The 144179-nt window shown below is 40.1% G+C and overlaps 2 protein-coding genes, 1 long non-coding RNA gene, 1 other non-coding gene and 1 pseudogene across 6 annotated transcripts in view; 3 read left to right on the top strand and 2 right to left on the bottom strand.

The window, feature by feature from the left end:
• The first annotated feature begins 13276 nt into the window (after positions 1-13276).
• On the top strand, positions 13277-13364 carry LOC130040995 (uncharacterized; annotated as a pseudogene).
• A 5297-nt stretch (positions 13365-18661) lies between these two features.
• LOC130041016 (U6 spliceosomal RNA) lies at positions 18662-18773 on the top strand. Its single transcript, XR_008795047.1, has one exon. It is a non-coding gene; the product is annotated as a U6 spliceosomal RNA (small nuclear RNA).
• Positions 18774-41520: 22747 nt separating this feature from the next.
• LOC130040792 (uncharacterized) lies at positions 41521-126957 on the top strand. Of its 2 annotated transcripts, none has more exons than XR_008795024.1 (5): positions 41521-41721; positions 88449-88542; positions 95968-96026; positions 100307-100380; positions 126819-126957. It is a non-coding gene; the product is annotated as an uncharacterized LOC130040792 (long non-coding RNA). The 2 variants fall into 2 exon arrangements; XR_008795025.1 differs by lacking the exon at positions 126819-126957 and adding an exon at positions 103677-103913.
• A 7819-nt stretch (positions 126958-134776) lies between these two features.
• On the bottom strand, positions 134777-139515 carry KCNRG (potassium channel regulator). The gene is made up of 2 exons (XM_056132829.1): positions 138143-139515; positions 134777-135173 (listed from the first exon to the last, which is right to left on the bottom strand). Exons 1-2 carry the CDS (start codon positions 138715-138717, stop codon positions 134933-134935), a joined length of 816 nt encoding a protein of 271 aa, XP_055988804.1. The 5' UTR covers positions 138718-139515; the 3' UTR covers positions 134777-134932.
• A 1254-nt stretch (positions 139516-140769) lies between these two features.
• The window catches only part of TRIM13 (tripartite motif containing 13), a 12241-nt gene continuing 8831 nt past the window's right edge, over positions 140770-144179 (bottom strand). For both annotated transcript variants that reach the window (XM_056132828.1, XM_056132827.1), the window contains one exon: positions 140770-142005. In XM_056132828.1, coding sequence (XP_055988803.1) covers positions 140776-141999 — 1224 coding nt within the window. In that variant the 5' untranslated portion in view covers positions 142000-142005 and the 3' untranslated portion in view covers positions 140770-140775. The remainder of the gene's footprint in view (positions 142006-144179) is intronic.

The following is a 144179-nucleotide window of genomic DNA, read 5'->3' as shown; positions in this document are numbered from 1 at the left end:
ATTTCTGCTCTCATTTCTTCCTGTAATTTCTCGATTGCCTATCCATTGTTTATTTCATGTCCTCCTTTAATTTACTAGATATCTGTCCCACCATTTCTTTGATTTCATTGAACATCTTCAATAGTTCATCTCTAATTTCTTTATCGGAGAACTCACATTTGTAAGTAAAGCCTGTTGAGGCTTCTGAACTCTTTTCATCGTCCTCTCCTTGTGGTTGGGATTTGCGCTTTTTCTTCATGTTGTTGTGGTGTTATGGAGACTGATACGTGACACCAGATTGCTTGGTACAGGTAAAATAACTGCTGACCCCAATATAGGCCATGCCCACTTCTGCAGAGTCCACGCCCCCTACGGGTGCCTGGGAGAGGGAGAAAACCGGCCATGATGCAATTTTTTACCTTAAATCTTGACTTGATTTAGCACCTCAACTAAAGCTGCTACAGTGAAGTAGGGTGAAGAGTGCAGTGAATGAAACCTTTTCCCCATAGATAGACAAAGGCTTTCTCATCTCCCATAGTCAAATCAGGCTTGAAAATAGGGTATGTTTGTCTTTATAGGAGTTACTAAATTCTTTTTATAAAGGTTACTCCAAACTGCCAGCAGTCCAGGCCATGGAAGAGACTCTAGTTTATCTTCCACAGATGATATATTCTTAGGACCTTTCTTCTTCAACATTTATTTCTGTCACACCCAAATGCCTATCACTGCATTTTGTACCATTCTTTCTTGTTTTAAGCTAAATTGGCCTGAAGGCCTCTCAGTATATGTATTGCAAACCATAATGTCCCAGAGTAGAGAGAGAGTAAGAGGGAAATTGTCTGCTATGGAGGCAGGTAGAAGGTTGGGACATGGGAGAGAGGGATACTTGGGACATTGATGGTGGAAAATGTACATTGGTCAAGGGATGGGCATTCGATCTGTATGACTGAAACTCAAACATGAAAGTTTTGTAACTGTATCTCATGGTGATTCGACAAAAAATAATAATAATAAATTGTGGAAACTCTAAAAAAAACTAGCCTGAAAAATAAATTAATAAATAAATCCCCACCTAATATGCTGATTTTTTTTTAGCATGGCTCTTCAGGAAGCAATGGCCTAAATGACTGGAAGGGAGGTGGATGGAAGATGGGCGGGGGGGGGGGTTGCGGAATTTTAGACTTCCAAATTAATTCAAGAGAGGAGAGGCTTGGAAATCTGAGGAAAAACTATTCTGAATTCAACAACTATTTTTCAACCGTCAGTACCCTGTGTCTTTTCTAGATCTATTTCAGCAAGCCAATTTAATTATCATAGTAATATAACCCATAAAACACCTTTAAAGTCCCGAGAAAAGCTAGGATCATTGAGATAGTAATAGCTGATTTCTGTGGACCTCTGGGCACAAGCTAACTGAGTTTGTTAAAAATCAAAAAGAAATGTTAAACCCTACATCTGCAGGCACTAACCTGGTCACTTTCAAAAGCTGAATAAATTAGCTACCCAATACCACTTAGAATAAGCAGCTTAATGTTTTCACCAGATCTGAATAGGCCTAGACAACAAGGAGTAGATGGGGATAAGCATGTATTTTCATTTCTTTCATGAGTTCTATTCTCTGTGGACAAGTTGTTCCTAAAACTACACACAAAAAGGCTTTAACAGTATGAGTATTTTTGTTTTGTGGTACATTATTATTCACTTTCAATCATGCAACTCAAAAATGACTTACAGGATTACAAGAGCACAGTATAAAGTTTCTAATACAATTCAATGGCTCCTAAGTAAAAACATGAACACCATAAACTGTAGTCATCCTGTGCCATGGCAGCAATCTGTCAGGCCCAATTATGTGAAAATGCAAGAGAACTATTTAGACAAACTCTTCACCAACTCTTTCTTTTGCTCATACAATGAAGGATGCTTAAGATCAAACTGTAATGACATTAAATCAGTTTTCTGATTATAAAACAAGCTTCTCAATTTAGTTCAACATAGCATTCTTGTTCTAGTACACATAATGAGATAAACATTAAAATAGTTATTCCTAGAAAGCAGATCACAAAAGCCACTTACCAGTCAAATTTCATACATTCCATGCAATTAGAGAAAATTCCTGAGGTAAACATAGTAATGTGATTCAAGAATAAAAAATATTTGAGAAATATATCTCCGTCCCCCACTGTAAATTCTGTTTTATGACACGGATCTATACTTACTTGTTCAGAAGAGGTTTAGAAGAACTATGAGATTAACATTGAGCACAGAATTAAGGCATAAAAACAGTTTGATGAATAGTTTCTAAAATATTAATAGATCTCCATAAAATGGAAAATTCACAGAACCATATCTAGCTTCCCTCAAAAAGTCTACTACTCTTCTTACTCTCAAAGCAGTTTCACTTTATGAAAAGTATTAAGGCCTGTATTTTCCCATAAGTAAATATTATTGAGTATTTTGACCCTATTTCATAGATTCCATAAAATGCAAAGACTATATAATTCTGCCAGTGCAAAGTCATTGGCAAAGATCAAAGCTTATGAGCTTTGCATTTTTGTATATCTCATACTCTGCTTTATAGTCCAAACACGTTTCATAATGAAAATTTCCCTCAATTAGTGCATCAAATACTTGGTTTTGTTTCTTTGGGTTTTAGCTTGGGGTCACACCTAGAAGCTCAGGGATCACTATTGGAAGGCTCAGGAGACCATATGGAGACCAATCCAGGCTGGCCGCATGCAGGGCAAGAGTCCTACCACTGCACCTCTCTTCAGCCCCTCAAAGCGGGGGTAGGAAGAGGGAGAGGGAGAAGGAGAGAGGAAGAGAGGGAGGGAGGAAGGTTGAGGAGAGATGGAATAAGGAAGGGCAAAGAATGAAGGAGGGAAGGAAGGGAGAGAAGGAGGGAGGGAGGGAGGGAGGGAGGGAGGGAGGGAGGGAGGAAGAGAGAGGGAGGGAGAGAGGGAGGGATGGTGAGGAAGAGATAGAGGGAGGGAGAGAGGGAGGGAGGGGAGAAAAAAGAGAGAGAGAGAAAGAAAGAAAGAAAGAAAGAAAGAAAGAAAGAAAGAAAGAAAGAAAGAAAGGGAGAAAGAAAAGAGAGAAAGAGAGGAAGGGCAAGGAAGGAAGGAGGGAAGGAAGGAAGGAAGGAAGGAAGGAAGGAAGGAAGGGAGGGAGGGAGGGAGGGAGGGAGAAAGGAAGGAAGGAAAGGAGGGAGGGAGGGAGGGAGGGGGAGGGAGAGAGGGAGTAATGGGGGGAGGAAGAGAGAGGGAGGGAGGGAGAGAGGGAGGGAGGGGAGAAAAAAGAGAGAAAGAAAGAAAGAGAAAGAAAAGAAAGAAAGAAAGAAAGAAAGAAAGAAAGAAAGAAAGAAAGAAAGAAAGAAAGAAAGAGAGGAAGGGCAAGGAAGGAAGGGAGGGAGGGAGGGAGGGAGGGAGGGAGGGAGGGAGGAAGAACAAGGGAAGGAGAGAGGGAGGGAGAGAGGGAGGGAGAGAGGGAGGGAGGGGAGAAAAAAGAGAGGAAGGAAGGAAGGAAGGAAGGAAGGGAGGGAGGGAGGGAGGGAGGGAGGGAGGGAGGGAGGGAGGGAGGGAGAAAGAAGGAAAGAAAGAAAGAAAGAAAGAAAGAAAGAAAGAAAGAAAGAAAGAAAGAAAGAAAGAAAGAAAGAAAGAACAACCAGCCCAGGTTCAATTCCCAGCATCCTATATGGTCCCCCAAGCACCGCCTGGAGTGATTCCTGAGTGCAAAGTCAGGAGTAACCCTGTGCATCATCGAATGTGACCCTAAAAGCAAAAAAAAAAAAATTTCCTTAAACAAATTACTTTACAAAAAAGATGTGAAAGGTATTTGCTAGAATACAATTAACATTAGTGAAAAAATTATGCCCACTAGTCAGTAATTTCTAACATTTATTAATCAACAAATGGTTGCTGATTATTCATCAACCATCAACTAATGGTTGAAAACATACTGGGTTTAAGGCAGTAATCTACATACAATGTATATAATCCATTAATTGAAATTTTATATAGATCTACAGATATTCTTGTAACTAAGGCTATAAGACAGTTTACACAGTACTTGTGTAAAAGTGCATACATATTTACCTGGATATATACACTGAGAGATAGCAGTAAATATAATCACTAAAAACCATGACAATCTCAAAATTTTTGTTATTCCTTTTTACAATTTTCTATAATATTTGAATATTTTTACAATATTTAACACTTGTATAATCTAAAATATTAGGGTATATTCACTTTGAAGGGATAAAAAATCATTGGTATAACTTAATTATATTAATATGCAGAAGAAAATAACACTACACAATCAAATAATTCCAGAAGTCCAGCTGCAGTTCTAAGAAATAAGATACTACAGCAGATGTTTGTCCACAGCATGAGGAAAACATGGATGAGCACAAGGGCTCCACAGGACTCGAACTCCCAGTGCAGCTGAGCATACTCCACTAAACCAGAAATGTAGGCCAGTGATATCCCTAAAGGTTATAAAGCCTAAAAACTAACAATAACAAACAAATCCTACACAGGGTTTTTTTGTAATTTGAATGTTATTTGTGTTGAAACACTGGTCCTTTAACAGTTTATAAGATTACTCTTTAAATTCTCTCTTCTTTTAAAAATGATTTCCCATAAGCCCTCCACAGCTCTTCAATCCTACAAGAGAATCTTCAGTCTGAGTAGGTAGGAAATGTGTGTCTTGGTTAAAAGCCTATGAAATCCTAAACTTCACCTGATTTAGGATTATCTTAGTATGAAGTGCCTGTCACCAGAACAACTGCAATCCAAAAAATTTATTTTTTTCTGTCCTGATAAATCATCTGGATGTGTATCATAAACATTTAGAAACTATAACACATAATGAAATAACAGAACTCAAGCTAGACATTTTCCCATGAATTTTTTTAATCAAAATATATGAATAGTTGGAAAACATAAAAAGAAGACCAAAACATATATGAAATCTTTTAACTGTTGGATACAAATATCCAGAGATTTCTAATGTTAAATATATGGATCATTTACTTACAAACTGGATTTCTATTGTGACTAAGTATTTAACTTTTAACTTTTTTTAGTTTTTGTTGCACTGTTTTCATTCTGTTACTTTATATTTTGAATCTTGTTCTATGACTCACGTAACATAAAACATCAGCTTTCTGAAATCTGCTTTCACAGTTTTACCATAAACATTAAAAATAAAACTTAAAAGACATTTGATCAGGGGGAGGATAAGAAAGGGGGGGTATATCGGGGGTATTGGTGGTGGGGAATGTGACTGGTGGAGGGATGGGTGTTTGATCATTGTGTGATTGTAACCCAAACATGAAAGCTTGTAACTATCTCACGGTGATTCGATAAAATTTTTTTAAAAAGCCATTTGGTTCAGTCAAACAAAACAACTACTGTAGTCTGATGTCTTTCATTGGGCTAACTTTAAGTTTTTAATAACAAACTTTGTTAACCACATAGAAATCTTAGAACAAGTGTGTGTCGGTGTGTGTCTGTGCATCTGTATACGTATGTAACCATGTATCAAACTCTATAACAAATATGTGTGTGATACTCATCAAATGTAGCTTTAGCATTTTCAAAAATTTGACTCAAGAAATGAGATTAAGCTGCCAAGAGATTTTTTAAAGCTGAAAAACACATTCTATAATGATCTTCCAGATTAGAGAGTGGATACGTAGTACAGACCAAGCGCACATTCCAGGCTGCTGAAATATTTTACAGTTTAGTTGCAACCTGTTAATAGGAAACAGAAGTTGTCTTCGGTTTTTCACCCTCACTTCCCCATTTGTTATGTTTTTAAATGAAAAAGCCAACCTCAAGCAGCCTGCTGGTGCTCTTGAGAATAAATCAGGTTTTATGAACCTGAATATCTTGCATAGAAAGCACAGGGAACCCTTACGAATGTCTTGCTGACTCATTAATGTTTTTTACATTTATCATGTTAATATGAATGAGTCTGATTATCCCCATTGCAAAAAGCAAAGGCATAAGTTCAGATTTCTGGGCTTTACATTAATAGTTCAAAGCTAGGACCGTGAACTAAGAGATTGAACACAAGTCCCCTCTTAACCTGCCAAAGCACGTCCTCACTGCTGTTGCTTTTTTATGAATCCTCATGAATGGAGCATTAAAGAAAATGACTAAAAGAAAGAATACGCCATGTTCAACTGCACAGTAAAACATTACTTTCATTTTCTTTAATGACATTTTGTAGAATGATGTCAGAAGTAAAGCTTAAAGCAGTTTTTTTCTCAGATGTCTTCAGATAGTTGAGAGAAGTCTTTACACTAAAATTTTCAGCAGTATGATCTTTCATCTTGACTGTTCAGGAACAAAGGATTTACATCTGCTTTAGTAAGTATGCATATGCATATTTTCATGATCAGCTATCAGCTTCGGCTCAAATTCTTCTTGGGGTTCTACTGCAATTAATCAAACCTGAAGCAACATAGTAATATATTAGTCAGAATTCAAAGTTTTAGTATTTAAAAACATATTGTCAAACATCTTAGGTTGTGTCTCCACAATGAACTAAACGAAAATACAGAGAAAATTTCCATTCAGAAAAAAATGTCCTTGTTTATTTAACAAAAGTAACATACTGAATTGTTTTTGTTAACATGGCTTTAGTAAAATATTTTGGTAATATTTACAGTAATATATTTTTACTGTCATGACAATACAATTTTGGGATTATTAACAATAGTAGAAAAAAATGTATTCACTGCACTGAGCTAAGTATTTCTCCAAGATTCCACTCAAGTCTAAATTTTCACAATCCTAATTAGTTTATTAATAAGAACCAAATGGAACTTTTCTTCAGCAACATAAAGATACTTCTCAAAATCTAAAAGGAAGAAGCTGTTTACATTAACTCATAGATATTATACCACTGAGATAAAAAGTGTCTGAAACCTAAAAATAGGAGGAAAATTATAAGGAGCCGTCATACATCATAAAGTACACCTTGATTCACACAGAATCTTTGAAAGAGACTTCCTTCCCATCTTCTCCCTAATCTTACTTCCCACCAAATAACAATTAGAAGCTAAAAAAAAATTGAGTGCCTGCCAGAAAGAGCACTTGCACAGCATCTGCTGAGACTTTTGAAGGCATGAACTAAGCAGGCATTTCTCCATGCCTTGTTAGGCAGAGGTCTACTTGGTTTGCTATAAGCTCAGAGAGCCAGTAAGGGCCTTCTCCAGATCATCTGGTTGACTCTCCATTACAGTAGGCAAGAAGTCTAACTAAAGCATTTCCACATAGTTTCTGTCTCTCTTTGCGTTGTTTTTTGTTTGTTTGTTTGTTTGTTTGTCTGTTTTTGTTTGGGGTCCACACTTGGCAGTGCTCAGGGGTCTTCGGAGAACAATATAGGATGCTGGGGATTGGACCCATACTACATATGCCCTGTACTATTGCTTTGGCCCCCATCAGTTTCTGTCTTACTTTCAAATATTTCAAAAAAAAAAAGAAACAAGATACTCCATAGCAATTCATTGCAAAGCTTAACTAACCTCACTTTGAGAAAAGTCTTCCTTATGTCCAATCTCATCCCTTACCTCTTGCTGAAGTTAAAGACCATTTCCTTTCTTTTCAGCAACAAAGAGAACAGCTGGTCACCAGCCTCCATATAATAACCCTTCTATATTGAAAGGTTTTATTAAGCCACACACCAGTTTTCTTTTCCAAGCTGAATAATCCTAGCATAAAAAGTCCTAATTTTTTTCAGCCTTTAAATATGTTTTTTCTTTTTCCTTTCAATTTTCTTCCTGCTCAAATTTATGTAATGACTGTGGACTACTGAAAATGAAATCTGAGAGGCTGAGGTATTAAAGTTGACTGGATGGGCGGGGTCGGGGGAAGATTGAGGCTTGTTAATAGAATCTAGAGATGGTGAGATGGGAAGACAGAGAAAATTGGACAAAGATATATTGGAATTTAATTCATAAAGCCAAGATAGTCTTGGAAATGTAAGTCTTAGTTGGTGTATTTTCAAAGCTAGCATTGGATAACATTACATTCAGCTGCAAATTTTAGTGAATGTTTTGCCCAAAATTTGGAAACCCTACTGTCCAAGCCACCCTTCAGTAATACTTTAGACTGCAATAAAAAAGCTTGAAAATATAATAACAGGCTTTGAAGAATGCAAATCTCCACTAACTCATCAGCTAATAAATGCTGGACACAAATATTAAAATCACACACCAAGACACATGGTTTGACTCTATCCCAATCTTTCATGTCTGAGACAAACATATTTGTCCTCAGATGGTCAACTGTGCCTTCCAGTTTCAACACAAATTCCAAGTGGCAGAAAGTCCTAAAAATATCAAAATATTTCTTAGAGCACTGTGGGGTCCAATACATCAAAGAATTCCCAAGAGTTTTTTTTTAAGTTTTTATTTTTCAGTTTATTTTTTATTTTTTATTTTTCACAGGAAAGAAAATATTTATTAAGAAAAAAATTTTCTGTGGCTGGAGCAATAGCACAGTGGTAGGGCGTTTGCTTTGCACACAGCCAACCTGGCAGACCCTCGTTTGATTTCTCCACCCCTATCAAAGAGCCCGGCAATCTACCCAGAGTATCTCGCCCGCGCAGCAAAGCCTGGCAAGCTACCTGTGACATATTCGATATGCTAAACACAGTAACAACAAGTCTCACAATGGAGATGTTACTTGACCCGCTTGAGCAAATCGATGAACAATGGGAGGACAGTGTAGTGCTACAATGCTATTTTTCAATTTGTATTTAATAAGAATTTAGATGTAACATAATATGTTACTTATGCCAATTTTAACAAAATAGCATGTCTTACAAGTTCTTATTTCTCAATTATTACATTTCTGCCTTAGAGTTTTTTTTTATTTTTCTTTCTTGGGTCACACCCAGCAATGCACAGAAATTACTCCTGGCTCATGCACTCAGGAATTACTCCTGGAGGTGCTCAGAGGACCATATGGGATGCTGGGAATCGAACCCGGGTTGGCCTCGTGCAAGGCAAATGCACTACCCGCTGTGCTATTGCTCCAGCCCCAGAACTTTTTTTTCTTAATAAATAATCTTTTTTTTCTGTGTCTGCTTTTGCCTGCCACACAACCATTGGGATTTGTGCCAGGCACTGCCAATGCCTCTTTTGCAAACCACAACACTCAAAAGCAGAGAGAGAATAAAAGAGAATGCCCTTTTATTCAGAGGCATAAATATGAAGAGGCAGGGTGGGATGGGGGGGTGGGGGTGGGAGGGATACTGGGATCCATGGTGGGAAATGGGCACTGGTGGAGGGATGGGTATTTGATCATTGTATAATTGAAGCCCAAGCACAAAAATTTGTAAATTTGTAAGTCTACAACTGCACCTCATGGTGTCTCATTAATAAAATTTTTTTTAAAAATTCTCCAATTCAACTATACTAACAGGATCTAGGAACCTGCCCCTTCTGACCTGCTAGGAATAAATCAATTCCAACCCTGAAGACACACACACACACACACACACACACACACACAGAGTACCAAGCGGATACACAATCTTCACCCATTTCACACACTCTGAAGCAGGTGGGAAACTGTCCTGTCACTGTCCTCCCATTGTTCATCGATTTGCTCAAGCGGGCCCAGTAACATTGTGAGACTTGTTACTATGTTTGGCATATTGAATACGTCACGGGTAGCTTGCCAGGCTTTGCCATGTGGGCGAGATACTCTCGGTAGCTTGCTGGGCTCTCTGAGAGGGGCAGAGGAATTGAACTTGGGTCAGCTATGCTGGTTATGTTGGCTATGTTGGCAAGGCAAACGCCCTACCCGCTGTGCTATCAATCCAGCCTAGGTGGGAAACTATAGGGTCTTAATTCAGTGCCAGAATACCTCCATAAAAGTTCTGACGACTCAAAGGGAACTATATCTACACCTGCCTGTTTCACAAAATACCACTACACAATAATTGAAATAGATAACAAAAGCATGAGCAGCAGCCTGTTAATGTAAAATAGACAATCAGGTCAGTACTCAGATAATCCACTGTCACAAAACTCTAAGAGCAATAGGAAGAGAGGAATTCAGCTGCACTGGCGGCAGTGACAGAAGTCCAGGCAAATCCTCAAGTTGGTGGAAGTTCTCAAGCCTGGATGAAAAGGATCTCAAGTCAATACTCTGTACAATGGCAATGGTTATTAAGCAATCACTAGAAGAGAAACATAATAAACTTGAAGAAGAATTGGTTGAGTATGAGAGAAATCATACACTGAGATCAGCTAAAGGATACAACAGCAGGACATAGCAACATAATTCTGAATATGCAAAACCATAAGAGCAAACTAGAACATAAAATACAAGTTACAGCAATAATTAAATAATGAAAAGAAAAGTAAAAGAACGAAAGAGAGGGGGCTGGAGTGATGGCACAGAGGTTAGGGCATTTGCCTTGCACGCGGCCAACCCGGGTTCAATTCCCAGCATCCCATATGGTCCCCTGAGCACTGCCAGGAGTAATACCTGAGTGCATGAACCAGGAGTAACCCCTTGTGCATCGCTGGGTGTGACCCAAAAAGAAAGAAAAAGATAGTTAAAGGATAACACCAAGAGAATGACCATCCTCCCTAAATTATTTGTAGACTCAACATAATCCCATTGCAAATCCCAGTGACATTCTTCATGAATTTAGAATGGTAAATAATAAAGTTTGTGTGGGAGCATAAGACACCCCAAATAGCCAAAGCCATGCTGAGAAATAGGAAATTGGGTGGTATCTCATTACCTAACTTGAAACTGTACTATAAAGCTACAGTGATCAAGCCTAGTTCATTGTTCCCTATTACCCCATATGGTTCCACAAGCATCACTAAGTGTGATCACTGAGCATATATCCTGACCTGATCATCAGGTATAGCCCTAATTTTAACAACAACAACAAAAACCAGCCTAATACTAGAATAATAATAAACTGTCTTGGGGGCTGGAGCAATAGCACAATGGGTAGGGCACTCGCCTTGCACATGGCTGATCTGGTTCAATTCCTGGCACTCTATATGGTCCCCAAAACCCACAAGGAGTTATTTCTTGGCTCAGAGCCTGGAGTAACCCTAAGGACGCTGGGTGTGGTCCACCACACTCTCACCCCCAAAAAACAACTCTGATCAATGGATTAGAATTGAATACCCAAGACAAATAGCCAGATCTATGGTCAACTAATTTTCAGCAAAGTAGCTGAGCACATAAAGTAAAGATAGTGTCTTCAAAATTTGGTGTTGGGGAGGCGGGGCTGGAGTGACAGTACAACGGGTAGGGTGTTTGCTTTGCACGCCACCTACCCGGGTTCGATTCCCAGCATCCCATATGGTTCCCTGAGCAACCGCCAGGAATAATTCCTGAGTTCATGAGCCAGGAGTAACCTCTGTGCATCACCAGGTGTGACCCAAAAAAAGAAAAAAGTTGGTGTTGAGGGACCAGAGCAAAGCATTGGGTAGGGCGCTTGCCTTGCATACAGCCGACCCAGGTTCGATCCCCAGAACCCATATGATTGCCTTGACAGTAATGATACCACGCCCCACCAAGAATGATATCTGAGTGAAGAGTCAGGAGTAAGCCCTGAGAACCACCAGGTGCAGCCAAAAATAAATTAATTAATTAAATAAGAATAGAATTGCCATATGACCAAGCAATTCCACTTCTTCATATTTAAAAACAAAAACATTCAGTCAAAAGTACATACGTATGCCATTATTCACTGAAGTACTTAGTACAATAGCTATGGTATGGAAGCAGTCTAAGTGTCCAATGACAGATGAGTGTATAATGAAACTGTGGTATATATACATAGAGGAATACTATGCAGCTGCAAGGAATGATGAAATCATGGAGTTTAGTCCAACTTGGATGGATCTAGAAGATATTATGTTACGTGAAGCAAGTCAGATGAAGGACTAATTCAGATGATCCCACTTAGCTGTGGTATACAGAATAAAAGGACAAAGAAATATAAGTCTTCAAACAGGGGGATACTAAGTTTCCTTGACCCTAGATTATAAAAATGAGAAAGAAAAGAAAGAAATTGAGGGAGGAAGAAGAGGCAGATGGGACAGGGGTAGAGGTATGAGACCTAGGGCACATTGGTGGTGTAGAGGTGTGGTATAAAGTATTTTTAAAACAACAGAGCCAACAACACTGTAAGAATGAGATCTAAACTGCAACAACCTAACTTAAAAATGTTCCTGTCAAGGATGCAGGCTGGAGGTGGGAGGGAACCTGGGACACGGTGGAGGGAAGTTGTCACTGGTGATAGGATAGATGTTGGAACACTGTATATATGAAACTAAGCTATCAATAACTTTGCAAATCACAGTGCCTTGACTTAAAAAATTAATAAAATTTTCAAATAAAACAAAAAGAGAAGTTCTCCCCAAGTATATGTGATTCAGTATGTTTTTCTCAATTGTAGGTCAAATCCCATTCTTAAGAGGACAATATGTCCCAAGCAGAACCCTGACAGTCAAAAAACTCCATAACCCAACCACTGCCACATGCTCAAGGCCACTCTTCACGTGCTCAGATGAACCTCACACAAGAGGGAACCAGCAGAAAAACCTAGGTATGCGGAATCCGTGACTGAGATCTCCAAGCCCTCTCAGATAGGCACTGGGCCTCCTCCCCCCAGCTTCCCAGTAGCTTGGCAGTCACACCCACAAACTAGCCCCAGCACCATGTAATCTCATCAATGGCCAAGACCCAGAGATTATAAACTAAAGCTCTCAAAAGAGAACAACACAGAATGTCCTGGAGTGCATAGCCACATTTGTGGCTGCATGACCTCTTATACTCTAGCCCACTAACTTACCAAAAGTAGCACACATTTCTTTGGTTGTAACATACTTACTTGTATTCTTTTATAAACAGGCCATGACTTGGAGGCCAACTACACATAGTAGGGAAAAGGGAGCTCAGATAAAGAGGGGAACACCAAAAAGGTGTTGGGAGGACCCTCCCAGAATGGGAGAAGCATGCTGAAAGTAGACTATAGACCAAACATGATTGCCACTCAATGTCTCTTTTGCAAACCACAACACCCAAAAGGAGAGAGAGAACAGAGGGGAATGCCCTGCCACAGAGCCAGGGTGGGATGGGGAGGATCGGGGGTGGGAGGGACACTGGGATGCATGGTGGTGGGAAGTGGGCACTGGTGGAGGGATGGTATTTGATCACTGTATAATTGGAACCCAAGCACAAAAATGTGTAAGTCTGCAACTGTACATCATGATGTCTCACTATTAAAAAAAAATTTTAATTAAAAAAAGGAAAAAAAATAGAAGACTAGTATGGCCCCTGCACAAATATGACACTCAAATTCGTAAAACATTCCATGTTTTTAAACACAAGCACAAAAGTTTGTAAGTCTATAACTGTACCTCACGGTGATTTACTAATAAAAAAAAATTTTTAAATAAAAAAAATTTTAAAAAAACAGGCCTGAATGGCACGAGAATGAAATACAACAACCTTCACACACTTTCCTCTTTTTGTGGTGGAAAGATGCTTGGTGGTGGGATTGTGTTTGAATATTATCTGTAATGACTATTGTGAACAACTCTATGAAAATAAAATATATAAAAAATTGCAAAAAAAGAAAAAGAAGAAGACAGGGTGCTTTAACTGCTGCCTTCAGTGTTTCTGGGCACATATACATACTGTGGGTGATTCTGTTTTGGGAATGTTTCTTTAATTCACCATCCAGCTGTATGGACAAGTAGGTCTTTCACTGATTGTAAAGGTACTGAGCTACTTATCAAAAACAAATTGTTGCCATCTGTAAAATAAATAACTCAGGGTCTCATAATGAAATTCAGAAATCAAGACAGATGAGAGGAATACTTTGAATATTCAAAGTTTACTTTGCTTTGGGGATGGAGTGATAGTACAGTGGGTAGGGTGTTTGCCTTGCACGTGGAAGACCCATGTTCGATTCTCAGCATCCCATATGGTTCCCCGAGCACTGCCAGGAGTAATTCCTGAGTGCATGAGCTAGAAGTAACCCCTGAGCATTGCTGGGTGTGACCCAAAAAGCAAAAAAAAAAAAGTTTACTTTGCTTTTTTTCTCCTTTTCCAACCTCAGGACTGCAAAAATGGGCCTCTAATCCTGCTGTGGAGTCCAGGGTACAACCCTAACAAGCTTAGAGCATTTGCATTGCAATGCAAAATCCATAGGTGACAAATGAAAGGTGAAGTCCTTTTATCCTTGCCTTCCAATCTGACACCCCTGGTTTCCACAATGGGAAATTTGAGTAACAAAGGACTTGGTACACCATCATGTTCAATAAATGAAAAATGGTCCTAGATTCTACATCATGCCTTATCGGTATCAACACTTTGCTGCAGAAACCTAGGCAAAGAAGAATAACAAGTGTTGAGAATAGCATAAAATGAATTCAGTGGCCATGTGTTCTTTTTTATTTGTTTGTATTTTGACCACATGATTTCATGATGATTTAATGAGTTAATGATTTAATAATGATATAAAGAGGTATTAAGACCCTAACCTGAATTATTTAATTATACCACTATGCATTAGATACATCTATTATCACAATCAACATCACCTTCTTAGAGAAATTCATACTATTTATGAACTCATGACCATAAATCAAAATACATCCTAGTATCAGGTTAAACCTGTTCCCCATTATACCAGGATCTCAACTCTTTGGTCATTGTCATAGACTGAATCCCAACAGTAGGGTGCTAGATTTAAATGGTGTCAGTTGTATTTTAAAATATATTTGTGACACTTCTTTCCTAGAAAAAAATACATCAAAATAGTTGCAGACTCTCCAGAGTCACATAGTCTAAAGATGGAAAAATAAAATCCAGCCAACTTCAACCAGCAGCCAACAGACCACTGCCAGCCCCATGTGTGTAGACAGGATGAAACCACTGGTCTTTCATCTTAGTAATAACAGCCAGTTCATAGACCAATGTGCTTGTCCACAGGTTTTAATAGGTTGAAAAATGCTGAACTAAAATATAGTGCTTGAGTTTATTTAAAAGAATGAATAAAAAAAGAATAAATAAAAAATGTGATTTACCTTAGTGATCATAATTCTCCAAAATCAAAATGCTAAAGTACGCTAAGAGTACAGATAAAACATGGTTGATTACCTTTATTGTCATATGCTTATATTTCTTCCTTAATATGGCCCCTGGATGAAAATCCCAATCCATGAATCTTAAGCTATCTTCCTCTCCACCACTAATGATGACTTTTAGAAGATCAATCAAACAAGACTGTAATTACTGAAATGTAAATAATAATATTCTTTATTTGCTATCATTCTGTAAGGACTTTAGAATTTCCCTGGGAAAGGAAATCTAAGCCAACTAGTCTCAAAACTTAAAAGTAATGTGTAAATTAATCAATGAGTTTACCCTAGTAAGTAAAACCAGAAATATAGTATAAAAGAATTGAAAATTCCAAAACAGGGAGTCAGAGAAATGGTACAGCAGGTAGGACACTTGCCTTGCATGGAATAGACCCATCCTTAGCACACGATATAGTCCTGCAAAGCATGCCAGGAGTGATTTCTGAATATAGAGCCAGGAATAAGCCCTGAACACAGCCAGGTATGGTCCAAAAACCCAAAAATTTAAAATTTAAAAATCTCCATGTAGGGATAAAGAGACAGCTTGGCCTGCTATGTTTCTCATGACAGCATGGAAACAGCACATGTTTCGCATGCTGGAGCCCCATGTTTCATCCTTGGTACTGGTGTCTTGAATATTCCTGAAAGAGAACTCCTGAGTAGTCCCTGAGCACTATTCAGTATGTCCCCAAATCAAATGCACAAAAATTTCCCACGGTCCCTTACAAAGTCTCACCAGAACTAGAGATGACATAGGACAGTAGTGGAATGTGGTGGGCACTTCAATGGTAATGGGGAACAGTAACTTTGCATATCAATAAATTAATACTATTGTACCCAGGTTACTTAAAGTATACATTGTGTGTGTGTGTGTGTGTGTATGTGTGTGTGTGTGTTTAAAGATAAAAGGCAAAAAAGCCAGTCTCAGCAGAGGAATGAAAGATGATGAAGACACCAGAGAAACTAAACTGCTTTCCCCCCCCCAATTTTTCTAACATAATATATTGGACTAAAATTAAGTTGCAAACTGGTACAGTGGTGATACAAATTTTGCTTCATAATATGAGCATTTTAGATTTGGCAAAATGCAGAATAGAGACTTTCGCCTGTATCTTACAAGAAAGTAAACCTAGATGAACTTTCTGCAGGAAAATGGCTATATATATATATACATATATATAGCACTGTATATATATACATAGATAGATAGATAGATAGATAGATAGATAGATAGTAGCACTATAGCACTGTCCTCCCGTTGTTCATTGATTTGCTCGAGAGGTCACCAGTAACATCTCCATTGTCTCCATTGTGAGACTTGTTACTGTTTTTGACATATCAAATACATCACGGGGGGCTTGCCAGGCTCTACTGTGGGGGCGGGATACTCTCGGTAGCTTGCCAGGCTCTCCAAGAGGGGTGGAGGAATCGAACCCAGGTTGGCCGATCCAGGTTTGATTCCCAGCATCGCATATTGTAAAAAACTATGCACGCTGAAGTGTGTGTGTTCGAGGCTCTTAGGGCGGCTCTACCTTACCTTAAGCATTCAGTACTCTAGAGCCACTGTGTGTGGACTGGATAGGGACGGCTGTTGGCCAAGGACAGGCGAAGGAAGGAATGAGAGCCAGGCTGGTTGGTCTCAATAGCCGTTTATTCAAATCTCATCCCCATTCACTCCTGTCTCTTTCTCTCTCTTCTCTCTCCGATCTCGAACCCCCAGCCCACACTTGCAGTCTCGTTAAATCCCCAAAGCATGAGGGTTGGGCTTACACATAGATGTCACAATCAATAGGGGTAAAGTTCTTTCTCTCAGGGGATGCTGCTTCTAGGACAGATTCTCTTTCAGCAGGATGACCCACCCAAGGGCGGAATCCCATGGGTGTGTTTCTCCTCTCCTTGTCCAACAAACGTATAAGCATTTATAATAACAATCATTTAGTATGGACACAGTAAGAGATGCATTAAACTTATAGAATTGCTCTCCTGGGGTCATCTAGATCTCAGACTACAGTGCTCAGGCCAGATTAGTCTTTCCTATTCCTAGCAGGGTCCTAGTCTCATCATTACTTTTGGATCATGACAGTGTTTGTCCATGATTAAGCTCTTAACTTATAGTTAAGAATAGTAGTGCTTTGGCCTGGCCCATTTCAATGCCAGGGTAGCTCAGAGCTTGCCCTGGGTCCCTTCAGTCCCTCATCAGGACCCTGCTTTTGGGGTGCTAGGAACTGAGGGCAACTGAGGCTTAAATTGAGAAAGCAGATGCCCAGAATGAATAATATTTGAAGCCAATTAAATCTCAAGTTACAGAAGCATAATAATTGTCTTCTTGTGTCTATACAAAAGGACATTGCTTTAAAGTAAACTATTCATAAGGAGAGGAGCAAGGCAATATTAAATTACAATACAAGTTTAGTGTCCTAGAAAGCTGTAGTTAATCTCAGACCCACACAAGGCTGAACAGACCAGGGTAAATCAGACGGGGAGTGGGTTGGCCTGGTGTTCATCAAAGCAAAGGGCCTGGCAGCCGCTTGCATCTAAAATTGCCACTATGACCCCAGCTGGACTGCACCATCTCGGGATGGACCTCACCAAGATATAATCTGCTAAAAATTTGGGTATGCAGGTTTTGTGACTGAAATCTTCAGGCTCTCTTGGGCTCGGGATGGGCACCTATTCTCACCACCCGGTACTTCTAGAAGCATCAGCCATCATGTCCACACCCCAAAGCTGCCACTCAGTTAAAAAGCTACTCCGTCTTACCTTCCTGATAAAAATACTGAACACCCTGAACAAACATGATGACCTCTTAGTACCTGTATTGCAAACCATAATGCACAAAAGTGGAGAGAGGAAGAAGAAAAGTGTGAGCCATAGACTCAGGCTGGGGGGAGGGGGTGTTGGGTTTGATCCCAGTACCCCATATAAGTCCATCAAGCCTGCCAAGAGTAATTCCTGAGTGCAGAGCCAGGAGTTAGCCACACCTCTGGTTGAGGCCCAAAAATTTAGATAAAAATAGATAAATTTTCGAGCTAGAGTGATAGCACAGCGGGTAGGGCATTTGCCTTGCACGCGGCCACCCCAGGTTCTATTTCTATTTCCAGCTTCCCATATGGTCCCCTGAACAGGAGTAATTCCTGAGTGCAAAGTCCGGAGTAACCCCTGAGCATCGCCGGGTATGACCCAAAAAGCACTGTCGCACTGTCACCATCCTCCCATTGTTCATCGATTTGCTCGAGCGGGCCCAGTAATGTCTCCATCGTGAGACTTGTTACTGTGTTTGGCATATTGAATACGTCACGGGTAGCTTACCAGGCTTTGCTGTGCAGCGAGATACTCTCGGTAGCTTGCTAGGCTCTCTGAGAGGGGTGAAGGAATCGAACCTGGCTCAGCCAGGCCGGCTGTGCGCAAGGCAAACACCCTACCGCTGTGCTATCTCTCCAGCCCCAAAAAGAAAAAAAAAGATAAATTTTCAAAAGATCTAAAAGAAAAATTTTAAAGTTTTAATTTTTATTTTTATTTAAAATATTTTTAGTGCTCACTTCAGCAGCACATATACTAAAATTGGAATAGAATTATACAGAGAAGATTAGTATGGCTCCTGAGCAAAGATGACATATGAATTTATGAAGCATTTTGTATTTTTAACATGATGACCTCTCAGTATAAGTATTGCAAATCATAATGCCCAATAGGAGAGGGAGAGAGAGAGAGAGAGAGAGAGAGAAGAAAAGTGTCTGCCATAGAGGCAGGGTGGGGTAGAGGTAGGAAGGCGTGCAGGAGGGATATGAGGAATATTGTTGGAGGGAAAATGTACATTGTTGGAGGGATGGATGTTGGAATATTGCATGACTAAAACCAAATCACAAAATCTTTGTAACTGTACCTCACAGTGATTCAATTTAAAATATTTTAATATGTTTCATTGAATAGAATCTGAAAGCAAATTACAACGTTTGACCAAGTAAACAAAATCCATCAACAATAGAATCCCAAGTATGTAAAATTAAATCATATATGACATAGAATGTAAGAGAAAATTAGAGAGCCCAGGAATAGAATGAAATATATCAAAACATTATTCATTAGCTCTGAGTGATGATAGTGAATCAGTTTTTCTAATTTCATAAACTTTCTGCAATAAATATAGATTACTACTATTCAGATGGGCTGAAGTGATAGCACAGTGGTAGGGGGTTTGCTTTGCGTGCAACCAACCCGGCTGAGCCGGGTTCGATTCCTCCGCCACTCTCGGAGAGCCCAGCAAGCTACCGAGAGTATCTTGCCCGTGCGGCAAAGCCTGGCAAGCTACCCATGACGTATTCAATATGCCAAACACAGTAACAAGTCTCACAATGATGACATTACTGGGCCCGCTCGAGCAAATCGATGAACAAACAACGGGAGGACAATGACAGTGACTATTCAGATAAAACCATTAAATATTCTTTTGTTTTGTTTTTTGTCTGGGGGACAGGACACCTGGCTGTATTCAGGGTTTAATCCTGCCTCTGAACTCAGGAATCACTTATGGAGGTATTTTGGGGTCTACATGAGGTCCAGGCGATCAAACTTAGATTGGCCACATACAAGGTAAATTCCTTAATCCCTATGCTATCTCTCTGGCCTCAAAACCATTAAATATTCTTAATGCCCTAAAAAATGTGAAACTGTCAGCTCAATAAATGGTATTTGCATTTCTAATACTAAAACCTTCTGCTAACATTAGCATTCACTTTAAATACCTGGCAGTCTTACTCTTCAGAGCCTGAAACAAAATTTCTGCAGATGAGTAACCATTTTAGTTCATTATGAAGCACATGTTCTAATGAAGAAGAAAAACATTAGATGAAATGAAGAGTCTTAAATAGCTTATGAAACTGAAGTTCAAAGAGTTAACTTTTTGAATTTTCCAAAAGCTCAAATCTTTTTAATGGAAGAACTAAGAGAACTGATTCTCCAAGTCCAGTATTTTTCCATGACATGATATGTTTTGGATGAAAATCACTGAAACCACAACAAAAATAGCACTTTAAGAAATGTACAGTTTTAAAAAAAAGCAAATAGACAAAATCTGTATGAAGCTTCACTTACAACTATTAAATCAGCAAGATACTAGATTTCACTCTCAATATTGGAGTGGCCTGAGAATTCTAGTTAGAGAATTATTAGATTGAACCAAAAGGGATACATAGAAACTTGATTTTTTTTTTAAGTAACACAATTCAGAGCTTAAATGAAAACATCTGTTTCACTTTCTTTGTTGATTATGAGACAGATTTTGAGACATCAAGCATGACTCTGTCATTTATTTGATATGCAAATAAAGTTCTTGGCTGCAGTGTAAATCTTATACTTTCAATTGTGCCCCCTTGTAGCTAATTATTTTTTATATCCCCTCCTGGGTCAAAAAAAACCCTGAGGCGGGGTTACCCATTAAGAAAAGCATCCTTCTCACAAAATGCCTACAGGCACAATTCCCCAAAAGAGTAGACCTTAATTAATTAGAATCCAGATCACTGGGATGATTGCCAATTCTGCTTTTTTCCACCGTTCCCAAAGGTTATGACCCAAACCCAAGGAAGAAAGGCCAAGTTGGGGAGGGAGGAGTGGGGTTGGGGGGACTAAGGGGAGAGAGGGAGGCAACCACATGGCAAAGGGATCAATTTCTATTGCAGCTATGAAGCAGACCCATTTATTAAGAGCCAGATACTGTTAAGTAATATTCAAAGACTACCAGCATCAGATGAAAAACTTGGAGATACTCCCAAAGGTTTTAGGCCCCAAGACCTGTTCTCCTACTGCCTTGTTCTTAGCAAACATTTTCTACACATACATAAGAGCCCCGCAAAACAAATAAAAGACATCCTGAACTTTCACTAGTCAAGTACATTTGATTGGGTCCTTTACTGTTTAGGAGTATTAGGCACTTCATTCTCACAAATGCAAACCTTGCTTTGGCTTATGTATCACAAAGTCAAACATGCAATTCCGGATCTCAGTGATGAACTACTTCTGCCTGGGATTTGTTGCAGTGGATCTTAACACTTCAAGGGGCTAAGACCTCACTTTTCCTCACCAGCCATTGTCTCCTCATCAGTGTATTCACTGACATTCACAGTGTACCAGAGGATAACTTCCAGTTATGTCAGGCAAGATTAGATTTTGCGAATGAGGTTTAGAGACCACTCTTTCCCTTTTTTACATTTATATCAACAGATATAGATAGAAAGTTGAAAATTCCATCTGAACCGCAAAGAGACACTCCAAATGTGTCTCTTTTAAACTTTAAAGGAGAGACTCCAGGTAATAGAAGTCAAATAAATACCTTCCCTCAGTAAGATACCATTGTCATTCTCTTCACAAAATTCCTAAATTTGAGGTGGGGGAGACAAAATTCAGGATATACTTTCATTTACATAAGCTAAAATGTAAAAGGTAAAGGCCCTCCCGTTGATCGTCGATTTGCTCGAGCGGGCCCAGTAACGTCTCCATTGGAGACTTTGTTGTTACTGTGTTTGGCATATGAATACTCTCAGTAGCTTGCCGGGCTCTCCGAGAGGGGCGGAGGAATCGAACTCGGGTTGGCCATGTTGGCTGCTCGTAAGGCGAACGCCCTACCGCTGTGCTATCGCTCCAGCCCAAAGACAAATATGTGTAATTTCTCCACTTTCATTCACCATTATTTTGAAAGTCTTTGTCACAGGATGTAAGTAAAGTAAAGGCCCTCCCGTTGATCATCGATTTGCTCAAGCGGGCCCAGTAACGTCTCCATTGGAGACTTTGTTGTTACTGTGTCTGGCATATCGAATACTCTCAGTAGCTTGCCCGGCTCTCCCAGAGGGGCGGAGGAATCGAACTCGGGTCGGCCATGTTGGCTGCGTGCAAGGCAGACGCCCTACCCACTGTGCTATCGCTCCACAGCTAGCAGAGAATAAATTAACGGGGAGAGCAATGATTTACAAATCACAGTTAACTATTAACTTTTTAACATTTTTTTCTTTTTTTATTGAATCATAGTATGAAATAGTATGATACACAGTTACAAAGTTGTTCATGACTGATTTTAACAAATAAACTAGTCAGGACCGGCATGATAGTACAGCAGGAAGGACATTTGCCTTGCATGTGGCAGATCAGGTTTGATCCCCAGCTTCCCATATGGTCCCCCAAGCATCAGCGGGAGTAATTCCTGAGTGCAGAACCAGGAGTAATCCCACATGCCTAGGTGTGACCCAAAAAAGAAAAAAAACTAGTCAGTTTTTAGCAAAAATAATTTTAAGATATGCTCTGCGAAAATAATTTTAAGATATGCTCTGCAACTTACTTTTATGAGATGAAAGCAAATGAATAGCATTCAAACTTGCATTAGGCTATTCAAGGAAGCAATTGCCAAGTTATACAACTAAATTTAAATCTATTATGCCCAGTTTTCTTTAATTTTCTACATGTCCACTGCTGCATGATATGCAGCTGCTATCACCCAGGAAAGTTCTAAACTGCTTATGGAAAAAAAAAATCAAATTTAGTATCATGAGAGCAATCAATGTATCTAATTTTTTCTCAAATTTTAATTGATTGTAAACTGCAAGTCACATCTGATAATACAATCCAATTAACAAAAAATTTCCCAACCCTGAACATCTAAAACCACAACAAATAAGACAAGGGAAACAGAAAAAGAGACAGGCCCCGCTCTGCCTCCTCATCTGATGCTGCACACTGTAGTATTTAAGTATGACTAAATTGTTACATCAGTGCCAATCTTACATCCCTATCTAAACAAATTATGCTCTAAGTTCTAAGTGCAGATCCTCTCCGCAGAGCTTCCTGAATATTCTGAATATACCTCCCTTGAGACACTGCAGGTGAGGAAGAAAAGAAAAAGAAGGGTAAGCTTCAAGACTTTTGAAATCGGAAAGAGGAATTAGGCTCTAAAAAGGAGAAAAACAAATAACAGTTTTGCTTAATTCCCATATTGAGTAAGTATAGTTGCTTAATTACTTTTTGAAAATTCACTAGTCTTTTCAATCGTCTATTTATTTATAGGAGTGAAAATATAATGCAAAGAAACATGCCCCACACAAGAAAAGAATATTTTTCTCCTCATACCTGACAATATCCCACCTCTCTTCTCCCCAAATCACAGCTTGTCTGATAGGATCTCAAATACTAAGCAATGTAAGCACTAAAAGGAGAAGCCTAACCCCGCTGAATTGGTAAAAACAAAATTGGAAATGAATCCACCTTGGAAAAATAAGTATAATATATGCTAAGGAAATGGGTAACTCGGGGAACCAGAGTATTTCAATAAATTTCCAGATGTTTGTGCTGCTGTCTGAATGTTTTAAAAAGGAAATAGCTTTTCATTACTTCATGAATCCTCCCTCATTGTAAAGCCAATTTCAAAGCCCCCAGCACTCAAAAGAGAAAGCCTGTACTCAGAGCTGTCGGGTTCCTGCTGTGTCTCATGCACCATGAATGTTCCAGGAACTCCTGAAAAAAAGCTAAGACTTGAAAACATGCCTGATTCTTACCTCCAAACCATAGAGTACTATACAGATATCATCATGATTGGATAGATTTACGAAATTTGAATAAAAAATCATATTCCTCAATCAATATTTGAAAACAACTAAACCAATAGTCATTTTAATAAAAACCAGAAGTCATTTTAACTTTCAGAGCACAGACAAGGTAACTAAAAATTCTCAAACCTTCTCCTGAGTATCATTCACCTTCACTGGGAACTTTAACTGCAACTGGCAGTGCCAATGAATGTGGTTAAAAATCAAGCAGTATAGGTCTGGATGTGCACGTTCAGCTGCATGATTTTCACTCTCTAAGAGTAAAAGAAAAATTCTCAGGCAATTTTCACCCAATTTGGCTTGCCCTTCTTGCCTGTGAATTGCAATACTGCCAAGTTACAAGTTAAAGATTCTGCCAATTTTTCAGTTTTGTGAGCAAAGAAAGAAAAGAAAGTCAATATACTTTCCCTAATCGGGTAAAGAAATTATGTGAATAACATATGGATTCTTATTTAAGATAAAACACACACGCGCGCGCGCACACACACACACACACACACACGTCACGGGGAAAGTAAATGATAAACTAAAAGTGAAGTGAGAGAGGCTAGGAGAGATACTGTTTATGGTTGATAGTGCTGATAGACTCTGCCATCACTGCAGTAATTTAGACAGAACAATTAACCACCTTTTTAGAACTTTGTTATGTGACTCATATCACAAATGTGGTCAAATGACTAGTTGCTACCTCCACATAAATAAATTTAACTTTAGAAAATTCCCCAAAGCAAATTTATAGCCAACCTCAGCTCAAAAGTGCGGGCAGTCATGTGGAGAGTTTCTCATATGTAATGTCTAATTTAGGCCTGGGATGAGGTTCTGAAGTCAAGCACACAAAATGCCCTGCAGGCCTGAGGAACAGTAATCACAGAGCAGTGCAGAAGCTTCCTTAGACCTTCAGGCTTTCTTAAGAAAAGCAGGACACCGTTAGATTTTCAGTGATAAATTCTGGAAAATATACTCTAACCTCTAGTACTTCTGGTCCATCACAGAGCTAGGAAAGTGGTGTGCATACTGCCAGAGAACTAACACTGTTCACAGCATGACACTGCAGACAGAAAGTGAAACTGAAGGAGTGTAGGAGGCCGGACAAAACTCTAAGGGCTTCAGCACGTGCTCTGCATGCAGGTTTGATTCCCCTAGCACCAAGCTAGGAGTAGCTCACATGCACAGAGTATAGGCAAAAACAAAGAAGAAGGGGAAAATCCTGGGTATAGCGTGTAAGGCACAATAAGGTGCAGACAACAGCAGTGGGCTATTTTGATATAGTTTCTCCAGAGAAACTGGGCATATGAGTCAAGAGCCTTAAAACATATGTATGCCAGGGGCTGAGGAGATAGTACCAGGATTAATACACATGCAAGGCATGAATTGATTTGAATCCCCAGCACAACATAGTTTCCCAAGCATAGTGGCACCCTAAAGGTCCCCTGAGCACTGCTTGTGTGGCCTGGGGAATCCCTTGCTACTGCAGGACCCAAGCAGTACCGAGTCCTCCAACCCTATCATGGAACTGCCCACCTGGTTAACTGAGTTTCACCAATATCTCTTGGGAGGCCAATCACCATCATCACTATCATCGCCATAATCATCACCGTCGTCACCATCATCATCGTCATCATCATCATCATCATCATCATCATCATCATCTAAATACTAAGACACACACAAATATTAAAGGATACTCAACATTGACTGGTTCTTAACAGTGGGGGAAAAATGGAATATAACCCAAGTAAGTACTCGACAAGAAAAAAATGGTTTGACAAACATGGTACATTCTTCCATAGATTACCATGCAGAAATTTGAAAATTGTTTAAAATTTTAATATATTTAATAAGACAGGAAATACTAAGTTCTATTATTTAGAAATAAAAACAAGTTTAAAAACACACAAAGATGTAATACTGCTCTGTAGGGGAAAAAAACTATTCTATAAAAATAGAACTAGAGGGGCCAGGTTGGTAGTATGGTGGGCAAGATGTTTACCTTGAACTCAGCTGACTCATGTTCAATCCTTGGCATTCCATATGGTCTTTTGAGGCCAAAAGAAGTAATTCCTGAACATCACTGCGTGTGGCCCAAAAGCAAACAAAACAGTAGCAAAAATCAGTAAATATCACATCTAATTGATGGCATGAAAAATTATATATTTTTAATCAAGTAAAAAATAAACTGGGGGTGGTTATTTTTTTTAATTTTATTAGTGAAACACCATGAGGTACAGTCGTAGACTTGCAAATTTTTGTGCTTGGGTTTCAATTATACAATGATCAAATGCCCATCCCACCACCAGTGCCCATTTTCCACCACCACGGGTCCCAGTATCCCTCCCACCCCCCATCCTCCCCATCCCACCCTGCCTCTGTCGCAGGGCATTCCCTTTTGTTCTCTCTCTCCTTTTGGGTGCTGTTATTTGCAAAAGAGGCATTGAGTGGAAATCATGTTCAGTCTATAGTCTACTTTCAGCATGTATCTTCCATCCTGGGAGGATCCTCCAAACACCCTTTATTTGGTGCTCCCTTCTCTATCTGAGCTGCCTTTACCCTTAGGATGTGTGGCTGGCCTCCAAGCCATGGAGTGAACCTCCTGGTACTTATCTCAGCTATTCTTGGGTGTTATTTTCCTATTTTGATACTTTATGTTCCCCAGATGAATGCAATCTTTCTATGTCTGTCCCTTTCTTTCTGACTCATTTCACTTAGGATGATACTTTCCATGTAGTACCACTTGTATGTAAATTTTATGACTTCATCTTTTCTTTTTTTTTTTAAGGTTACAAACCTTTCAGGTTTATGTCTCAGTCATGCAAATATCAAACACATTTCCCTTTACCAATACTTATTTTTTACCCTGAAGAAGCCCAATGAAACCCCACCCCCCACCCCTCCCCGTCCCTGTGAGGCAGATGAATTCTAGTTAACACTCTATCTGCTTTGATTAGATTCATTGTTTCAATAAGATTCACCACTATTATTTAGAGTTTACCCCCCCCCCCAAATCAGACATGCTGAAAAAGCATTGTGATGACTTCATCTTTTCTAACAGCTACATAGTACTCCATTGTATAGATATACCAAAGTTTCTTTAACCAGTCATCTGTTCTCGGGCACTAGGGTTTTTCCCAGATTCTGGATATTGTAAACAGTGCTGCAATGAACAAACAAGTGCAGATGTCACTTCAACTATACTTTTTTGCATCTCTGGGATATATTCCTAGGAGTGGTATTGCTGGGTCAACTGGGAGCTCAATATCTAATTTTTTGAGAATCGTCCATACTGTTTTCCAAAAGAGCTGAACCAGTCAGCATTCCCACCAGCAGTGAAGGAGGGTCCCTTTCTCACCTTATCCATGCCAGCACCAGTTGCTTTTGTTCTTTTGGATGTGGGCCAGTCTCTGTGGTGTGAGATGATACCTCATTGTTGTTTTGATCTGCATCTCCCTGATGATTAATGATGTAGAGCATTTTCTTATGTGCCTTTTTGCCATTCGGGTTTCTTCTTCGAGAAAGTCTGTTCATTTCATCGCCTCATTTTTTGATGGGGTTGGATGTTTTCTTCTTGTGGAGTTCAACCAGTACTTGGGGATGGTTACTGACCACATCCAGCGGGTTCTGGGTGTGTCCTGGGGGTCTTGTGCTCAGGAGTGATCCGTGGTAGTGTTGGGGGTCAAACTAGGACAACAGGATGCAAGGCAAGCACCTTAACCCTGCAATATCTCTAGCCTATATATATATATATATATATATATATATATATGTGTGTGTAAATAAAATAATCTGCTATTCTCACAAAGAAACATTTGTTTGTTGTCTTTTTAGTCTATCCTGCTATCCCAAAACCAGCCTGAATTTTGCATATTTTTATAATTCCACCTGGGTTCTTTTCCTGATTAAGTGGAATCAGTCCCAGAAGAAACTGGACTGCAAAACACAAATGTTTCTTAAACTCCTGTTCAAAGAAGGAGTTTAAGAGGACCAAGAGTATCCAAAAGAATTTGGTGACAGCAGAATCTCCTGGCCCTGCGCCAGGCTGTTTTCACTGGGGCCCCTCAGAGGGGGGCAGGTTGAGTTTCCCTCCCTGCCCCAAGCAAAACCCCAGCAGCCAAAAACCTCCGGAACCCAGCCACAGTCATGTTCAAGGCCATTCTCCACATGCTTAGATGAGCCTCACGTATGAAGGAACTGGCAGAGGAACCCAGGTATGTGGGACCTGGGGCTGAGCTCTCCAAGCTTGCTTTTATTGGGACTGGGCCTTCTTCACCCAGTCCCCAGTTTTCCAGTAGCTTGGTAGTCACACCCACAAACTGCCCCACCCCCCAAGCCATATAATCTAATCAACGGCCAAGATCCAGAGACTATAAAACAAAGCTCCCGGAAGAGAGCTACATAGAATGTCCTGGAACTCTTATACTCTAGCCACTGATGTACCTAAAACAGCACACGTGTTTGGTTTTAACATACTTACTTGTATTCTCTTATATATGGGCTTCAATGGACCCAGAATAAAATATAAAAGCCTTCACACTTCCCTCTTATTGTGGTGGGAAGATGCTTGCTGGTTGGGTAGGTGTTTGAATATTATTGTAATGAACTATTGTGAACTCACGGTCACGGTCACGGTCCTCCCATTGTTCATCAATTTTGCTCGAGCGGGCCCAGTAACGTCTCCATCATGAGACTTGTTACCGTGTTTGGCATATCGAATACATCACAGGTAGCTTGCCAGGCTCTGCCGTGCGGGCGAGATACTCTTGGTAGCTTGCCGGGCTCTCCGAGAGGGGCAGAGGAATCGAACTCGAGTCGGCCATGTTGGCTGTGTGAAAGGCAAACGCTCTACCGCTGTGCTATCGCTCCAGCCCATTGAGAACTACTTTATGAAAATAAAATGTATAAAAATCGCAAAAAAAAAAATTTGGTGACAAAAATGGACCACTAAGTGAATTATTTACCTTGGTGTTCACTGATGAAGAAAAAAGTAACAAGCTTTGCATTCTTCAATTACATTTTGAAGCAGAAATAATGGTACAATGCTCATTTATTCATTCAGTCATTATCTTAGTTCACTTGGGCAGCTGTAAAAGAATGCCACAGACTGAGTAACTGATGAACAACAGAGATGAGTGTCTCCTTTTTGGAGATTGGGAAGATCATGATACCTGCTGCTTCGATATCTGTGGCGGACCTGATTCCTGGTTCTTGGTAGAAGTCTTTTCACTGAATCCTCACATGGGGGAAGAGACTTTTACAATAGCACTGCTTTTATTCAACAGCACCTCACCCTTATGATCCAGCACCTTCCCAAAGCCCCAACCTCCAAAACTGGAGATTAGGTTCCAGCTGGTGAGGTCTGAGAAGTCATGATGCAAGCATGCAGTCCAGAGGAGTCATCTGTGTTTCATGAGTGCCTACTTTGTGCTGGACTGGGAATACCCAAGAGAAAAGCCTGGTTCTTGATTCAAGTCACCAAAAGGTGGTGATGCCAGACTGCACTGGTGGTGACCAGGGCGCCTTCTCTTCCTCACCAATCCTTCAGACACAGCAGGTTTTTTTTTTCATAATCTGGCTTATAGCTAAATAAAATATTACTTGGCTTTAAATAAAAGGAAGAACATTCAGGACACACTCTGCTCTAATTTAATCAATAGATGCCCAGAGTTGTGTAGCATCCAAGAATTTTAGATGAATTTATGGGTAAAATAATGAACCAAGATGCTCCCTCCCTTATAATATATAATGTGTTGCAACAATGCCTCATCTATACCAACTTTCCATCACCTTTCCCACCTAGAACTGAATCTTCTAAGTGGGTCTGAATTCTTAAACTGTGCTGGTAGACTTTAGTCACATCACTGCCCATATTGTCAAGGAATGAGGAGCTGTTTTTCTCTTTTCTTTCCCCTTGAACCTCTTTCCTCCTCTGTCACACCTGTGACATGTCTGGAAATGACTCACAGTGCTGGCGCTTGCAGAGTGCAAAGCTGCCAGGTGCAAACATAAGAGCAATGGAAGCGGGTACTCGTTGGTAACACCCAGGATTGCACTCCTGCAGTGCTTCTAAGACAGGGGCTCTAAGCCACTGAGTTATCTTCCGGGCCCTAGGAATCTTTTTCTCTGAACCACTTGGCTATAATCAAGTGATCTATCTCTTTTCCCCAAAATTCTGATCTAAGCAAGCTTCATAATAACCACTGGATAATTGTTTAAAAATAGATCAGGGTCTGCAGAGATGGTACAGGATAAGGTGCTTGCTGTGAATGCAACTCACCCTTTTGATTCTCAACACCACTTGTGATTGCCTCTAATCACCACCAAAGGTCACTCGCTCTAGAATACAGCCAGGTGTTGTCCATTACATACACACACACACACACACACACACAAAACAAAATGAAGTCAGGCCCTACATCCCTGACTCTACAAGACTGAAGTGGAAGTCTGTGTTTTAACACACTATCCAAGAATCTTGCAGCTTGAGAAACATTGTCAGGTGGCAAAGTTTCCAGCCCAGGAGAGAAAAACTCAGGGAACTGTCAAATCTCAAGAGAGGGCCTCTGGTTTTTGTTTTTGTTTTTGTTTTCAGTATTTTCATGGTCAAGGATATGGCATAACAAAGAGGGAAAAAATACATAATCTTTATTATTAGGTTTGAATTGAAACTCTACCACTTGCTAGTTAAGTGATCCTGAATAAGTTAGTTAAGTTTTCTGAGTCAAGCATTTTGTACCTTTATTGTACATAAAGTGACAGGGAGTAGGAGTGTCTGAAGGATTACCTGAGTCTAGGATGATGTATCCCAGCACATAAAACCTGCTGAGCAAACATTGTTTTCCTTCCTTTCTGACACAATCTCCACAGCAAAGATGTAGTTTGTAATGATCAGTGTTATACTCCCCATATTCCACATAGCAGGTCATATCTAGTCTACACCTTTTTCAATGGATCCATTAACATCGCCCTAATATTAACTTTTTTAACCTTTTCCTTTTACCTACATATGTCTGATAAGTAAAATTAATTCATAGTCTTACCAGATTCCTTCTGTAGTCACAAACCTCTGATAGCCGACATGCTTATGTTAAGTGACCTTCAATCACTGCTGGATGCCTCTGAGAAGCCTAGAGACTACAAGACAGAAAATAAAAAAGAAATCCCCACTTAAATATAAGACCATACCATAAGTTCTCTGTCATAAGCTAATATATAAGCAACTCTTCATTCTGAATTTTTTCTAACAAGCTTGGCATGGTAAGAGAAATTACAATGTATAAATTCAATCATTATAAGATATTCCTAGTTATTGTTTCCTTGTTTTTCATATTACAACACTAGAATGTAATTTATAGGGCTATAAATCCAACTCTATTTTTCTGTACAAGAATTTAAGGTCCTCACATGTGAATTCTCTTAATGGATGTTTTGTTGTTGTGAGGGGCACACCTGACAATACTCAGGTGGCTATGCAGCCTGGAAATAGAACTGAGGACCTCACATACCCAAGGCAAGTGCTCTGTTATTTGAGCTATATTCCTCACCCCGTACAGTGCTTTTATACATGCTACCTTATAAGCTTGTATTATTATTAGCACGTGACAGGGTTGAATGGAGACATTACTGGTGCCCGCTCGAGCAAATCGACAAACAACAGGATGACAAGTGACAAGTGATTAACTTATAAGCGCTGGGTTGGAGGAAGGGAGTGGCGAGTTCTTTCTGGCACTATTCAGCCTCTAAGCCACCCTGATAGCTCAGTACCTGGGCAGAGGTATGCCAAAGGCTACACCATGCTGGGGATCAAACTCAGAGTCATCATGAGAAGACTGAAGAGAACAGAGTCTTGAAGTCAGCTCTGCCACTTATTTGCTAATTGACCTTACATGAACTAAGGGAGCCTCAGTTTCCTAATCTATGAAACAGATTTTAAAAATGCACTTCAAGCAATTTTTATAAGGGTTAGAAGAGGCAATCGTATGAAAGGCCTATGAACAGAGCAGGTGCTTAGCGAAACATCCTCTTGATGCTGTCTGTAATGTCACAGAGAGACTCAGCAGTTCCAATTAGTATCAGGTCTAAGTATTTTCATAACTGTGATGTCAGAAGTCACAGTTTTTTATAAGTCTAGTTAGTTGAAAGACCATTCTTTTGTCTCTCTAGAACAGTTATTAACTAACAGCAGTCCTGTAACTCACAAATAATTTGAAGGCTCCTACATTTCCAGAGAGAATAAGGCTGTCGATCCACAAGAGCCTTCCAAAGAATGTTCTCCCACATTTCCCACAGGACTTCCTTCAGCTAACTGCCCCAGCCTATGAGCTGGCTTTCTGAGAATGTGAAATCTGCCCTGTCTGCTGCTCTTTATTTTCTAAGGATGTTGAGCATCTTGTGGTTATTTCTGTTATTTTCTATTGAATTGAAAACTCCATGAGGATAGGACAATGTCTTCTTCATTAACTAAAGGTTTAATCTGATATATCAATTCTCTAACTGTATTATTTTCACAAAATTTCTGCTGGAGGAGTATTACTAATTTTAAGGGTTTTTTTCAAGATCTGAAGTATTAACCATGTAAGCAGAACAGGGTTAGGTGTCTTTTCATTATCTGTATACATTCCAACATCAGTGGGTCTTGGCATCAAAACACCAACTCCCTTAATAAAAAATAAAAGTAAATATTTCAGCCTTAGCACTTAGAAAGGAAACTTAAAGGACATCTGGTATTACACAGTATCACAGTCCCCTTGGCTCCATTTCATGGCCATGAAGTTGCCGTAATGCACTGCTTTCCTTTAAAAACAAAATAGGGGTCCACTCCCATTGGTGAAGGGGATTGGGGGCCACTCCCAGCAATGCTTGGCCTTGTGGTGTTGGCCCAGCTGAGTCTGTTGGGGGTCAGACCCAGAGGTGCATAGACAGTCAACTTGGTTGCAAAGATCCAACTCACCCAACACACATGCTCAACCACGTTGAGCTTTGCAGGGCCATGCTCTTGCTTTAAATACCTCTTGGGTCCAGGCTCATCTCTACACCTCCCTCCCAATCCTCTGATCCCAGAGAGGTTGAACTTTCTTTTAATAGCCTTCAAACAGCCATAAAGACTTTTGCCCTGAATCTACCCTAGGGACCACCTGGGTTTTCCTCTTAAGAGAAGTGGATGATCTCATTTGTGAAGGAAGACAGGAGCTTTCTGTTCACTACCCTATTCTAGGACTGGCATCCATCAGTAATAAATACCTGATAACTAAGTTATATCTTTGGGCAATATTTTCAAACTCGCCTAACTAAAATAACCTAACTAGAGTAACTGGAAAACAAATGGAAGTGAATCTTAAAATTCCAGAAATTCTGCCAGGAAAATAGATATCAGGTCCCAACTTGAATGCCGGGACCTCCACCTTGTAAGCATATCCAACCCTGCCCACCCAGTCAAAACTAGGAGGAAGCAGAGTGCCCCAGATCTGTACTGGTGGAGAGCTAGTTATTCTAATCACTTGCATTGCTACCCATGGAGAGTCATTTTTATCCTTTCTGCAGCCCCTGGAGTCCTGTAGAAATTTCACCTCCTGCAGAGTGCAAGTCAGTACTTCACAGGTCAGGTCGGGGCACCACATGCTGTCTGAACCAGGAGGCCAGGCCAAGCACAGGGACTGGATCCTGGCAAGGCCTGTCGACCAGTTGGAAAAAAAGGAAGTTCTAAATACACTTCCAAAGGCAAAAAGCTACTCTTCCCAAGAAAGCAGTCGGCCTGGAATTAACTGCGGATTTGGAAAGCTCTTTGGTTCAAAGAATCCTGCTAACAACCCCGGCCCAGAGGCCTTTGGGTCCTGGAAATCCGCACCCTCCCCCCACCACCCCCAACCCCCAATAGTCAGCATACACGCCTCGCTCTGGGGGTTCCCTGCCCAGGAGTCCTGTGCGGGAGACTCTCAAAGGCGGCAGGTGCTGGACGACAGTGACTCAGCCGTGTCTAGCGGGCTCAAGGAGGCTCAGAATCCCGGTTCCGAGCTGGTGAGCCCCAGCCCACCGTTCCTACCACCTCCTGGGCGAACGCGACCCCTTCCCGCTTCGAACCCCTTCCCGGGGAGACCTGCCTGCATCACGAAGCTCGAGCCACGGCTCCTCCCTGAGAGTCCGAGACTGGACGCGCCGGGACGCGGCGGCCGCGCGGGAGCCGCGTGGCCTTTGCTCGTCGTCCGCCCCCGCGGCCGAGGCTGCGGCCACTGCGCCCTGCGCACGACGCCGAAGTGCCGGCGGGCTCGCGGAGCCCCGGACAGACAATACCGAGAGCCTAGAGCTTTCCCGGGCTGCCGAGCAGGGTGCGGAGTTGTGGGGGCCGCGAGCCTCCGTTTGCTCCGTCACTAACGCGCCCACGTGGCCCTCGAGTCCCTCGAGGGTCAACGAGGGACTGCGCGGGCCGGTCAGGCCGGCCGCTACTTAACGCGCATAGTCATTCGCATTCCGGGGCTCTGGGGAGCGTTTCGTGGGGGGCGTCTGGCTGAACCCCAAGAGATCGATTCTGAGCCAGACTCCAAATTCCTTTTCTAAAGTCTGACCAGACCCCGAGGCTCTGAACTCATGGTGACCCCCGCGCCCCCTGACCCGGCGCGGCCAGAGCAGGCGGCATTCCGGCGCCCCAGCTGAGCGGTCATCCAGCAGACGGCGGGAGGTGGGTGCGGAGACACGCGTGGGGTGACATTTCCGAGCTATATCTCAAAGGGATAACGCCCTGGTCAGCCGACTGGGTCCCAAGGGCGCTGGTACGAAGGCATCAGGTGCCCCGTGGTTCGGGCGCGGGCATTCATAAACTTGGCGTCGCGTGCCCACGCATTCACCTCTGCGGGGGCGCGTGCAACTGCGGGGTCACCCCCGCAGGGCTCTTAGGGGCGGAGGTCCGGGCGGACATCGGGGTCAGCGGGGGTTACTAGCCTTGTCATTCAGAAGCAGAAAACGAGATGGGGGCGTGGGGGAGAAGCCACTAGCTGCACTTTTTAATACTTGTGTGAGGCTAGAAAGCCTGTAAGCCGACGCGAACCTGCGGACATTCCCTTCTGTTTGAAGAGCAGCGCAAAGTTGCCAGGAAACGCACTCCGACACGACCGTGGACATCCATGAGCGCGTCCCAAACAGAGTGGCTACGACCCGGCACCCGCAGGACTCGCAGTGCTAACCCCAGCTCTGCTCCAGCGAGGTCGACTCCGCGACTGGGGCAGGAGGAATGGACAGACGGGTCTCCCCACCCGCCAACGCTATGAGTGCCTTCGCCACTTTCTTATTTTATGTTTCAAAAGGTAGGGAAATGAGCACAGGTCACTCAAGTGAATAGCTGAAGAGCGTCAAGGTAACAGTCAAACCCTGCAAAACGTCAGGTCGCGATAGATGAGTTTGTGGGTGATGACTGCTCTAGCAAAAACGCGAGACACAAGCAACAACCCACAATTTTCGTTTTTACTGTAGAAACAGGTAAACGAAATCAAATAGTAAGCGTTACTTATTATGGGCACTGAAAAACTGGAAATAATGTGATGGGTTTCAGATCTCTATGCATGAAATCACCAAATTTTAAATTTTGTCTAGCAATTTCTATTAACCTTTAATAAGCTATGAAAGTTCCCTGCATACATTTGATTTTTTTTTAAAGTGGAGAGTCCATGAACCAGAAGTGAAGTTTGAACCTAATTTCCTTAGCCACTTGGGAATTCTGTATCGCCTTCCAAAGGTGAGGAGAAGAAAGGGAGACACCTGGGCGCTAAGTCCCTACTGTGTGGCAAGGACTGCTCTAGGGTTAGCGTCACACAATTTATTTCACGGCAATAACTGTTTATCAATAAAAGCTCTTTTTTAAAAAAAATCAAGCCCCCTTCCCCTTCTGAATCCAGAGCTCAGAAGGATAGCTTCCATCCTATCATTTCATTCGCAAGCATTTCGTTTGGTAATATTCCCTTCTCGGAAGTGCCGTAATTGTTGAAGGTTAGTGTAGAGCTCCATGTTTGATGAATTTCAAGTCTGTTTGAACTGATCACAACCCTTCATGTTTATATATTATCTGGGGGCTGGACGGGGGGGGGGGGGGTATGAAGGTGAGTAAATTCGCGCTGGATTACTCCTGAAATTCAGGTCTCTGTAGAAACAAACTTGGGACGGTTGGAGAGGAAAGGGAACCTATCTTTGGAAGGAGAACATCATCACCGAATGCGAGGTGGAAAAGAAAAACTGACAAAGCAAAAAAGTTTGCTTCTCTGTGAAGGAAAGGAACCGAAAGCAGGACCCGTTTGGGGAGTGTCGGGAAAGCACCAACGCTTATATTGCCCGCTGATACAGGCTGGGTTAGCCTCCCGGCGTCCTGCCTTACAGTGGACGCGGTGGGACTGCGCGCCTTGCGCTCAAACCCGAAACAGAAACGCAAGCAAGGAGTTGACCAGCGATGAGTTGGTGGAAGAGGAGAGGAGCGTGTACCCTGGAGCCCCGCCTGGTCCAGCCCTTGAGATGAATGACAAAAGCCAGCCGGGGGAACAGTACCCTGGGGCCAGTAGATGGTGAGTCCCTTTGCCGAACTTTCTCTTCCCGACCATCCAAAAAGTGATTTACAGATTGCGCGAGCCTTTTGGATGGAGAGACGGAAAACTGGACAGAGCGTTTCCTGCTGTAACGCCCCAGCAGGCGCCGGCCCGGGGCGATCGCCCGCGGCGACCAGGACAGGGCGCGTCCTGCCAGCCGCAGCCACGAGAGCGGGGTCCGAGGTGGGCGCCGCTCGGGTTACCCCGGGACCAGAAATTCCGCGGTCTGCCCTGGGAGGAAGTTTCCTTCCGGGAAGGGAAATGGGCGCAGCTCTTGAGAACTAACCAGAGTCCCAGGCACTTGACAAGCTTGAACGCTTTGGAAAGTTTTAAAGCCGGCTTCCCTCGTTCCCTAAGCGCCCGCCTAACTACTTCCCCGGGGTTGGGGGGCTGCTGGCCGAGGGGCGCTCCGAGACGAATCTTTCCACGTCCACGACGGACGCGCCGCCCCCCGCTCGCTCCGAGGGCTCCTGCCGACCGCCGCGCGCGCCCGGCCGGCCCAGCCAGCCCCGGAACCCGAGGGGAAGTGTCCTCTCCCCGAGCTCGAGCTCCGCGCCAGGGCGCTCTCCCGACACTGCCAGTTAGGAGGGTAGGGTGGGGGGCGGCCAGTGCTCCGCTAGGCCCGGTGGCCCCCACCCCGCCACCCCGCTTCCTCGGTAGCAGCCGGTCCCGAGCAGAAACTCTAGCCTCACACCTCCCCTCGCGGCCGTCGGGGAGGAACTGGGGCATCCCTCCCACGCCCATCCCGCAGCGCCATTTTCCGCCTTGGAGAGCTTTCGGCGACCCGGAGTTGGGAGAAGCCTAGGTCGACCCTCCCCACCCGTCTCGGGTTCCCGCGGCCGGCAGCCTGGGCGAGATGATGAAATACGCCCTGGGACGCTCTACCTCCGGACTCTCCAAACTTTGGCAAAGTCTCAGGAACATTTGTGCTCCCCCAGGACTGGCTCCTTCGCCTGGCTTCGAGTGCGGGGTGTCCAAATTCTTTGTCCCTAATTACGCCGCGCCCCTCCCTTTCCCAAGGCCCTTTGAGGCTAATCTTCAGCTTTCAACGTTCCCCTCCAGCCTGAAAGCGTCCGCCGCCGAGAGCGACCCCAGGCGAGGCCCGGGAGGAAGAGCAGGGTGAGGCATTGACAACCCCCGCCCCGGCGCGAGGCTGACCCAGGCCTTGCGGGTCTGGGCCCCGCGCGCTTTTTGCAGGAGAGAGCCCCTGGGGATGGGCGCAGGGCACGTTGCCACGCCTGAAACAGACGTTCCCCTTTCCAGATTATATTGCTCGCAAAAATCTAACGGCAGCACATCGTTTGGGTGAGTTTCCATTTCACCCGCGAAAAGCGCAGATTTGTTTTCAAAGTGGACTCCAAATCCAGGTTTCTCGTGCGGGGTCCCGAGGTGTGCATGCACAAGGCTCCACTTTCAATGGCTCAGCGAATTGCTCTGTTGTGTGACGTGGTAGACAAGTTAGTCTGAATCTAGCTCAGGCAAAGCATCATTTGCAAATGCAGAGTTGCTTTTTTTTTTTTTTAAGAAAAGAAAGAAAAAGTAGGTAGGCTGTTAAAGACAACATGTGAGCTTTCAAAGCCGTGTGTGTACTTTTGTTTTAAGTAGGGTGGGAAAAAAAGGGCAACATTATAATTAAAGACGCTAGGTTTGGCAAGATAGTCTAACGTGCCTCACCTGGACAAAAATAAGTTAGAAGGGCATCAGAACGGCGGCACTACAGGAAATCGAAGAACCCGCACAATGAAAAGTTTATTTTAATATATAAGTTGCGTCAGGAACAACTTTTGCTAAGCATTTGAGAGAAATAGAAAGTTGTTTTAAAAAGTAGCATAGCCTGAGTCTATTCTCACCTGTAGATCTTCTCTCTTTGTAAATTGTATAAAGAAATTAGGGTGACTGGGACGGGGTTTTTTTTTTCTTTTTTTTTTTAACAGTATTTTGGTATTTTCAGTTGTAGTGAAGAGGGGTGGAATAAAAATGAACAGAGCTAGTCTGGGATTGACTACTGTCCCTTACCGTCAAAACGTTAGTGGGAAACCAAAACTGGTTCCTGAGGTTCGCTTAATAAACTTATTTTCGCGTCTTAAAACATTATAGCAGTTTGTGAACATTGTTCCTGAAATGAATACCTGGAGGTAAGGCTAACCACTGCAAACAAGGACGTAATTCCAAGCCTCCATAATCCCATCGTGGCTTTTTCTGTAACAAACAAGAGGACGCGCTGCTGAACCGCTTCTGCCCGCAGGTTGGAGGCTGATAGCTGTCCCTGGGTGCCACCGAGAGAAAACCCAGACCCAGCGCCTCGCGTGGCAGACTGATTCCAAATTTCAAACTTACGATCAAATGATTTTTCAACACTTCCTAAAGTTTACGGATAATGCTATAATAAATGTGTTATTAAATAAAATAAAGTTAGGGGTTTATTAGGGTGAGTTGGGGCCCTCCCAAGCTTGGAGTACAGAAACTCCCGCATCTGTCGAGCAGGCCGATGACCTTCCAGTGTTGGTTCCCGCGGGGAAGGGCGGGGACAAGCTTGGACGACTGGTGGCTGACCCTCCTGGGACCGGCTGCCCTCCCCGAGGGGTGCTAGTGTGTGTGTACCCCGTGAAGATATTTCCTTGCCTTCCCATAACTGACGAAGGCCATGACCCGTTAGGCCGCCCACACGCGCCGCCCGCCGTCCGAAGGCGCTCAGGCCCTCTTTGGCCCCGCAGGGAGGGGCCCCAGGGGAGGGGACTCGCTCCAAGTATGCCACGAAACTTTTCCGAAGTCTTTGGAACGTTTGGAATCTATATTTTGCTAGAAGCCGGGCCGTTTATTCTGTATCAGTGGGGCAATAATTCCTCCGAGGGCCTCCAATTCCCAGTGGCCTGTGCGGGACCTGGCCGCGCGCTCACTCGCTAGCCCGGGCCTCCCGCTCAGCAGCATCTGATGACGGATGGGAGGGGAGTGGGGGTTACACTAGACCCCAAACTACAAGGCTTCTCCTCCGAGCCCACACGGGACAGTCCCAATCAGTCTCGAATTGCAGTTCCAGACCCAGGTCTCGGTGGGGCTGCTATATTCACTTTAGCCTCGGGGTTGTGGGCGTGGAGAGCGACGGGGCTCCCGGTAGCTGCAGGACGCCCTGGAGGACCACCTCCCCGTTAGGTCTCCGTATTGCTGGGGCCCCTACTCTAGTTCCCCGAGCCTGGACCTTGACCTCCCATCTCCGCGCTCGCCGAAGCCGCAGCTCTGGATGCGCGAAGTGAGCTTTCGTTTTGCTTTCGCTCCCTCCCCTCGTAGCTGGGAAGGCTTTGGAAGAAGAAAGTTGGGGTGAGAGCCTACATGCTGACAAAGTGGTGAGGCCCCCGCGCTGAGGCCCAAAGTTGGGGAAAGGTTGAAGCTGAGGCCTTGCCCACCCAACCCTCCCATCGTTTCCTGGCCTGTGCAAAAAGGGCCTGGAAATGCGGTTTGAAGATATTGGTAACAACTCAATTGGCCCGGGAACGAATCATCCTTCGGATGCCGGCTGTATCTTTCAAAGGCAGACGGCCTGGCCCAGGAGACTCGGGGGGAAGAGCAGCGAACTCGGGCCTTTCACTAGGTCGTGAGCAAAGGCTTGGACGTCACGAGCCTGAGAGCGCACTGAACACTGCCACGTGTGAGGAAACCCCCAGCCCGCCCGTGCAGTTTACTGCAGGCCCACGGAGCTCTACGTTTTGGAAACCCGGCCCCAGCCCCCCAAGTGCGCCGGCTTGAGTGGTTCTATCTCGCGCAGCTCTTCTGGGTGCACCTGGTTCACTTTGCTTATCTGCTTGGGCAGTCCCTCTCTGGAGACCTGGAAAAGTTTCTCAAACTCAAGCAAACAAACGGACGGACGTCTCGTCCGGTCCGTGCGAAAGTGCTTCCAGGCATAAATAAATCCTACGCTGAACTAGGAAGCCCCTGCCTCAGGGCCGCAGGATGCAGCCCCCACCCCCACCCCCAGCCTCTCTCGGCCTACACGTGCTCCCGGACCGAGGTTGGCAGCTAGGGAAGTTTCTCTTACTCCTTAGCAAAGGCGTGATCTTCCCAGACTGTTTTCCAACTGGGAAACTGCTGCCGGAAAGGTCCGACGCCTTTCCTGTATCGTCCCAGCTCAGCCCCGGCTTTCCTCCCCCAGTGACCTGATGGGCCCAGATTATTCCGACTCTCGGGCATTCAACTGCGCTCCAAATCCCGTAAGGACCTAGGCCCGTGGGCCAGTGACGCTCACTCTCGCTGTTTGCACTTGGCGTTCCTTGGGAGGCCTGACTCGTCTCTAACCGCCCGGCTTGTTTACATTAGTCTCAGGAACTGAGGCTGGAGGCCGCTCAGGAGCTCAGTTTCATTTCGGGGCCTATCATTTCGCCATCGGGTTTTGGAGGCAAGTTGGACCGTTTTAGTCACACATCTAACTCTTGAAGCAATTCCTCAAAGACTCGATCCGCGTCGTCCCTGCCACGGCAGCCGGGCTCTTGCAAACCGCTCGGCCCCGCGCTCTCCGGGAAACGGGAAGAGAACTCGAGCCGCGCCCCGCTGCACCTGCGGGGGAGCGAGAGCGTCTCCGCGCCGCACGGCACGTCGGCACCCGGCTCCGGAGCTCTCGGGCCAGCCACCCCCGCAGGCCCGTCGCGCCTGGTGCCGGGGACCTGTAGGGTGTGCCAGCCCACCGCCCCCAACCCCTGCGCGGGAAGGGGGGTGGAGGAGGCGGGGACGAGCGCACGCACCCTCGGCGAGCAGGGCGGTGGCGCTCGCTGAGCGGGAGCGAGGGAAAGGGGGGAGCGCGGGACGCTCGAGAGTCCACGCACTCGCCGCCGCCCCCACCCCGCCCGGTGGCTCGGGTGCGAGTGCCCCCGCCGTGCGTCGACGTTCGGGCCACGGCCGGAATCGGCGAGCCGGGCACTGCACTGAGCGGGGGGAAGCTCGGAGGGTTGCACGGAGCCCCCGGGAGCTCGTTTTCCCGGGCGGGCACGTGACAGGGTTGGCAGCTCTCCGGACCAGGCCCGGAGGTTGGGGGGGCGGGGGCTGGGGGGGAAACGGCGAGCGGGAGGCGGGGGTGCGGGCGGCCGGCGCGCTGTGTACTTAGGTCGTGTGCTGGGGCTTTTCTCTCCCGGGAGCCGGCGGGGGAGGGGGAGGGGCCACCGCTCCGCCTTCTCCTTTTCGCAATGTTGACGCAATCTATAAATAGTGGAACAAAAGACCCAACTTCCTCGGAGCTTTGCTGAAACTGCACAAAAAAAATCGAGCTGAGGGGTTCCCTGGTCCCCGCGTTGGGGCGGGGAGCGCGGCGCCGGGGGAGGGGGCGGGAGCGGCGGCGCGGGCCCCCCGGAGGGGGCACCTGGTGGAGGCGCCGCCACCCGCCGCGCCAGCGCCGCGCGAACCCAGGGCCCGGGCCCCTGCGCGGGCTCGAGAGCTCGCCCGGCCGGGGGGCTTCCTTCGCCGCCGCTGACAGGTTAGTCCGCACCGCCCCTTTCCACGCCGGGGCGATGTTTTGTTTGCTTTGGTTCTCCCCCTCCCCACCCCCAAGCCTCTACTTTTAGAAGGGAACTCAGGGAGAAAATAGAACCAGGCGCGCAGCAGTGACAGCCACAGAACCTGCAACCCCGCAGCCCCGGCGGCGCGACCGAGAGGCGCGAGGGAAAGGTCCGCGCCTGGCCCCGCGTCGGACGGTGCCGCCCGCGCCCGAGCCGGCAGGACGCGCGTGTGCGCCGCTCGGGGCTGCGGGGGCCGCGGGGGCGGGAGCGCCCGGAGAACGCGGGGTCGCGGGCGGGCGTCGATCCCCCGCAGAGACGGGCCGGGCCGGGAGGCCGCAGAGCGCGCCTCGCCCTCTCCGAGCTCGGACCCGGCGTCGTCGCCGCCTGGTCCTGCGGCGCCCGCCCGGAGGAGGCTGGACTGGAGGAGCGCCGTCGCCGCACGCTCCGCGCGCCCGAGCGCTGGAAGCGCGCGCGGCCCGGCGCCGGGGCCGGGGGAAGACAGGGAGACGGGGGGCACGGTCTGTGCCCCGCTCTCGCGACCCGAGCCCGAGCGCCCGCGGAGCAGCCGCGGCGGCTCCTCGGGGGCGCGGGGGAGGGGGCGGAGCTGGCGCTGTTGACAGCCCCGCAGGAGCGGGGAGGGCAAAAGTTGGGGAGACGGGGCGGGGGAGGTGGGAGTCGGGCTGGGGGAGGGAGCGCGCGCGCGGGATTCGGCAGGGAGCGGGGCCGGTCACGTGACGGGCAGACGCCCCCGCGACAGGCTCCCAGCAGGTGACGTCACCATCCCCTGACTGCAGGGGGTGGCACTTCCGCTCCCGCCCCCCTTCGCCGCTCCCCTCCGGACCCCCAGCCTCGCCCCCCTGGTGCCCGAGGCTGCAACCGTTCCGCGGAGGGCGGGGGCGGAGGGGCGCCCGGCGGGTTCCTGGCGATCCACGCGGAGCTGCAGTTCCAGCCGCGGAGTCCCTGGCGGGATTGAGCGGGAGCCCGGGCCGCCTCCTCCCGTCGCGCCCCTTTGTGTGAGCCGGAGACTCGGGCGGTGGCCGGTGCCGGCCCCCCGCGGCTCCTCGCTCCGGAGGGGGCGGGGACGGGCCCCGAGCGGTCAAGTCCAAGTCCAGCCGCGTCCCCGCGCGCGCGCGAGAGGCCGCAACTCTTGGCCATTGGCCGGGCCCGCGCGCGTCCCCCGGGGCGGCTGGTGGCTGGGGACGCGCTCAGTGGCGCTGGCCAGTGCTCCGACCCAGTGTGTGTGTCTATGTGTGTGTGTGTGTGTGTGTGTGTGTGTGTGTGTGTGTGTGTGTGTGTGTGTTGGGGGGGGATAGGAGTTTATTGCCTCTCTGGGGGGACGGTCTTCAGCAGTCGTTATAAGCTATTTGGGGAAACGGGGTTTTGGTGACTCAGCGCGGAGAGCGCTATTTATAAGTAGATGCGTTACTAGCGGGGAAATACACTTTGCTCAGATCTGAGCCCAGGATAGGGAAAGAGTTCAGTCGGGAGAAAATTAAGACTGAACTTCTGAAAAAAAAAAAATTAACGGTTTGACTGTTCGAACCCGCAGGTGTAGTAGGTCTCATTCATGAGCAGCATATTAATTGGAGTACGGTTAATCTCAAAAAATTGAAACAGCTGCCAGGCTAGATGGAGAATTTTAGGAAGACGTTGGGGTTAGCTGCCAGGTTTTTTTTTTTTTTGAGTGTTATGTGAACTAGGAGCAGCTAGTTCAGAGAAATGACCCAGCAATTTTCTCAACAGATTGTAGAAAGTCCAAACTGTGCTTATCAGTTACAGGTCTTATTAAATACGGAACACCTTGTAACAATGAGGCGCACAATAAAGGTAAATTTCCTGATGCTGAAAATTTCTGTACAGTAACTGTTACTGTTACTACCATGTTACTGTTCTGTAACTGTTACTACCATGAGAAATCTGCTGGGAAGAGTAAATTACAACAGCCACCTAATATCTCCCAAGAAAACACTACAGAAATCTACATTACTACCCGCATGTACAGAAATGTACATTAGAGCTTGGAGCTTGGGTACTAAGTGCTGGAAACAACACCTTGTTTAACAGTCTATTTTTTGTTTTGTTTTTTCTCCCACTCCAATCCTCATTTAGAAATGTCCAGAGAAACAGCAGCAGTTTGCTAGAGCTACCCCTTTTGCCCAGTTTTCTGTAGATGAGTGACCTGAAGTATTTCTTAAAAGAGGTGGATTTGGGGGGCCAGTGAAGTTAGGCCTTTAAACATCCCAAGCTGAGCAAGCAAAGCAGCATTCCCTAAAGGAAAGTATGGGTAGGAAGTCAAGGAGTGAAGAGAGGAGAATGGGAAGGGAAATTGGCCTATTACTGGGTGCAGGGCTTTGTATTTATTCCATGCTAAGAATTTTATTTTTGCCTGAGAGCTATAAGTTTTTGCTGGACTCACATACTCTTTTGAGAACCAGTGGAAAATAATGTGATCTTTTTTCTTGAAAATGTACCTTGCAACCCTATACTATAATTTTGCATATACTGTCAAGTGGTTTATTCCATAAGTAAATGACTCGGCCTCAGGATTAAAACCTGAAGGAGAGGGAGTCATGAAAGGATGTTTAAAAATATAAATGTGTGAGTATAAACATTTGCAGGTATTTGGGAAGATCACACTATGGGGGTCCCAGAGTCAAAGATGGATTATGAAATAGCTTGTGATCTAAGAATTGTCTAGGAGAATCTTGACTGTACCTAAGTGACAGTGGGGATACAGAGAAAACATAGCAAAGATTTTTTAACAGGGTTGATAGAATGGGCAACTGATGGACTGGGAGGGAAGGGCAGGAAATTCCTACGTCTCTGGGCCAGTGTGAACTAGCTAGGGAGGTGAAGGCCTTTGGTAGAAGACCTCCAGCTAATTTCTGGGAACTTGAAGTAACAAGGAGCTTTAGTCTTGGAAGGTTAGAATTAAGGATGGCTTCTTGGAGTCAGGGAACTGTAGCAGAGTCCTTAAAACCCTCTTAACCCGGAGAGAGGTTAAGGTGGACTTTCTAGGAAGTCAAGTGAGAAGTGTAGGAAGGGAGGCCCGGGGAGCACCAACATTTAGAGAGAAGGGGACAAGCCAGAGGAAACTTGCATCACAGTGATGTGATGAAAGCAGTGTCCCTAGTATAACTTTGTAAATCCTGATTCCTTACAAGGAATGAAAATATATATTGCTGGGTTGGTTCCTTTATAAGACTGACTTTCTGTGAAAAAGAAGCACCTACCCAAAAGATTCTAATTTGAAAGGGGAAGGGAGGAGAGAAGAGGATTAAATCTTGTTTTCCCCTACTTTTAAAACTGGACTATCGAGAGAAGAAAAAGTAAAATGGAGGGAATCAAACCTCTCTTTGTCTTTCTTGTCCAGTTGTTAAACCTTCGAGGAGAGTTTGCATATAGTCTCTGTAATAGTTTTTTGTTGTTGTTCCCATCAAAACCGCATCTAATCACTATCAATTAGTACTTCGAGGTACTAAAATTTCAATTGGGTTTAGGAGACCAGGAAAAGGGGGGGGGGGGGGGGCAGGGCTCGAGGGAAGGATTTCTTTAACTTTCTCCATCTCCTTCCTACTTGGTACAATTAACTTGAACTAGAGATTTATTTGAAGCAGAGATTTAAGTACATAATAAACCATCACAGCATTCACTGTTTTAAAATGACAACGTTACTTTACTCATAAATATGCAATTTGGATTGAACTCTGCAGGGCAGCTTGTTTCTAATCCCCTTGGCGTCGGCTGGGGCAGCTCCTAGGCTAGAGGCTTGCATCATCTGAAGGCTTGTTCACTTGTGTGTCTAAGGATTAGTACTGACTGATGGCTGGGACCTTTGCTGGGACTCAAGCCAGAACAACGACCTATAGCTTCTTCTGCACCCGACCTAGCCGGGTTCAATCTCCAGCACCATTTGTGGTCCCTGAGCACTGCCAGAAGTGATTCCTGAGTACCACGAAGGGCAGCCCCCAAACAAAACAAAGTCTCTCCTTGTGGTCCAGGTTCCTCACAGCAGGGCTGCTGAGACTTAGAAGAAGCTATATCATTTTTATGACGTGGATTTCAAGGTCATACAGTAGCCTTTCTATCACATACTAGAAGCAAATAAATAATGCCATATGTATTCTAGAAGGGAAAATGGACTCCATTTTTAGTGGGAAGAATTTCAAAGAATTTGCAGTGTTTAAAATACTGAATCCTGACTGCAACTAGATACAATAAAAATCATATGCATACCATTTTGTATAAAAATGTTTAAACCTGCTTTTTTTCTACTAGAGTAAAATGTTTTTTAAAATTCAGATATTTCATTGTCCCATCAGAGTTAATCTGAATAGCAGTTTGACTCATGCACTCCCCTCTCCCTTCTGCCCATTCATTTTCTAGATTGGTTCTCGGGGACACAGGCGTGTCTCTTTCCCACGCCAGGATACCCCTCCCCCTGCCACACACCAGCTATGTCTCAAGAGCGAGGATCAGATCACAAAAGTGTTTCTGTTCCCTCTTTGAATTGACCCTGACTGGATTTCACTAAATCCTGGGCAATAAAAACCCTTCAGTGACATAAATCCTAATTTATCAAAGTTAGAATGTGAAATACTATTGGAGATTATTCCAATTAGTGATTGGGGGGCCAAGAAGTGCCTAATGGAGCCTAGGGTCACTCCCAGTGATTCTCAGTCAAGTGGTAGGATCCAGGGATATCATGTTGCTAGGGATCTGGGAAGATAGGTACCATGAGGACCATGCTGAGGCCTCTAGAGTCATTACCCCTATACTGAGGGAGAAAAGATGTACCAGGGATCAATTGGGCTCAGCCACATGCAAGGCTTTCTCCCCTATCCTTAAACTGTCTCCCCAGCATCCAATGAGGGATTTTGTAATAAATGTTTTAGATGTCATAATTTTGACTATGATTTGAGCATGTTTAGCTACAAAACTTTCTAACAGGATGGTTGAGATCTAAGAATAAGACTTTGCATATTTTCTTGAAGGTAATAGAACACAATTACAACAACAACAAAGCAATACCTTTTCTCCCATTCTAACAATGAACACTGAATTACTTTAAAATCAACATATAGAAGCCAGAGAGATAGTGTAGTGAGTGGGCACTTACTTTGCACCCAGCTGACCTAAATTCTATCTTTAGCACCTCATGGAGTTTACCAAACCCCATCAGGAGTATGGTGCTGAAACTGATCAGCATCCTGACAACCTCTGGGTGTGACCACCAAACCAAAAATAAAAGTAATTTAGTTTATAAAGGGGCTTAAGAGTTACATTTCTGAGAAACTGAAAACTATCTTTCTTTGCATAATCAAGACCATACTCTTTGGGGCTGGAGCAATAGCACAGCGGGTAGGGCATTTGCCTTGCACAGAGCAGACCTAGGTTCGATTCCCATCATCCCATATGGTACACACCCCCAGCACCGCCAGAAGTAATTCCTGAGTACATGAACCAGGAGTAACTCCTGTGCATCACTGGGTGTGACCCAAAAGGAAAAAAAAGAAAAAGACCATACTCTTTTCTTATAACCTAGTATCTTTAAAAATTCTCCTTAAACTATAACTTTCTTGGTTCTATTCAAGTAATTTCCTTTATGAATTAGAGATAAAAATTGCCCTTTGATTAATAACTTATACGGTCTTAAAATATAAATCTATGTATTTTGGTAAGTTTACATAATTATTTACATTTATAAAGTCAGATCATACTATGAATTCATATCAGAGAATACAGGCTTTAAAATAAATACATCTGTGGTATGAGGGGTGGTAGGACTGGTCTTGAAATATCGAAGGTAACTAAAGTAGAGAAAGAGTATTTTGCAGATTGTCTGCCATACAGGCAGGGGGAGGTGTGGAATGGGAGGGGCGGGGGAATCTGGGGATTTTGGTGGTCGAAGGGATGGGTGTATGACCTTGTGATCAAAGTTCAAACATGAGATTTTTGTTACTGTACCTCGTGGTGAATTAATAAAAAAATAAATAAATACATCTGGACTTGGGGACATAACTCAGCAGTGGAAAATTTGCATTGCATGTGTGAGGCCCTCAGATGGATCTCTGGCACCACAAAAAAATGCATGATTCTTTATTTTTTGGTTTGGGGATCACACCTGGCAGCATTCAGGGCTTACTCCTGTCTCTGTTGTGCTCAGGGATCACTCCTGATGGTGTGACCTGCAAGGCAAGGGCCCTCCCAGCTGTACTATCACTCTCACTGACAAAAACTGAATTTCATAATAAAGTACATGTAAATAGTGAGCAAGCAAGCAACTTGTGAACCCTTTATCCTCTATGTCTTAGTGATTTTTGAAGTAGCCTGCTTTTTCTAAAACATGATGAGTTAAGCGTATCTTCATTTTTGACGTTTCTTATGTAGCAGTGATTTTAAAAACTGGTACAGTGTGCACATTAAATTCTAGACTTTGTTATCAGGCTCCAAACTGTTACTAATTCTCTGTGACGTCATAGCTACCATGGAGGCAGCTCAGAGGTGCTTGAGTAAACACTTATAAATTACGTATTGCAATACCTTCTGAAGGAAGAATAACCTCAACTAATCTGTGACATATATTTTTAGAGATGCTAATTTTCTGTATATTTATTACTATAGAGGGATGTCAAAATAATGATAAACATGAAAGAAAATTGAAAGTGGGCCAGTCTGTTTCTAGACACTCGGAATGAAGGCAGGATAGAGGAAATTATTTCAAGGTAGTTATCTAGTGAATGCTTTTCTTAATCTTACAAACTAGGCATTTAGCAAATTGATAATACTGAAAATGTTACAGTAAGCAATAAACAATATAATTTCAATGAGAAATTCAATGATTGCTAACTAATAATATTGCTCTGCTGTTATTTAAGAACTAAATGCAATTTTACTTTTTTATTAGGTAGAAATATATCCCGTCAGTAAAAATAGTACTTCTCCAAAACCGGGTTGAGGCTCTATGTTAGCATTTTAGGGAGGACAATTATACAGCCAGGCAGGCCAGTGGGAGTGGAAGGGTTAAGGAGCTTGCCTTGCGCTTAGCACTGCCAGAGGTCCCCTGAGCACTGCCAGGAGTAAGCCTGAACACTGCCAGGTATGACCCAGAAAAAACAGAATTATACATCCTTGAGATGGTAAAGTCATTAATAAGAGCACATAAGCAAATTCAGTTTTACCAAATTAAGTTACAGTCTTCCCATCAGATTGAAAAGAAAATAAATGCTAATCACCAGTGTTGCTAAGAAGGCAATGAAAATTATAATCTCACCGATTCCTATTACTGTTTTACTCTTGTATAACCTTAAAATGTTCAGATCTTTATGCCCATAAAGTCCCACTTCTATGGATATAATATTTTCATTACAGAATTCGTACAAAAGAAACAATCTGAATATCAACATCAAATAAGCCATAGTACATTTATGTAATATCATGCAATCTTTAATAATACTTAATTCCACAAAGAAGTAATATTTAGTTTAATAGAGTTAAAATGTTTATAAAGTGGTTTCTCTACTTTAAAATTGTATTTATTTGTATGCATAGAAAATTCAGTGAGGAAAGTGCACTAAAATGTGTTATGTGAATATGACAGTTTTGCAGCCCTTTTCACTATTTCTGTTTAGTTCTGTTTTCTGAACTTTTTTTTTCTTTTTGGTCATGGTTGTGGAAGCCACTGTGGCAGTACACAGGATCCAGCAGGGTTTCATTGGGCAGGGCTCAGGGTGCATATATTCCCAGGTATCAAACCAGGGCCTCATACATGCAAGACATATGTTCTGATACTTGAGCCATATTCCTGATGTCCATATTAATTTGATAAAACGCTTCCTCCCAAATACCTAAATCAAATATATTTAATTATTATAATACTGGGATATTAAATAAAGCAACAAAGCATACTATCTACTTTTTATAGGTAGTTTCTCATTTTGCATACTTAAGAGTAGCAACGTCAATAATTTCTGCTTACTAAAAGTAAGTAAGGTATAAACAAGTAAATATTATGTGAAAGGTATCATTTGAGGGATAAACTTTTTAACTTGACTTTAGGGAAAAGTTTAGGAATGTCAAATTGATCTATAAAGCTATTTTAATTCCTGGATTTATCTTATAACTTCTAATATTTAAAATCTAAAAATAAATTTTATAGTTATATAAATATCTTAAATTTCAATTATAACAGGATAAAATTTATACTTAATATTTTAAAGAATACCAAGTATATAATTTCATATGTAAATTATGTACAAAATAAAAAGGATAAAAATATACCATTTTAAAGTATCTAGAATAAAACTGTTTAAGTTTCCTCATACTGGCATGTAAAATGGTATTTCAAATATTATATGCCTATTGGTTTCATTTTTTTAAATGTCCATTTATAAATCAGACAATACAGAAACTTACAAGAAACTAACAAGAAAATTTTTGGATTTGGGGCCACATCTGGCTTTGCTCAGAGCTTATTCCTGGCTCACTCAGGGATCACTCTCAGCAAAGCTTAAGGGGCATATGTGGTGGGAGGGATCAAACTTACGTCAGCTGTGTACAGGCAAGTGCCCTAACTACTGCACTATTCACTTAGACCCCAGCTGATCTTTTAGAAAAACGGTTGTCACAAGAAACCTTTGCGAAACAAGATCTTATTTCTTAAAATATCCCAGATTTTAAAATTATAATAAGTTGGAAAATCCCCTGCTACAGCCATCCAAATGTTTTAAATTTAGAAATGTCAATAGGCTGAGCTATGAAAAATATGTATTTATTGAGTTATGTCATTACTTTTACTCTGTCAAACTTGTAGTATTTGTTTCTATTTTGTAATTCTATTTCTTGTGGTCATTTTATTTTCATCTATTTTAAATTCTCCGGTACTTATAAGACGTTTCAAATCTTCGTATCTACTAATTTTGATGTACACTAATTTTTCTCCATATGTATACTATGCCTCGTTCATTAATTTCTGTGTGTGTTTGTGCCCGTGTGTGAAGAAAAATAATTTTATTTAGGAATTATGAGGAGGGAGAGGAGAGAGAGAATTACTCATTCAAGAGAGAATGAAGGCAGGGCCGGAGCAATAGTACTGCGGATAGGGCATTTGCCTAGAATCTGGACAGACACAGTTTTGATCCCCACATCCCATATGGTCCTCTGAGTACCTCCAGGACTTATTCCTCAGTGCAGAGCTAGAAGTAACCCTTCATTAATTCTTAAAGGACATTTATTTAGATATAGTAGTCTTGGGTCATGCTGGCTTTGCCTTAAAACTGTGCAGGCATTTTCCCTTTGATTTCTGGTTTTGAATTATTGTCGAGAGGAAGTCTAAGGCCAACATGATTTCCTCCTTTAACAAGTGATTTAGGTTTCTTCATAAGAGTCTAAAAATGTTTTTCTTAATTCTCTATACTTAACCAGGATAATAGCTTAATCAGGATAAGCCTTGATACTGATACCGTGATGATATTTCTTTGAACATTTTATTTTGCAGATTCACTTCTTCCATTAAGTAAAAGTAAAAAGTAAAGGCCCTCCCGTTGATCATTGATTTGCTCCAGTGGGCCCAGTAACGTCTCCATTGGAGACTTTGTTGTTACTGTGTCTGGCATATCGAATACGTCACGGGGAGCTTGCCAGGCTCTGCCTTGCGGGCGAGATACTCTCGGTAGCTTGCCGGGCTCTCCGAGAGGGGTGGAGGAATCGAACTCAGGTCGGCCATGTGGGCTGTGTGCAAGGCAAACGCCCTACCGCTGTGCTATCGCTCTAGCCCCAACCCCTCCAAACTTCTTCCATTATTTTGTGGAAATTCTCTTCTATTATATCTTAAAGTATTTTATGTGAGTCATTTGTTACATCGTATATTTAGGAAGATTAATCAGAATATTTTATGCCGTGTTTAGGTCATTTCCATATTATCTTCTTTGCAATTGCTTCCAACTACTTACCTCGGCATCCACTGCCATTTGTTTAATGGATTCATTTGTTAACTGGGATTTACTTAGTGTCTACCATGTATTGTATGCCAGCACCTGTAGTATATAAGATACTATTCTTGCCTTTATGAAGTGATGAAGCTTTTGATTGAGGATGGGGCGGGGGGAGGAGGCAGACAGAAGTAAAAAAATGTATAATAGTGTAAAGTAGTATGACAAGAAAACCAGATGAATAATTGTAGGGCATGGGAAGTAATTGTAAATTTTAGAAGGTTCGAGAAAGGTACTAGAGCCATGGATAGGCCACATCATAAGAGGGGTTAAAAAATAGGCCTTAGTGAATATGAATTTTATTCTAAGTGTAATGAGAAACTGAGAGATGGAGTGTGCTTTAAAAGAGACAATCTAACAACCAATGGGAAGCATTTCAACAGCAATGGACCTTAAAGAACTTGTAAAATAGATGCAGAACTGAAAAAAAATAAACTGGAGCACTGACGTAACTGGTTTCTGATGCAGCTACTCCCCCTATTCCCAGAGAAACACTGGGAAGCCTTATATTTTAGGGCTCCAGAAACCAGACTGTGGGGAAATCAGCAGACCTAAGCCCCTAACTTGAGAGATGGGAGTGGAGACTATTTGCTGCTGATACCTTGGTAGGCTATGGTGGGACTGGTTCTGAGAGTAGAAATAGTTGGATTAACTATTAGCTTCAACTATTAAGTATTAGCTTCAACAGTTGGCGCTAACTGCTGCTGTTGGAATGAAGTTCCTGGAGCAATGAGGATGCAGGAAGTAAAAAAGAAGTTCCTTTGTCATCCTCTTGACTGAGACCTCCATATTGACAGACATACCAGGATTTCAGTTGGCAAAGTAAAAATGTAGTTTGCAGAGTCCTGACATCATAATACTTAAATATTTCATTGTTAAAATAAGCACTTAATAAACTGGCACAGAGTTAGTATAATTGTTAAGGATTTTTGAAAAGTCATAAAGAAGGGAATAAAACTGAAAATATTGACATAATGGAAGACTTAAGGAGAAGCAAACTGAATGGAGAGAAGAAAATCAAGGATTTTTTTGAATGTGTTAACTTGAAGGTCTTATTATTTTTTTTAATTAGTAAAACGCCATGAGGTACAGTTGTAGACTTACAAATTTTTGTGCTTGGGTTTCAGTCATACAATGATCGAGTACCCATCCCTCCACCAGTGCCCATTCTCCACCACCAATGATCCCAGTATCCCTCCCACCCCCCCACCCCCACCCCCGCCTCTGTGGCAGGGCATTCCCTTTTGTTCTCTTTCTCCTTTTGGGTGCTGTGGCCTGCAAAAGAGGCATTGAGTGGCAATCATGTTCGGCCTGTAGTCTACTTTCAGCATGCATCTCCCATCCTGGGAGGATCCTCCCAATACCCTTTATTTGGTGCTCCCTTCTTTATCTGAGCTCCCTTTTCCCCTAGCGTGTGCAGCTGGCCTCCAAGCCATGGAGTAAACCTCCTGGTACTTATCTCGGCTATTCTTGGGTGTTAGTCTTCTATTTTGTTACCTTATGAAGATCCTATTTTTTTTTTATTTATTTTAATGTAGACAAAAGCCACAACTATTGATACAACTCTAGAGTTGAAATTTGTTAGATTACAAACCTCCAATACTAAAATCTATTAGTATTTAAAAAATCAAGTTTTTAATGTGAAAATTATTGTATTTCATCATGGGGTTCTTAAGTCCTTGTCTAAGAATTTACTAAGCTATTGCTAGTTGAGAGCGTTCAGTTTTATTGTTTTTGTTTGTTAGGTTTAGTTGGCTCCTATGTTACTTTCACATCTAATTTGGTGTTGCTCCTGTGGGAATTTCAGTATTGAGGAATTAGGAAGTGTTCAGAGACTTCAGGATCTATGGTCTGGGCCAATGAGTTGACATGGTGGTGGCGGTGGGAGGTGGGCGTGGCTTCTGGAAGTAGTGTTGAGGGGGAGGCTAACTTGGAGATCTTTATTAAACATCTAAGTGGAGTTCCTGGGAGGTAGGTAGATAGGAATTTAGAGTTCAACAGAGATAACAAGGATAAAATACGGTTTAAGAAACCCTAAGAACTTAGACATTATTTAAAAAACAAAGTAGGGGCCAGAGAGATGGTACAGAGCTTAAGATATTTGCCTTTTATGTGGCCAGTGAGGATTGAATCCAGGCACTGCTCACCCCTGAGCCCAAAGCACTGCTGATTGTGGCTAAAAAAACAAAACAAAAAATAACTGGATGACACAATCTCAAGAAACAATGTTAATGAAAGGAAAATAGTAGGAATATTCATGAAGGTCTCAGATATTAGAGAAGGGGAAATTACCTGTCAAGAAGGTAGTCATCTCAACAGGAGTAGTTTAAGTACTACTGTGAGCTAAAAAGTGCTACTTGGAATGGATTGAAGAGATAATAAAGGAGAAAGTAGGCACAGTCTTTGAAAATTATTATATAAGGAAGCAGAAAAAAAGAACCCATAGACCCTATAAGTAAATATACCATGTATAACATAATAATCCATGAGATCTATAATTAACATTTGAAGAGGTAAGGTCCACTCCAGGTGATAATGGGTCAACCCTGGCAGACACTTGAATCCTCCAGCAAAGGATGCACTGCTGCTCTGGGACTCTGTGGTACCAGAGGCCACCATGACCATGTCTGTGATGCTCAGACTTTTCTAGAATAACACCCAGTGGTAATATTTTTGGGGAGCAAATGGGGCATGCAGTGATGGGGATTGAATCAGGTACCCAACCAGTATAGTATACAGTATTTCTAAGATGGTTAATACAGTATGGTCATTGGGGAAGAAATTAATTTGTGCAGAAAATGGAGAAATAAGATGATTCCTTAAAACAACTAACAGGTTTATAAACCATTGTGCCTAAAATAAGACTTAAAAAAGTGTTATTTGGGGCATTCATAAGGAAACTTTCCTTCAATAAGAGGAGGAATAAATGATTCTTTATTAAAGAGAGAATGTACATAAGTACAGGTTGTGGCAAGGTGGGATAATGGTTTGGAAATGAGGAGCAGGGAAAGGCCAAATATTTAGGAGAGAAGAGATATAAAATATCTTGGAGAACATAAAGAATGAACTGGGAACGTGCTGGGATTACCAGTGTTTTTTTTTTTTTTTTTGGTGAGAGTTCAATTTCTAGCCATGCCCTTAGTTGCTTAGTTGCTCCAAAATGACTTATTATGAAATTGTAGTATTATTTTTGCTTCATTGACAGATTGTGATCTTACCTTTTTCTGATTGGTTCTTGTAATATTTTTATAGTTTTTACTATTGCTCATTTTCGTATTTTATAAAGTATAAGGGAAGCAGACTCTGTATTCTGCATTAATTCATTCTCAAAGTCTAGGATAATGCTTTTAAACAGACAACACTTCATGTATTTTCCCAGTTCATCCTTGATATGGAAATTGATAAGAAGTCAAAGTAATACTTTTTTAATAATCACATTTACTGAATACCTATGGGCTATACCAGGCATTTTGCTATGCTATACTAACTAGGCAGTTCTTTGAGTAGCACTGTAATACTAACTGAGCACTTCATTGAATACATGATATTTAAAACTAATCACACCCTACGAGGTCAATATGTTGCCAGTTATTTCCATAAGGAAAAATTTTTTCCAGGTAATGTCAGATCACAGAATCTTACCTGAAGCTCACAGATGGCTAATATAAACAAGGTAAGAACAACTTTCTCTCTCCTTTTTCTGAATTATCATCTAATGGAGTTTTCTTTTTGATGTGTAAAATAATTGCAGAAATACACTGTACAAACTCGGAAATTTAATGTAGTTTTTTTTTTTACATGATTCTATATCATTAAACTTTGGTGGGAGTTTCTGACAGATGGAAGGAACTTATTAATTAGGTGCCCATCTATTACTGTCACTGTCATTAAATATGATACTGAGAACCTGCTATGTCAAAATAGTATTATATATTAAAACTATTATAATTTCATAAGGCTATAGGATGTGATCAGTGTTTACTTTGGAATCCCCATAATATTATCAAACTTTCATTCTGGTCAGTAGTGCTTCTTACTTAAGTGATGATACTGAAAACATAAACACATATCTATGACAAGTTATAAATTTCTTTTTGTGATTTAAAGGTAGCACATGTACATTAAGAAAATATTTTTAAGAATAAAGACTGCAGGAAAAAGAATACTTTTGTTTAGGTAGTCTTTCCTAAAGTGGAAAAATACCACCTCCACAAGAGCTGGACCAACTGGCAGATGTCATCAGTTGGGATGCTGCTGACTGTTGTTTGTTCTCTTAAAGACCCTAGATAGTGGGGTGGCAGTACTGGGATTGTGTGTGTGTGTGTGTGTGTGTGTGTGTGTGTGTGTGTGTGTGTGTGAAGCAGTAGGCCAATTAAGTTTGAGAACCTCTGAGTTAAGAGGCATCTTACTATTACAGTTGATATATTTCCCTGTAAAGAATTAAATTCATAGTTTAAACTGTTTGCTTGTATGTGCTGTATTTATTCATAACTATCATGGAAGTTTCCTCAAGTTATTTAAAAATTCAAAAGCATTTTTAGTGGCTATATAATGTTCTTTATACAATGCACTACTTCTCCCTTAAGTGGTCATTTTCCATTTTTATTACAAATAATGTTGCTATGAACTTTTTCATGTATAAATCTTTTTGATGGGCCAGAGAGATACTACAGTAGGCAGGTAAGGCCTTGCAGAGCCTTGGGTTCTATCCTCAGTACTACATATGGTTTCCTATGTCCCTCCAGGAGTGATCCCTGAGCACAGAGTAAGGAGTAAGCCCTGAACTGTCAGCCCCTACTGCCCCCCACCAGGGTGTGATAACAAAATAAACAATTCTGTTTGGGCATTCAGATTTCTCCTAAATTAGAATAAATATCTATAAATGAGCTTAAAGGTTGACATATTTAAGCTTCTTCACCTGGTAAAATTTTAAATTTTCTTTTAATTTTCTAAATGATTTTATATTGAAAATAAATCAAAGGGGAAACATTTTGTGGACTGCTTTTTTTGGGGGGGAGCATATCTAGTGATTCTTGGAGCTCACTCTTGGTTCTATTGCTCAGGGATCACTTCTGTCAGTGCTCAGGAGACTATATATGGTGAGGGGTATCAGACCTAGGTTAGCCACATGCAAAGCAAGTACCTTACTCACTGAACTATCTCTCTGGCCTTTGTACTATCTTTTTAAAAATTAATATATTAAGAATATTATTTAAATTTTATCTCAATGATTATATATTTTTTAAAAATCGCTTATATTAATGGGAAAAAATCCGTTCTTTGTATACTTCTTTCTGTCAGGTTTACAGAGTAAACTTAATTTTTATTTAAGTATAATATAAGTATAAATGTATACTCATTTCATCTCAATACTTTTTCTTTTTTTCAAAATATCATCATCTCTTTCTTCCTGTTTCTGAGTATGCTTACCCAGTAGGATTGCCTGTCACTCAATATCAGTTTAAGCTCACACATCCACCACTAATTCACAGGATATCTGTACAAATTCATCTAAATAAAATGATAAGGGTAATCCCAGACTTAGAAAATTTGAACATGGAAGCTTAAAAATACCTAAACTAATATTACAAAGCAATTCAATTGTGCTAGGATGAAATTCAGGGCCATTTAAGTACAATAGGTTTGCCCAAGTGTAGAATTAATTTAGACTGGTGATAGAATCACAAACTTGAGTAAACCTCCAGCAGAAATCTACACAAAGTAAAATATTTAGTTCCTTTTAATAATTATTACACATGTATATTAATCACCCACTAAATACTTACTGAGCATATTTTGTGTTTTAAACACTTGTTAAGTACTGGAGTCAACAAGTTGAATACAGAAGTTATTGCTTTTCTAGAAATAATGTACTAGTTGAAGAGACTGACATAAGCAAATGAATAAACAAAAGTCAAAAGATTATGTTATCTAGTTATTTTCATAACTAAATATTATTTAAGTAAAACAAGTTCTTTCTCCCTTTCTGCCTCCCCCTGCCATTTTGGGGGGGAAAGTGTTCTAACTAGTGTTCTAGGCCCAAAGACCCAGAGGTCCCTCCTGGGAATCCAGCTGGTCCAGCGCTTCAGCTGGTCTCAGGCAACTAATCCCTCGGTTCAAGCAATGCCTGAGGATGCACCCAGTGATTCTGGGAGACTATGTAGTACCAGGGATCATATTGGGGTTGGCCACATACAATGTATGCACCTCCAACCTCTCACCACAATTTTTAGAAGATGTACTAAGACAAAAGTTAAAGATTTCATTGTATGACTGAAACCCAACCATGAACAGCTTTGTAACTGTGTATCTCATGGTGATTCAATTAAAAAAATTTATAATTTTGGGAGCTGGAATGATAGTACAGTGGATAGGGAGTTTGCCTTGCACGAGGCTGACCTGGGTTCTATCCTGGGCATCCCATCTGGCCCCGGAGCACCACCAGGAATGATTCCTGAGTGCAGAGTAACCCCCGAACATCGCCAGATGTGACCCAAAAATCCCCCCACAAAATAGATTTATAATTATTAGGAAATATAAATGATCTCTTTTATAAATGAGATCGTTCAAAACTCTAATAATTAACATCCCTTTGTGCTCTGTGCCTTCACACAAAAGAAAAGGATGAACTGGTATTAAGTTCACCCTCTTCAGTCATAGCTAGGAGTTTCATTATAGTCTGGTCTGGCCCAATCTCAGGCATAGCACATTGTAGAAGAAAATAAATAAGGCACATTTGGGGAGTAAGGGATCCTAGGTTTTAGCAAGTGATAGTGCTGGTATTGACACCTTAGATGACACATAATTTTACAAAATTTTAGTTACCTTTGCAAAAGAATGGATTTGACTAAAGAGATAATCTCTAAAACTGCTTTAAGATTTAAAATTCACTATGCCCCTCCTCTCTTAAAATATTTCCTTTTTCATGCCTCTACTTATACTGAGGGTGAGAGTAAATGACATGAGGAAGAGTATACAGTTGGGAAGAATAAGATTTATTTATGCTTATTGTTTATAATTATCATTTTCTCAAATTAGTAAATATTTTAACAACATTCTAACATATTGATATATAGTCATCTTATTTTTAAAGTGGTTTCCACAATTTCTGTAATTATGTAAGGAAACTTTAAAATCCTTACTTGCCTACTAGCAAAATACTGTTACAGGCTCCCTTCTGCCTCATTTCACTTGTGAAGAGGGGAAAAATTACTCTAATTCCTTACAACACCAATCTATATGCATGGGTTTCTCTCAACATGAAATCCATTTTGGACAATGCTTTAGTGTTTCCTATTCTCTTTCTGAAACAGTACCATCCCTGAGTGAGGTCTATATTTCTGCAAGTCTCCTGCAGCAATGAAATGTAAATTAAAGTCAGTTCTATTCCTGCATCAAGTCTGGATAAGGTGTATTTTAGCTTTATTTGAAGTTGAAATCCATAACATAAAAATCCACCAGCATCCAAGTAAGTAATGTGACTTGGCATATACCATTTGTGATCTATCTATATTTATCCACTGAGTAACTTAATCAGAAATTTTATACTCTACTATAAATTACTTTAAAAGACAGTGTGGCAGGTAAGGAGCTTGCCTTGTAGGCACCTAAGCTGCCAGGAGTGACTCCTGAGTGCAAACCCAGGAATAAGCTTTGAGCACAGCTGGGTGTGGTCCCAAAATAAACAAATGAAAAATTTCAGAAAGATACCCTAAAGTAGTTTAAGCAAATCTTCTGGACCTAATATTTTTGTGTGTGGGAGATGAGAAGAACTTCCATTGTGCTCTTTGGCATGTTAGATATACGTATATTTAATTCCAGTTACTTTTGAGCTGCTCTGTGGTACCAATTTGGGGTACAAAGGAACAATTCATATTAAAAACTACATATTAGTGAAGATATGTTCGAAGTCATATAATCTAGCTCTTGTTTCACAGATGAGGAAAGTGAAGACTAGAAAGTATTTTTTATTGTTTGCAGCAGTAAGCCTGGTGTGGGAATTGGGGGTAACCAAGCTTCTAATACTTTTTTGGTCTAACATATGCTAGAAAGATAGATTATGAGAAGAGTTTGTAGGTAACACTACTGAACAAATTAAATAAATATATGATCTGATGAAGCTTCATGATGGCATGCAAGTCTACGGTATATGAGGGCCTGAGTTTGATACTGGCAAAAAGAAGAAAGAAAATAAGGAAAAGGAAAAATTGTTCAAGAAATATGACCATTTACATCATCAGAGAACATTTTCACTTAAGCTTTTTTAAAAGATAGTTTTACTTTTAAAAATCTACTCAAAAAATGTGAGAGGAAAACAAAGAGTTACACACTCAAGAGAACAATAGCATCTCTGGAGGGAAAAAACTTCCTTTTAAGATTCAAGATTTTTTTTTCTTTTTGAGTCATACCCAGCAGTGCTTAGGAGTTACTCCTGGCTCTGCACTCAGGAATTATTTCTGGCAGTGCTCAGGGGACCATATGCGATACCAGGGATTGAACATAGTTGGCATGCAAAACAAAACAAATGCCCTACCCACTGTACTATTGCTCCACCCCTCCCCCTTAAGATTCTTATTGGATGATCCATTCTATCTTAATTTATTACTACAGACACAAAAGAGAAGTGCCTTTTACCCAAATTGGTGGTCCTACTGGGACAATAAATATCAAGGTAGAAGTTGGAATAAGTTTGGCATAGCGATATTGCAGCAGGAAATATTTATATATGTCCATATTATATACCTTTAGCATCTTATTTGTGCTTCTGAAAATTCATTATACATAGATTATAATATCAATTATTCCTGCAGGAATTGTACATATGGGGACACTGCAAATAAATATTTTGCATATTTTTATTAATTAGAATAAACTATTTTCCAGTATAAAGTGATAGCTCAGTTCCAAAATGTATCATGGCTCAAATGGCTCAAACTTGTTTCTTAAAATTACTCAGTTTGTGGCCAGAGTGATAGCACAGCGGATAGGGTGCCTGACTTGTTGATTGAAGGTTCAGCAGCTGACACAGGTTCAATCCCCCAGCATCCCATAAGTCCCTGGAGCACTGCCAGGAATGATTCTTGAGGGTAGAGCCAAGAGTTACCCCTGAGCATTGCCAGGTGTGACCCCAAAATTAAGAAAACAAAAGACATTTTTTTTACAGAGATAGAAGTAATAGCTTGGAAATGTGAATACCAGCTTACTAGTAAACCACATGACTTCACATGTATTAGGCCCTGGGTATAATCCCTGGTCTATAAACGTACGTGCACACACACACACACACACACACACACACACACACACAATTGTAGACACATACACATAAATGGATAGAGCACTTCGCACTTAGCTTAGTATTTTTTTCCTTTGAGTAAGTTTTCATTTGAATCATCAAGCTGTTCTCGGTTATTAAGTTTTTAATAGAAGCACTGCATGGTTGCACTTCTGAAATCATAAACAGGAAGTGTGAATATAAATGTCGGTAAAACTAACTCATTTCTATGGTTTCATGTTTTTCTTCCCCTTATTTTCTTTCTTTTTTGAGGGGTTGGGGTGGGAGGAAGATCCGGCAGGGCTCTGGGACTGTGTGGTGCCAGGGGTCAAACCTTGAGCTCCTGCCTAGCCATCTTCCCAGGCACGTTTTCATTTTCATGTTAATACTTGAGTATATGTTCTTAAAAATGACTACATGAAACTACTACATTATTATTTTTATTTGACAGTCTAACACATAGACACATAGAGGAACTCTATGGAGCAAACTAAATGTGCACTTTCATGGGGGGGGGGGGGGATGAAGTGGACTAGAAACTGCTGCTAACCTGGCATTGTTAGAAATTGCTTTTGTATAAAGGTTGCCCAGCTTTATTGTCAGAACACTGGATGAAAAAAGAAAGCAGGGAGAGTTATTGGCTCTTATTTTCTCTCTGAAAATTCATTATTAAAAACACATTTATACTTTTCACAGTATTTACACCTCAGCCTTTCTTTAAATATCTTACACCACATTAATCCCTTAAAGGCAACTAAAGACGACCTTAAATACTGCAGATTCCAGAGTATCCTCTCTGGTTCTTCCCTATTAAAAACTAGAAGTGGTCTTATGATCAGTATTTTCCATAAACATTATTTAATTTTCACTCCCATGTGGACATTTCTGTGAAAATACTAAGAAAAGATTCTGGATCCAGTGGGAGAGACACTTGCTTTGCACACGGCCAAACCCCATTCAATCCACACCATCCTGTGATCCCCCGAGCACTACTATCAAGTTCTGAGCACAGATGGATGTGGTCAAACTCCCCCGGCCCCCAAAAAAGAAATGATTCAAACTGAGAACGAGGGGAGCAGTCAGATAGTATAGGAGTTGAGGCACTTGCATTGTATGTAGTAGATCCTGATTCAATCTCTGGTGCTCAATTTGGTCCCCCACCAACACCAAGAGTGACCCATGAGCAGAGAGGAGTAGCACCTGATGTGGCCCAATCCCCCGTAAATTATTCAAATTGGTCAGTCTGGAACTTTTTATATTACATGAAATAGTTCTGGAGAAATGCTACCAATATGCCAATTCTTCTGTAACTAAAAAGAATTAGGAAAATGTTTCTTGGTCTTAAACTGAATACCTAAGGAACAATTCTCTGAAATTATCAAGATTATCAGTTAAGGCATAGGGAAAAAAGAATGATTAGCAAAAACTGAATCATGTCTCCTTTTATCTTCCCAGTGGTTATCATATATTATTGTCTCTTTCCAGCAGCATTTAGTCAACCATTTTGTATTTGTCCAAGTTATGATTAAATTCTTGAAGGTTCGGCTCTTCCTCTGTCCTTCCTGGATGAATCGCTACAAGAAAAGAAGATTCCACTTACATTCCCTTTTTCTAGTCAGGTTTTCTTTATTCATCTAGCAACACTTTTTTAGTGTTTGGCAGAAAATGTTGGGTCTAGAGAGGGTAGTGTAATGGGGAAGTTGCTTGCCTTACATTTGGCCAAGTTGTATACTTGGCACTGCTGGGTGTGACCCAAAAACAAAAAGTATTTTGTGTTTTGTATAGACTGCTGGAGAAGGGGGTTGACAAAATGGGGCTAGGGAGGTAACTAAGTATCTTATAATAGCTAAAATATAAACTTGACATTTAAAAGTTTTAAATGGTCAGTTTAAAAATGAAAAGGGAGTGGAATTCATGCCCACTCCAATCAGCTTAATCAATGGCTGAATACATAGTACTCTTACATTAAAAATAAATAAAATAATTTATAGTAACATTAAAAAATGAAAAGGGATAAAATAATAAAAATGGAAAGGTAAAACACCTGAAGTTCATTCTAAAGCAACAATAAAAAGTAACAAGTTTTTGGGCCAGAGAGACAGTAGGGCGCTTGCCTTGCAAGTTAGGGTGCTTACCTTGCAAGCGGCTGATCCAGGTTCAATCTCCAGCATTCCATATGGTCCCCCAAGCCCACCAGGAATGATCCTTGAGCACTGCCAGGTGTGGTCCACAAACAACAAAAAACAAACAAATAATAAGTTTAGGCATTATATTTACCAGAGGGAAAGAAGGGAAATAAACTAAGGTTGAAAGCTTTGTGATACAAAAGATTGCATTATTACAATAACCAAGAGATTCACAATAACTTGAAGTGGGAGGAATGAACTTTAATGTTAGATCAAAATAAAGCCTCACTGAAAGGTTGAAGACTCAGGGTATCATAATAAGCTATCGAACCTTTCATATGAAAGTTACTATCATTGTAGAAATTGATTAAAATCATATAGGGGCTGGAGAGATAGCACAGCAGGTAGGGTGCTTGCCTTGCATGTCGCTGATCCGGGTTCAATTTCCAGCATCGAACATCCCAGCATATGGTCCTCTGAGCACCACCAGGAGTAACTCCTGAGTGCAGTGCCCTGTGCATCCCTGGGTGTGACCCAAAAAGCAAAATAAATAAATAAATAAATAAATAAATAAAATCACATAGGCTAATGAGGAAAGATCTACATATGATTTTTTGTAAGATGAGTTGTCAATTCAGAACAATATTAGAGAAAATGATCTTTGAAATTCATTCCTTAAGGTCAAACTTATGTTATTAAACATTAATTACTTGACTGTTCCCTTAATGGGTGATGTTTTATTCAAACCAAAATGAGTAAAACTGAAAGACTTAGTTCTTCTAGATTATCTTACTCAACATTTTAGATATTTTTTCCTCTTTATTCTTTGTCATACTGGAGATGAACCCAGGACTTCATGCAAGGCACATGCTCATCCACTATCTCCCTGATCCCAGTATTCTGCAGTTATGATCTTAGCCAGCGTACACAAATATATGCCTTAAAGGGGCCTGGAACAATAGTACAGTGGATAGGGGATTTAAAGCTTGCCAGGAGTGATCCCTGAGTGCAGAATTAGGAGAAAGCTCTGAGAACAGCTGGGAGTGGCCTAAGAAAACAAAATAGATACACACACACACACATACACACACACACACACACACACACACACACACACCTTATGAGAAAAACACTAAAAATAATTACCTACATTTTCCTTGACTATATTTTGTTATGGCAGGGAGGAATGGCCTCACTGGTGATTCTCACTCAGACAGCCAGTCTACAGTCAGTTCAAGGGCCTAAGGATGCAGTGGATGATCAGAATTGCAAAGCTGAGGAATTACCTGGGCCTTCTTGGTGGTGTTTGTGACCTCCAGGGTGCACCCTGAAGTGCTCAGTGGCCTCCAGAGCTGCATAGGGTGATGCCTAGGCAACCGTGAACCCAGATATATACCCTAACCATGGTCCTGTCTCCCAGCCCCATGACTATTCTGGTTTTGTATAAAAGCAATGGCTCTTCCAAAAGATAGAACACAAGTAATCCAAACCATTTAGCTCTTGTAATTCAGTATGGAATTTGTTCTAATAGAGTTAACATAAATTTCTATACCCAAATAAAGCCTTGCTTATGGAACTATGTTAATAGAAAACCATGTTTAAAACAGGATTTCAGGGCCAGGGATGTGGTTCAGTGGTAGAGGCCTTGCCTTGCATGTGTGAGGCCCTGGTTTCTATCCCCAGCACCACAAAAAATAACAAAGATAAAGAATTCCATTTTAGAATGTATTATCCTGAATGTTTCATGCAACTATTTACTTTTTTCCCCCCAAATGGGTACTCAATTCCTGGAGATACTGCAATACCAGGTCAATGTAAAGCACTATTTCTAAGCATCTGCTTTCTTACCATCCTTTAACCTCAGTTTGTCAATTATTTCTTTTATTTTAAAGTGCAATCTTCACAAGCCACACCTTTAAAAAAAATCTAGTCCAGATTACCAGGAGTACCTGTCTATCTGCTTTATGACTTTGTTCCCTAGATAATTCCCTTCCCTTGCCTTAGAGCATATATTTTTTTCAGTTACTGCAATTCAAACTTTTTTCTATTTTCTAGCATTTTTTATCAGAAAAAAAATCAGTGAGGCAGTAGCTCAAGTGGTAAAGAAACTGCTTTTCATATTCAAGATCTGCAGTAGATCCCCAACACCAAGTGGCCCACAACAAAATAAACTAAACAAAAGTACTATCTATGAATGGGTCTCATTCACTTTTTTACTCCACATTTACAAGTAATTTACCTATCTTTATTGATTTCCTGCCAATCCTAGGGAAAAGTAGTGATCTTCATCTTTTTTCATGGCAGTTCCTTTCCTTTGATTCCATAGTCCATAATCCCCACAGAATCTTGCTCTGCCTTGAGCCTTCTTTTCTTAAATCTCTCCTCTTTGCAGACATTTCACCCCACATTTTGTAAGTATTATTAAACTCTTCACTGTAGAATCTCCTACTTGATCCAGTAACCTCCTCCCATAATTATATAATTCTTAATTTCTGTTTTGAACAAGGAAGGAAAAGGCTTGAAATAACTTATTGTAACCTTTCTTGATCTAAATATATTTTTCAACGAGACACAAATAGAGTTTTGCTACTCTTAATCCATTGAAAGTGTTCTGGCAAACTAGGATTAATGGGAAAAGTGCAGTTTCTCATCATTTCTTTCAGCTTTGTTGTCCTATCTTTATTTTTTTGATGTTCTTAACTTACTTCCCTCTGAAACTTCAGGGAGCTCTGCTGCTGCTGCCCACCAGACTTCTGCTCAACTGTCTCAGTTCCTTTACTGCATCCTGTAAGTCTGTCCAGTTATCAAGATTGGCTTTATTAACTAACATGGGTCTCACTTATCCTCCCTATACTCAGTCTTTATGAGCAGTGGAATACCTTTCCCCCATATTTCCAGCTACCACCTATATTTGCTTCCAAAACAGATCTTTCTCAAGCCTCAGACACAGAACTCCCTACTTCTTTACAGATACTGCATCTGCATTTCATCTTCTATATTCAATGTGTCGTCGTAGAGGCTTCTCAGCTCCCTCCCCTTTACATTTTTCCATCACACACACACACACACACACACACACACACACACTTTTTTTTCTATTGCCTTTATCCTGTTCAATTATGCCACCATTGTACTCTAACATCAAATAAGTAAAAACAAGGAAATCACAGAGTTTTCTAGGCATCCTAGGCTTCTCCACTATCTCTTTCATAATCATCACTACTCTAATTCAGTCTCTCATGTCCACAGTTGCTGTAAAATCATACAAAAATGTTTGCATCTACTGAAACAAAAATAAATAAAAGAAAAAGAGAGAGAAAAGACTACTACTAAGGGCCAAGGAGATGGCTCAAAGGGCTGGAACACATGTGGGAGCCCAGGGTTTAGTCCCCACTAAACTGGGACTAACTCATGAAGCTGGGAATATCCCCTCAACAATCATCAGGTGCGCCTCCCCAAAAGAAAAAGAGAGAAGGTGAGATAGGGAGAGAGGGAGGGTGAGAGAGTAAGCAAGCCAGCTGCAATTGCTAAGTGGACACTTCACCAAAATCCCCTTGGCATTTAAATTCTGACAGGCAGGGCTATAGCTCAGTGGTAGAATACCTGCTCTAATATACATGAGGTCTGGGTTCCATTCCCAGCTCGGGAAAAAAGTTTGAAAAAACCTGAAATGACAACCATGCTGCCTTAGCAAACAAAACCATGAGGGTTTATAAAAAAAACACATATCATTTGTACTATTTCCACAGATCAGAAACTATGTTCATACTTCCATACCTAATACTGTATAGCATATAACAGTTGTTGCTTAACTTGTTTTTAATAATAGTGGCATAGTTTATGTCTGTAACTTCTGTTCTTTTTTTTTTGTTTTGTTCTGAGACCTCAACTGGAAGTGCTTGGGGGCTTCTGCACGCTCTGTGCTCTGGATGAGGTTGCTCCTAGTGCTGCAAGGGGGACCACACAACACTAGGTTATAATCCAGACTTCCTGTGTTCAATAAGCCTTTGAGCCACCAAACAAGTTGTATTTTGCTGAGGGCTGTGGGGTGAGGGGGCCCTCTGGGGATACAACTCAAGTCTCATGCATAAAAGGCATATGCTTTCCTACTGAGCCACATTCATAGAGTCAATAATTTAGCTATATGTTAAGTGCTCAAAGATGTCAAATAATTCAGTAAGGTTCAATTAATATTATGTATTAGGACTGTAGCACTGTCCTCCCATTGTTCATTGATTTGTTTGAGCGGGGTCAGTAACATCTCCATTGTGAGACTCGTTGTTACTGTGTCTGACATATCAAATACGTCACGAGTAGCTTGCCAGGCTTTGCCGTGTGGGCGAGATACTCTTGGTAGCTTGCCGGGCTCTCCGAGAGGGGCAGAAGAATCGAACCCGGCACGATCGAACCCGGCTGGCTGCGCGCAAGGCGAACACCGTACAGCTGTGCTATCGCTCCAGCCCATTTTGTAGTAAATATTTATATATTAGTACTATATACCACAATAGGATTTTTTTAACTATGTTAGCTCATTACAGGTTCCTGTAAACATACACTCCACATACACCTACATACATATTCATCAGGCATTAGATTTCCTATAAACTGAGCTTCCTTTTTCTCATGTCCTACTGTCAGAATCAGTACTTAATCTATGATCATGAGGATGAGTTTCTTCCAGGGCCTTCCTTAGTCTGAGACTGACCTCTGGATCAGAGGAGCCCTATTCATTCCCCAAGTCTTGCTTTCATGCCTGAAAGATGAATGTCTGCTCCACAATATACAAACTACAGTTTACCTCAGGAAGAAAAACAAAGTCCAGTATTCAGTAAAACTGTCTGAGTGAAATTCAATAATGCTAATATACAATGAATTCAGAGCCTTAATCAATCAGGAAGGAGAGAGGGAAGTGATATTTTGTTAAAGGGCTGTCAAAAGCAATGCTTCCCAATTATTCCCGATTTAGTTTTCAATTTTCTTTAGTGTATAAGTACTTTATTAATCAGTAGTAGTATGTTTGAAATCAAGCACAAGGAACTAGTTTTGAGGTCAAATAAATGTCAAATAGGAAGTAATTTTACATCAAATGACTTAAAAAAAATTGAATGTCCTCACTGTTAACAAATGTATGTACTTTTTTACATCTAAAGAATTAAACCTTAGGATTTTAAATAAAAGGAAAGGAAATTTGAGTATATATAAAGGCAGATGGGAAGATAATTAGACTTAGTAATATGCTCCAAGAATTTGTCAGGAAAATAATTTGTATCTAGCACAGTTTATTAGTAGTTTTATAGTTTAATAAAAGTATTATAATTTAGCCGTGTAAACTTTGAGTTATTTTGTAATAGCATTAACAATTAAAAGAAAAAAGCACTATGCTTTAAAAAATATATCCCTTAACAGGGGAAAAAGAACTCTTTGATTGTATATTTGATATATATTTAACTGACAGTTAAAAAATAATTTGTTTCTTACTTCTTCACTAAGAGTTTCTTTAAAATTAGATATATGGTCTTTATAAACCATCCTGAGTTCACTGGGTCAAAAGTTAACAGTATGGGGTCATCAAGTAAATTGAATGTTAACAGAAAAAATTAAAGGACTTAAATTAAAAACATAGGGCCTGATCTTAAGATAAAGAAAATCAAAGAAAAAATATTCCCACAAGAGCTGTAAACTGTTCACCTATTTAAAATAAATGACTTCTTCAAAGCTGCTTGAAAAAGTTGATTTCTTTTAAATGCATTTTTATTATTATTTTTATTAGTGAAACACCTAATTTTTTAAAAAAATAATATGCATATTTTATTCTATTTCCCTATAGATTGATTCTATAGGAAATAGATTTTACATATTAAGAATAGAAATGTAGCATGAGGGTCAACTGTCATAGAGAATTGGCCACACAACTGTAGTCCTATTTCCTACATACCAGAGAATATCAAGTTTACTTCTAATGAGAATAAATAAGAAAAGTGTTAATAGAGCCCCAGTTTCATCTCCAGCTTCTAGGACAAGGCTGATCGCAAATCAACAGTACCTCAGAGTTAGGACTTTTCAGTTTTTTTCTCAAGTTTAAATTATATTTTATTAGATAGAATAGAATAGAATATTTTATTGGCTGGAGCGATAGCACAGTGGGTAGGGCGTTTGCCTTGCATGTGGCCGACCCGGGTTCGATTCCTCTGTCCCTCTTGGAGAGCCCGGCAAGCTACCTAGAGTATCCTGCCCACATGGCAGAGCCTGGCAAGCTACGTGTGGCGTTTTCGATATGCCAAAAACAGTAACAAGTCTCACAATGGAGACGTTACTGGTACCTGCTCGAGCAAATCGATGAACAAAGGGAGGACAGTGCTACAGTGCTATTTAAATTCTATTTTATTAAAACCCTTCATTTTTTGGATAAAGTGTTAAGAATAATTTCTGTTGTTTACTAGTTCTTTTTTATCTCAAATTGTACCCCAAGTCCAAACATTTTAATGGTTAGAACAGAGTTAGCCAGCCGTTCGTATATTTCTGACTTACCATGCGGAGTATCAAGTTTGACAAGGGCCTTTTTAAACTGAAGGCAGAAGAGGTTGGCAGAGATGTTAAAGTGTTTTAAATCATAATACCACTAAAAGAGTGAAGGATGTTTAGAGGCGGTGGGGACCCCATTATCTTTATGGTTGAAAATAGTAGTAGTCATATTTTCAGGGCTATCACATGTGGATGAAGATGAATTTGTTCTCTGTATTCCTCAGGCACTTTGATAGCGTGTAGCAACAACTAAAAGTCAGCTTTTAACTATTATGATTCTATGATTCCCAGGCCACAGAGATAGTACAGGGATTAAGTCGTTTGTTTTGTGTGCAGCCAGCCCCAGTTGAATTCCCAGCACTGTGTATGGTCCTCCAAGCACTATCAAGAATTCATCCTGAGCACTGAGCCAGGAGTAAACCTTGAGCACAACTAGATATGGCCCGAACAACGCCCCATCACCACCCTCCAAAAAATTAGTATGTTTTGTAATTCTAAACCTGAGTAGGCTACATTTTCTATATTGAGTTCTTATGAAATTATATTATTTTTAAAACAAAATTTCAGAAATATAGTACTTAGTATTGCATCCAAGGACAGTATTTTCTTTAGGGTGGGGTGGGGGAGTTGGGTCACACCCAGCAGTGCTCAGGTGCCACTTTTGGCTCTTCATAGAGGGAATCACTCCTGGTGGTGCTCAGGGGATCATATATATATGGTGTCATGGGCCAAACTCGGGTGGGCCTCGTGGAAGTTAAGCACTTTAACAGGCAAAGCCTGGCAAGCTACCCGTGACGTATTCAACATGCCAAACACAGTAACAAGTCTCAAAATGGAGACGTTACTGGGCCTGCTCAAGCAAATCGATGAACAACGGGAGGACAGTGACAGTGACAGTAATGTTATGGCACTGTTGCATAGTACTAAAGCCAAAAATAGTCATTATGTTACAGTTCTGTAGAAGAGAAATCCAAAATGGGTCTCAGGGAGTCTGTCAAACAGTGCTGATAGGCAGAGCTGCATTTCTTTATGGAGACACTAAGGGAAAAATCTATTTTCTTGCATCTTCAATGTCTCAAGGGCACCTCATTCCTTGGCTTATGGCCCTCTTCTGTCCTCACAACAGGAAACACTGGTTGAGCCTTCCTCACAACTCATCACTCTGACATCAACCCTTCTGTTTCCCTCTTCCACATTTAAATGAATTTATAAATATACTGGAACTCAAATAATCCAGAATAATCTATTTTGGTCATCTGAGTAGCAATTTTAATTCTCTTGCATAACCCCTTGCCATGTGACATAAAAGCCACATAAATTAGTTTTTGAGGATTAGGCCATGAACAACTTTGGGAGGACCATTATTCTATAAGTTTTTCTTCAAAGAATTCTATCAGCCATCATCTATCTCTGAAGTTGTATGTTCACACTGTTGATATGCACATGATTCTAGAAAAGGGATCTATAACATTTTTTTTTGCTTTTTGGGTTACACCCAGTGATGCACACGGGTTACTCCTGGCTCTGCACTCAGGAATCACCCCTGGCGGTGCTCAGGGGACCATATGGGATGCTGGGAATCGAACCCGGGTTGGCCACGTGCAAGGCAAACACCCTACCCGCTGTGCTATTGCTCCAGCCCCAGGATATATAACTTTCAACAATTTTTTTTTTATAATTTAAGAATCATATAGTACTAGCGGGCTGGAGTGATAGCACAACAGGTAAGGTATTTGCCTTGCACTTGGCCGACCCGGGTTCAATTCTTTTGTCCCTCTCGGAGAGCCCCGTGAGCTATGAGAGTATCCTGCCTGCATGGCAGAGCCTGGCAAACCACCTGTGACATATTCAATATGCCAAAAACGTAACAAGTCTCACAATGGAGACGTTACTGGTACCCGTTTGAGCAAACAATGGGAGGACAGTGCTACAGTGCTATAGTACTAGATCATAGAATGTCAATATTCCTTAGAAGCACAGCTTGTCAGTGTCAACAATGTCAAATTTCAGATTTACTTTTTTTAATGTATACATTTTTAACTTTGAAAAGAAAATCCTTGCTGGGGACATTGGTAGTGGACAATGTACACTGGTGGAGGGATGGATAGGAAAAGAAAGAAAGAAAGAAAGAAAGAAAGAAAGAAAGAAAGAAAGAAAGAAAGAAAGAAAGAAAGAAAGAAAGGGGGCTGGAGCAATAGAACAGTGGAGAGGGAGTTTGCCTTGCACACAACCAACCTGCGTTTGATCCTCGGCATCCCTTATGGTCCCAAGCACTACCAGGAGTCATTCCTGAGTGCAGAACCAGGAGTAACCCCTGAGCATCACCAGGTGTGACTCAAAAAGGAAAAAAATCCTTGGAGTTTTTTCTTCTTTTTTTATGAGGTGGTAAATTCACATCCTGCAATGGGTGGGACGTATTCCTGGTTCTGTGCTCAAGATCACTCCTGGTGTGGCTCAGGGACCATATGTAGTACCAGGGATCAGCCACTTATATGGCAAGTGCCTTACCTGCTGACACCTAGTTCCAGAATCTTGATACAGGTTTAAAGTTTTTTCTTTGCAATATTATTTTTGGTGTTGTGGTTTTTTTTAGATATAGTTTTAATCATCCAAATTACATCTTGCACTTATATAACATTTTTCCATGTTGGTATACATCATTTTTTATTGCTCCTGATTGTAAATCCACAATGATTAAATAATATTTCTAGTACATTTTTCCAGATTTGTGGTTTATTTCATCTTAAATAGGAATTTCTGCCAGGAATGATATGAATAGTCTCATAACCCTTTTATGTACTGCTAAATTGCTTTCTAAAATAACTATTTTTTAATTTTTTTTTAGTCATCATGAGATACAAAGCTAATCATGAAAAAAATAATAATAAAAAGCTAATCATGTTTGGGTTTCGGTCATACAGTATCCTAACACCTATCCCTCCACCAGTGTATGTACATTTCTCATTATCAATGCCCTCAGTTTCCCTCCTGCCACCCTCTCCCCAGCCTGTCTCTATGACAGGCACTTTCCTTCTTTCTGTCTCTGTCTGTCTGTCTGTCTGTCTCTGTCTCTCTCTCTCTCTTTCTCTCTCTCTCTCTCCTCTCTCCCTCCCACCCTCCTCCTCCCCCTTTGGGACATTATGGTTTGCAATACAAGTACTGAGAGGTTATCATGTTTGTCCTTTACCTGTTTTCAGCACATAGTTCTTATCAAGAGTGATCATTTCCAACTATCTTTGAATGACTTTTAATTTACATTGCCACCAGCCTTCATTCATTCATATCATTAGTGTGAGTAGGATTTTTAAATTAAAAAAAAATTGGAGGGGGGTCTCACTCGGCAATGCTCAGGAGTTAGTTCTATCCCTGTGCTCAGGACGTGCTCAGGGGACCATATGGGATGCCAGGGATCGCACCCAGGCCAGCCGTGTGCAAGGCAAATGCCCTGTCTGCTGTACTATCACTCTGGCCCTAGATTTTTAATTTTTTTAATGATGCTTTAAAGATAAAGAAAAGACCCTTCAGGTCACTTAAATTTTTATCACTGATATAAAAAAAAAAACTGTTCTTGGGGCCAGGAGCACATACATGTCTTACATGCTGAAGGTCCCAGATTCGGGGGCTGGAGCGATAGCATAGCGGGTAGGCCGTTTGCCCTGCAGGAGGCCCACCCTGGTTTGATTGCCAGCATCCCATATGATCCCCTGAGCACCACCAGGAGTAATTCCTGAGTGCATGAGCCAGGAGTAACCCGTGTGCATCACTGAGTGTGACCCAAAAAGCAAAATAAATAAATAAGTAAAGGTCCCAGGTTCTGTCCCTGGCACTACATCCCTCCCTCCCCCAGCATTTCAGGTATAACCCTGAGGTTCAGGTTCTCCAAAGCACCACTGGGTGGGAGCTGGTGAGCCCAACACTACTTGGCCCCAGTCCACTTCATCCTAATACTGAACCATCTGCCTAGGTGGTCAAGTATCACTGGGAGTGGCCCCCAGGTCCCCTGATTTCTGCTTGAGAGAACCAAAAACCTGACATACAAGCAACAACAAAATAACTTCGTTCTTAACTTCTTCTTTAATTTTTTTTTTTAGTGCTAGGGATTGATTTCAAGGTCTCACACATGTGAGGCATATGCTTTACAGCTGAGCCTTATCCACAACTCAGTTCCTCAGATTTCAAATTCAACTTGAAAATACGGTTATTCTTTGTAAATTTTAACAGCTTTTACTTTTAAGGGGGATTTAAAAAAAAAATCTTTAAATACTTAGCATTTAGAATTTCATAGCTTGTATTTTGTAATGTTTGACTAGTCAGTAAAACCCACATATTTTAAAATCTACTAAACTTATAAATACTAAACTCTTCAGTTCTTTTACATTTCCTGATACTATGTATATGCATAGTTCAGAGAATCTCTTATACCTCTCATCAGTCATATAGGTAATAGGTCAGCTTTCTTTAGACATTACAAGAAATTAAAATATAGGGATCATTCTTGAGCTTAATATTAAGAGTAATAGTATAAGCTTGATACTAAATAATTGTACATTTAATTTTATTTCTTGATTAGAAACTTATTTCCTGACAAAAACTCTTATTTTCTGGTAACAACAGTTAGTTTCTTGCTAAGAGGATCTATGAATTTTTTATCTTTAATTTTAGTATGGAATTTGATAAATATTTAACTATATATGCCAGTACATACCAAACCCATCAATATATATGGAGATTCATAACTAAGCAAATATAAGGAAACACATTAGAAAATATATACATAAAAATACGTTCAGAATTACTTGTAGTGGGAGAAAAACTAGAGACAAGCTAGATGTGGGGCCAAAAAGATAGTACAGCAGGTAAGGCACTTGCCTTGCATGCAGCTGACCCAAGTTTGATCCCCAGCATCCCATACGGTCAGCCGAGCACCACCAGGACTGACTGCTGAGTGCAGAGCCAGGGGTAACAACTGGGTGTTGCCTAAAACTAAACAAACAAAAACCAGAACCAACCTAGATGTGAGCAATACCTGAAAGAAAGGTAGACTCTACTAAATAATGTGTAGTAGAGCAATGTAGAATAAGTATTGCAAAAAATATGGTACTGGGCTGGGTTTGGCCCAATAAACAAAAGAGAACAAAAATAATAATAATAATCTGGTGCCTCAAATGCTTGTTAAGCATTACCTCATGTTAAGTGGAAAAAGACAAATGAAACTGTTCCACACATCAGCAGATAAAATTAAATGTACAAAACAGCAGATAAAATTAAATGTACAAAAAGTGACTATAAGGGAACATGAAAACTGTTTGAGTTGATCTGGACTGTGATTCCATTGCCTTTACTCAGAGCTTTATAAATGTTGCTGTGATATCTTTACAATTATAATAAAATATTTTAAACAATGCTAGGTATTGGAAAGCCTTACATTAGCTGATCCCAGTTCTGTTGGGGTTTCCACCTGGTCCCCCAAGCATCTTTCAGTGCAATCTTGGATGCCTCTTAGTGCCACTCAGTGGTTTGGTAATCCCTGACACTGCAGGGCCCCCACAGCACCACCTCTCAGGACCTCATATTGGACCACTGATCCGGATGTCAACAAATTTCTCAGGGGGTGGGGAAACAGCCAGGTTTTCTGAGCACCACTTCAGAAGATCCTTCCCACCCCCCAAAAATAGAGGAAAAGGAAAAAAATTCCTACCAGCTGTATCTGGGATAATCTTTTCACCAAAATAACTAAAGCCAGAAAAAAATATTTAGAGGTAAAAGGTTATGATACATGTAACTTATTTTCAAATGGTTCCCCCAAAATTTTATGGAGTACACACTTCTATATGGAGAAAACATACATGCAAATGAGCCAAATACACAAATGAAAGATCACATGATCTTATTATAGTAGATGTAAATAGTCCATACGTAAATAAAGCAGAAAGGAAGTCTCTCCTTTTGTGCTATTACTGCTTTGTGCCAATGTGGTAAATGTGGAAGGAGTACTCGATTTATTGAATTATTTTGAAATCATCATAGCAAAATCATACCAGCAGTGGATGCTAAAACTAAAGGAAATTTATGATGTGGAGAGAGAATACAGCAGGCAGGGCATTTCCCTTGCACAGTTCAAACCCTGGCACCACATAGAGTGCCCGAAGCACCTCTAGGAATGATCTGACAGCACAGAGCAAAAAGTCCTGAGCACTGCTGGGTGTGGCCGAAACACCAAAATTAAGACGTTTTGATGAATGATATATCTTCCAAAGTCTCATTACAAATTTCTGATTGCCAGAATGAAAAAAAAAATAGCAATACAATGGAAAATTCAGGCCTCATATAGACCAAGTGATCAAATTAATACCATCAGTGTGAGACACATGGACATCATTTGCTTCCTTAAATAATCTGTTGAGAAGGGTATAATATCACTGTTGCAATAGTCTATTTGAGAATGTATAACCAATGTAGTCATGAGGAAACATCAGACCACATTTCTTTTTTCTTTTTAAAAGGGGAGTGGAAGATGTACTTTTTTTTAATGTAGGAGTACCATCTACACAATGGAGTACTATGTAACTGTTAGAAAAGATGAAGTCATGAAATTTACATACAAGTGGTACTACATGGAAAGTATCAGGCTAAGCGAAATGAGTCAGAAAGAGAGAGATAGACATAGAAAGATTGCATTCATTTGGGGAACATAAAGTAACGAAATAGGAGACTAACACCCAAGAAGAGCCGAGATAAGTACCAGGAGGTTTGCTTCATGGCTTGGAGGCCAGCCACACTTGCTAGGGGTAAAGGGAGCTCGGATAGAGAAGGGAGCACCAAATAAAGGGTGTTGGGAGGATCCTCTCAGGATGGGAGAAGCATGCTGAAAGTAGAATATAGACCAAACATGATTGCCACTCAATGCCTCTCTTGCAAACCACAACACCCAAAAGGAGAGAGAACAAAAGGGAATGCCCTGCCACAGAGGCAGGGTGGGATGGGAGGGATACTGGGACCCATGGTGATGGAAAATGGGCACTGGTGGAGGGATGGGCATTTGATCATCGTATAATGGAAACCCAAGCACAAAAATTTGTAAGTCTACAACTGTACCTCATGGTGTTTCACTAATAAAATTTTTTTAAAAATAGAGGAAAAAAATAAAAATAAATGTAAGAGTACTGCTTTTTATTCAGCCATTGGTTAAGCGGATTGAATTTGGCATGAACTCCACAGAAGAGGTACTCTTGAAAAATCTCACAGCCATAAAAAATAGAGGCTGTGAAAATGTACCAAGATAAAGGTACCTAAAAATGTAATGATAACTGAATGTAGTACCTGACACCAGACATTTCTGTAAGAAAGAGAGAAAAATGCTACAAAATCATTCTATAAAATTGAAGAAGAGATGATGATTAAATAATTATTTAAATGTACATTTATGAAATTGATAATAAATATACTTTCACATATTTTGGGATGGGCTGGAATGATAGCACAGTGGGTAGGGCTTTTGTCTTGCATGTGGTCGGGTTGGGCGACCTGAGTTTGATTCCTCCGCCCCTCTCGGAGAGCCCAGCAAGCTACCGAGAGTATCTCGCCCGCGCAGCAAAGCCTGGCAAGCTACCCGTGCCATATTCGATATGCCAAACACAGTAACAAGTCTCACAATGTTACTGGGCCCGCTCGAGCAAATCGATGAACAACGGGAGGACAGTGACAGTGAGAGATATTTTGGGATGAAGGAGTAGGATATATGTAACGCCACTGATTCAGAAAAAAAAAACCTTATAAATACATGAAGAGAGAAAAGTGGGGGAGGGGGAAGAGAAAATGCACAGAAGCAAACAAATGACTTAGGTTTTCCTTTAAAAAATTATATTTTTAATTTGAAAATGTTTTATTATATAAAAGTTTATAATACCAATATTATATTGTAATGTTGCTATACCATGCTTTGGTGGACCAATGTCCCTTCTCTCCCATTCCCTTTAGCACACTCAAATGACAACTCTACTGACTGTATCTCAGGGTTGTTTCCATTGGGAATTGTCGAATTCCAGACTCTACATATAGCAAGCTCATCTGGTATCTTTTTCTTTCTGACTCACTTCACTTAGCATAACTTCTGCTAATTCCATCCAAGTTGCAGTAAAATGCATGATTTCATCTTTTCCCACCACAATTTCTTTGTCAGCTCATCTATTGTTGGGCACTTGGTTGTTTCCAGATCTTGGCTATTGTGAATAGTGCAACAATGAGTATAGGTGTGCATACACCCTTTCAGATTCATGTTTTTGTATTCTTCGGGTTGATACCTCATAGTGAAATTGCAGGCTTGTGTGAAAGCTCTGTTCTTTTTAAAAAAGTCTTTAAACCATTTTTCCAAAGATGATAAACCAAGCAGTAGTCCCACCTGCAATGAACGAATGAGAATTCCTTTTTTTGCCAGCACTTAATGTTTTCTTTTTGCTACAGCCCATTCTCACTGGTGTGAGGTAATGTCTCATTGTCATTTTGATTCACATTTCTGTAACGATCAGTGATGGTGAACATTTTTTCATATGTCTGTTGGCCATCTTTATTCTGTTTTGGAGGGACTGTCCATCTCCTCTCCCTATTTTTATGGGGTGGTTGTTGGGTTTTGTTGTTGATCTTTGAGAAAGCTTTGTATATCTTGGTTATTAACTTTTAGTCTGGTGTGTGATATGTGAATATTTCCCCCATATTAGTAGAGTGTCTTTTAATTTTAGGTCTCATTTTTTCACAGTGCACAAGCTTTTTAGTTTGATGTTGTCCCTTTCTTTTATCTACTTTTGTTTTTTTGTCATATATTTGCATTTTGTTGTGAATTTGAAATTATTTCCAAATAACAAGTTTTCTTTTTCCTTTTTCATTAAGTTCATTTTAGAGAACTAGACTGACTTGAAAGTAAGAGATAATTTAAAATCCATCTAAGTGGGACTCAGGAGAAAGTTTGAGTTAGAGGCCCTTAATTTGATCCCTAGTACTGCACCCCTTCCTCACTTACCACCTGCTGGGCGTACCCCTAGACTGCCCCCTACAATAAACTCAGCTGGGTTTGGCCCTTACTTTTACAAATCCATCTAAGCAAATTGTTTTTAAAACATCTATGATACTGAGTTTTCAAGTTAACTGTTCATAATGTTAATTTTCATCCTTAAAAGGTAAAGACCGTCAACTTTGTTAGACAAACTATGTTTTTTTAAAATGTAAGTTAATATATTAAAGCCAACATTCCATCAGTTGTCATTTACTCATTAAAAAAAGGGAAATGGGGAAAAGCACTGAAATTAGATGATCTTCTGTTCTCCACAATACCCATATTTACCACTCCTTTGCTGGTGACTGCATTCCAGTTTCCAAGTAAAATCTGAGATTCTAAATAATGACTTCAGTTCTATTCCATTGACAAAGAGGAGTATGCAGAAACCCAGCCTGGTGGGTGGAAGGGGGTGGAAGAAATTAACTCTATACTGTATTGAAGATTTTTTTTTTAAGCCAGAAACTTCTGCCCTAATTGATTCTCTACATTGACTCTTACTAGATTCGTCATTTTATAGACCATTAAGGTTTAAGGTTTGAGGAAAGTATTCTAACTATATTCTTACTGAGAATTTATGTCCTTAAGTAAAAGTGCCTCCCCACCCCCAGCCCCAAACCCCCTTTAAAATGCAATTCAGGAATAATTTGCACCCCCTTGTGGTCAAACATAAAATTCTTCATTTTCAAAACACTTTTTCCAACGGCTTTTTATTTTGTTCAGGCACAGTAGCCATGTTGATATGCTTTTTCCTATTTTAGTCAATCAAGAAGCATTAACAGTTTCTGGTTTATTAGTGTTTAAATAAAAGAGGACTTCTAGAAGTGACCTCCGCATAAATTTTAGTCTATGCAAAATGGAGATCAGTTTAGCAGCCATGTCATGGAGTGGGGTGGAAATGATATGCATGCTCAGCACTGTGACACAAAGTAGGTAGTCAATTAACATCATCAACAGCATCATGTTAGGCCTCTCTTCAAAGGCATAACTGAAAGGGGGAGTAGATTAAAAGAACATGCCAATTCAAAGTTTAAAACAATCCTACCAATAAATTCCCCAGATATTCCACTTCTGGTCTATTCCCCACTTTCAGTACATTATATTTTTAAAGGACAAAGAATATGTAATTATCTCTGAATGACATATTTTAATGTTTTTAGTTTATATACTTTAGACATTTAGAACAATTTTTTAGAATAATTTTTTAAACAACTATTTTTAACTTTAATAATTTTTAAATCAAGGGGCTGGAGCGATAGCACAGTGGGTAGGGCGTTTGCCTTGCACGGGTTCGAATCCCAGCATCCCACATGGTCCCCCGAGCACCGCCAGGAGTAATTCCTGAGTGCATGAGCCAGGAGTGTACCCTATGCATCGCCGGGTGTGACCCAAAACCAAAAGAAAAACAAAAAAAAAATTTTTAAATCAATAAAACATTTCAGTTCCATTTTCATGTTGCTCTTACAAAATGGAGAAATAAATTGACATCTTTATTCATCTGACATATCATTACTCTTATTTGGCAAAAGTAATTTATCATTTTCAGGGACTCTTAGACACAAATCCTGACTTAATAACTGTATGATCTTTGAACATCTCCTAAGACTTAGTGTTAATGACTGACTTACTATTCCTCGTCAAGCACCGTCCAACGCCCTTAATGTATTAAATCATCTACATTCTTATAACAACACAGTGAAACTAGTATTACTCCTTTTACAAAAAGATAAAGCACAGAAAATAACTTGTAAGGCCACAGCTATTAAGTAGCAGGGCTGAAATCCAAAGCCAGGTTTGTACAACTGTCCCCTGACTTAAAACCAATATATAACGTATCATAAAGATATAGTACTCTGCCTTGTTACTTCCCTTTTTTAATTTCAATTTTCTTTTGGTGTTAAGTCCAGGGCCTCAGATATACAAAGCATGACCTCTCTCTACTGAGAACCCAAATCCTTGCCCTGTTGCATTTTGATGATCTCAAATTATTAGCCTCCATTTCTTTTCCAATTGCATCTCACTAGCCCTCTTTCATTTCCATTTCGTATTTTAGGCACTTTCCTGACCATTGTCTTATTTAATCCTCACAGTGATTTATGTTGACTTACTCAAACCCTGTGGTTCATAACACTTTTCTGCAACCAAAAAATGGTTGTCTTATGTCTTAAACTGTTTTAAGTTTTAGAAATTTCATTACAGCATGAGCTCAAGAAAATAGTAACAGATCCAAAAAGTCAAATGTAAACCTTTAGAACTAATGGGGGGGGGGGGGGAGGGAGGAGCTGTCTTTTAGCTTTTTCTTTTTTTGCCCTCCCTCCCTAACGAGCTTGACTAACTTTCCCAAGCAAGTGAATTATTTAGTTTTAAAAGAGGTTTAAAGTAGTGGCGACTTTATCATCAATTGTGCGATCACAGCGCCGAGTTTTCCAATGTGGGCACAGATTTACATTTGCCCGCATCTTGTGCTCCTGCGTACTAGATCTGGGGCAGTTTCTTCCTCTGAGTGTCGGTGTCGTCCGGTGTGACCCGAGGGTGAGACTTCCTCTCCCGGGCTGTTGTGAGCAACAGACACGACTAACCGTGCAGCGCTTACCCAGAAGAGGCAAAAACGCTGATTCCCCCGCTGCTACTACGACTACTCCAGCTTCAGTGCAGGGTACAAAGGAAACTGGCTTTGCCAGATCCACTTACCACGTCCTTTAGCTTTCTTATTTTATTTATTTATTTATTTTCAAATCGCCCCGAGAGGCCGCACAAGATTGCCTATTCACGTTCGCGAACTCGATTCGATGAAGCGCGACGTTTAGGAACGGGAGGAAGGACTCCAGCAAACTCGAGCGCGCAAGAACTTCCAGGAAGGCTGGAAGGGCGCGCGCACCGGCGCGCACGCAAGGGCCGAGCCGGCGGGAGGGGAGACCCGGCGCCACGCACGCGGTGAGCGGGGTCCCGCTCGCACGGGCCGAGCTGGAGGGACCACGCCTCCCGCGAGGGGGAACGGCCGGGCACCCGGACTCTGACAGATGCGGGCTCAGGCCAGCGCTTGCTGCTTCGTGCGGTCTCGAGAAAAATCAGTCTGAGTCTCGAGGTTTCCTGCTCTGCAGACCGAGAACCGCAGCTGCAGTTCTCTCGAGTGAGAGCGCGCCCATAAAGCAAGCGCTCTGCTCCCAGGGTTGTTCAATCCGCGGGTTCTCGGCACTGTTAAGAAAACTTTTGACACCGCAGTAAGGCATTGATTGCCCTTTTGGCGTCAGCTGGACCCCCGATTTCTTTTCCTCCACCACGAGGGCCAATTCCTAGAGCATGACCCCCTAGGATCTGCGGATTCTCAGGCCCACAAAGTCCCCAAGGTTCCTTCACTTGACTCGGGGGCGCGGGGTGGGCTGTACGCACGCGCAGGGAAGTACCGGGAGAGCGGCGCGCGCCCTCGCTTCTGCGCCTGTGCAGAGCGCGGGTTTTCGAGGGGGCGGGGTGGGGTGGGGCGCGTGTGCGCATGTGCACGAGTGTCTGGAAAGCGGGCGGGGTGCGGGGTGGCGGGGCCGGCGGCGATATTGACAGCTGTGGAGGCAGCCCGCGTTCCCGGCATGCTCCTGGCGGCGGGGTTGGCTCTAACGAATTTGAATGAGGAGCCTCCGAGCTTTCGGCGCCATTTTCGAGTGATGCCCGAGCTCATTAATCTAGCCGGAGGGGCGGCGTGACCTGTCCGAGAGCCTAGCGTCCGGAGGAGTCCGCCGGCCAAAAAAAAATCGCCAAAAAATCGCTAAAAATGCCTTTGACCCCAGAGAGGCCGCGGAGCTCTGCCGGGGGCTGGGCGCCGTTGGTAAGAGCGCGGAGAAGTAGCTGAGCGGGACTCGGGAGGTGGCAGTGGTGGGACCGGCCGGCGGGCGGTGTGTTGGGGCGGGGGGGGGGGGGGAAAGCGGGGTGCGGGCGAGTGAGCGGTAGGTCCGCCTTTCTTTCGGTGCCCCCCGAAGTCCGCGAAGGTAGGGCCGGGAGGTGCCCGGGGGTGGGGGGCGGCCCGCGAGTGGGCGGCGGCGGGTGGAATGTGGCGGGAGCGCCGCGAGCCGCGGAGGGGGAGGGGAGCTGCAGTTTGAGCGGGACGCGCGCTGGCTGTGGCGGAGCAGCCGCCGCCCAGCGGATCTGTCAGCGGGACCCCCCGCCCGGGGCCGGCGACGGGGCGCGGCCGAGCTCCCCCGCCGCCGCCGCCGCCGGCTTGACAGGAGCCGGGGCCGACGCGAGCGGTTCCGCGCTCGCCGTTGGGGACCCCCGGCCCGCAGGCGGCTGTCTCGGGATCCGAAACTTGGGGGGGGGGGGGCAACGGAAAAATCGACGAGGCGGGAAGCGCGAGACCCCCACCCCCACCCTCGAGGAAAGTGAGTTTCCCGGGGTTGCGTTCCCGCCCGGCGCTCCGCGGGGAAGCCGGAGCCGCGCCGAGCCCCGGGGCGCCCGGGAGGGTTGCGGGGACTTTCGCTTTTTTTTTTTTTTTTAAGTCCGCGCGGGCTTGGTCGGTGGCGCTCCCGCTGCCCTCCATCCTGAGCGGAGGAGGGGGGGAGAAAGGATTCCGGGGTGCGATGAAAAGAGGGTGCGATCTCCTGCTCCCCGAGTCGCACTTTGCTCACGAGACTTTTTTTTTTTTGCCCCCCTCTCCGGTCTTCCGAGACGTTGTCTCACTCAACGCAGAGGCAACTCTGGGAGCTAAGCGTTTTCCTCCCGGAAAGTCTCTGCCCGGCCGACTTAACGGAGTATTTGCGGTGCGCCCCGGTTCCTTGAGCGCTGCGCCCCGCGGGGGGCCGGGGATCGGGATGGAGGGGAGAGGGCTGTTGTTTGTCTTTCCCCCCGGGTGACTTTGGGGCGGGGGCGCCTAGTTGCTGCCACTTTCTTCCCCACTTTCGGAAAGGACGCGGAGCCGGCTAGCTTATCCGAGCTAATTCACGGCCTTTGCACGAATGTGCTCCGCCCGAGAGGTAATAAATAAGAGTTCTGAGTCCTGTTCGGCTCCGCGCACCCCCTGGATTTAACCCTTTGCCGGAGTGAGCCGGGGCGTGCGTGGGGCGCGACTGCGGGTGTGCTAGGGATGGTTCAACGCGCAGCTCGTCGAGGGTTAGCCGGGAGCCGCGGGGCGCGTTTGCTGGCGCGGCTGCACCCCCGCGCCGGGCCCGCCGCCCCGGAATTGCGCGGTTGGTTGGTGGACCGCGTCCCGGTTTTCTCCAACCACGGGGCCCGCCTGCACTCCGGCTCTCCCGGGGAGAGTGCGCGGCGCAAGGTGATGTTTTTCGAATTGTGGCTAACGGAGCTCCCGGGACACCGGACTGCGAACCCCTGATTGGCTGGAAGGAAGCGGGGTTGGGCGGGGGTGGGGGGTGGGGGGGTGCTTGAATCCTAGATAATAGTTCCCCACTTTGCGAAAAAAATCGTACTTTGGGAGCACCATGGGAATGGGTGTGAAATGTTAAAGCGGGGGTAAAAATTTTGCAAAGCTTTTGCACAGTATCAACGCATTGGGAACCTCGCACTAGTAAATAAAATCCACAGCTTTCCAGAGTCTTTTCCTATAAATGCGATGCTAACTACGAGGGAGATTTTGGTTTTAGATTTGGGGCATTGAGTAGTATTTGTTTTCACCTTCCATAAAGGACTTTCAGATGTCTCTGAAATGCTGTATTAAAAGTCAAACGGCGAGGGTGGGGGGAGGGTGTAGTTTTCGCAAAATTGTAATCCTCCTGACTGAAATTACGAGATTCGTGTTTTTCTGCTCCTGTTCCCTATTGGTTGAAAACGAATGTAGAATTTAGATTTTTTGTTTCCCCTCCTCCCTTTGGCAGAAATTTTTTTCTCTTCATGTATTTTTATTAGATGCAGATTACGGGAGAATTCCTTTTTCTTTGATGAAAAAACCCCTTAATTTTCTTAATGTTAAGAACGAGGTTTTCTACATTTTCCATGTAAGTTGGCTGTATTTCTAAAACGCTTTACATCTAATTTAAGATACAAAGATTTTATTAATTTAACCATTGCACTGGACTAAAACTATAGTTTACAGGAAATCTAAGTTGCTTAATTTAGACAATACAACAGGTAAGTATGCACAGGTGTGTATACGCGATTTTGTTCCTTTGATTACGAAGAAATTTATTCCACATAACTAGGTTTTATGTTGATTTTTGTTTACTGTTTGAGACAGTCGTCAACATATTTCTCTTAACAAACTTGTCATCCATTTAATTGCATCTTGATAAAAGTCAAGTGTGGTTTTCAAAGAAAAGCCAGTAAGTTGGTAAATTTTTTTTTAAATTTTATATAATAGAAATGAATAGTAGCTGAAATTTTGTTTTCTCACGTTATGTCAGATAAGCACTGTAGAAAATTTTCAAACGAAAACATTCTGTGATTCCTACATCTCTGTAGGACTATAAATCTAATTTATGTTAATAAGTGGAATAGTTTAGCTTGTAAATCATTCTATTAGCATTGCCTTCATACAGGCATTGCAATTACAGAGGCTCAGTTATCTTTTTTCCAAAAAAAATCTTTATTTTGAATTCTCATGAAAATTCCATAAAAGGCACCAATTATCCTTTATACAGTTTTTTTTTTTTTTACTGAAGTTGTAGGAGATTGTTTTCTACTTTAAATGCAATTTTACCTACAATACTTAAACTAGTCAGGTTTGTTTCTGTACTGTTCTGTTTCAGATTTCATATTAGTTTATGACTTAGAGAGTTTTGAGGAGGGTGAGTTAGAGGGAGCCTTTAAATTCCATCGTATTATAATATTTACCAATTCTTTTGTGCTTTGATTTATGAGTTTTTTGTTTGTTTTGAGGGTGATGAATGAAGAATGGTTTAATAAGCCATTTTTAAAAGAAATGAAGGATTACTTTTAAAATACTGCTCTTAAAGCTTTAGAGCTCCTAAGTAAATAAAGTCCACAACATACAAAATATTTTCATATATAAATGTGATGCTAAAGATGAGGGACAGTTTGGTTTTAGATTTGTGGACATGGAATAAGTATCAGATCGAACAATAATAATAAATATATTATTATTACCCATGTCTGTTAAACTGATAGTTCTGTTTTATTTCCTTTTGTAAGAGTTACAAAAGTCTTGTATTACCACAGGAAAACAATTTTGGGGTAAGGTGCTACTACAGTAACTTGTCTCCTTTAAAGCTGGACTCACATAATTTCAGGGTGCAGAAAACCAGAGAAGACCAGGTATTAGCCTCATTTGTTTACACTCTGGATGGAGGGTGTAGTTGGGGATCAAACCCAGGGCCTCAGACATTCCGAGTGAACTAGCCCCTGCCCTTCACACTTTTTTTAAATACAAGTAAAAGTGTATTTTTAGATAGTTTTACTGCTAACTTTTCAATGTTGTATATTTACAAATTGTAGCCTTACTTTTTATGTGTAACACTGCAGTTTCTCCTAATTTGACTAATACCAGTTTCAGTATTTATCAAGAACTAGAGCTAAGGATGAAATTTTTTTTAAAGACTTTGTAATCTGGATCCCTTGTATTCATTATGCTTTGTGTAGCATTTTTGTTTTTTGTTTTGTGGCCATATATATTTTTATTTCTGCTTATTGGTATGTAGTAATTCCCCAGAATGTCACAAAGTAATTCAATCCAGAAGTACTAATTTATTATTTGGTTTACCAAATTAACTGGTAATAAAATTAGCAAAAAAATGTTTTAAATGCCCAATGACTATATTAAATATTTCTTGTACATGGTACATATACTTTCTCCAATTAAAAAACTCAATTGATGATAAATTTAGTTTGAAATCCTACTCTATAAAAAAATTCATCTCATTTTTAAATATTGCTCACCTAAAATTAACTCTTGTTTATTAATGAAGACCCACATTAGTTTAGTTTATTTTAACCATTTTAATTTTTTTTAGAAATAACAGATTATTGGTTTGATTATAACTAGAAAATACATTTTAGATGGGATTGCTATATAAAAGTTAGTAAAAGTGCAGTTTTTAAAAAATAAAATTATTCAACAGACCGAGAAACACTTTTTACCAACCAACTAATTTCGATGTATAATTAGAACTCAGATTATGACTTTCTGAAATTTGGTTACCCTAAATCTCTTAATACTACAGGAAATCAATAATAAACTACTAGTTTCTTATAAATAAGTGATGAAGATGTAATTTTTTTTCACATACTTACGAACGACATTAGAACTTTAATAATCATCTTAATATAATGAAAGTAACAGGTCAGTTTTAGAATCTCATTATGAATATGTATGTGTTTGATTAGTTGTATATGCAAGTGACTTAGAGCTTTCCTATAAGTATAGTTCTCAGTGAGGAAATTATTTTCTTTCACTATTTCTTTTATCCCCTTTTTCTCACCTGATTGAGAGAAGCTTTAAAGGCTCTTTTAGAAAGGCAAACTTGGATATTACAGTTGATATTAATGTTTTTTATTCTCTTTTTCTTATGATATTTGAAAGATTTAATGTACTTTTGTTTACTTATTTTTTCTCTAGAGAATGTACTGCAAAGACCTGACATAAGTTTCAAGTATAATTACAAATAATAAGCTATATCTTATAATAAATAAGTTTTTTTTATATCATCATATACATTGTGTACTTTATTTTCTAGTATGTTTTGTTTCCCTACTACTTAAAAACACTTCTCTTGGAGTGCTTACTGGCTTCTAATATATTCTCTGATTTTAAAAATACCTTCACTTTCAGTGTGCTCAAATATAAATGTACATAAAGCTGAGGAAGCTTTATATGTTCTTGAGAAAGACTGGATAAGATCTTAATCTATTTAAGGGCATGATATTTGGATTTGTTTGTGAAATAGATTTCGTGGGGTTTGTCATTAAACAATCAAATATTTGACAGCAGAGAAATAAAGTGTTTGACTTTTCTTCTAAACTTTTAAAGTGGAAAACTCAGCATTGTAGTGTGCATTGAGTTTATATTACAAACATTTGATAATTTGATAACAATATTTTTATATAGTTTATGGGATGAAAGTTTCAGGAGAAACATGGAGGTGTTTACATACATACTTATATGCATTTGGCTACATCACCTCTCCTTGGAAACATTGAAAAAATGTAAAGCCATCTGTTAATTGCCAATATTTGCTTCAAAAGTAAATTCTAAACTTTGTTAAATTGGAGCTGTACTATCTTAAAATATTTAGGAAATGGCAGTGTTATTATTCACTTAAGCGTACCAAAGACTAAAGTTGAAAATTATAACCATCTCTGGCATTAAAGCATTTGATTTATTGGGGAGGGGGAATTATTAAAAATTTCCCTCTATCTCTTGAGTAGTTTTTTATACCGTGAGTTTTGAATTTTTGAAATAAAAATTATGATTCTGGTCATTTTCTTAGGAAGTTAAACTTTACTGGTCCTCAAATAGCTCTTTCTCCCGTTCTCTTGCTCCTCTAATTCTCACTCTCACCTCTTCTTCTCACCCCCATTGCTTTGAAATGAATGCCCTAAAGAGAAATGAAAGCAGAAACATACTAATCTGATTTGTTTGAAGAGGCCTCGGATGATAAAGCATATCACAGGTGTTTCTAATCAAGTTATTTCTATTTAAAAAAACATTTTTAAGTTAGGACTTTGAACATAGGCAAGATTGGGGTCATTTTAAAGACCTGACCTCTGTGTCAGGGATCAGCTATGGAACTGCAGGAGGCGGAAATCTGTTGAGTATCTTCATGCTATATAATACATGACATTTTTATTGCAGGTTTTGACCTTTAGGAGAGAACCAGTCTGGAGAACAACCTAACTTCTTTGATTGAACACTCACATAATGCTTTGGAACATTATAGGAGATTAAGGTATACTAATGAATTTTTAAAGCATGTATTTTTGCAGTATAATTGATCTAGACAATAAAGATAACAGCTTGTGAATTAGATCAATAAAGTATTAATAGAAATACAAAATAACCAAAGTTGAGCTATCTTTTTAAAACTTTACTATTTCATTCAGTTGATTCTCATCATCTTGTATTAGGTCCAGTTCTTTATTTTGAAACAAAGTTTATATAGTGATTTTTCTTCTTAAGGGTGTTAGCAGTGTGATATGCAAATTAATGTGGATTTTTTTTCCCCCCTGTATAAAGTAGGTGCTTTAAAGCAAGTAGATTTTGGTGGTTCACTGTTTAACAAGGTCTAGTGGTAGGCAGAGTCTGCAAAATTGTATGAAATTAATGAGAATTTAAAGTGTTCCAGACCCATCCTGTCCAAAAGTGGCAATGTAGTTTAAACTGTATCTTATTCAGTATGCTGAGTAAAATATATAACATTTTTTGGCAAAAGTTACAAATACATTAAAAATTCTAGTGACTTTAAACTCTAAAGTACTTCATCAAAGAACCATATTTATCACTTTTATTTACTTTGATTTTTATAGTTTTAGTTGAAAAAGTCAGATATTGATCCAATAATTTTTCAGTGGCACTTGAGTAATACTTTTTTTAATTTGTAATTAAATTACTTATAATTAACCAGATTATTGATTAAATTTTATCATGAATTTGTCACATGGTTAATGTGTAAATATAATAGTGTATTAATGCAATGTTAATGTTTTTAAAGCTAATTACTAAAATGAGGCTTACCGAAATATGGTACATTTTCAAAAAAAGTTTTATCCACTAAGTGTTTCCACCTAAAAATATTTATATTAGGTACCGAAGATGAAATCAGAAAAGGATAAATTAGTCTGTGAGCAGAACCATTTTTATCTTTAATAATTTTAAAGGGGTTTTAAAACGTTTGAACACTGCAATAAAATTAAATTTAAAAGTTAAAAACTATTAGACATTGAAATATATATCAAAGTACTAAAAAAAATTGTACTCTGTATTAGGGATCAGAAAAATCTGGAATATGTGAATTCCTTAATATTTGAGATTAAGTAAAATACTAAAACTTAATAGAAATAATTCAGGTTGAAGTTCATTTATTAGTGTCATAACACTAAGATCTGAGATATTTACAAGCTATAAAATGCATGATTTTTATTTGAGAATGTTGTTAAAAATTAAGTTTTAATAGAATGAAAATATTCTATTAAATTATCTCCCTCTAACTTAATTAATGTTTTTTTAGGATAGATACTATTAAGAATAAAAGTGGAAAATGAGATTTCTGAGTATCTAAAAAAGAATTCAGGTTCCATTTATCACTTTCAATACAGGTATTTGTAAATACAGTCTTAATGAATTAAATAGATGTGAGACACCTTTTAATTTATATTATAAATTCAGAAATCCAGAGTTGCTCCTGAATTACAGAGGTTATGATTTATGATTTGTTCAGATATAAATATCTAACTTAAAATTTCCCCCTCTGTAACTACAAACTGACTAATAAACCTTCTAATGTTTAGTTTACTGCATAACATCTAAAAGAATCCAGACAAATACTGTTTTTATTAATAATTTCAGTTTTCTTTGGTAAGTTCTTGCAGGATAAGAAGCTTTAATTACTATGTGTTATTTTAGGTGATAAGTTCATAAGAGCTTGTACAGTTATGTGTAATAACTATTCTTTATCCCTTAAGAAAATTTTGTGAGGATTTTGATTGTTTTAGATTTGCAAACCTGATTCTCTATAATCCTTAATATGAGTTCATTATGATAAGAGTATAGGGGAAAGGATTTATTACGTTAACATTTTTCAGTGATTTTAAAATTTGGTTTTGGTTAAATGTATTTTCAGGACTTAAATACCATTTATTTTCAGGAAAAAATTCTTAGTTGCTCCTAAAATATAGTTGTACTATCACGGTTCCTGTTTTGTTAAAATAGCTCTCTCTCCCTAGGAGGAAAATAAGTGAATAAACTAGAGATAATTTAACATAACTATGTATGGAGAAAGTTTAAATTATTTATCATTGATATGTTATGCTAGTTTATAAGAACAACTTATTTTAATAAAATTTGTCAATGATAACAATTATCTTTAACAGAAATGTGATGTATTGCTGAAGATTCATTAAAGAATAGATCCCTAGGTTATTTGGAGCTTTTTATGTGTGTATATTTCATGTGCTTTCTCTTGACTAGCAAATTTATCCATTAATCCATTCCTATTAAAGACAATGCATCAGAATTATATTTTCTGGTAGATATTTTCAAAACTGTATTTTAAGAATTTAACTTTCAATAGAATTTGAGTTGTTTTATATTAAAATGAGGATTAAAAATTTTTTTAATAAATATTTTGAAGTAGGAATTTTATTCTCAATACAAACTTTAATATTATTAGCATAATTTGGGCTGTTTTAATCTTCTGTGTTCATGGTTAGAATCACTTGGGCAGAAACATGCAGCATGACTCAAGTGTAGTTGCTAAAACTTATAATTATTCCTAAATATTTTCATTAAAAAGAAATCTTTGAACATTGTATAACTGAAACTTGATTATGAACAGTCTTGTAACTATGTATCTCATGGTGATTCAATTAAAATAAACGTTGATATTTGTTTTTATTGCATAGCTTTTTATTATGTTAATTTTTTAATGCTGTGATCTTTAGAATTATTTCATCTTAAGCAAAAAACTTTTTCAGTTTGAACAACGGGAGGACAGTGATAAAAATAAGATAAAAAATGGGTTTTTCTTTTTACAAAATATCTGAATTTCAAAAGAATTGCTTTTAAATTTCAAATTAGGTTTTTTAAATAGCATCTCATTTAAATCTAAAACTAAAAACAAATATTCCTATTTCTGTTACTTGTCAACCGATACTTAGGTTTTGCTTCATATTTTGTTCAAAGTAGGCAAGTCACGTATAAATTTTTTTTTTTAGTTTGGAACTTTGTAAAAATTTTATGGACTAAACTTTGTTTCTTTGGTAATAGGGTCTGGTATCAGACATTTGGTGCTGACTGGCTATATGAAACCTGGGAGATCAGAGCTTTCTATAAGCAAGATATATTTTATTCCTTGATTAGAGTTTAGATATTTTCATATTTTCCAGCTGAATAGTTGAGGAAAAAAACTAAATTCTAAGAATGTTGATAATTGAGCACAATTTTATCTTTTCTCCCCAGCCTGCTTTTTAAAGGAAAAAAAATTAATTGAATAATTTTATCATAGCAGACTTGCTAGGTAGGTTGAGCTGAACCATTTTTTCCCTGTGTGCAAACTGCACATGCTTTCCTCAGCTTGCTACTTCAACAACAGCAGCAGCAGTGGTAAATAAACAAACATCACCACAGTCCTGTTCTTATCCCTTTCAGCTGGGAGCAGAGCCTAGGAGATTGCTCCTGCTTGTCAGATGTTGTGCAGAATAGCTTTTATATACAATAATCCTGGTCAGAACACCAGCTTTTACACAGAGTAGGAATCACCCAACTGTCAGTGTAACATATAGAGTATAAACACATTCTTTGATAAAATACTGTTTTCTTCCTCGGGCAGCAAGAAGAGAACAGTAGCTGTTTATAGTTCTTAGACTCATTCGCTTTTTTTTTTTTTTTTTTTTTTTTTTTCCCATTTTGGGTCTCACCCGGTGATGCACAAGAATTACTCCTGGCTCTGCAGTCAGGAATTACTCCTCTCGGTGCTCAGGGGACTATATGGGATGCTGGGAATCGAACCTGGGTTGGTCGTTGTAAGGCAAACACCCTACCAGCTGTGTTATAACTCCAGCCCCTAGACTCATTAGTCTTTTTTTTTTTTTTAATTTTTATTAGAGTCTTATTCTTTCTACTGATTTTTTTCCCTCCCTGTGGTTTTAGTTTATTTGATTTTGATAGTTTATTCTCAGTTTCAGTGAAACTTTTTGTTTTGGGTGGCATGTTTCATGTTTTTCACTTTTAAACTGATAAGACTGGAGAAATAGATAATTCATTGATGATAACACATTAAATAATATTGAGAAAAAATAATTGACCGTGGCCACACAGGAATGTTTCTTTCACTTTGGCATCATATTCTGTACTCCATTACTTTCAGATAATAGTCATCTAAACAGTCAAATTCTTGTTGATATTATAACTAAAAAGATCATACAATTGTATTAAGTGTGTACATAAAGGTGGAAATGCATAAGTATTTTTTCCCTCACTGTTAACATAATAGTCTTATGTCCAGGAAATTTGGCTTATTTTAAATTTTTTGGAAATAGGATTTTGTGGTTTCAAGTGTTCTAATTTTTATTATTTGCACAGATGTGCTTAGCCTAATATTTGCTTTTCTTTTGTATCTAAATAATTCAAATAGATTGCAGTTCAGGGGACTGAATTTTGGATCTTTACTAAAGTTCTAATTTCATTTGTAACGTTCTTGGTGGAGACTACAAATAAGGGTTCAGGGAAATAGACCAAAAGGCAAATCTCATGTTTCGCGTGCCCAAGGCAGAGATTCAGTTCCAGGGGCAGCATGGCCCAAGCACCAAGCCACCCAACCAGGAGTAGGTAGCCATTGAGCACAGCCAGGTGTGGGCCAAGAAAATAAAACTTTTAGTGAATAAAGCCTTAAAGACCCAATTTAAAGTCTCATGTTTGCAAAAACATTAAGAGAAACTGTAGTTGTTCATAATTTTCATTTAATTCTGCCCATATTACTTCTGCTCGGTGTTTTCCCTTGCCCCAGTCATAGTAAACTCAAAATACTGGTTACCTACTATTATTATCTCCATATAGATTAGTTATACTGTGTGCTTAATTAATTAAAATAACAAATGACCCACAACTTTGTCTAAAGTGAAATTAAACATAATTCAAACAAATGGAAATTTTTTGTTTTGCTAAAACTCGAATGTATTAATAATGTAACTTATCAGGTTAATATACTAGTAACTTGCCCTGAACCAAAAGTATATTACATAATTCTTTTTATTGAAAACAGCTTGCTTTTACTATTATTTACTGTGTAAATAAACCAGAGTATCTAGGTTAGCAAGATAACCTACACTAAGGCATATTTTTCCAGATATGTTAAATCAGAATCTTTGGGAGTAGGACTTGGGAATTTGTGTTTTTAAAAATTGAGTTTTTCAGAATCAACATGTATGAAGTACTGCCCAAAATAAAAGGGGTGAGGGTTTTTCACAGTAAATCATTGCTAGTTTTTGCTTTTTTTTTTTCTCTTTAAACCTTTGGCCATTGTGGACCTAAGCTTAGTGACTAATAACAAATCCTAGATTTTTTTTTTTAAACCTCAGCAGTTGTAGTTTAATAGCATTATTTTCTCAGTCCAACGGGGAAAAAAATACAAAATCAGAACTTCAGTGTCTTAGGCTAAAATTTTGTCTGTTCTATTTGCTTGACCTACATTGTACTCATAATCGATGAAAACAAAAGGAACAATTACTTTAGATTTTTCCTTCTGTTTTGTGGGCCACGCTCTACCCTTGGTGTTTAGGCTGACTCCTGTTTGTGCTGGGGACACTCTAAGGTGCTGTGAATTGAACCGGGTCAGCCACATATAGAGCAACATGCTCTATTCTCTACCCACTGTACTATTGCCCCAGCCCCACTTAAGAATTTTTAAGGGTCAAGGATGTAACTGAGTGATAGAGTGCATACTTAGCATATACAAGCCCTGGTTTCAATATCTGTTATACACATATTAAAATTTCATTTTAGATTAAGCTATTCTTTATTATTCATCCAAATACAGAAAACATACAGAAAATGCTATTCATATACTGCTTCTGGGAGCACTTGGCATTATTGAGGATTTATATAGATATGAACCCAGTAATTTCTAAATATTCTAGACAAATTAAGATATGAAGGCAATGTCTTTTTTCCATAAGGAAAGAAGTATTGATAAGGCAGTATTAATCTTAAGCAACAGAAGTTTTGGGGAATTGTGGATTGTATTTTTTTATGCTACCATTAAAATGAAAATTATGTGCATCATGAATATAACTAATTTAGGAAATAGTTGCAAATATATGCATAGTATAACTTAAAAGATGTTTATGTGATAACAAGAAACATAAAAGCAGTGATATTTTAAATACTTGAGTTTGTAGTATAATGTAAAAGCATACATTGTAGATAAAATCAAATTGTGTATTTTGGTTGTATCTTAGGAGAGGAAATGGGATCGGTATGATACAAAAGGAACTAGTGCGTGGAGTTCATGCCCAATTCAATCAGCCTAATCAATGCCTGAGTAAATAGCAGTACTCCTACATTAATTTTTTTTTTAAAAAAGGAACGTGTGTGTGTGTGTGTGTGTGTGTGTGTGTGTGTGTGTGTGTTTCTTAAAGAACATAAAGCAGAAGTGAGCATGGTACTCCTGGTAGTGCTGGCGGTACCATATGGGATGCCAGGAATCAAAACCAGGTTGGCCACTTGCTAGGCGAGCATCCTACCCACTGTACTATCACTCCAGCCTCTTTACTGGTGAAGATAACTTAGAGTAATATATACTTGGAAGATTCCACATTAGGATCTTAGTTGGCTTTTTCTTTTCTATGTCATACAGCAACAATACCAATGTGTCACTTGGTATAAAAAAAATGATAGCTTATAATCATGGTACACAAAAATCAAATATAAAGTTCCTAGGATATTTTTTAATTTACAGTTGAGCTTAAATGTTTTCATCCTCTTCATACTGGCATTTAATCCTTTCTACTCTTAAAGGCCAAGAAAACGATTTCTCTTTTCTTAATTATTATTCATTCCTTAATCTCATAATTCAGCCAATTTATAAGTATTTTCTTTGTTTTTGACGTAGATCACAATTTCAATTTCTTCATGCATTTTAGCCTCCAGCATAAATTTTTTATTTATATGGTATTGTAAAATTACTGGAAATGGACAATGTGTGTATTTAATATTTTCAATTTATCTGTAATGTATGTACTTACATGGAAAAAGATTGCTTGTCTTGGAGAATGATCTTGAATTTATCTTAAAATACCTGCAATAATTTCATGTCTTCTGGAAACTCAACCTAGACTAGCCTTTCTCAACTGAAGACCATATAGCCCCCAGAGGGTCTTTATATAGCAAAGAAGCGAAAGATAAAAAAAAAATCAAATAAAAGGGAGGCAATAGCATGAGACTACAGGGCCAACCGATGTCAGAGGGATCACAAGGAGGAAAGAATTGGGATGGGTTTGTGATCAGTTCCAAAATATATAAATGCTGCTTATACATATTTTATAATCATAATTTTTCTGACTATATAATAATTAGAACACAGTGATTGTCAACCTTAATTGAAAATTTTCTATCTTAAAGTTACCAAGATTTTCAGTTTTTATTCTTGTCGTTTCCCTAGACTTGATAAGAGTAGAATGAAGACCATTATTAAACAATTGCTCCAGCAATTCTTACCTTGTAAGTATTAACTCTCGGCCCTTCTACCATTATGATAAAAGTTTCTGTTTTGTTTTTTACTTCTAGATACTTTTTAAAAAATTATTTTAAAGTTACATTTTTATTTGGTGATGGGGTGCTAACTTATACCAGCATGGCTCTCATAGACTATTGGACAATCTACTTTGTCCTTGAATGATACCTTTCTAACCTCTTACTCCTTTTACATTAAAAGTTTAGTGTTAATTTAATGCAGTTCAAAACATAATTACTGGAAAGTGTTTTATATTCATACTCTATTACTCTTTAGATCTGAAAGTCAGGGGTCCTTTAGGAGGTACAGAAAGGCACTAGCCTTGCACACATCCAACTCTAATTTAACCACTGATGCTTGCATTTGATCTCTTGGTGTAGCCCTAAAAACAAACAATGGCCCAAAAGTAGTTTAAAACTTTTTGTCTTCAAAGAAGTTCATAAACAATACCATATTTGTAATCTTCATTATTCATGTTTATTGACAATTATTTCTGGTTTTATAAAACGAAGGCATCAATTTGATAAGTCGTTTTTTGTTTTTGTTTTTTTTTTCATTAATTTGTTTTTACATTTCAGTAGACTGCAATTCAGACTCCTTAGTGAGGTGCAAAACTTTAGGAAAATCGGCAATTCCTTTCTTCAATTCCAATATGTATACTTGGATACCTTTTTCTTGGAATATTTATTTTATCCAGATTTATTTCAGTTTTGACAGACTTTGTTTCTCACTGAGAAACCAAATTCTGTGGGAGTAATTTTAATAGATTAGTTGAAATTAATATACCCCTAGAAGGACTTCAATCAAGGTCAAGTAAATATACAAGATACTTGATATCCTAAAATCAGTTACCTAGGATTCATTTCCACATACTCCTTTAGCTAATTCAGCATCCCTAAAAGAATTGAGTATGGTTATTTCTGTTCTTGATTTTATGGGGTGACCCTGTTTATTTTTTTAGTTGAGATTTTATGGTTTACAGTACTATTAATGGTTTCTCATGCACATTATTCCAACATCACACCTATCACCAGTGTATCCATCTCCCTCCCTCAAGGACCCCCAACACCTTTACCTCCTTCCCTCCAACTCAGTTCTCCATTTTGTTGAGGATGGCCCTGTTTGTTTCTTTTTGGGCCACACCCAGCAGTGCTCAGGGCTTACTCCTGGCTCTGCACTCAGCATCACTTCTGATAGGTTCAGGGGACCATATGGGATATCAGGAATGGAGCCCAGGTCAACAGCATGTAAGGCAAATACCCTTACCCACTGTATTCTCTCCAGTCATGGGGTTGCTTCTCTGTTTAAATAGAAACTAGTATTGTACCCGTTTTTGGGGAGGGCCGAGGCTGGTGGGTTAAGGCATGCCTGTCAGTGCTCAAAGCTTACTCCTGGCTCTGCACTAAGGGATCTCTCCGGGTGGGGGAACCATATGTAGTGCCAGGGATCAGATCCAGGTTGGCCATGTACAAGGCAAGCATTGTACCCACTATACTGTCTCTCTGGCCCCTAACAGGAAAACTTAATGATGAGCAGTATGAGGAGTGGTAGCTAGATGCCACAGGTCACTTTTTCTAATTTTTAGCCTTAATATTTTTGTCTCTGGAAATCTAGAATGGAAACACTTGCAAGTCCCCAAAGAATTCTATATAGTCCAGAATTATATTTCTTAATTGGTCCCTTGGAAGCCAACTCAGCTTAACTTCAAATTTAACTTAGTATTACACCCTGTTATAAACTGGAGGGTTTTCTACTTTTTCAAAAGATAGAGGTATCTTTTCACTTTCAACATATAAGCAGATTCTTAACCTCATTTTGTAAATTTGTAAGAAAACAACCTACATACACTCCAGCATATTTTTGACATGGCTTTTGCTGTTTTTTAAGGCTTGTGTTGTCTGGAATTCCATTTTATGGAGTTCCAGGCTAAGTAGCATGCCTGGAATTCCATTTTATTTTAGACATTAAAAATGATAATGTTTTTAGTTGATACCCAGAAAAATAGATAAATCATAACAGTAGTCATTGATTGTGTTAAGATGGTGTTCCTTCTCATTTTTTCCTATGCTTGTTTAATGACATTATTTCTTTAATATAGGGATTTTTCCCACCAGCCGAGAGTGAGGTTTCCTTTTTTCACCACATCCCCAACCAATACTGGTTGTTTTCAGACTTTTTGATATAAACCATTCTTTCTCCATTAAAAAATTAAAAAATGATATATATGTATATAAATATCGACTTTTAATAACTTTTTGTAGAAAGAAAATATTCCACATAGTTAATGCTGTTAAACAACAGCAGAATTTTGCCTTTGGTTTTACAAATTGAGTACAGATGAGTTTTGTGGTGGAAAGGGCCTCCCAGGAAGTGTTCAAGAAGCCTGAAACCACTGCCAGTTACACCCAGCACTGCCTGATATGCCTGCTGGTATAGTGCTGAGAGGCCACCAGGGCTACCCTTGTGGTGTTTAGGGGTCTGTGGTATTTGTGATCGAGCTCAGGGCCTTGAATATTTAACCCAGTCTCAAAGCTCCAGCCCTTTGAGCTATCTTCTGGTCCTGAAATATTTTTCAAATTACAGCCATAAACTTTTATTGCTTAACAGAAAACATTCACAAATAGTCATATTTTTTTCCTTGTTTGCCCTCTTTTTCTTAATTAAACTATGTTTAGATTTTTCACATTACATTTAGGGATTAATAGTTTCTGTAATATGATTTTAAAATAGCAGTATATATACTTTGGTGTAAATAAAATAACTTCTCTAGGTGTTTGCCAGAAGTTAAAATCATTGCTTCTTTTTAGTCTACAAAAATAGAAATCTTAAGACACTTTCTATAAAATAAGAAATACTGAGGCCAGAGAGATAGTATAGCTATCTGAGAAGTGACTGCATTGGCCCCACTAGAACTGACTTTTTTTAGAACTGACTTTTAGAACCATTACAATATCTACAATGTAGTAGGTGTTCAATAAAATCTTTGCTAAAGCGAAAAAGATAAAATTTGAAAATGTTTTGTTTAAACTTTTGTCCGAAAAACAGGTGTGAGTGACAACAGGAATACATGCTTTAAACATTTCTCAATTAATTGCAAATATTTCTTTTCATTACACATTTTAAGTTCTGTAGAAACTTTAGGCAATAGAGTAATATGTGAAACATGAACTGCTTGGATGAGCTACATAAAGTTAATGGTGAAGATTCATAAAAACTGATGTGGAATATTAGAATGGAGAGGCTAATTTCAGTGCACATCACCATAAATTGTAAAATAAAATAAAACTAACTTCAGCATAACCTTTTTTTTTTCTGCTTTTTTTGGAGGAGGGGTTCACACCCGATGATGCACCGGGGTTATTCCTGGCGGTGCTTAGGGGACCATATGGGATACTGGGAATTGAACCCGGGTTGGCCATGTGCAAGGCAAACACACTACCTGCTGTGCTATCACTTCAGCCCCTAGCATAGCCATCTGAATGAGAAAAATGGTGCAAAAGTGGTTGTCGGGGCTCAAAAATCATGACATTTTTGTTACCTCTTGAGAAGTAATTTTCTCTTAGGTAGAAACTGTTATGAAGTGTACTTTCCTGGTAAAAATACAGATTGGTAATAGGAAAATTAATGAGCAGTACAGTACTGTGCCTTTTTTAATCTCTCATATCTGTATACAAAGTTAACTCATCTTTCCAAAGTTTCACTCTAAAATTATATGAAAGTATAACAGCTTTTTGGGGAGCAAATCTTCTTATTTATGTCATTTTGTTTTTATTTTATGGCAGCAGAAATTAAACCCAGTCTCCTGTATGCATATTCATGTGTTTTGCCCCTGAGCCATATCCCCAACCCAAAGGTGTTTTTTTTTTCCTTTTTCATTTTGTGCCACACCCTGCGATGCTCTGGGGTTATTCTTGTCTCTGCACTCAGTACTTACTCCTGGTGGTACTGGGGGGGACCATATTAGGATGTCAGGGATCGAACCTGAGTCTGCCACATGCAAGGCAAACACCTACCTGCTGTACTATTGAGCTGCCCCCCTCCACCCCAAAGTGATTTTGACTTAGTAATTAAACCAAAATAAAGGTGAATGTTGAGGGTAAAATAATTTAGCTATTTCAAGCCAATTAAATGAAAATTATTTTGTTTGAGATTTTTTTGAATAATTTTACCTTAGGATAAAAAGGTACATTTGTGTTTTGCTGGTTAAGTTTATCGAAACTGAGCTCTTGTATGTCATTTCTTTTTTTTTTTCCCCCTTGACATGAAGTCTACTACTTGATGAAGATATCTTTTTTTACTGCAAGGAATGAGATGCTGTTTGTGAATTAAACTTTTGTCAAGGTAAAGAGCAGATTTTATCAATTTTGTTTATGTAAGAGAAAATGTAATACATTTAAAAGTCGGGTTAAATAGCTTTATTTACATACTTAAGCTGATACTTTCTAGTAATACTTTTCCTTTAATTATACACCTTTGTATATATTCTGACATAATGTGGTAGGCAACGTGCATGGCATGTATTAGGTTTAGCTGAATTTGAGGTAGAAATAAATTTTACTTTGCTATTTAAAAATTTCTCATTAGTGCATACTACAAGAACCTTGGATCTTCAAACATGGAACTATTTAATGTATCTTATCCTCTTTGTTTTAAAAGAAAGAAAACATTTTGTATCCTTAGGTATTTAAAAAAAAAAACCTTGGAGTAAAGTAGCAGCACATAATGGTTTGTGGATTTTGAAAAAGTGCAGGCCATATTGTGCTGCCTCAAAAATACAAGGATCTGATCTTCTGAAGAAAATATGTTTCTTTTTGTTCGTAGCTCTTTGATAGCCATGTCAGCAGTGCCTTAGCAGCACGTAAATATTGGCGTTAAAATCTAAAATTATCTCCAGTATTAACTGTGCTGCTGAAGTAAGGTTGGCTATACTCTACATTTTTGCTTTAATATATGTAGGTATTGCTAAATATGTTTTTAGAGTTATTAAAAATGTTATCTCCAGCATTACTGACAATTGTTAGTCTGAATCTATAAAAATGTTAGTGCTAAATTTATTTGTGTTGTGTATTGCAATTAAACAGTGATGTTTAGTGTCATCAAGAATTTACTTAAGTTTACATATCAAAAAAGTTTAACTTACATTTGTATTTAACATACTCAGATTTTTACTTAATACAAAGATAGTTTTCCCTCTGTTCCTGCAATAAGGTACTTATTTCAATAATACATTATAAAATAAACAATCAGAATTTATAAAATAATTTTTAGTTATTTTTAAATATTTTATCATAAAAAAGAAAGTGTCAACTCATAAATAATAAATTCCTGAAATCTTTGTTCTCAGAATGTCTTTATTCACAATTTTAAAGGTGGGAAAAACTTTACAGTTAACCAGTTTATTGGACTAGCAAGGAAACGGGAGCTCAAGTGACTGGTACACACAAGGAATTCTGTGATGTATTATCTAATTCTATGTGTTCTAACTTTATTATTTTGGGTTTTTGTGTTTAGTTAAGTATTTTATAAATCTTTACCCAAAGTTTTTTTTTTTTCAAGTAAAATTAAAAATATGAAGACTTTATTTGTGGGTTTTGGTATCCAGTGTTTAACTTCAGAGTACAACAAAAATCTCATTATAGCTAGTAATTTCATCAATGTAAATATCATTTTTATATGTGTTTAAAATTTGAAAATGTTTTATCACAATTCCTTGCTTGTTCAGATGTTTTATCATTAAAAAACTGGTGTTTGGGATAAGACAACTATATTTGTGTACTTTGCCTTATTTCCAGTCTAGTAGTTTTCTATAACAATATAAGATTTTATAATCCAGAAGGAAATCTGTTACAAAGTCTTAATAATGAATAATTGCTAATTATAATTTTCTATTTTGGGAGCCTGAAAAACATTTCAGATATGATTGGAGGAATTCAGGAATCCTTTATTTAAAATTTAATTGGAAAATAAGGAAATTATTCTTCAAAACTAAATATAAGAGCAGTCTGCCATTTTCCCAGCAACCCCTGCCCCACCAAAAAAATAAAATAAAATTCCTCAAATAAGGAGCAGCTGTATCTATGATGGACTTAAATGCTGGAGTTTACATGGAAATAATGATGCCTGGAACTTTTAAAAATTATTGGGCCAAAGAGGTAGTACCATGGGTAACACACTTGGCCTTATATATGACCTACCTGGGTTCTATCCCTGGCATTCCATATGATCCCCTGAACACTACCACGAGTGAACCCTCAGCACTGCTGGGTGTGGCCCAAAAACAAAAAGCAAAGATAAATCATTTAGCACTACAGGGGCGATAATTCAAGTGGCAGGATGCATACCTAATATACTCACTTGAATTCAGTCCCCTTAAGCACATGCTGTTCTGGCCCTAGGCTCCCTGCGGATTTGGTCCATGCCCCACCCCCAGCACCTCATGGCAGAGCACACTGCATCTTGGGGCCATACACTACACCAGCATCCTCTGATGATGGCCCCTAATTTTAAAAAATCAATAAACATCATTCATCAAATTCTTAACCCCTTTCATTTAATTTCAAATACTTTTCCAAAGAACAGTACAAATATATAATGGTTTTATTATACTACACACAGATGTAGAAATATTCATGCAGTATGTTACAAAGTTTATATAATTTTCCACAACAAAGCGAAGCTAGCTTTTGTGGTTTTTGTTTTTCTAAATGACAGAGATGAAGAAACAGATTTTAAATTCATAGGAGAATTTTTCTATCTAGATGTTCCAGATATAAAGAAAGACCATTTGGAGATACTTGAGTTAAAAATTTTACCCTTTAAGGTTGATCATAAATTAACTACTTTAAGAAATAGTAAAGTATCAATGACTGGATAAATAGCAGTACTCCTACATTAAAAAAAAAGAAGTATAAAGTTTGAATGTTTGGGTTTTGTTTTGTTTTTTTTTTTAATCAACTTTAGAGGAAAATACTAATCTCTTACACTCAGATTTGTTTTTAAGTTGATAGCCATACAGTTCTAATATTGATCATGTTAAATCTGTTACTTGGAATATGGATTGAGTTTGGAGCTAACTCAGTCAAGTATCCAGGAGATAGTGATAATATTTTTAAGATACCAGCAATCAGTTTGTATTCTGTATTCAAATACAGGTCACTTAAGAGCATACATGTTTATATTGTAAACAGATTATAGGTATAAGAATCATTGTTGGTGCATGCACAAATTAGTCATAATTGAGTTAGCAGTAATAAACTTCTGATAAACTGTGATCCTTGTATTTATTAAGAAATTTACATTCTAAATCAAAATTTTTTTCCTTTTGCAGGTTGGTATTCATGGGAAAGTGTTTTATTCTGTATTGTTTTTCACTGAGAAAAAAATATGTCCTAAACATTTAAAATATATTTGATTCTGTCAAGTATTTATGGTATTACTTGTAATTCTGGAAGAAGAAATTATTCCACCATTAGGATATTTCTAGCTATTGGAATGATTTAAATTTTTTACTATTAAGTATCTCATATAATTTCTGTTTTACTACTGTTAGTTTGATCCCTTTCAATGCAAAGCCATAAATTTAAGATTATTTCTTTACTCTGCCTATGTGAAAAATATGAATTTCTGATGTCTTTTAGGGAAGGAGTGTCCCAGGTGGTGCAGAAGTGCCACCAGCCTTTATCTAGAGACATTCAGTGCCATGGCCCTCTAGGATGTGCTCCAACACTATTCAGGCCCTGTGGCACCGGGGATACCCAAGCCACACCTGGTACTGTGGTTCTGGGAATTCCCTATGATGTCTTTGCTTTTTTAAAGCTATGTGCAATGAAGAAAATGTTTAACCTTTCTGTTAAATTTACTGTGTAAGGTGCTTGTTTGCTTTTAATACTAAAGTTTAATACTCACAATTTGAGTACAGTCCTAAATTTACTGTGTAAGGTGCTTGTTTGTTTGCTTTTAATACTAAAATTTAATACTCACAATTTGAGTACAGTCCTAATTTTGTAGGACTTTTAATCATCTGATATTGTGTCCTTATGGTTGTGCTTTGGTTTGGGGGTTTGTGTGTTTGTTTGGGTGGGGGTGGGGGTACAGGTACCACACTGACTCTGTGCTCAGGGATACCTCCTGGAGGTGCGCAGGTGACCATATACAGTGCTGGGGATTGAGCCTGGGTTGGCTGCGTTCAGGGCAAGTCCCTTTTGTTCTATCCTTTGAGCACCTGTATTTTCAAGAAATATCAAACTGCCTGAAGAAATTTTTTTTTTGTATTTATCTTACACTATGAAATAAGATTTTCCTTGAGATACTCTTCAAGAAACAATTTTTAACTAATTTTTGTCCTAAGTGTATAAAGTATATCTTTAAGAAGTGGGAAAAACTTTAAATCATCCCAGACTTATTTCCACATCTAATTCTTGAATTCACAGGTAATGGGATGGTAATACAATAGCTTTAAAAAAAAAAATCGGTGCTATGTGAAACTGTTGGTAAGTTCTATAGAGAACCACAAAGCAAGGGAGGAGAGATGGGATAAAGGTATTAGGGAACAGGAAGGGGTTAACTAGTATGTCAAAATACCTCCCAGAAATTTTTGATCAAAGACCTAAAAATGAAAAATAGTTAAGGGACAAGATATGTATCTGAAGAAAAACACCTCTCAGACACATAAACAAGAAATTATAAAAATGCCAACTCCCTGAGGTTGAAGCTGCTTTTTAAATTTTTGTTTATTCATTAATTTATTTGGTACAAGGAATAGCAATTGCAAGGTATATATAAGTAGTTAAGTCTGATAAAATATACAAGAGGGAAAATAGTAACTCAGTAAAGGGCCCAAATCTAATAGCTGTTTAAACCTTCAATTTAATTTGCAAATGTAATTTTTTATATTTTTAAAAGAGAAACTTGACAATTTTATATGTGTGCCTTAGCCTTTTTGACCTGTGCAGATAGAACATTTTTATAAACCTAATAAAAGGGTAGAACCTCCATCTGAGACCATTGCGAGCATGAATACATTTTCAATGGTTGATTTTACATGAGTCCTAGTCAAGGGTGTTTTTGGTTTGTGGGCTATATCCCATGGTACTCAGGGCTAAACTCTGGCTCTGTGGTCAGGATGCTACTTAGGGATCATATGTGCTGATTGAAGCAAGTTGGCCACATGCAAGGCAAGCACCCTACCCCCAGTTTGCTATCTCTCCAGCCCCAGTGATCAGGTTTTTACAAACTGCTTTGAATAGTACAAATTATTTTCTTCTTGATCAGTTTTGCTACTCAAATCTAATCGTTCCAATTTGTTCATGTTTGTTGTTTTCCCATCCAGACCAGTCTTTGACACCTTCATTCTTGAAATTTCTGCCATAATGAAATACTTTATAATTTCTCACTGAGGTTTTTTCCTCTCGTTGCTTAATCTGCTATAGTATATATATAATACTAGTCTTCCTAAAACTCTGCTATTGCTTATAAGATGCAACTCAAAACTTCTTAGCTTGCACTTCAATATTTTGCCCAATCTTACCTTTCCTTTGTTTTGTTTGTCTTTAATCCTGATCCATCTGTTTCTAATTTCCTATGCCTTTATGCCATTTTACCACCCCAATTCTCCCCTGACTGATTTCTTTACATTTTTTTAAAACTAGGCCAAAATGTTTCAGTATGCTTTAAGTTTTTCCTGACTTCACATTCACATGGTATGAACACCGTCTGTGTAGTTATTAATCTTGCTCTCTGAACATATCTGAGGGGTATAACCATTCATAATTGTTCCTCTTTAGTAGGTATATACCAACCTCCTAAATGTATAAGTAATATGAATAAAATCTTTTAAGTTTAAGGAACAAAATGAAAACTAGACAGACTAGAGATATTAAGCACCGATCTAAATATCAGATAATAAAGTTCAACTATTTTAGTTGACAGTGATAGAGTTAGGGTTTTGTCTCTGTTGTGAAAAGTAGATGTTTTGTAGCTGTGTTTATACCAGCCAGATTATATTTACAGGATTTTTTGCACTTTACAGATTATTTCAGTTTTTTTGGTACTGTAAAAGCAATTAATAAACGTATTTTTTAAAGAAGTAATTAATGTGTTACTGTGTTTTTTATGATGAAAGTTTGTAGGGGATTTGAAATGCCTAGTAAAAGACTAACCTAAGTGGCATGCTGTGCAGCTATATAAAACAATATAATGCGTCAGGGGCTATTCCTGATACTATGCTAGGAGATCACTTCTAGCAATGCTTAGGGAAGACCATCAGTGCTGGAGGTTGAACCAGATTCGGCCACATGCAAGGCAAGTGCCCTTATGCTATCCAGTCCTGTCTGTTTTGGATTTTTGCTGTCGTTTTAGTAAGCATGAGTGGGTTTTGTTATTAGGGGGAAGTCTGGGGAGGGGGAAGAGGGGAATTTGAAAAATATGTTTCTTGAAGCAGCTTACCCTACCACAAAATCATTCCCTTTAGAAACCTGTAAAAAGAAATTCTGCTGAGTTCAGAAAGTTTAGAAGTAGTAATGACGGGGAAAACTGAAAATATTTTTCAAGAGTCAAGTAAATTTTAAATCAAATTCGTTTCGGGGGAGCAGTGTACTCTTTTTTGGGGGGGTGGAGGGGCATGGGGTGGCTGATTGGACCACATTCAGTTGTGCTCAGGGTTTATCCTGGCTTTGCTCAGGGGTCAATTCTGGCAGTACTTGGACCATTTGGGGAGAGACTGAATCCAAGACAGCTGTATGTAAGGCAATAGCCTTAACCACTGTAAAATTTCTGCAACCCCTTTACTCTGATTTTAAAAGGAATTCAAGAATGAATCACTTTTTTATTAATGTAGGAGTACTGCTATTTATTCAGCCACTGATTAGCTGATTGAATTGGGCATGAACTCCACCTTTTTTATTTAATTTTTTATAATTTTATTTACTGAATCACCGTGAGAGCAGTTACAAAGCTTTTGGGTTTAAGTCTTGGTCATACAATGAAACACCCGTATTTTCACCAGTGCCCATTCTCCACCACCAAAGACCCCAGTATACCCCAATCCCACACTCTCCCCCTACCTATAGGGCAGATAATTCCCACATTACTCTCTCTACTTTGATTACATTCAATATTTTGACACCAGACCCACCATTATTATTTGGGATTTTACTCCAATACTCAGATCTGCTGAAAAGGCGACAGTAGACAATTTGTTTTCTGATGCTTCTTATGAATAACGTGTCATGTGGCTGCAGTAGTGGCCACGCGATTTTGAAATTCCGAAATTTTAACACTTAGATCTGGAAGGATTTCTGCCCAAACCTGCTGGGTTTTGTTCCTGAGTCTCTAGGATCATGGCTGTTAAGCAGCTTGATCAGGAGCCAGAAAGGCCATTAATGGGCGGCAGCTCTGGGTCTTGTTGGGATTGAGAGGTAAGGGCCGGCTCCACCCCCATCTCTTGAGGCCTTGCATGTCTCATCACTGAAGGCCCAATCCTGACTGTCCAATGGCCTCTGGAGGATGGCAACCACCAAGCTACCTAAGGGGAGCTGGCGAAGGGACAGCACCCTTTTCCCCCTGGAATGGCCTGGTGACAGTAACATATTGCAGGATCCGTACACATTTCATCCAAAAGCCACTGGGTTTCAAGATTTGTTTCTGAGTCTCTTGGATCATGGCCATTAAACAGCTTAATCAGGAGCCAGGCAGGCGGTTCATGGATGGCGACTCAGGGTCTTGTTGGGATAAAGAGGATAGGGTGGCTCCACCCCGAATCCCATGAGTCTCCGCGTGTCTTGTCACTGTGGGCCCAAACCTGATTGTCTAATGGCCTCTGGAGGATGGCGGCCACTGGGCCGCCAGGGGGAACAGGCCAAGACACAAAACCTATTTCCACCTGGAGTGGCCCAGTGCCAGTAACCTACTGCAGGGACTGGATGCATTTCTGCCAAAAGCCTCTGGGTTCCACAATTTGTTTCTGAGTCTCTGGGATCATGGCCATTAAATGGCTTTATCAGGAGCTAGAGGGGCAGTTTGTTGTCGGTGACTCGGGGTCTCACTGGGGTGGGGAGGAAAGGGCCGTCTCCACCCCCATCCCGTGAGGCCCCTCGTTTCTTGTCACTGGGCCCAAACCTGACTGTCCAATGGCCTCTGGTGGATGGCAGCCACCAAGCCGCCAAGGGGGAGCAGGCAGAGGGACAGCACCCATTCCCCTCTGGGGTGGCCCGGCGACAGTAACCTTTTGTGTGGTCCGCATGCAATCTGCCAAAAGCTGCTGGGTTTCAAGATTTGTTTCTGAGTCTCTGGGATCATGGCCGTTAAGCAGCTTGATCAGGAGCCAGAGTACGTTTGTGGGCGGCACCTCAGGGTCTTGTTGGGACAGGGAGGAAAAGGCTGGCTCCACCCCCATCCCATGAGGCTTCACGTTGTCTCGTCACTGTGGGTCCAAACCTGACTGTCCAGTGGCCTCTGGAGGATGGCGACTACCAGACCATCAGGGGGAACAGGCCATGGCACGAAACCTATTCCCACCTGGGGTGGCCCAGCGCCTGTAACTTACTGCAGGGACTGGACGCATTTCTGCCAAAAGCCGTTGGGTTTCAAGATTTGTTTCTGAGTCTCTGGGATCATGGCCATTAAGCAGTTCGATCAGGAACCAGAGAGGCCATGCCTCCTACTATATAGCTGAGCTGGAGGTGGTTTGTGGGTGTGTTTCCCACATACCTAACTTTTGGCCGTTTACTTTCTTGGTAAACTTTGCCCCGTTTTTTGGGGTCTGGCCAAAGGCACAGCATTAATTTTGGGATATCTGGAAGTCTGAAGGCGCCATTAAGCTGCTGATTCACTCGCTTCACAGGTACAGATTGACCTGCTGGTGGCAACATACTCCCTATATCACTTTTTGAGTTCTTTGTTGAGGTTTCACATCATTTTCCTATTTTACCAAGCCTCAAAACCTGAAAAGATAAGTGTAAAACAATATTTCAGTTTTTAAATTATATCAGTGTAAATTTCAAATCTAGTTCATTTTATAGCCAAGGAGACGATAGCTCAATGGATGAAATGTATGATGCAGACCCAAATCTTAATCCCCAGCATCCCATATCTCCTCAAACACTGCCCTGAGTATCATTTCTCCTCAAAACCAGCATCCCTGCTCCCCTCTGCTCCAAATCCCTGGGCTGATTATCTCCTGGAGTGTCCCCTGGCTCCCGAGTACTGCTTGAGAGCCCCTCCTTTGCCCCAGATATCTTATTTTTTCTTGACACAGAAACCTTTGTAAAGGCAAAAAGTTTGCAAAATAACGTTTGAAGCTGGAAATAGTACAGGGTTTAGCTTGCACATAGCCTATTCCAGTTCAGTCCCTAGTTCTGTGCATGGTCCCTAGAGCAGTGACCCAGAGGGATCCTGAGCACCCTGGGGTGTGCCCAACACCTCCACACTTCCCAGAAAATAGTATTAGCAATCTTTTTTTTAATGAATTACGTTTAAAATATATATATTTTTATTGAATATCTGTGAGATAGACAAAGCTATTCACTGGCAATTTGGGGATATGGCACCATCAGGCTGCTGATGCACTTGTCCTGCAGGTACAGTTCGACCTGCTGGTGGCACCACATCCTCAGTATTTGCTAACTATTACTCCTTTCCTGTTAGGAATTGGCCAGGTAATTTCTGAGGGAGTTATGTGTGGGAGGGGGTGGGAGACTACACCCTGTGCCCTGGGGGAATTCCAGGCACAGAGCACATGCGCTAACCTTCGAGCCATCTCCTTTCCCCTGGAAATTAATTTTTTGTGTAGTGTTTTGGACCACACATGGCTCAAGGCTCCTGGCTCTTTGCTCATTGATCACTCCTTGCAGGGCTTGGGACCGTATGCAGTGCTGCGGATCTCACCCTGGTAGGCTGTGTGCAAGGAAAGCACCTTGTACTATTCTCTCCAGCCCTGCAAAGTAACATTTAGTCTGTCACCCAGAGAAGAGACACAAGGATATACTTCGGGCTGGGAAACTTTTTACATTTATCTAAAATTTACCTTAGAAGTGCCAGATTATATCAATATTTCAACTTTTTTCCATGATTACGACATGACCACGACCATCCTGTTATTCGTCAGTTGCCTCGAGCAGGCCCCAGTAACATCTCCTTCGTTCTAGCCCTGAGATTTTTTAAAAAGTGCCATATTCAAGGCTCTTTCAGGGTTAGGAGAATGAGACCCTTCATGGTAAGTTTAGCAAATTTGAGCATGAGAAGATGCATCTGTTTACTTTATGCCATCTTCCCCATCACACCTATATACCATCTCTCCAAGGATACCTTTTCATAGTAGATGAAGCATTTTGAGTCAGAAGAGCATGCAGGGCCTGGAGAGATAGTACAGCAGGTAAAGTGCTGGCCAAGGTTCCATCCATCTGCGGTGTCTCATGGTCTCCCAGCACCATCAGGAGTGATTACCGAGTGCAGAACCAGAAATAACCCCTGAGCTTTCCAGGTGTGGCCTCAACTCTTCCTCCCCTTTTCCATCACATACACACACAAAGGATTCAGATGTTTTGAAAAGAAAATAGATGTATGTGTATTGCCCAGAGAGACATCTAAGATTAATATATTTGATGGGTTTTTTGTAATCTCACAAAATTTATTAAAAAGTTTGTATTTTCAAAAATAGTGATTCACAGTTGATACTAAAGGACTCTTTTTCCTGTTAATAGCTTACAAGTACATTTCAATCCAGGGATTACTGATCAACCTTTTGACCATGACACAAATGAACTAGGGTTTGACTTGTTGGTGACCCATTTAGATTGCTATGAGCAGTCATTAAATTTAAGGAAACTGGTTTAGAATCTGAAGACTTGGGACAGGAGCGATAGCACAGCAGGTGAGGCACTTACCTTGCATGCGGCCGACCCGGGTTCGATTCCCAGCATCCCACATGGTCCCCTGAGCACTGCCAGGAGTAATTCCTGAGTGCAAAGCCAGGAGGAACCCTTGTGCATCACCGGGTGTGACCCCAAAAACAAAAAAAAAAATCTGAAGACTTAACTAAAAGAATAAGAAATGTTGCTTTGAAATATAAAAAATTGACCTCAGAAGAGGAGTGGTTGGTAGTGAAACAACCCTAAATTTCCTGTCACCCTTCTGCTGTGTCAAACGTGTCAGTATCTTAGCATTTTTAAGTCAGCTTAAAATGAGAAATAGAGAAAATAGCCCAAATGAAAACTTCCGGTTCTTAATGACTGTGCTATCAAACCATCTTTTGAATTAGTGATTCTTAGATGCATTTACCTCTAATGCTGAAAGATTAAAGCCTGGAAAGGTAGTACAGCGGGTACAGTGCTGGCCAGGGTTCCCATCCGTGATGTCTCATGGTCTCCCAGCACTACCAGAAGCTATCTAGATAGATACGTTCTAACTAGATAGCTCTATGTAGTTACAGCTTCAAGGAAAATTATGATGGTTTTATAATTATATTTATTAGAAATCCTACTCCTGGGACCAGGGAGACAGTAGGATAGGGTGTTAACCTTGGTTGGGTATCTGGCACTGTAGGTCCGACCCAAACATTGCCAGGTGTAGCCCTGAAGACCTGCAGAGCAGCCCTACACCTCGGGCACATTGAATAATCAACCCACTTGGCCAAGAATAGGCATGAGAAAATAACTGCTTGGGAATCTCCATCACCCTGAAGGGGCACTGTAGCACTGTAGCACTGTCCTCCCTTCCTTCATTGATTTGCTCAAGCGGGCACCAGTAACATCTCCATTGTGAGACTTTTTGTTACTGTTTTTGGCATAGCGAATATATCACGGGTAGCTTGCCAGGCTTTGCCATGCGGGCACAATACTCTCGGTAACTTGCCGGGCTCTACGAGAGGGGCAGAGGAATCGAACTTGGGTCAGGCTTGGCTTGCCGCGTGCAAGTCAAACGCCCTACCCACTGTGCTATTGCTCCATCCCAGTATTATGGAAATTAACCGCTTAACCAGGGTCCTCCAAAGTTAGAAGTGGAAAAGACCCAAAAATAGTACAAGGTTATGGCAAAATCCTTGCATGCAGCTGACTCTGGTCCATCCCTGGCACCACATTTGGATCCCTAAGTCCCACCAGGAGTGTTGGATCCCTAAGTCCCACCAGGAGTGATCGCCGAGCACAGAGCCAGAAACCCTGGATAACATGTAGGTGTGACCCACCAAACAAACAGGAAAGATTTAAAGGTGCCATTTGAGGGCCAGGAGAGAGCTCTGAGGGTTAGTGTGCATGCTTGGGGTGCAAGCACCCACGATTTGATGTCATCATTGCTTTATGGTCCCCTGGGCACCATTGGGTATAGCCACCCCTTCCCCCCAAAAAAATGTCATCTAAGAAGGAAACCGTCTTGAAACTTTCTAAAATGTAAGGGCATTTGTGCTTAACAAGGCAGTTTCAAACGTAGGGAAACCAAAGTTGTTTTACTTTTAGCTGAACTTAATAGTTTCTGAGGAAGGTACTCAGGTTCAAAGTAAAGATTTCAAAATCAGAAAGTCGTCACTTGTTTGAGAACTATAAAGTAATGGAAATGCTAACAATGTGTCGTATACTAGTTTGACAGTTTTTTAGGGGTGCACATGCTAATTCCTGGAACAGAGAATCGACTTAGTCTTTGTTCTGTAGGGAACACTCCTGTGGGATTCAAGGGCCCATATGGGGTGCTGGAGATTGCACCCAGGTCAACCACCTGCAAGGTAAGCACCTACCTGCTATACTATCTCTGATCCCTAGTTTGACAATTTTTAAATACCAAAAACTTAACATTTATTTTCAAGAAGTTAGCCTTATAGAAGCCAGAGATAGTAAAGCAGCTAAGTCAACTGTCATGCACACTGCGGATCCAGTTCGATCTCTTACACCACGCATGGTCCCCTGAGCACCACCAGGAGTGAGCCCTGAACACCGCAGGTGTTTCCCCACACACAAAACTAAGAAGTTCACTTTTTGTAGTTGTCTGAAGACTGTTAGAAATCCAGTATAGAGTTGAATTTTTTGTTTTTCTCTTAAGTTCTTAAAAGATAATAAAATTTGGATAAACATCAATTCTACAGAAAAACTGAAACACTTGATTTGAAAATTGAATTACAAAGTAAGACATTCTTTCATGCTCATATTGTACGGTTTGGGATGTTACGACTACAAAGCTATAACTTGACCTTAGAACTACCATTTTCCAAAGTAAAATATTTAAAAATTCAGGTTCACTTGAATCTTGTCTTATATTTACAGGTGTTGGGCTTTTTTTGAGGGGCGGGGTGGGGAGAGGTTGGTGTTTGTTTGATTTGGAGATAGAACTAATTGTCCTCAGGGCCTACAAAATACCTGGTTTTGACCTTGGAAGTCTCTCCTGGCTGTGTTCAGGAGACTGTATAGTCCTGGGGATTGAACTCGGCCCTCCTGCTTGCAAAGATACTCAGCCTGTGAAGCTGTCTCTCTCCACCAAAGAGGTATACATTCTTTAAATGGACTTCTCAGGAAGATAATGTTACTATGACAGGCAATGGGTCTGGTTGACTGGTATCAGATATTCTTTTTTTTTTTTTTTGGCTTTTTTGCTTTTTGGGTCACACCAGCAATGCTCAGGGGTTACTCTTGGCTCTGCACTCAGGTGGTGTGGTGCTTATGGGGTACTAGGGTTTGAACCAGGCTGCATGCAAGGCAAACATCCTACCTATTATCCCTCCGGCCTCCTGTAGAAAACATTCTGTAATATTCTTTGCCAGTCTTTTGAACCCTAATCATTGTTGAGCCTTGATTAAAGCAATTATTTTAGCTTGGCTCAGACATTTTTATGGCATATTAATTAAAACAGGCTTCTTTGTTTTTACTAGTAAATAATTTTTTAGAACAAATTATATATGAGATTTTTTTTTCTTTTTGGGTCACACCCAGCAATGCACAGGGGTCACTCCTGGTTCTGCACTCAGGAATTACTCCTGGCGATGCTCAGGGGACCATATGGGATGCTGGGAATTGAACCTGGGTCAGCTGGGTGGAAGGCAAACGCCCTACCCTCTGTGCTATCGCTCCAGCCCCCTATATATGAGATTTTTGACATGAAAGTATGTTTTGTTTGATTTGGGGCCACACCTACCAGTGTTTACTCCTGGCTTTGCACTAAGAAATTATTGGTGGACTTCAGGGACTATAGGGAGGGCCTGGGATTGAACGTAGGTTACCATGTTGAAGGCAAACACCCTTCCCACTGTGTTCTATTGCTACAGCTCAATATGAAAGAGTTTTTAATATAGTTATGTATATCAGCCCTGGCACATTTGTTAACGTCATTTGTCTATCTGGAAAAAAAAACAGTAATTTTAGTATATATTCGGTTCGCTTTTGTTTGGGGGCCACACCTGTAATGCTTAGGGACTTAGTCCTGGCTCTGAGGGATCACTCCTGCTGTGCTCAGAGGACCATATGGGATGGTAGGGACAAAACCCAGGTCAGCCACATACAAGGCAAGTGCCTTACCACTTGTACTCTTTGACCTGAGTGGTAAATTCTTTTTGCTTATTTTAAGTGGTTATTTTAGTGAAAATGACCCCAATCAATCAAATAAAAATACCTTAAGACCCAATAAGTTTGTGGATGATTTTTTTAGATGTAGTCACAAACGACTCACGCTTTACAGGCTTCTATAAGTGATAGAAATAATAACTGCAAGTACAGTGATTATTCCTTGCCAGATGCAGGAATATCACCCTGAGAAATAGTTGCATGGAAATAGTATATCAGGTAACACATTACTAGTCAGAGTAGTAGTCACCAAGCTTAGAAGGTTTCATTGTGGGTCTTAGGATTTTCTCCTTAGTAGTAATATTTGCAGCCGGTCCTATGCCTAACTAATGGTAGGGGAAACAATGTTTACAAGTCACTGTCACTGTCACTGTCATCCCTTTGTTCATCGATTTCCTCGAGCAGATACCAGTAACGTCTCCATTCATCCTGGCCCTGAGATTTTAGCAAGTGCTACATTGGAGGCACTTTCAGGGTCAGGGGAGTGAAACCCATCACTGTTACTAGGTTTTGGCATATCAAATACGCCACAGGGGAGCTTGCCAGACTCTGCCGTATGGGCAAGATACTCTCAGTAGCCTTCCCGGTTCTCCCAGAGTGAGAACTAGTCAGGAAGAAGCTTCTGGGAAGTTGGTTTTATAGTCTCTGGATCTTGGCCTTTGATGGGATTACATGGCGTCGGTGGCAGTTGGTGGTTGTAATTTATAAGTATTAAGTTATAAAATGCTTTTGAAGATGTTAGTGGTACCTTCCAAAGACTCTTAAAGACAGGAAGCTCAAATTCTCAAATCTTTCGCTTTGCTTCCACTGTCCTTCCGCATAGGCATTTTCTTAGAAGTATTTCAGAAACACTGGATCTGGTGGGTTCATGTGTCCGTGTCCATGTCCTTGTATATATGTGTGGTCCCTAAATATACATGCAGCTATGTAGATTCAATGATTCCTTAATGTAATAGAGTAGTACTAAGATTTCCTCACCTGACTGTATAAAATAAGTCTACAGAAACTTTCCAGCATGGTTGTTTAATTGGTATAAACGCAGGTGCCATGCCCAGTGCTTGCAGGCCTGGGTCTACTCAAATGACTGCTCAGCCCCACAGTGCAGGCTTGATAGTTCTGTACTCAAGGGGTGTGTCTGTGCTCGGGTGGACTGGCCTGATAGCTAAATGGTGGACAGCCTGATTGTTCTGTGCTCGGGTGGTCAGGCCTTCTGCCTCTCTGCACGCCTGGTGGTTCTGCGCCTGGGCAGGCAAACCTGGTGGTTCTGTATCCGGGCAGGCAGGCAGGGCTTCACCCAGTCAAACTCAGGTGCTCAACACATGTGAGGCATGAGCAAACTCCCTAGTCCCAATTGTGTTGTTTTTAAGACATTCAAATAAACATCAGTGTCATCTCACCTAAATACGCTGAAAGTTCATCAAATCTTAAGAGTGGCTGGAAAGATAATACAGAAGGTAAGATACTTGCCTTGCATGTGGCCACTCCACTTGATTCCTTGTACCATATATGGTTCCCTAGACAACACCAGGGGTGACCCCTAAGCACAGCCAGAAGTAGCCAGGGTGTGGCCCAAAACAAAACTTAGGGGGCTGGAGAGAGTTTAGGGGGTAATGCACTTGCTTTTCTTGCAGACAATGCCATTCGGGTCCCCACCACCACATGTCCACTTGGCACTGCCAGGGGTGTCTACACTGAGTACAGAGCCAGGCTGTCTTCCCTTCCCCAATAAAGCAAAAACCTAGGGGGAAAAATAGACCTTTTGTAACTATAAGATGACAATGTATATACATTTAGATTGTATATACATTTAAATCGTAAACTTACTTTTGGAGGTTACCAATTAGTATTTCATGTCAGTTTAAAGAATTGCTTTACTTCTGGCAAGGTTTTGTAATCTTTAACTTCATTCTGTCACTTACAGAGCAGTTTCCAGCAATATACTCAGCCCTCAGAAATCTTTTCATCCATCACTTCAAAAGGACAGCCGCCCCTACACAGGAAATTAGTAATTCCCTTTTTCTGTACTATCATCTTTATACTGTTTTCTATAATTCAATATTTGCAATAGTTTTGTTATTGTTTATATTTTACCTTACTGTGATGATTTACTTCCTTACTTCTGTGCTGTTGAATCCAGAAGTGAGCTTTTGTCTGTTTTACTTCTTTATTCAGGGGTCACTCCAAGAGTTCTTGGCTCAGCTGCCTGGGCCTGCATATTCAATGCTCACCAGCGCACAGCACTGCGCCTGGCATCCACAGTCACAGGCAGAGGTGCTGATGTGATGGGAGGCTGGCAAGGGGCACGCTGCTGGCAACTTCACAGAACTTTCTGTTCAGGATTTTTTTTTATTATAAAACTAATTGACATCAATAGTAGTAAGGCAAGTTGCTGGTAAAATAGGCATAATATCAAAACTTTACAATAAATTCCTCTCAAGGCACAATTAGATCAAATCTGTTTATAGATCACTAATACAATTTCATTGGCAGAAAGAGAAATAAAGAACATGAAATAGTACTTGCCAGATATAGTTTTCTGTGTGAGGTTTTTGTAAGGACTTTTTGTTTCTCATTAAGATGATATAGCGACTAAAGAATTTCACAGAGCACATCTATCTTCTAAGTAATGCAGACTGGGAAAATTTGACAGTATATCTGATACAAGTTTAAGGAAAATTGTCTCTAGCAAACAGGTGGATTTCTAGATGTTCTTTTTGAAATGTTTCAAGAAATCATGATGGAGGTCAGGAATTTTAATTAGCTTTGTTACTACCTTAAGATTTGGGCTACCAAGAGTATCTCGCCTGCATGGCAAAGCCTGAAAAACTACCTGTGACATATTTGGTATGCCAAACAAGTCTCAAAATGGAGACATTACTGGGCCCGCTCAAGCAAATCGATGAACAACGGGAGGACAGTGACAATGCTAAGATTTGGGGTATTTTGTTTAAACAGCACTAAAATTATCTAATGGGTTTTTTCTTTTTTTTTTTTTATTTTTGGGTCACACCTGGCAATGCACAGGGGTTACTCCTGATTCATGCACTCAGGAATTATCCTCGTGGTGCTCAGGGATCATATGGGATGCTGGGAATCGAACCTGGGTCAGCCATGTGCCAGGCAAATGCCCTACCCGCTGTGCTATCACTCCAGCCAAGTTTTGTTTTGTTTTTTTATCTTTATCATTCATGTGATCGACCCTACAGTTGGTTATTTAAGACATTTAAAATCCAAGTTTATAACCTTGTTTAGGAATATATTCATATTCAACCTAATCAGAGGTGCTGGAGAGTGGGAACCAAACTCGCCTTAAGTTATTTGCTTCTTTCCTGGACAGATGATAAAATGTGATTACTTTTCCTAGCATTGCATTAGCATTCTTTTCTTTCTAATCTTCTAGACTCAACTCTGCCCACTTGCCTGAACCACAGTGTCCAGCCACTGCCTTTAAAATCTGTGCCATTCAAAAGTATTGACTCAGAGTGGGAAATCATCAGTCTTCTAGGTTCTACTTTGGCTTTGGGGGACCCAACATCAAGTGACACTTTAGCTGTAAATCCTGCTTACTAGATGATCTCCTGGATCTCTTTCATATGGTACCCTGTCTTGCCTAGTTAATTCCTCCCAAACTAGGCATAACTTTATCTGTCAGTAAAATATTTAGGTGTTTTATAGTTAACAAACGTATTTCTTAGTAATTTACCTGATGCATCTGACACTCAAATTATTTTTTGCAGTTTTCTAGAAATAACTGCTCACTGCAAAATAACGTTTTCCTCATTTTTAAAATTTATTTATTTTTATAAATTTATTTATTGAATCACTGTGAGAGCAGTTACAAACCTTTTGGATTTAATAATCAGTCATACAATGATGAATACCCGTCCCTTCACCAGTGCACATTTTCCACCACCAAAAACCCCAGTATACCCCCCCAGCCCACACCCTCCCCCTACCTGTGTGACAGATAGTTTCCACATTAGACAATTTGTTTTCTATTGCTGATAATGAATAGCATATGAGGTTTTTGGAATTCTGAAATCTTTGTAATAAATCTGGAGGGATTTCTGCCAAAAGCTGCTGGGTTCCAAGATTTATTTCTGAGTCTCTGGAATCATGGCTGTAGCAGCTTGTTGAGTAGCCAGAGGGCCTGTTTGTGGGCGGCAACTGGGATATCGTTGTGGCTGGTGGGGGGGGGGGGCGGGGGGGGGAGGAAAGGGACTGCCCCTCCCCCCTCCCATGAGGCCTCACATGTCTTGTCACTGCAGGCCCCTACCTGGCTGTCCATAGGCCTCTGGAAGATGGCGGACCCTGAGCCGCCAGGGAGAATAGGCCAAGGCATGAAACCTATTCCCACCTGGGGTGGCCCAGGGCTGATAACCTAATACTGAGTCCAGACGCATTTCTGCTAAAAGCCGCTGGGTTCCGAGATTTGTTCCTGAGCCTCTGGGATCTTGGCTGAAGCTGCTTGTTGAGTAGCCAGAGGGCTGTCCTCATTTTTAAACAAGGATAAAGATGAACATCATTCCATTAGAATCACTATCACTATCACTATCATCCCATTGTTCTTCAATTTGCTCAAGTGGGCCCAGTAACGTCTTCATTCGTCCCTGCCACATGCAAGTGTAGCCCGATGACATATTGGGGGCTCCTTCAGGGTCAGGAATGAGGACCATTCATTATTAGTGTTTTTGACATATCGGGTATGCCACCGGTAGCTTGTCAGGCTTTGCCGTGTGGGCGGGATACTCTCGGTAGCTTTCCAGGCTCTCCGAGATGGATGGAGGCTTTTGGGGCAGCCTCTAATCACCTTTATAGGTGTTCCTAGTCAGGCATATAAGTGGGTATTTCCATTAGAATACAATTTTTATATCAAGATTCTAGACACAACACATGGCGCAGTGAAAACAGCTTAAGTAGAAGATTGCTGAATAGAATTTATCCAGAAAACTGTGGAAAAAAACTTGAAAATTATGAAATCTTATCATTTAATCCAAAATAAAGACGTGGATGATTTAGCCAGGGAGAGTTCTAAATTCCTGTTTTTTTTTTTTTTTGCTAAGTTAACCTTTTATTTATTTCCTATCTTAGTATAATTATTATTATATGAAATTATTCTATTTAAGTATTAATACATTCAATTTATTCGTGTATGGAATGTATAATTTTATAATTTGTGACTTAAAATCACAAATATAAATTTCTCCAAATATAACTTCAAATATAAATTACTTCATATATAAATTTCTTAATATATGCAATCAACATTAAAATCAAACTGAAAATTTAGCAAAGTGGATGTGCAATTAGTTTTAAAATTAATATTGAATGAATCTGTTAACATAGCTTTAAAGGCTAATTCAAAATTTAAGAATTTTCTTATCATGTAGACTTAAAAACCTGTATTTTCAATGCTTTTACTTTTAACATTCAGTATTTTTATAGTTAAAAATAAAGTTTTCATACAAATAGAATGCGTTTTTGAGATTAACTTTTCTGTTGTTTTTGTTGGACACTGCACCTGCTGGTGCTCAGGGTTTACTCCTGACTCTGTGCTCAGGAGACCATATGCAGTACCAGGGATCAAACTGAGATTGGCTACATGTAAAGCAAGCACTTACCCCCATAATATCTCTCTGTTCCTAGATGAAGTAGTTCTTTACATATTGTGCTGTGGACTCTTACTACTTACTGTATATAAAAGAAACTAACATGGGTATATTTAAAGAAATAATTTAGAATTAGGGTTAAAGAATTCAATCAAGAATTAAGAAAATATACAAAATCAAGTAACTTAAAATGGGAAATGAGTTATTCGTTAGATTAATTTGATGATTCTAGACATGAGACTCTGGTTTTCTATCATTTTATCCATTAAAAACCTTCAAACAATGAAACTTCCATCATTTCATTCTCATTTGAAGGCGTATACAGCTAGTTGTTCGTCCAACAAGTCACTTTAATCAGCACACTTGACCCTCAGCCTGATCTCTACAATGTCATCAGATGTATTTTATTATATCAATTGAGTATGTAAAAGAAACAAATAATTTGCTTTATGCTGAAAGTAGACTATAGACCAAACATGATTGCCACTCAATGCCTCTTTTGCAAACCACAACACCCAAAAGGAGAGAAAGAACAGAGGGGAATGCGCTGCCACAGAGGCAGGGTGGGATGGAGGGATGGGGGGTGGGAGGGATACTGGGACCCGTGGTGGTGGGAAATGGGCACTGGTGTAGGAATGGGTATTTGATCATTGTATAATTGAAACCCAAGCACAAAAATTTGTAAGTCTACAACTGTACCTCATGGTGTCTCACTAATAAAAATTTTTTAAAAAATCAAATAATTTGCTTTAGAAGACCATAACATGAACAGAACAAAATATTACAGCGTGCTACAAAAGATCCATGTTTTATTGAACATTAATATTTTAATTGTTTGGGTATATTGATTGCTTTGCCAGTAAAATAAAGCTAAACAAAAGCTTAAATGTTGTCATCCCAGAAAAATTCTAATCATATTCTGATACTTTAAAATTGACTGCAAATGGTTATTTGTACGACCTAAGTAAGTTGTCTCTGCAAGTATCCATTTTGAATTGTATAAAGCATGTTGAACTTTGTCTTCTCTCAGATTTTTATAATTCTAGAACAGTTTATCTCCAATATATCCATTTTGTAAATAAGTACCTGGACATATTGCTCATAAAAACAAAAGGATCTCTGTGGGAAAAAAAAATTGTTGTACAGTTAAACACCTTTCTCAGCAAAACAGAAAGTAGAAAAATTATAATTTTTTATAAACATGAGGAAAAATTAAAAGCAAAAAGAGGTAAAAATAATCTTGTAGATTTCTGTAGAAATTTCAGTTTCACCTTAAAGTTCTAGAAATTATATTTATCTTTGCCTTTATAGAAAAAAAATTTATGTTTGCTTCTTCTTGCCTTTTTCTGACCAGCACAATGATATATGAGCTAGAGTTAAAAAAAAAAAAAAAGTTCCTACTGAAACTTGGAAGAAAAGCGGTTTCATTTTCTTTGTATGTGAAAAACAGTAATTTTTTTTTTCTTTTTGGGTCACACCCAGCTCAGGGGTTACTCCTGGCTCATGTACTCAGGAATTGCTCCTGGCGGTGCTCGGGGGACCATATGGGATGCTGGGAATCGTACCTGTGTTGGCCATGTTGGCTGCGTGCAAGGCAAACGCCTTACTCGCTGTGCTATCACTCCAGCCCCCAAAACAGTAAATTTTTAAAGGTTTATCACATAATGTGTTTAATTTATCGAACAATGAGCAAATACGATTTAATTAACTGAAATTTACAGTAATCCTATACCTTCTTTGAATATTTTTTAAAACACTAGAGTTAGACTATTTCAGCGGTTTTTTCACTAAGAAGTTTGCTGATTATCATTAATTCTTATAGAAAGAATCTTATCAAGTAATAGGTATTATGTAATGATATAGGAGCTGTAAGAATTATTTCACATATTTTTTAAGGCATAAGAGATCACTTCACTTAATCACTTAATCCCCGTTATTCATCGATTTATTCGAGCGGGTGCCAGTAACGTCTCCATTCATCCCGGTTGCGTGCTAGCGTAGCCCAATGGTATCTGTTCGTTCTAGGAACATGCAGAGCCTCAAACCGATCATTTAGGGTCTTGAAGAAGTCTGACCATCTTATAGGTGGGCGTCCACGTGATCTTTTGACGTCCCGTGGAATCCAATCAGTAATGGCTCTAGTCCAGCGGTTGTCTGTAAACCTCATTACGTGTCCAGCCCATCTGATTTTTGATGTCTTGGCAAATGAGACAGCGTCCCTGATTCTTGAGTGTTGACGAAGATCAGAACTCCGGATTCTATCTCTCATTTGAGTGAATCGTGATATTCCAAGCATAGTTCTTTCGATTCCTCTTTGAGAGACCCGAATAGTGTTCTCATCCTGTTTTCGTAGGGTCCAGGTCTCTGAGGCATATGTTAATGCAGGAAGAATAGTGGAATCAAAGAGATGTGCTCGTAGCTGGAGGTTCTTTGTTCTTTTAGTTATTTCTTCAATGCTCTTGAAGGCATTCCAAGCCGCTCTCTTCCTCCTGCGCAACTCAGGTGCCAGGTCATTCATCATGTTGATTTCTCGACCTAGGTATATATAACTGTTGCATTCGGAGATGGTGGTTCCGTTGAGAGCGAATGGAGCGTCAGGAACAAAGCTGTTTCTCATAAACACTGTCTTCGTAAGATTCAGCTGTAGTCCGACCTTTCCACATTCACGGTCAAAGTCGTTCAGCATTTGTGCCGCTTGGCTGATGTTTGGTGTTATTAGAATGATGTCATCAGCAAAGCGGAGGTGGTGTAGTTGCCGACCATCTATCTTCACTCCCATGTTTTCCCATTCCAGTCGTCGCATGATGTTCTCGAGGGTGGCACTGAAGAGTTTTGGTGAAATGGTATCACCCTGCCGAACCCCTCTCTTGATATGGATGATTACTTCTTTGTAGAATAGTGAGATCTTGGTAGTGAATCCGCAATAGAGCTCACGAAGGATCCTGATGTATTGAGTTTGTACGCCCTGATTGGCTAGGGCTTCCATGACTGCTTCCGTCTCAACAGAATCAAAGGCCTTCTTTAAATCAATGAACGTTAGACAAAGCGGCATCTTGAACTCCCGAGATACCTCAGTGAGCTTGGTTATTGTGTGGATATGGTCAATGGTACTGAATCCTTTTCGGAATCCAGCTTGTTCACATGGTTGTCCTTCATCTAGTGTTCTGCTAATCCTATTCAGGATGACTCGAATGAATAGTTTGTAGATGACAGACAATAGGCAGATTGGGCGATAGTTGCCAATGTCGTGGATGTCTCCTTTCTTGTATAGTAGTATAGTCCTGCTGGTTTTCCATTGGGATGGAACCTTGCATTCAGACAGGTAGCGTGTGAAGAGTCGAGCCAATGTATTGATGAGTACTGATGGTAAGTTCTTCAGGTGTTCAGGTCTGATCTTGTCTGGGCCAGGTGCTCTTTGTTTCTTTACCGACGAGATGGCATATTGGATTTCGGAAGGGAGAACATTGGGAACGACATATCCATCATGTGGTATGTGGTATGTGGGCAAGTGGATGTGGCTATTAAAGAGTTCTGAGTAGAAGTCATGAATAATCTTCTCCATTGCCCTTCTGGAAGATGTGATAGATCCATCATGATGTCGGAGGGCAGTCATCTTGGTTTTGTAGTTGGTGAAGGACAGGCAGGCATTACGAATGTTTTTCCCAGCTTCTGCTGCATCTACCAGTCAGTACTGCTGCTCTCCTGTTTTTGAGGTCATCCTTGATGGCTTCTCTGAACTGTTTTGCCAGTTCGCTTGTGGTTGCCTGAGGCATGTGCCAAGCCACGTTGGCGAATAAGTTCAAGAGTGTTCGAAGAAAGACGGTTTTTTGTGGTTATCTCTCTCTTGGTATTCCTTGCACAATCATGGAGGTGCTGAATCATTCGATCGTATTCCTCATCAATGTTATCAATGACGGCATCTTCCCATGTTGCCGCAATAGAGCCAAAGAGCTCCCAGTTGGTGGTTGTTCTGGGAGTCCTCTTCTTAAACCTTGCATTCTTTTCTCCTCGTTCTGTGAGGTAGAATTTTGCACGAAGAAGACGGTGGTCTGATCCCGTTTGGAATTTTGGGACAACAGCAACTTCGGTTAGGCAAAACCGCCGATTGAATATGATGTGGTCTATTTCATTGTGGAACCGTCCATCGGGAGATGGGCATAAGAGAGGGGGATCACAATTCTATTAAAATACGAAAGACTAATTTGGTTTATATAAGAATGTTTGAGGACTTTCAGTTTTCTTTAAGGAAAATCTGATTATATTTCAAACTAAATTATGTAATAGCCATTATTTGAAAATATACTTGAAAGATGCACACTCAAAGGATTCAAATTATAAACTCGGAATTTGTTGATTGTAAGCAAGCCTTAATACTTGTAGACTCTCCTGTTGTCCAGCATAGGTTAAGAAGGTGTTGGATTATCAAGAATGACTACCGGACTTGGTGGTTTATGTTATTTGACAGAGTAGAATAGTTTTATCTATTTTTAGTAATTCTAATGTAAGATGCCAATAATTTGAGAGTACAAGTTGTAAATGAAAATACAATTTTATTTCATCAAATGTTTTTAAAATTCTTCGGTGTTTTTGTTGTTGTTGTTGACGTTTTTCAAGTGCTATCATCTTTTATTGTTAAAGGACTATTCTGTGCCCTGTACCAAGATAGTCCATATTAGCAAAGCACTTGTAGCCTAGATGAAAATATGGTACAAACATATCAGAAACAGCTAGAAAATGATAGCATATAAAATATAAAGTATCTTGCTTGGAAGTGGGGTAGAAGACCCAAAGAAATGTGGAATTAGATTCATCATATAAGACTTCTTGGATACGGTGGGGGTGGGGGCTGATGAGTTGGATTTGAAGAATAGATATGATGAAACAGAGGAATTGAAGTCATTTTCAAGCGCCAGAAATAAATCAATGCATAGCCAAGTCAAGAGAGTCTTTTTTGTACCTAACTTAGAACAATATATCTGTACCCAATTTCTGTCTCGTGGCAGGGGCTTTCTTATTCTTTCTTATTGACTGTATATTCTAGAAGCCTAACATCATGGTTTCTGAGTAAATGAAAATTGATTGCTACAAACCAAAGGCAATAATTTAATGACAAATTAGTAAGTTCTAGAAAAATATATGCCAGCTAAACAGAAATTCTTAGTCTTGTTCCTAATAATTAAGGTTTTCTCCCTTTCACTACTCCATGTACCTCTCATTCTTTTCTATTAGTAGCTATAGCTAAGGTCTTAGCTGTTATTTTTAAATTTCATTTTATTTTTATGACATTGTTCACAATAATTTATTACATTTAATATTTCAAAAGCAGTCCCACTGCCATTACACCTTCCCACCACCATATTTTGAATGTTTCCACCGTGGCCCCCAAAGCAGGATCTGAATGATTTATTTGTATTGCTTGTTATGAATAACCCATTAAAAATGATCCAAAACAGTTCCTTAGAGGAAAGCATGTAAAGATTGTTGTATTTCACCCTGAAGCCATTAGGTCTTACCTATTGTAAACTAACCAACTTCCTTCTTTCCTTCCTTCCTTTCTTTCTTCCCTCCTTCCCTCCTTCCCGTCTGTCTGTCTCTCTCTTCCATATCTAGTGATACTCAGGGCTTGAATCACTCCTGGTGGGACTTGGACAACACATGCAGTACTAGGAATCAAACCCAGTCAGGCATATGAATGGCAAGCACTCTCCCCTCCCTCCCTCCCTCCCTCCCTCCCTCCCTTCCTTCCTTCCTTCCTTCCTTCCTGATCTTGAAAGGTCTGTGAAATTTTGATAATTGTCTTTTAGAACAATTAGTAGTCTAACTGAACCTCTAAACTTAGCAGCAAAGTACTTTGATTTCCTATTGGCTTTCATTTGTGCATCTCTGAACTGATGCGTGGTGATAGAATAAATGTCCTTATATTAAAAAATACTTTGGGAAGGGGGGGCAGAGAAACTAGTACAGGAGGCAAGGCACTTGCCTTGCATGCAGCCAACCCCGGTTCCATTTCTGTCAAAACAAAATGGTCCCCCTTCCCTAGCACCACCAGGTGTCACTCTTAAGCACAGAACTAGAAATAGGCCCTGAGGCAAACAGTGTGACCCAAAACAAACAAAAAACACAATTACCAAAAATCAAAAATGAATGTGTTAAGTAGTGCTACAGTCTTTAGAAATGATTAGGAAGTTGATGGAATGCTTCTCAGTCCCTGTGCTTACTGAAACCACTTTGCTCGAAAAACCACTTTATTGAGTAGAAATGGGCTTTCTTTTCAACTTTCATGTACAGTTCCTTTAAAAACTGTACAAGTCACACTAAAAGTTTTCAGAAATCTTAAATGGCAAAAGAAATAGAATCTCAAATATGTAGCATTCATTTTCTGCTAGGACATTGAAGTCATATTGATATTGTATTTTGATTGATGCTGATTTTTAATGTATCCTTTGAGCTTTTATATAAACTTGGTCTTTTTAATAACTTTTGGATAAATTATCATTTTTTAAAAAGTCTATTGTTGACTTTTGGTTCGGATTTGGATGTGGTTGACATACTGGATTTCACCCAACAAGTAGGTAATGTTTCCTGTGGTAATGCATTTCCCCCTCTCCATTGATTTACCTTATTACCTGTTTTCTAGACCTGAATTTTGATACTACCATCACAGCAACCCCAGTATGAAGACTGTCCTAGATTACTTGGAAAAGCAGAAAGCAGACATTGTACGGAGCAAAGCTTGACCACAGTTTATGCGAGTAAAGGGCACTAAATGCCACATGAAATCATCCTCAGCACAAAACTGTAAGTAACTTTGGCCTATTACCTGTTCATTCAATTTAAAAAGTCCTCATTTTGTCATTTTTGGCCTTGTATGCTTAAAAATTAACATTCATTGAATTGTTAAGCAGTGGACTTTCTTAATTCTGGGTAAGGGGAAGCTGGGAAGCTGGAGGCACAGAACAGAGGTTAAGGTTACACTTGGCCAATCTCTCTTCCATCCCAGGCTCCAAGAGTGAACCTGAGCATTTATCGAGAAGTAAGCCCCAAGCACAGCTGGGTGAGACCCAGCCCCTACACACACACACACACACACACACACAATGTAAGGAAGCATAGATCATTGTTCACACCAAAGTTCATGAAATTTTTTTGCCTTAAAACCTGAGTTAGGGGGCTGGAGCGATAGCACAGCAGGTAGGGCGTTTGCCTTGCACACGGCTGACCCGGGTTTGATTCCCAGCATCCCATATGGTCCCCTGAGCACCGCCAGGAGTAATTCCTGAGTGCAGAGCCAGGACTAACCCCTGTGCATTGCCGGGTGTGACCCAAAAAAAGCAAAAAAAAAAAAAAAAACTAAGATAAAGGTTACATGAATTTGGACAACTAGATTCTAATAACTGAATTATTGGGGCTTTGTTTAGGAAATGATTAAGAGTTTTAGTCTTCATAGAGCAAGAAATGAGAGGCATTAGCCTCTTGAAACAAAATAATAGGATTTGCCCAGAATTGGCATTTCAGAAATTAAATATGGCAATACTATGTATAAAAATTCTAAGAAATAGTTCTGGTAGCATTGAAAGTAGGCATTACTATTAATAGTAGTCTAGAAGTGATGAAAATCTGAACAGAAAGAGGCAATAAGAATAAAATGAAAGAATACAGGTCTTTCAAAAAGATTACAAAATATGATGATTTGGATAAAAAAGTCAAGAATCATGTTTTCTATACTAGAAGATAATGATGGCACTGAAGGACAGTTTGAGAAGAAAAGATGTTGAGTTCCTTTTTTAAATAATTTAAGATAATATCCAGGCATTGCAGGGGAAATGTTTTGATTCAAGGTTGCTTAATTGCTAATTATACAGAACTGTAATTTTTGGTTTATTTTTTTGACCACACCCAGCATGCTCGTGGGCTATTTCTGACTCTACTCAGGAGTGAGACTTGTCTGTGCTTGGGGGGTCCTTGTATGGTGCTGTGATTCCAACTGGAGTACACTGTATAAAAGGCGTCCTTCTAACCTCTCCACTCTCTCTGGGCCCAAAATCAGAATTTTATATATAAAAGTTAGACCGACGAGGTAATTCTCTAGTTACCCACATGAAGTTTATAAGGATAGAAAGCTTAACTAAAGGGATTAGTGTTTTTAAAATAAAGACTCATACATTTATATAAAAAATTTGATGAGGTAATATAATCTTCAGAATGAGATTAACTGTCTCCCTTTTGTCTTTAGGACTGTCACATTTTGTCATATCTCAACTTTGTGCTTATAAGATCTGTACACTTGTATCAGCTGTAATGATGAATGTGCTAATATTCTTGAAACTTACCATTGTTTTTATTAATAAAACAGATCTTTCCCATTTTATACTGAAGAAATGCAATTGTGAACTTATAGTCCAAATTATTCCATTAAAATTTTGTAAAATTGGGGCTGGAGAGATAGCACAGCGGGTAGGGCATTTGCCTTGCACGTGGCCAACCCAGGTTCGATTCCCAGCATCCCATATGGTCCCCTGAGCACCGCCAGGGGTAATTCCTGAGCGCAGAGCCAGGAGTAACCCCTGTGCATTGCCGGGTGTGACCCAAAAAGAAAAAAATAAAATTTTGTAAAATTGACATGGCTTTAATTTCTCAACTGGAAAGAGAATAGTAATTGAATTGTGGGAAGTGTGCTGGTCTCTAGTTTCAAGAAACAGTACGGCACAAAGATCTGGCATTCTCACTGAAGAACTATAATAATAAACAGAAATTTGAAAACCAGGAAGACAAGTTTTCCAAGAGTGCAACTGTGGTGTTTCAAAGGAGATATAATAAGAAATTATGGAAGATAGCCAGAAATAGGTTTAGATCATTAAAATTACTAATTTTTAATGAAGAAACCATTAAGAGGAAATGAAGTTTCTGTCTAAAACATCTGAACTTTTCTTCTCACACTAAATCAAATTTTCTTCTGAAAAAAACATGGTCAACAAAAATCAAATAGGAATTCAGCATTGCTTACTTAAGTTATATAGCTAGGAGTTTAAAGAGTGACCAAAATAACAAAAAATTAAAAATTTCAAAACTTAGTTGAAATAAAATATTTTGTTTTTTCTAAGAACTAACCTTGTTTTGTGGAATTTCTTTTGAAAAGTAAAAGATGTTGCTCTGTTTGTTACTTGAAATAAACAGTTACCATGAAAAACAGCTACCCATATTTAGACATAAATGTACATTTAAAATTTTTTAATATGCTCTATTTTGATGGTGTGTAAGGAACCTAAAATGCTAACCTGTGCTTCCAACACAATACTTTCAGACTTAAGTATTATGTCTTCTGGCTATAGACTATTTCAGCCTTAATCCATGAACCACTTTGCTAATCCAAATCAAATCAGTCTATGATTTTAAGCCAGGTTATCCCAAACTAGAAACTTTTTTTCCATATTTCCATCCTAGTTACACCTGACTTGTATGTTCTGTCTGCAGACTTCAACTGTCTTTCCATGACTTCTGAAGGTAAGTCAAATTTTGATATTTCTTATAGTCACAAAATATTCATTCTGAACTTATATTCCCTTAACTTTTACCAAAAAATAAAAGGGGGGGCTTTTGTACTTTAATAGTATTGAACTTTTATTCATGTATATATGTATATTCCCCCAACTCCCAATTTTTTGTTTCAGTTTTGGGCCACACCCATTTGCATGCAGGCCACCTTACCCCCTGTACTCTTTTCAGCCAATATATTCCAAATTTAAATCGACTATTTTATTCTGATTAAATATAATATTTTGTGAGCTACCGAGAGTATCTCTCCCACATGGCAAAGCCTGGCAAGCTACCCGTGACATATTCGATATGCCAAACACAGTAACAACAAGTCTCACAATGGAGACGTTACTGGGCCCGCTTGAGCAAAATTGATGAACAATGGGAGGACAGTGATCTTCATGTAGTTAGCACTTCTATATATACTACTATACTTATTCTGCCATGCTTACTTCTCATCTACTCACAGTGTAAGGTTTAGCTTTTTAATCCATTAAAATTTCTTTTTGTAGTTGAATCTAGAATCTAGATAAATATTAAGATATTTTCTCAGATTTTGGGTTTTGGGATAAAATTCATTAATATTATCTTTAATAAACACAATATAAGGCTTAATAACTCTTGAGATGCAGTTCTGTGGCAAAGCAGGTAATTATAGTTTTCATTAGGTTGTTGATATTCCAGAAAACTAAGAACTTTCAGTATTGTATTTTCATCTCATATGTTTCTTGAACTTTTTGCTTGAAATATTAAATTTTGATGTTACATTCCTCTCTTCTTTCAAACTCCTTTAATTCCAGGAAGGTAATGAATTTCGTACATTTCTTACCTAAAATATCCTCTTAGTAGAGGCATCCTTATGACATTGTATTATGAAGCAATTTTTCCCAGCACAGGAGAAAAATAACAGTAGGAGGCTTAGAATGTTCTTCCCACATTCCCTATTTTTTTTTTAATTTTATTGAATCACCGTGAGATAGTTCCTAGCTTTCATGTTTGGGTTACAATCACACATTCTCTATTATGCAAGCAAAGTCTCCAGTGATGTAGTCATTTCTTTTATATGTGATAGAGAACCAATACAGATACAGAGTAAAACTGGTTTATAAGATACAGACAGTATAAAGAAAATGTTATGATTCCACAAATCACTATTTTTCAAGAGTTACCTTTTCCTTGACCACTTTGTATCTCTTTCAGACCCTGATTTCAGATGTACACTTTTTTTTCTTTATTTTTGCTCAGGGCTTATTTCTGGCTCTGGGGACTATATGGGATGCTGGGAATCAAACCCAGGTAAGTCCCATGGAAGGCAAGCACCCTACCTGCTGTACTTTTTCTGTGGCCCCCAAAGGATTTCAGATATACTTTTACAGTAACCCAAATTAATTGATTATTCCACAACCTAAGAATTATTTGTACTAGTGACTTAAATCACATTCACTTATAAGGGAAGTCATTGAAGTTCATGATTAAGTTAAAATCTTTACAGCCTTATTAGAAGTGGAATTTGGTGATGAAAATTAGATGAAAAAAGTAAAGAGTCTCTCAGAGGAGAGATTCAGCTGTTGCTTCATGTACTGGAAGGCTGGCAGGCTTTTCTGTGTCATCGTGATGACTCATACTTGTGTGTATGAAATTGATGGGTATAGGATTTGGTAAAACAAAGTTTTCAGTGTGATTGGGCAAGAAAATATATATTGTTACATATTTTATAATTTAAAGTAAAATAGACAATTCAGTGAAGAAAGTAACTGATACTCATATGAAAACATTAGTCCTTTTTACTGATGCAGGCAACAGGTTTCATTGGCTTATGTTTTTTCTAACATGATCTTGTTTTCTTCAAAGTCCATGTACTTCCTTCCTTTCTAAAACAAGATTTAGTTTTCTTCATGTCCCAGCTTAGTATCCTATTCTCTTTTTGAATAAACAATTTGGGAGCTTATTGAGATAATGACAGATGTTTCTCCAGATGAGAAAATAAAACCTCTAAAGTATTTACTAAAATGATAAACTCAATCTACTCTACAACTGTACTTTTTACAAAGGAATAATATATTTACGAAGGAATAATAATTTTGATGTTCTTTCTAAAATCCTCAGGATTATAAATTTATAACTTTTGAAACACTAATAAAAAGCTTCATTTTCATTTGAACCCATTGTTGCTGTTGTTTTTGTAGTAAGGTCTAGAAAAGAGGCATTTGTTTTCTTTCCTGCATTATCTCTAGTGTCTGAAAAAGTATTTAACACACACATTCAATAAATATTTATTGAGTATTATTTCACAGTTACTGAGGTTCTACTAGTACATTTAAAAGAACATTTCTTATCTCAAACTAGTTTCCTGCAACTGAATGACTGAAGAACACATTAATAGAAGTTGAAGCATTTCCTTATTCCTTGCCAACCTGTACTTACTGTAAATTTTGTTTCGGTATTTTGTTTTGGAGCCACACCCAGTAGTCGTGAGACCATCATGCAGTGCTGGAACAAAGGCAGCTCTCCCATGTGCAAGCATGCACTCCCCCCTTTGAGCTGTCTCCCAGCCTTCTTTCCGTATTTTTAACCTGTTAGAAGATTTTTTTTTCTTTTTGGGTCACACCCGGCAATGCACAGGGGTTACTCCTGGCTCTGCGCTCAGGAATTACCCCTGGCGGTGCTCAGGGGACCATATGGGATGCTGGGAATCGAACCCGGGTTGGCTGCGTGCAAGGCAAATGCCCTACCCGCTATGCTATTGTTCCAGCCCCTAACCTGTTAGCAGTTTTGAGCACCTAATCATTCAAAATGTACATGTGCAACTATGCCAGTTATACCCGACTAGCTAGACCACATCATCTTCAAAACTAAGATGACACGTGAAGTGTCTCTATTTTCAACACAAGCTGTTCTGCAGAAGAATAAGTGCCACCAAAAACTAACAAATTATTTGTAGAGATTTTTTAAAATTTGTATTTGTAGATTAATATTAGCATTACTAGCCCTGAAGTATTTTATGGTTTTATACGTAACCTCTTTATACGTATTGTTAGGAAATTTTTTTAATTTTCTCTGTCAGTATATAAATCTATACACTAAGATTACATTGATTAATTTTTGGGACTCTTTTACTAAGAGGACTCTTTTACACAGAGAGATTGTAAAGAATTCATCAGTATGAGATAAAAGGTAAACTCGGCTGTAACAGCTCCTTAAACTGCCATCCATCATCTCACCTTCCCCACCCCCTCTGATCCCCCGATACACACAGTCTTTCAGATATTGCTTTTTTTGTGGGGGGGGGGGGGGTCACACCTGGCGATGCTCAGGGGTTACTCCTGGTTTTGCACTCAGGAAACACTCCTGGCGGTGCTTGGGGGATCATATGGGATGCTGGGAATCGAACTCGCGTCGGCCGCGTGCAAGGCAAACACCCTACCAGCTGTGCCCCCTATTTCTGTTGCTTTTTAAATTTTCTTTGCGTGTGTGTTTGGGCATGGGGGTTTGAGTCATACCCTGTCATGCTCAGGAGCTATTTCTGGCTTCCTACTCCGAGCCATATGTGATGCTGGGATGAAACCAGGGTACACTGCATCCAAGTAAAGCACCTTATCTCCTGGACTGTCTTTGCAGCCCTGCTTCACCTCTGTAAAAAGACTAATGGATCCAATGGATCTGTTGAAATGTCTTCCATATCTGAAACTTGTACCCACTTCCTTGTCCACAGTGACCTCTTTGCTAAACATTCCATGAATACATTAAAAAGATGTATAATTTTTCTTAACATCAATACTTTTCAGCTTATAAATGCAATCTCATTCTTTTTAAAGGTTTATTTTATTGCATGAATGTTATTCCCTACTGATAATCTTTAAATTTATTCCTAATCTCTTATTATAATGTGGATGTATTTTTTTCACTTGAATGCGAGCTCTTTCTCAATAAAGATTTTGGTCTTACTTAATCCTGAAAGCAGCATATAAACTGCCTAACAGACGTTTTAACATGTATTTTGAGTGAAAATCAGTGAAAGTCACCTTGCCTTGGAAGGGGCTGACTTGGGTTCAACCCCCAGCACCATATATGGTCCTCTGAACACCACCAGGACCTCTGAGCACAAAGCCAAGAGTAAGCCCTGAACACCGGGGCTTAGGTGTGCCCCCCCCCCAAAAAAAAAAAACAACCGTTCCACTTAATTTTTATTGTATGCCAAACACAGCAACAAGTGTCACAATGGAGATGTTACTGGGCCCACTCGAGCAAATCCATGAACAACGGGAGGACATTGACAGTGTAACATTGGGGATGGCTTCCAAACAGAGCTCAGGGGTTATACAGAGGCATTTCCAGTGATACTTGACCCAGCTGTACAGACTTGACAGTACAGTGCTCAATCCAGTGGTAGAGTGCCGCTCTGACACTGCTGGTCAGTGACCACCAAAACCACCTCTCACTGCCCACCAGGGCTGTACCAGCAATGCTCAGGAGACACCAGGTCTCAAACCTGGGGCCTAGTGCAGCCCTTTAACTTATCTTCCCAAATCTAATTAATGGTATGTGCAAAGTACTTGGTGCTCTCTGGCTGAATGTTCCTCTTTTAAGTGTTCATACTATAATGTTGAGAAAAATTATGCTAGCACGTAAGTCTGTGCAGAGGAAAGGACTGACTGACGCAGTGAGAAATGAAAAAGCCAAGGGAGGTTCAGTTGGAAGTGGACCATCCTTCATCACCACCGTTAGCACTGAGTGCCTACCACCTGCCAGGATAGTGGATATATATATATATATATATATGGAGATAGTGTATATATACACTATCTCCTTTAATCTTCACATACCCTATAAAAAAGGTATTTTCCTCATTTGATAAATGAACGAGTTGAAGTACTAAGCAATTTAATGACTTGCCCAAGTAACTTAGCTAATGATTACATTAGAAGAAAAAATCAAATTATCTGATTCCATAGACTATTCTCGAGAACTGTGTAAGTGGTCAGGAGAAAGAGAAAGAGGTGCTGCAGGTCGAATAAAAGGTGTCAGAGCATCAAGCTCATGTGGTATTTAGAGCAGGCAGGCAGGAAGGCAAATCTTAACTCAGCATTGTTAAGGTTTGAATACTGTAGGAAACAAAGCCATGTACTCGGGCTGAATCTGACTGACATACATGTCCTAAGTATGCAATTTCCAAGCAAGAAAATAGCAGTTTCCCTTTATTCCAAAAGAGAAAGGACTTCATTTGTTCTTGTTAGATTGCCCTGGCGTGATGGCAGTCTCGGGTTTCACCATTTTGTTCATGGTGAGAGCTTCAGGCTTTTGTATCCTTGCAAAGCTATAGCATTCAGTTTTGTCCTCAGAGCATACTGTTCGAGTGCTGACCAGATGAAAACCTTCCATTAGCAAAGTGTCAATCAGTAAGCCGAGGACATTAGTTCCATTGGCCAATTTTCGGTTATCAGGTTTTATAGAAACATACCTAAAGGACACAGACACACACACAAAAATACATAATTATCACACAAAATACCTAAAGGACACACACACACAAATACATAATTATCCTTTTAATAACAAAACTAAAACACATGTGATTAATATCTCCAAATAAAGGTGTCATGCCATTTTCAATCACTTTCTTTTACTTTATTTATAAATTTAAATCAGTAACTTGAGCGTACCGAAAATAAGACACCTTGCTGTGATCTCCAGATTACTTTTAACCCCATATTTAGAAATATAACCAACACTGATAAGTTTTTAGAGAAATTTTTTGATGCAAACATGTAATTAGCCTAGCATTTTTGATTTGTGAGGGTTTTCCCAAGCAGTGCTTAAAGGAGCCGAGGACCGACTCTGAGCAATCAATCCTCAGCCTGATGCTAAGGGGCAGGACCATGCAGTGCCTGGAATCTAGCCTGGGGTCTCTGCATACCAGTCCTATGCTCCAGCTTTTTGGATTTATCTCCCTGGCTCTTAACATTTTTATATAAAATAATTTGACTATTCCTAATTTTTTTCAATTTATTAAATAGTCCCTACACACAGACACACACGCACACGCACACGCACACGGGATCTAACTGTACCCATCAACACCAATTACCCAATTATGAATTTTCTTTTTAAGTTATTCCTGTCAACTGTTTTTTTTTTTTGAGTAAATCCTGCAGATAGAAAATGTCAACATGACTTTATTAAGTTCTACTATTTAAGCAGTTCTAACTATTCAATGCTGAAAAGCAAAATATATGGAATCAAAAAGCCTATGGAGTCAGATTATAAAACATGATTCTCTAGAAAGGTAGTAACTTTTCGATGAGTCCACATAGATAAAGGATGTAAATCCTTTACCTACTGTCAAAGGTTTTTTAAAAATGTCTCTATGTCCTCCCAGCGTTTGTGAAGAGAGGGTTTACCTTACATTAGTTCCAGGTAATAAACTATAGTTTTATGGATTAAAAAGTGCCTTGGGATCATTCTTAGCTTTCCCTTAATTAAGAATGAGGACTGGAGAGATGGTACAGGTGCTTGCCGTGCACACAACTGACTCAATCCCCAGTACCAAAAATTCTCGCCCAGCACTGAGCAGTTAGGTGTGATCCCTGAGTACAGCTGGGTGTGGTCCAGCCCTCACCCTGTACCCCACATCCCCCATCCCAAACCATGATTGAAATAGACGGATTACTTGTAGCTCATTTTATAAAACTCATGCAAACAATTCACAAATAAAATGTACACATCAAAGAATTTTAGATTTACACAGATTTTTAACTCTAATAAATCATTTCACATACTCTAAGCCCCAGACCTTGATTGTGTAGCCTAGAAACGTTAGTCAAAAAGAAAATGTTACAGAACTTCTCACAAAATTATAATACAAGTACATAGGAGGTGGTGATATCGGGGCGGGGGGGGGAAGGGGCCCACACCCAGCTCTGCTCAGGGATAACTCCTAGCTCTATGCTCAAGGATCATTCTGGCAGGGTGCTGGTAATCAAATCCAGGTCTGCTACATGCAAGGCAAGTGCCCTACCCACTGTACTATCTGGAAGGTTTAATGTGTCATTCTCATATTAAAATTGGAGAACTGCTATATACTATTTCTAAATACAAACAGCAACAAATGAATCACTTGGCACTGTTGTACACAGAATATCCCAGCTTGAGTTTCTAATCTTGTTATTCAAAATTGTAATTTTTTTCCAAGTGAATAGTTTATAAAAGAGCATTTTGTATTTCCAGGATTTTTTGACCTAGCATGTTTATTCTTAAAATCAACACCAACTTTCCTCAGCTTTTTAGGAAAGATTTCCCCATGGTCTTAAATCACTTGAATTATACAAAGCAAAACCCAATTATTTCTCTTCTGTTTATATTAGTCCCTCATGAGTGAAAACAAAGTTGTACACAGCGGTGGCTCCAAGCTGAAAATATGGTCTTCAAAATGTGGTCTTCAGTTTATTTCAGTCAGCATATTCATTTAACTGGTTCTTTTCACAAAGTAACATTTCAACCTCTTTGGAAGGGCAGGAAATAATGTGTGAAGTTTGGAATAAGGGTCACACTTCTCTGTGTTTTCCAGTTGGTGAGCAAGACCAAAGGGTGTGTTGTGAGAGAGGCAAAACATGGCGAGCATTCCTGATAGCTACTGCTGGTTAATATTCCCAAATACCCCCTACCACCATGTTTGTAACACAAGCAGTCAAGAATATGTGCGTACTTTCTTTTTCTCCTTGAAAATTAAAGCCAGCTTTCACAGTAATAATGTAAGACAGACAGCATTAAGACATTTTAAGAAGGGATAAAAAGTATCTGTGACAGCAGAGTGAAAATCAACCTTAAGAGTCCAGCCAAGAACAACAGGGTCAGCTAGAGTAACTGACTCAGAAGTAGCAATTCTTAGCATACAGTCTACCCCAATATTTTGAGTTGTCTACAAGTGCCAAAGATGCAATAGCATACCAGATTTGCCATGGAATATGTATGCCTTAATGGTGTTTAAAAATAAAGTAGGATGGAGAAAAATAAGTATCAAGTCATGAGGACTGAAAGAACAAATGTACAGAAAGTGAAGGAAATCCGGAGAAACCATTGAGACTTTGCTCTATGCCAGCCACTGAAAGAATCTTTTTGTGGGGTGGGGGTTATCCTCATTCCTAAAACATTAAAGATTAGAAATGTTTTAAATCTTTGAAATGATTTCCTCTTCCACCTTGAATAACAATTTCGGCTTTCCGTGGACAATCTTGGCTTATTCCTGCTCTGCCACTTAATACTGTGTATTCCCATTTGCTCATTCTGCCCAACTCTATTAGTTCCCCCAAAACATTACTTTGAGCACTCATTTTCTCCAAGAAAGACTGCAAGCATGAGAAATGTTTAATTTTGAGAGAAAAATCAGGTACTAATACAGAGGTAGGTTTTATGTCCCCAAACACTCAATACCTGACTCCAGTTTGGTTATCAGCAGTGCTGTCCGAGCCACATTGGAAAACCAGGTCATGGTGAGAAGGTCTTTGGGGAGGAAGTGGAAGTAAAGTCATCTGAGGGAAGAAGTCACTACTCCAGATTGGGGCTGAAGGTTGCTCTAAAAATACTGTAATTCTTCCAGCTAGCATCTCGATTGTTTTACTGCAAGAACCAAATACTCTGAAAAAAGTTTGAGTATTTCGACTTAGGAAATGCACCTCCAGGAGAGCAGGTTTTGGCTGGAGCAGGTCTTGATTTAACAGGTCAACCAGAGAATCAAGTTCGTAGAAACGTGCCTCTCTTTGAAGCCTAAGATAGTCTGAAAAGTCCCTGGGTAATAAAAGTTGATGAGTTCTCAAAAAATCTAAGATGAAGGTAAATAAAAAACCATCTCTGTCCACAAAAATCTGGCTCCCTTCCATCTTGAATTCTTCATCTCTGCCATCTAACATTCGTGACAATCTAGAGGCAGGAAATTGCTTGATGGTTGATAATCTTGTTGTGAATATCTTACCTCCCACATTCAGAGTAACAAGTTCCTGACTACTCATTCTTCTCTTGCTACCAACCAGAGGCTATAAACCATCAGCTACAGACTTCGGAATTTATAAATCAACCTGTAAATGTTGTGGTTATAAAGGATTAAGAAAGGGAGGGGAGGGGAAAATAAAGACAGGTAACTTCTGTAAAACAAACAGTATCCATAGCTGTGTTAGCAAACTGCAGTTGCTTGGAAACTTGCAGTATACAAAATGAGAAAGCAATAAATGAAAGCCGGAATGAGAACTGCCAATACATCTGTGTCAAATAGAGCCATTTGCTATATTCCATTAGAAAGTTCTCCATAAAAACCTGTTGTTTTAAAGTCTATACTAAAAAAAAAATACTTGGAGCAGAAAAACACTCCCCCTCCCTGGACTTCTTATCTACTGAGTCCTAATAGTAAAAATAAAGATTTTCCCCAAAAAAAAACGCTGTCATCATTTTTGATGCCCCCTTGAACAATTTAGTAACCGAACCATAAACTGTCAGTCGGGGACAAGCTAGCCACTACCTCAGCATTTGGCACTTCTCGTGGTTAGCATGATTGTTCTGTACTTTAAATTCAGTTGCCATTTTTCTTACCCCTGGTCCTGCGTGCATTGCTATCCTAAATTAAAAGACTAAGTTAAAGACATTCTGGGCCTGGGCTTTCAAAAGAATGCCCTGTGACAGCAGTAAGGTCAACTAGAGAGCATTAACATAAGGTCACCTTCACATTCATCTGTCTATGCAAGGTGAGAAATTTAGATTATTTTTTGTCTAAGGGAGATAAGACATCCTTTTCTCATGTGACATGTGAGCCAGTAGGACAGTGTAGTGTTTAGTAACTTTGTACCATATAATGATTGACAGATTATTATCAAATGAGTCTTTACTATTAAAAAAACTAAGTTCTGAGTAAATGAGTTTGGTTGAAGAGTTACCAGATTTGAGATAACACAATGCTGGCTTTCCCAATTGTCAGGTGACCCTTTAATTTTGTTTTTTGTTTGTTGTTTTAGGGACACACCTACCAGAGGTCAGCACTTACTCTTGGCTCTGCACTCAGGAATCACTCATGGCAGAGCTTAGGGGATCCTCTGGGGTACAGGGATTAAACCCAGGCTGAACAGGTACAAGGCGAGAACCCTATATGATGTACTATTTCTCTGGCACCAGGTTATCTTTCTTATTTTGGAAAAACAAAAACCTGTCCCTTTCCTTACAGTAATTTAACACTTCTGTACACCAAATTCCTTTGTTTACAAATTTATAAACACTTAAGGAGAAAAGACAAGTTAGAACATCTACTTGCTAAAAACAAACTTATCTCAAGAAAATGCCAGTTTTTACATGAACTTTGCATTGTAGTGAATAGGGAAATCAAGCCAGCTTACAAATGCAATCCTTATCTTTTTGGAAAGAATGTTCATTCTCCCAAAAGAAAGTTTCTTTATGAGGCCATACAGTACAGGATAAGGCCTTTTTTCCACATGGAATCAACCTCAGCAGGATCCCCGTACTGCCAGGAATTGATCCCTGTGTACAAAGCCAGAAATAGCCCCTGAGCACTGCCTGACCCCCCAACTGCCAAATTTTTCAAGTTGTTTTTTAAGAACAATTTGTATTAGTTCAAATGAACAGCCTACTAGCATACTACTTCATCAGGACGTTATCATCAAGTATCCTATATCCTGACACCTCCCTTTTAGGGGCTGAAGGGACCGAGCCATACTTGGCAGTGCAGCTCCTTGTTTGGTTTAAGGTCACTCCCTGAAATGGTGCTCAGGAGACTATGTGGAGCATGCCTTCACCTACGCAAAGCATGCCCTCTGTCCCCTCACCTCCCATTTTTATCTCTGAATAAGCAATCAGTTGGGGGGAGGGGGGAGAGGAGGTGTGGAGGTGTAATGTGCTTATTTCAGAAACACTACAGCGGAATGTTCAAGACTATACTGTTAAACTTTGATCATGCACAGGACATTATTTTTGAGAACATTTTTATAGGAAATAACCTGACTGGACTTGACAAAAACTGAACTACCACTCTGTTCTTAACAAAAAACAGAGAACCATTTAGACAGATTTTATAATAGTTTATATTTGCACACAAATTCTGCAACATTGTTCAGCACCACCAAACTAAAATTTCTGAACTGTCTACTGAAAATGGAAAACTCATTTGTCACCTGTTCCCAGTAAAAACCTGACTGTTGCACAAAATCAGCCGAGTTAGTCAGGCAGTAACTGAAGTCTGAAAGACAGTCTCTCCAAGTTGCAAATTCATCAAATACAGACCATTCTAGGAATGTGGTAGGCACAAAGAAAACGAGAAGGCTCAGCAGCACCAAAACCACAAGGAACTGATAGAAGCTCCAGGGAACCCTGATGATCAAAGTGCCAGTGTCTTGAGGCAAAGAAAGTTTATCCACATCCACTAGTTTTATGTCTTCCCACTGACTCGTATCAAAGTTCTTCATTACAGGGCTTGTAGGCAAATTAGAGGGAGGTAAAGGAGTTTCCTTGATTACTTTGATTTTCTCCCTAAACTCCTGCATCTGTTGCAGAAAAATGATGGGTTCTGAGACATCTTTGAAAGCTTCTGCAATGTTAAAGGCCATTCGCTGCTCCTGCAGGATGGTGTTGAGTTTGTTGATCTCTGGGTCATAGGCTTGCATAACTGCAAGTTTCATGGTCTCAAAGTCAGACAGGATTTCATTCTTCTTTTGATCCAGTGTGTGTTGTAAATTCTCAAAAAAGTCCTTCACTTTATCTGAATCTTTAGTTAGTAACTGGAGAGACTTCCTTTTGCTAGTTTCCAAAGTATCCAGACGAGAAAGAACATCTCCCCGACGCCAGGTCTCAAAGCTCTGGAAGAGGGACTCGAAGGCGTCCCTTTCCTGAGCATAGGCTTCCTCAATAGAACAGAACACATGCTTGGCATGTTCACCCCGAGTGGCACAGATCCCACAGATCAGCTGCATATCAGTTAGGCAGAAAATGTTAAGAGGCTGCCCCAAGTGTTCTTTGCACACTGGCATTTTGGGAGATATCTTGATCTTATTATACTTTTCCACAATACCCTTCAGGGAGTAATTAACCTGCAGGCTATTGACTCCCGTGGCTGAAGTTTCCTTCCGGCAAGTGGGGCACTTGAAAGGAGACACTCTCCACAAGGAATTCCGGACATTCCCCTCTAAGATCCCTTCTAAACATTTTCTGCAAAAGTTGTGTGAGCAAGGCAAAACTCGAGGATCATCAAACAGGCTGCAACAAATTGGGCACGTGAGATCTTCTTCTAACAGCTCCATTACATCCTGGCATAAAGAAAGAAAATATTTTACTCCAACGATCCCTCTCCATTAGAACAACATAATAATTACAAGAAGCTGTCTTCCTACATTAAAAATGATCTTTCACTAAAACAAGCAGGCAAACAAAGGAAGTTAGGTATTTCGGGAGGGAATGCACACCAAAGCAGATTAATCTCCTGGGACTAAAACTTGGTCCTTATTAATAGGATTCCCTGTACACAAGGCCTTTGTGTGTGCTTCCCAACAACAGTCTTTGGTTGAGACAGGGTTAGGACTAGGACAACTTCTAGTTGAGCCAGCAGGACGCAACTGATTGTTTTAAAACAGAGCTGACTACTAGCTGTCAGAAACAAAGCTACTCAGTGTCTGAACAGAATGAGCTTTTTAGTGTGAGCCTGCAATTTAAAATGGTATGCTATTTCAAAGAAAGAAGCGCAGAAATGCAAATCTAAGTATGGGCACTCATGCAGGCTTTTATTAAAAGATGTGGAGGATTTTTCTACAGTGAAGATTCTATGATTGAAGTCAGAGAAGTAAAAACCTAGATGAGTTGTCTTTCCCTAACAATGGCAGACTTTTAAAAACAAACAAAAAACCATCAGAGCAGGGGTTTGGAGTGCCCGTACGGTGGTTGGGCATTTGCTTTGCACGTGGTGACCAGGGTTCAATCCCTAGCATCCTGAGCACCGCCAGGAGTAATTCCTGAGTGCAGAGACAGGAGTAAACCCTAGGCATAGCTGGGTGTAACCCACACACAAACGAAAAAACCCTAAACAACAACAACCAAAACTCCCACCAACACAGTAGTTAAAAGAGTGGTGCTATCTCTAGAGTATTAGTCAAAATATTGGGAAGAAACCTCAGGCCAGGCAAGAGGTCAATACTAGTTTCATACTGATAGGCTTTTGATATAACATTTCAAAATGGGATATGCTTTCCAAGTCTGTTGATAATCACACTACAACAATAATGGGGAGGGGCCAGAGAGACGGTAGAGAGCAGGGCACTTGCCTTATACATACCCCCACATCCCCCAGTACCACCAGGATGATCTCTGAGCACAGAGCGAGGAGTACACCCTGAGCACTGCTGGGTGTAGTCAGACAAACAAAAAATAGGAGGCATCAAACTGTACAACTCATCACTATATTCTTCATCACCAAGTCCTATGAACATTTTGTATGGCAAAATCAGAAGTAAATAGCATTTCTGCTCCGTATCAGCAGGTAGCACACTAGCACTGTCCTCCCGTTCATCGATTTGCTTGAGCGGGCACCAGTAACATCTCCATTGTGAGACCTGATGTTACTGTTTTTGGCATATTGAATGTGCCATGAGGAGCTTGCCAGGCTTTGCCATGTGGGCGGGATACTCTCGGTAGCTTGCCGGGCTCTCCGAGAGGGACAGAAGAACCGAACCTGGGTTGACTCTGTGCAAAGCAAACACCCTACCCACGGTGCTATCACTCCAGCCCTTTGGTAAAAAAGTACTTTTATGACTAAGCTGCAAGCTCAACCAGCTGCTTTTTTAACGAACTTTTTTACTCAAATTGACAAACTTATTCAGATTTAGGCCTTTGCCAGACCATTTTCTTGAAAATGGACAAATGAGCCCATCACATTTAAGGAAAACAAATGACTACTTCTTGCCAATAACCAAAGTTGACTTTTTGGGTGAAAATTAAAATTCTGAAAACAGTATTTCCCACTATGAGCTTGACAGCTAAAAGAAAATTCCTTTTCTTATGAAGTAAGAGGTGATATAAACATATATGGGTTTTCTTCTTACAGAGGGAGATATGTCAGTATTTGAAAATTGGTATAATATGCGAAACCAGTTCAAATTATCATGTTATATATTATGCACGTTATAGCTCAAGGCCAGTATGTTAAAAAAAAAAAACCTCAGGTGACATACTGCAAATCATCTTTAAGAAACTAACAGCTACTGAGTTTTCATACAGTGTCTAAACAAGATGCAAATTAGAAAACGCTATAAAAATATGCCTCCCTTCATCAATTATACAACTGTGCAAAAGCTAGCTTTTTTGTTATTTCAACCAAAATAACTTAGAACAACAGATGTGATGCAGACATAGGTAAGACTTCCAGTTGTTTTGTATTATCACTTAAGAGAGAAGACCTGTATTTAAAACTGCCAGCTTTCTCAGTTTTTAA

Source organism: Sorex fumeus, unplaced genomic scaffold (assembly GCF_029834395.1).
Source record: "Sorex fumeus unplaced genomic scaffold, SorFum_2.1 ptg000095l, whole genome shotgun sequence".
Taxonomy (NCBI): Eukaryota; Metazoa; Chordata; class Mammalia; order Eulipotyphla; family Soricidae; genus Sorex; species Sorex fumeus.
Note: the sequence above shows the minus strand (reverse complement) of the source record. Positions and strands in the feature narration are given on the sequence as shown.

Coding starts and splice junctions, on each gene's coding strand:
- KCNRG (XM_056132829.1), bottom strand. CDS start 138,717: ATGAGTAGTCAGGAACTTGTTACTCTGAATGTGGGAGGTAAGATATTC. Junction 135,174..138,142: donor GATAACCAAACTGGAGTCAG/GTATTGAGTGTT, acceptor TGTGTCCTTTAG/GTATGTTTCTATAAAACCTG.